General features: G+C 45.5%; 3 protein-coding genes across 7 annotated transcripts; all 3 read right to left on the minus strand.

Annotated features, from left to right (window-relative positions):
* Window positions 1-10,187: 10,187 nt before the first annotated feature.
* On the minus strand, window positions 10,188-31,791 carry LOC119164696 (uncharacterized). Of its 3 annotated transcripts, XM_075874083.1 has the most exons (6): window positions 28,924-31,526; window positions 28,799-28,853; window positions 17,775-17,911; window positions 17,647-17,714; window positions 16,678-16,764; window positions 10,188-10,502 (listed from the first exon to the last, which is right to left on the minus strand). In XM_075874083.1, the coding sequence occupies exons 1-6, from the start codon at window positions 28,935-28,937 to the stop codon at window positions 10,351-10,353; spliced, it is 513 nt and encodes a 170-aa protein (XP_075730198.1). In that variant the 5' UTR covers window positions 28,938-31,526; the 3' UTR covers window positions 10,188-10,350. The 3 variants fall into 3 exon arrangements, with proteins under 3 accessions (XP_075730198.1, XP_075730197.1, XP_075730196.1); XM_075874082.1 differs by lacking the exons at window positions 28,799-28,853; window positions 28,924-31,526 and adding an exon at window positions 31,541-31,791; XM_075874081.1 differs by lacking the exons at window positions 28,799-28,853; window positions 28,924-31,526 and adding an exon at window positions 19,865-20,046.
* A 27,680-nt stretch (window positions 31,792-59,471) lies between these two features.
* LOC119163153 (uncharacterized) lies at window positions 59,472-113,850 on the minus strand. 2 transcript variants are annotated; one of them, XM_037415094.2, is made up of 5 exons: window positions 113,713-113,850; window positions 101,809-101,945; window positions 101,681-101,748; window positions 76,822-76,905; window positions 59,472-60,888 (listed from the first exon to the last, which is right to left on the minus strand). In XM_037415094.2, the coding sequence occupies exons 1-5, from the start codon at window positions 113,794-113,796 to the stop codon at window positions 60,731-60,733; spliced, it is 531 nt and encodes a 176-aa protein (XP_037270991.1). In that variant the 5' UTR covers window positions 113,797-113,850; the 3' UTR covers window positions 59,472-60,730. The 2 variants fall into 2 exon arrangements, with proteins under 2 accessions (XP_037270991.1, XP_037270992.1); XM_037415095.2 differs by lacking the exon at window positions 76,822-76,905.
* A 6,842-nt stretch (window positions 113,851-120,692) lies between these two features.
* On the minus strand, window positions 120,693-131,723 carry LOC119164695 (uncharacterized). Of its 2 annotated transcripts, XM_037416910.2 has the most exons (5): window positions 131,593-131,723; window positions 127,691-127,827; window positions 127,563-127,630; window positions 123,841-123,924; window positions 120,693-120,963 (listed from the first exon to the last, which is right to left on the minus strand). In XM_037416910.2, the coding sequence occupies exons 1-5, from the start codon at window positions 131,674-131,676 to the stop codon at window positions 120,806-120,808; spliced, it is 531 nt and encodes a 176-aa protein (XP_037272807.2). In that variant the 5' UTR covers window positions 131,677-131,723; the 3' UTR covers window positions 120,693-120,805. The 2 variants fall into 2 exon arrangements, 1 of the variants encoding a protein (XP_037272807.2); XR_012885901.1 differs by lacking the exon at window positions 123,841-123,924.
* Between the last annotated feature and the right edge of the window lie 12,456 nt (window positions 131,724-144,179).

Below are 144,179 nucleotides of genomic sequence, written 5' to 3' on the forward strand. Positions count from 1 at the left end.
CCTTTTTATTGTCAAGAGACTAACCAAGGCCCACTTCATGCCTTGAAAAGGCGAACCAGTTAGGTCCTTTCTGTGTAAAATTGTGCATAATGATTTCGTATTGAAAATATCTCTTTTTTATGAATGGTGGATTCCGCCAGCCACCATTATGATGGATTATGGTGCTGGATTATTGGTGGAACATGGTGTTGGCTGGCGTATGGTTGATGCCTGAAATCCTGGAGTGCCGGTGATGCGGGAAACAAAACGACTCTGCAGCGTCAAAAACCTCGTGCTACGCAAAACAGAAAAATAAATATGTAGTAGGATTTGCAAAAACCACACAAAAAACCTGCGATACCCAGAATATCACTTAGTACTATTCAGACTTCGAGCCGAGTACAGTAACCAGTGCACTATTCTGCTTTATGATTTCCTTATTGTATATTGGCTACCTAACATACTACTTCAGCGTTTAAGATGAGCTTTATATGTCGCATACTGCACAGATATACAATCGGAACGAGCTGCAAAGATTTTTATATTTTTAAAAACACAAACAACTGCAACCAGGAACGACTGGCACTGCAATAAGAACCACAGCGCAAAGTTTCTTTTTCACAATTCACAACTCACCCCCCCCCCCTAAAAAAAATGAAGTGAACTGAAAAGCAGGTGCAGCTTACATTCGTTCCTTACTCGTTGCAAAAAAGGACGACATCTGCAGACTACTTGACACCTCTAACTGCATTCGATTATTATGCGCGTACAAGTGAATGAGTATTGTGATATACTTCGCACAACGTGCATCACAAATTTGCCCGCGCACTGATCTGTCGCTCTATCTTTAGAAACAACTGTATAAAGGCTTGATTAAACTTTGGTTGGGTTATCTAAATGCAACGAAAAATGCTTCATTCGGGTTAATTGATGTTACACTCGTTCTGTTTTGTCATTTGTACTTCTCCGAATGGCGTAACCTGAAACCTAAAAGCCTGAGCTAATGGAGTGTGTCAAAATTGCCAGAGCTCTGTTTCTAGCGTGGTGATACTAAGTGGCAGCTGTATTCCAGCCTATCCGTCGGAAGGGGTCATTGCAAAAGAGAAATCATTAATTTCGAGGCAACTGCGTGGCAATACACACTTCATGTCGCTGTTCACACTGACACCTCTAGTCTTATATGTATCATAACGAAGCAACACATCGCGGATGTTAAACTGATGTAGGTGAGTGCATAAAATGTAAACCTTTACAGCCGGAATCTACGCTTTCCCCCTCCAAAGTTTATGTGGTGTAGACGCCATCCAAGTGAAATAAAAATATGCTAGAGCATGTAATGATTGGCGTTCACTTCTTTCAAGTTCCAATACATTTCTTAGTGCATTCTAGAGGAATACGTCAGAAACAAGTGATTTCACATACGGTCATGTGCTTTTCTCTCATGTAACTATCATCCACCAATGTTCCCACACACCCCCGTCATCCAGCTTGTTCACTACGCCATCTGCCGAACATGTTTTGCATCACTATAACCAGCCAGTATCGCCGATTTCACTACTATTGGCTTTCCACCACCACCACCGTCTGCCAACATTTTCGTTACTCTCGCCATCACCAGCCGTTACGATCATTGCAGTTTCAAGCGTACCCACTTTGATTACCACCACCTCTACATTTCGGCCCACCGTATCAACCAATGACTCTAGCATCCACCAACCCATGATTTTTGATAGCCAAAGCAATGCCCATAATGTCCATTATGGACCATTCATTGTCCACTTGTCCAATGGTTCACTAAACTAGCTTGGTTTTTATCGCAAGAACACGTTATCCTTTGAAGCGATAGTTAACTCTTAACAATGTTTGTTGGAGTGCGCACACTTTTGCACATCGCGGGAACAGCCGAGCCATTTCGCAACGGCGGAAGCACCTCGTGTCAATGTTCGTGTGAATACAGCGGAATCTGGGTGACTGTAGTGCGCCCGGAAACAGTGTAATCGAGAAAAGGCACCGCTTTCACAAATACGTTGCCCGTCGTCGTCAGCTTGTGCTGGAAAGAGATGCTTTTTGATATTCCATTGATTGATGTGTGGGCTTTAAAATCGCAAAACCACCATATTGTGAAAAACCGGTTTTTTCGGCCAGGCTCGAGCCAAATCACGCGGATGATGATATTTTTAGATGAAGAAGATGTACAGGTGATGATGATTACAAAAAGAATAAAGAGTCATTCGCTTGTCACGCTCACACTGATTCCACCGCGCGGTAAAAGTGGCCGCCTGGTCGCTTGACAGTATTATGAAATGCGTCGCGCATAAGGCTTTAAACGAGATACGTGCACTATCTCTGTTCTTCGGCAACGATGATCAGGACTAGCGCTAAGAGGAGAAACGCGGTAATTGACAGGAGATGTCTGTTCGAGCACCGTGTATGGTCCAATAAAGCGACTGATGAATTTATCGCATAGGCCGGGGACGCGTAGTGGAGTCCATAGAAGAACTTCGTCACCAGGGGAAAAACTCACAACACTCACAACACGGCGAGACGAGTCGTAGCGAGATTTCCGAGTGCCTTGAGAGAGGCCGGTGTTAAAACGGGCCTGGTGACGGCAGTGTGCGAGACGAGATAGGAATTCTTCAGAGAAAGGAGCCGTCGAGGGTGCAGGGGCCGAAAGGAAAGAGACATCCATAGCGAAAGTCGGCGAGCATTCATGGACGATAAAAAATGGAGAAAAGCCGGTAGTGCGTTGAGCAGCCGTATTATAGGCGAATGTCACGAAGGGTAGAATTGCATCCCAGTTCGTGTGGTTGGGGTGATTGTACATGGCGATCATGTCCGATAGAGTCCGATGAAACCGTTCAGTCAATCCGTTGGTCTGCGGGTGGTAGCGAGAAGTGATCTTGTGAACAGTGTTCGAGGCACGCAAAACTTACTCAACAATGGAAGATAGGAAGACTTTGCCACAATCACTGAGGAGAATGCGTGGAGCTCCATGACGCAAAAAGATGTGGCGAAGAAAGAAATCGGCAATCTCAGTGGCAGTCCCAGATGGTATAGAAGCTGTTTCTGCGTAGCGGGTAAGGTGGTCGACTGCCGTGGCAATCCAGCCATTCCCAATGGATGATATAGGAAGAGGGCCATACAAATCGATTCCAACGACTTCAAAAGGTGAGGCGGGACAAGGAAGAGGTTGCATTAAGCCAGCCGGAGCAGTTGTCGGTCGTTTTCGCCGTTGGCAATGGACACAGGAGGCGACGTACTTAGCGACGGCTGAAGAGAGGCCAGGCCAAAAACAACGACTTCGTATTTTGTCGTAAGTCTTGTGGTAGCCTAGATGAGCAGTGGTTGGATCATCATGAAAGGCTTCCAGAACTTCACGTTGCAGAGAACGTAGGATGACGGGTACCCACTTGTTGCCATTGATGTGGTAAATGTAGCGACATAAAGCATCACCGACAAGATTAAATGTTTAGGTTGTCGACGGAGTCTGGCGTTTGGAGGAATAGTAGAGCCGGTCAAGCGGTCAACAATGGTGCGGCAGTATGGGTCGACACGTTGTTGTCAAACAAGGATGGATAGGGTGGCAGGTGATGAACTTAGCGCTGCGATTGGAGAGGTGCTGTAGTTTTTGAGTATCGATGGTGAATTGCTTCCGCTCGGCAAAGGACAGCGCGATAGAGCATCAGCATCTTGATGCTTCTTCCCAGATCTGTAGGCGACATCCAAATCATACTCCTGCAAGCGAAGCGCCCAGCAACCAAGGCGATCCGATAAGTTTTTCAGCGATGAAAGTCAGCATAGGGCGTTATGGTCGGTCACGACGGTAAAATGACGGCCGTGAAGATATGGTCGGAATCTTTTCACTGCCCAAACAACAGCAAGGCACTCCTGCTCGGTGATAGTGTAGTTCTTTTCTGGAGCGGTAAGAGCACGACTTGCGTAAGCAACGACGCGTTCGCGTGAGTTTTTGTCATGCTGCAAGAGTACCGCACCAAGACCATGACTACTTGCGTCGGTGTGAAAGATGGTGGGTGCGGTGGAATCGAAGTGGCACAGTACCGGATCCGACGTGAGGGCTTGCTTCAATGCCATGAAAGCACTTTCGCAGTCTTCGTACCAAATGAAGGGGACGTTCTTTGCGAGGAGTTGATGGAGCGGAGACGCAAGTTCCGCGAAACCACGTATGAAGCGCCGGAAGTAAGAAGATAACCCAAGAAAGCTGCGCAGGTCCTTTTGACGTAGTGGACGAGGAAAATTGAGGACAGCGGCAAGTTTCTCGGGGTCGGGCCGAATTCCTTCTTTGCTGACGAGGTGGCCGAGAACCTTGATTGTCTTGCTAGCAAAGGTACATTTCTTGGTGTTAAGCTGTAGACCGGCTTTTGCAAGGCATGTGAGGACTTCGTCAAGACTTTGTAGGTGCTGTGAGAACGTGGATGAAAACACTACTATGTCATCGAGATAGCACAGACATGTTTTCCATTTCAAACCACGCAATACGCCGTCTATCATGCGTTCGAAGGTGGCGGGCGCATTACAGAGCCCAAAAGGCATCAGATTGAACTCGTACAACCCATCTGGCGTTGAAAAGGCGGTCTTTATCAGACTCCGACATTGGTATCTGCCAGTAGCCTGACCTAAGGTCGAGGCTGGAAAAATACTCTCCGCCCTGTAATGAATCCAGGGCATCGCCGATCCGAGGGAGGAGATAAACATCCTTGCGCGTTATTTTGTTTAGCGCACGGTAATCGACGCAGAAACGCACTGTCCCATCTTTCTTTTGAACGAGAACAACTGGGGATGACCAGGGACTTGAGGAAGGACGTGTGATGTTGCGTCGTAGCATGCTTGAGACGTTTTCCTCGATGATCTTGCGTTCTGCCTGAGACACGCGATATGGACGCTGATGTACAATACGAGAGCCGTCAGTCTGAATGCTGTGAGTAGCGGTGGTAGTCATGCTAAGGGCGGGCGAGTTAACGTCAAATAGAGAACAGTGTCTATTTAACAGGGCGATCAAATCTTCAGTTAGGTCAGGTGTTAAGTCATTGCTTATTGTTGCCGACACAGGTGTGGCAGAGGCATTGAATGGCAATGATTTCGACTTCGGAACATCGTTGTGGTTGTTGTTCGGAAGAGTAACAATCGCAACAGGCTCACTGTCGACCGCGAAAGATACTGTTGAGCCACAGGGGAGCAGTACACGCTCGGGCGTTTGATTTATGGCGGGCAGGTACGTACGCCCATCGAAGAAGCGAATAAGCCCTGGTGTGATCACACCTCCACCCAGCACCTCCACCACTTGTGAGGAACCGTTTTTTTCGGCCAGGCTCGAGCCAAATCACGCGGATGATGATATTTTTAAATGAAGAAGATGTACAGGTGATGATGATTACAAAGAGAATAAAGAGTCATTCGCTTGTCACGCACACAATATGATTATTACAGACGCTGTAGTGGAGGGCTCCGGAAATTTCGCCCACCCGTGGTTCTTTATTGTGCGCCGAAATCTGAGCACACAGGCCTTTAACATTTCCGCCTTTATCGGAAACGCAACAGCCACAGCCGGAATTCGATCCTGTAACATGCGGGTCAGCAGCCTGGTACCTTATCCACTAGACCACCGCGGCCGGTTGCTTGTTGATATCTGAATGCACCTAAAAAAAGCAGCAGTCCAGCATGCGTATTTCGTCCCCGAATGCAGTATAACAGCACGTTATTGTGACGTTGATGAAGGAGGCAGTTGGCTGGTTTAAAATGAAACTTTTTATTTGGACAAACTTGTGCCTCATATACGCAAAGTCAGTTTACGGCGCCCTGAGAGCGGCGAACAGAGCGTCGGCAGCCAATAAACATCGGCGTTTACACATGCTCCATTGACCATACCAACGTTGTCTATGGGGGTTCTGTTTATTCAATAATAAACTCTACCTTTCGCGCATGCATGCTCTAGCCTTTCTAGCTATGCTAAAATTATGTAGGATGTCTAAGAACAGTCTATTGCTCGGTGCAAAGCAGTACCAACACATGCAATGGGCAGTATCATAATACGTGGAAAGGGGCTGTGGAAATAATTTTTTGCTTCAAATTATAAATAATCATGCTCGTTAGTGTCCCTTCACAGGCATTTCAAGTTAAGTAGGATGGCAGCTGGGGGAGTGGGTAAGAATGCATGGTTTTAGAATGGCATGACAAACAAGACTATGACAAAGAATATCAACGAAGCACACGTGTGTATATCCGTCTATTCGCCTTATTTCTTCGCTTCATTGTAAAACCACGCATTGACGTTTAAGCCTATATTTATCCTTCGGTACGTCAGGTTATTGAAAATAGAAAAAAAATATAAGTATCAACTGAGAGAGCTTGTACTGCACTGTCAGCAATTAAAATGATGGTTTCATGAGAGCAGCCACCGGAAACTTGTAATAGTTCAAGGTAGACCTTACAGATTTCCTTCGTGACAGTGAGCAATGAAGCTGCAAATACACTATAACGTAGCGCGACAGTACTAAATTATTTCTAAATATTGAGAATTACAAAACAAAGGTGAGCGACGGGTTTCAAAAGCAATGCATCATGAATGCTTAAATCGCCCCTTTGACAGCAAAAGTAGTAGCGGGATATATCGTATATTGGTTTTGGGACGTTAAACCATTAAATCATTATCATCAGCGTCTCGCAGAGCGGCGCAAAACTGCATTTCTGCGCTGCCTACAGTGACATGCACGATGGTGTGCAGGTTATCGGCCACGGCTTCCAATATTAGATCCAGCAGTGGCGCTTAGTCTAAACGCACCATTGTCAATCCCCGAGGCCCCGTACGGTAGCAGCGACACCACGCCGTGTCACACTAGATGGCGCAGCAATGCAAGATTTCTCCGCTCCAACACGCGCTGCACATTCCACAAACTTTCGCTAACGATTGCCCGTATAGAAAACAATGGCAGGAAGCAGAAATGGGAAGCTTGCAATGAGAAGTTCAAAAACAAGGGGTTGATGCTGGAGCCGACAAAGGCACCTTGAAAATGAGAAGCATGCCTGTCGAAACGTTGACACCAGCACCACCCCTCTGTTTTCAATTTTATATGTCGCTAGTGAACTTCTATAAAAATTTAAATAGAAATTAAATAGCAAATAGAATATTACTTACATTCATGATGGAGTAGATAACGGGGCGACGCTTCGGAAAGCATTGCATTGAACTCGTGAAGTTGGTGCAAAAACTTATCAGCATTGTTAGTGATACTATCATGTGCATTGTAGGATGGTTTATTAAACGTTATTTAGTATCTGATAGGTGTCGACATCAGCCAGCAATGAATACTTACTACACGAATATGGCACCCACTATTTTTTGTGCTCGGGCTTGAAGAATATGATCAGCGGTAAACAATGGTGAGCTTACACTGTCATTTTGCTTTTTAGGCATTCGCATCAATCTGCTCACACATGTCTCTTCACAATATTAGGGGAAAGCTGAACAAAGGAATTTTCATTTCAATGCGAATATTACTTAAAGAACCTTGAATAATACAAACACAGTGCCTCTTTTATGGGCTGTTTGTGCTCAACTACAAAAGCAAGTAGCCAGCAACTAAGGTTTAACAGTTGCGAAGGATTTCTGATCAACGGAACAGGCTTTGACCTTTCCGAGCTATTTCTCTATTTATCAAACCTCGTACAACTGGGTGCTCTTGCGGCCGTCTCCTTCTTGGTATATACCAAATAGGGCACAGGAGCACATGAGTGTATGATAAGCACGATTGTAAGGTCATGATGTGCATAACGTGGTTTTTTTCGCGCCTTCGTCATTGAACTCTTTTCCACCAGTCATCTGTGGCACATGGCGAATACACGTATAAGCGCTAAAAACACCAGATTTCAAGCGCTCCTAATTCGTTGCTCTTGTATATGTCAGCTGTTTATATCAGTGCTCCATACAGGGCGCCTGCGCTTGTTAGTCTACCCGCCTAACCTCGGCACAGTAATCAATGCGCGCCCAGTTCGGTAGCTAAAGCTTGCAGTAAATAAGCACATGGGTGCAACTGCTGTGCCGATTGTGCGAATTAAGTACAATTCCCCCTTTTTTTGACGAGCTGCGCCAAGACTACAAAATTTGCTCAAATTACGCTACGCTGTGTTGAATCGTTCATACTGCCTCATGTTTTTTTTAGTTGCACTGAATTGAGCGAGAAATGAAGGACACTTTGGCCACCCACAGTTCGCCTCATCGGTGAGTCTAAGCGTGCAGACCGGAATCTTAAAACCCAGTGAAATATATAAATTTTAATCAGGACAGGACCCCTGTAAGACGCGATCACCCTAATAAAGTTAGAACGCCACGTGCCCGTCGGTCCACTGACCGTAGTGGAGACCAATCGACAGGACCTTTGAACTTCAAGCCCGTTGCCGTAGCCAACAACTTTCCACGGGAAATAATTCTTAGCATATGGGGCTGCGGCTTTTTAGGAGCTGAAGATGGAGGAGTATGCCGCATTTTCCGCATGCGAGCGAAACGCCCGCGAGGCTGGCGAGCACGCTGGTTACCATAGAAAAAGTATTACAGCATATCCACGGAATGAATGATGAGTCGAGCGAAACATCCGTCAATCCGTTCATACCTCCATCCGTTCGTCCGTCTGTACGTGCGCCCACTCGTGCGTCCGTTTGTGCGTCTGTCCGTGCATGCTCCGTGCGTCAGTCCGTTCGTACGTGCACCCGTTCTTGCGTCCGTGTGTCTGTCTGCCCATCTGCTTGTCTATCTGTCCGTCCGTGCGTACGTCCGTCCATCGAGTGAACGCTTCAAGTACCACCATCTCGCTTTTTTTATCATATATTCATCATGAACAAATACCGCCATCCAGCGGACAATCCAAAGAATAAACGATGGTGTGTACCACATTTCTGCATTCAGCGCTTTGTTAACACCGAGAGCGTGATAACAACGCCGTGCTACGTTTTTCGTAACAGCTGGATATGCGGATATGTGCTAGAGGGCGGGTATGTGCCACTGGTATGCGGGTATGTGCCGCAGGTTACGCACTACGGAAACGGGGTACGCACAAGCCACGCCATAAGGATCTTCGCCCCTAAAAGAAGCACATAAAGCATTTTTTACGGCTCTAAGTTGCCTCGTTCCCGTGACTACGGCCAAAATGCTGATTAGGCCATCGTTACCACAGTACACCGGTACCCTACAAAAAAAAACTTGGTTAGATTCAGAAGGGGCTGCTAGCAATAGTCATGGGACACAGCACACTTTTTCGTCGGTAACGCATTCAGGTATACGCCACATACTTGGCCGACCGTGGGTCTCTGTGTCAAATTGGAGTCTCCCGTTTCTCATCACCCAATAGCAGCAATTGGCATGTTCCATTAGCAAACACCAGCCTACGACTGCGTTTTTTGCGCCTGTCCAGGTTGCCTATAGTACACCGAGTTGAGTGATAGCGTCAATGCCGCCATCTGTGTAAGCGTTAGCAGCCACTGCTTCGCATCTAGACATGGTTCGTATTAGAGGGAGATAGGGTATTTTTTTTTCAGATGATTTGAATCCCACGCGTTGCCTTTTTCCTATGGAGACGCAAACGTCTAGAGGTATAGTTATACAACTTAGCTTGAAAATAAACTCGGAAGGTTTTTCGTGAACTCCCCCGAAATGACTTGAAGCTTAAATCCATCTGATTCGTTTTCTTTCGGGCTGATGTACTGAAATCGGCGCCACCACCTTTCGAGAGCTATCTTCACTCAACGTGGCATCGCACTGCTTTTGTGATTTGCTCGCAATAATGATGTTTTGTGCTGACGTCAAATATTTGGCTATTTGCGACGTCCCGGTAGGTTCTTGCAGTGACATTCTCACGTGATGACATTGTTTCCAGCATTTGTGTTGACCCCGATGACGCGAGATTGTAATGACCAGTTTTCTCAATTCATGAAGTATCTAAGCCTTAGAATTTAAAAGAGATCATACTAACCTTGATATAAAGTGGTCTAGATCGGGGATGGAGCGTAAGTGCTACAGTCTGCGCCGTGGTGAGCTCTAATTGGGTCATGACGTTGAGATACGGAGGTGGATGGTTGCACGCGAGGCCAGAGAAGAGCATGGCTGATGCTTTCAATTTCAGAAAAGAAGCGGGAGTTCAAACCGCATTTCTTACAGAAGTGGGGTTTAAACCCACGCTTACTTTATTTAAGAAAAACCACACTGTGAAACAAGAACCTTTATTTTGAAGGCATATCTTAAAATGTAACAAACGTTAGATGTCAACGGTGGGCGCGTGTTCATGACAAACAGCCCAAGTACGATTGTTAGACAGAAAAATCAGACGCTTCTCAAAGAAAGTTTGCACAACAGATGTTTTGATGCATTCAATCGTCAGGCTTCACTAGATCTTTGCATTCTGGACTATAAATGAGTCTTCCGGTGCGAGCAAAACGATAGAAGTGACTCCTACAGTTATGGTCAGGTAAAGTTTCAACGTAGTCGTTTAGCACACGGAGCTCATAAAACGTCGCTCTACCTGAAAAACAAAGAAACGGGAAATGAAAGTCAGCAATGATTACGCCCACGTTGGTTTGAGTGTCCGTGGAAGAAAAGAACACATTTTCAGCAATGTGAGTGATCAGAAGCTGGGAATAGTAAATTTTGTTTTTGTCGTTTATTTCATTGCCGTTGGAACCTTTATTGTTGCTCTGTCCTTTCACATGGCATGCCATTCCGCCAGACGCCTATATATAGATATTCATTCATTTGAAAGAGCGTGTTTGTTGTGGCATCCGTTGAGATATCTGTTGATGTGAAAGCGATTGATTTCTGTCGCATAGGTTATGGTTTATTTAACATTGGCGTTTTCTGAATAGGCCTCCCAAGAAGCTAAATGTCTTCTGCGTATGTGTCTCCAACAAAAGCTAAGAAACATCACAGATAACTTGTACAGTCATCATAACCAACTTGTTTTCAACGCTGCCGCAAAGTATTTTGTACTCTGGGAAAGGTAAGTTAATGAGTTATTCTTCTTTTCGCAATTTCTTTTGAACATCTTCCTCTAGGTAGTGGAGTCTCTCTAGTACCACATCTCCCTCTGAAATGGCAAGAACAGCAAACAATTTTGGAACTGGAAAAGGCAAGAAAACATAATTTATAACTTTCGGGGTCTCAGTTAGGCGGCAGGATCCAGAAACATGAGCTAAAGTTACATTAAGTAATCCGACATTCATAACAACGTATATCGTAATCAGCAGGCACCCTCAGCGCCCTCAACTCCGCCGCAGCTGAGGAAACATTCATGCCTCTTGCGGTATGACTGCTTTATCAGCTATGGTCGAGGCACTTATAAGTTTGCCGCACAAAACCTAACTGCAGGGATTCCGATGAACCACAGTGAAAAAGATTACTCAAAAATATTTATCACGTTGAAGGAATATCGACAGGAAACAAAGCACCAAAGACGTGCTTCAAGCACTCGTTCCTTTACGAAGTGGTCGCACTTCTTCTCTTCCAAGTAATGGCGTGCCACCAGCCTGCCTGTCGCCTAGCCTTAACTCATGCATGTCACACAAGAACGAGTGTCTCAGGCTTTCACGCCACACCAAAAAAGCAGGCGATTTGCCTGATTTCTGTGTGTTGCAAATGCCAAGCGTGATATTTTAAAAGAGGCGGGCGTAACTAATGCAAACTTTCGCCACCACCACACTCAGGTCTGCCGAAGACCCATTTACAGCGACTGAAACAACACGTGTAGTAATAACTCAGTGAGCGTCATGGAGTTTCTATCCCATCTTTGTTAGTAACTACGTGGTCTCCACATTCCTTCCTGCGTGCTCGTGCATTTTTTTTCTTTGTCCGAGTATGTACACCATGGAAGAAAGAATACTGAGGAGACATGGTTACATCACATTTTCTCAAGCCGAAAGTAGAGAACAGTGGAGGACTCTTCCTGGTAAATTTGTCCCTCTCCGGCGTCTCGAGCATGCGCAAATGGTGTCAGTGAGATGGAGGCCGGCCGCATGAGGTGATGTTGGCCGCGTCAGAAGTATATAGGCTGCCGCCATCTCATCGGTGAGCAGTAAAAGCAAAATTGTCATGCTCATCACGAGCAAACGTGCCGTGATAATCGTTCGTACAGTGTTTGTGTGCCATTCGCAGCCTCATCATGCTCCATGTGGCGCAACTGCAATAAACTTGCAGCTTTGCACTTCGTGTTTAAACCGCTGTCTGCAAGACAGCTATGAGGCGAACCTGCCAGAAAATCACCATGGACAGGCTGTTTCCTTCAGCAGGTACTGTACGTTCGGGCTCCGGAACACAATGTAACAGTCAAATGTTGTTTTTTCTTGCTATTTAGCCAGATAGAGCACCTCGGAATCATTCTTTGGCCGTGCGTGTCACGGTACGTGCGCTCGAGCACCATTCGCAGCAGCGCAAGTCGGCTGACTGGGACCATCTTGAAAAAAGAAAAGTGGGCTATAGATGATGTTACCGCTCGCAAAACGTAAACAGTATGCCATATTTAAAGCAGTAAATTGCCTTGCTTCGTAACCTACGTTGGTGATTCTGCTAGCTACGGTGAGCACAACGTGCCATGTACTCCTTTCTGATATTTGTGACCTTCACACGCAAGAATGCTCCGCGCCACCTCTCGCATAAAGCCGTAGGCACTGACGTTCTTGTCTTCGAATGTGAGCCTTCCATCGCTGAGGCACGCAACAACACAGTGCCGAAAGAAAACAGCGACGTGGTGGCTGCAAACATTTTCGGAGAAGTGGTCCCTAGCTTCAAAAACAACCGCTTCCGACCGCAAGCGACATGAACTAAACTTGAAACTACGAAGACCAACGCTCACCATAGGCTTTTAACACATTGCACTATATTCTAAACGCAACAGTTGCCTAAAAAATCAAATTCAGAACTCTAGCCGGCTCTCAAGAAACCTCTCATATGAGTGGTGATGCAAATGACACGGAAATCGCGCGACCAAGGAACCCCACACCTTCTTCAAGAGCACGTCACTTCCACCGCTTTTCGCTCTGCAACTGGGATAGCGACGGCCTCTCCTCAGCGTTCCTTTCCCTATGATGTTTATGTATGCCAAATTTAACATATTGCGTGATTATGAATCTTCTTAACACAACCGCATTAAGGCTACGCCAGTGACCTGCGTCGTAGCTTCTTCTGTTTTCGAGCGGCCTCTGTGGACTCTACTGTTTCAGCCCGATAATTTTTGCAATTGGCAAGAAAAGCACTGTTTCCACACTTCTGCACCAGGTATGGCATTTCAATGCACTGAATTTTTTTGGAAGCCAAGTTGATTTAGCGTGAAAACGCAGTAACTTTCCGCATACACTTCCAGCCTTTCTTCAAGCTGCTGCGTTATTAGCAGGAGAAGTTGAACCAAGCTCATTGATTGTGTCATGCTCTTTGCTTTATTCAGTGCTGTTTACTGTGTGCGCAACGCTTCTAGATGGATCATTCATTTGAGGGTGAAAAGACACCGCAATGAGATATTCATTTTGTTACCTTCATAAAATCCGGAAAAACTCAAGCTGTATATTAAGGTCTTGTAAGAAAACACAACAGCGACCAAATAACAGGTTTAAGGAAAGGTGTTTCGACTTTCACAGCAGAGGCGCCTGACTCAGGCTAAGCGAGAATTGCAGACGAACGAAGTTCCACCGCCCTAATTAACGCTGTTGCGCAAGTTACACAGATAGCTTCCACCAGAATGTTTCCATATGTGATAATACTTCTTGAGGATTAGTGCAAATGTGATTTCAACGGCCTAACAGAAAGACAACGGCAAACGCACTTTGTATGCCAAGATACACCGACCTGCAGTTGAGGCATCTTCCAGCGCACTCGCCTTTTCCGCAAGTACTGAATGACAGCGTAGAATTGTTCTTAACAAGAACATTGAAAAATGCATCCTCTGGTAGGTTTCCAACTTCATGGTTAGATGGAAAACGTGCTGGAATGTTGGTGTGTGTAATGAACACATCAAAAGCAGAGTGCTTTGTGACACAGAAACAGCCACTGACATGGCGTAGAAAAACTCAGTCGCAGCTGTCATCGAGACGGAAGGGCACAAACAGTAGACAGTCAACTTTCACTTATTTATAGTTATTGAAACAGGAATATGTGTTGGCTAGGCAAATTCTAAAGTGCTTTATAAACATGGGATATAAAAAGGTGACTTCTGCGCTTTTGTGTGGATCCGCGTCAAGAGCAGCATGAGAGAACTGAGTGGTGAGATCCGTGGTAATGGAAGTAAACAAGGACACATTCTAAATTGGAACCACCCCCTCGTACTTTTCAATCACGACCGCCACTTTCATAACGACATCGCTGTCTGATACGTTAGTATTGCATTTCCAAAAAATAGTGATGTCATTCTCTTTAGGTAGCCAGATGTTTTGCAGTGTAAAGGCGTGATCAAAGATAGTCAAAGGTATATCGGTTTGTGAATCCCGCCTGTATCTCGAGTCCTTCGAGATGCAGTTTACAGTTCGAAATTATGGAAACCTTCCCTCATCTTTCATGTGATACATTTATCACGTACCTAAGTCCAACACATTTCTAGTCTATTGACCACTTTATAAAAAATGCCTTTGAATAGAAGCCTGTTGAAATTTTATTATTTTATTTGGACACCACACTTTCTTGCGTCATGTTTCGTACCGACCATACGGTTACCTGTTGTAGTGTTTATGCCATTTTGTGAGTAAATATAATGATTGTAACGTACAGCGTGAGCTACACACAACCTAGTAAAAGGCTTTTTGCAGGTAGTACACATTACGTAATAACAATGACCTACCTTAGACGAAGAAGAGGCTAGTAAAAGGAGGCCACAGACTCCGCTTTGGTCAGCATTAGTGCTGCCTCACTGTGGTTACCTTCGGCACGAGCCTTGATAACCAACACGCCACTTCACTCAAACATGCAGAACATGTGCACAATCATGGTGCCATTGTGCTAGATTTTGTGCGTTTCTTACCAATTCATACACAAGTCGCTCCTGTTCGTGTCACTAAGGATCGCACTGGGCTCTTTATTATTCGCATGCCGGAGCAGTGCGGGCAGGTTCCGATGCTGTAGTACATGTTATATTCTCGATTTTGACAGTCTGGTAATATCCACATCGACCATTGCACCTCTGCGCGAATCAGGCGTTTCTAAATTTCAATACCTAACATGAATTTCGAAGATCGCAAAAAGGCCTTTCGCGGGGTTGTTTCAAATGACGAAAATTTCTTCAAGTATAATGAGAGACGCCACGAGGATTCCATCCCGAAATAAATATTTTATGGAGCGCAGCGTGCGTGCACAATCAGTGCTACAGTATTGTTAACCTCTAATACACCACTCAGACCACTCTTAAGAGGATGAGGCTTTCATTGCTCTATAAATAATAAAAGTGCTCTTCTCACTTGCCTTTAATAGCCAAACACTCTCTATAAAAAATAAAATTTTAACCAAAAGTGGTGCTACCGAAAGATAAATACGTATACTAATAAATTTTCGTAAGATACTGATACAATTCGATAGACAATTTAGGTTGATAACCTGCGCCCCCCCCCCTCCAACTTCTTATAGCTACAACTTTTCTACTGTACTCATGGTACTTCACTGCCTGGGGGGTGGCCCCACCTCGGTGAAGTGAAGTGGTATTAGGAAGTCACCACGTGACGTCATAATACCACCATTCGTGATCACCTCACTGTTGCGTTCTTCGCGTTGACGTCCCCACCACTGCCGGCACAAGTGGTAATGTTTCGCATTTGGTTTTCGAAAGCTTACACCTTCGTTACATGTAATTTTTCTAAAAAACCCTCTTTAACTGGCGTACTACGTAAACTAGAGAGTTTAATTTAGTGAGCTTCGAACCGCGTGCCGAGACAGGAGAGAAAGCTGAAGAAAGCACACGTACACAGCACTGACTATGAACTCAGTTTATTATCTTTCGACATGAATAAATGAGAAAACGAACATAAATGACATGAAAACCTTCGCAGTAAACCGCCCCTACAATCAGGTCTTTCACCGATGCACCTGCACTCAACATTTTAGGAAACGAATTTCTTTTTGTTATTGATTGATGATTGATTGATATGCGGGGCTTAACGTCCCAAAACCATCATATCATTATGAGAGACGCCTTAGCGGAAGACTGCGGAAATTTCGGCTCACTGGGGTTTTTTTTAACGTGCACCTAAATCTGAGCACACGGGCCTACAGCATTTTCGCCTCCATTGAAAATGCAGCCGCCGCAGCCGCGATTCAATCTCGCGACCAGCGGGTCAGCAGCCGAGTACGATATTCACCGGACAACCTCGGCGAGGCGATTTCTGTTTGTGAAAGGACAATAAAAGCAGAGCTGACACATTGAAAATCTTTTATGGGAACCTCGAAGGGTTTCCGAAGCTCTCAATCCAGCCTATTCGGCTTTCTGCTCCGTCAAGGCACGCTGTTACATGCTCAGTATACAGAATTTCGTCCGCGATCAATCAGTGTTATGCACCACTTCGTGCGAATCTTAGAAGCCTTGTTGCGAATCCCTACTTTGATCTTCAAAAACAGAACACATTATGTACTGAGTAGGCGCAACGTCCGCAATCATGTAAGTATTTTGCAATGTATTAGAATACTGTCTTTTCTCAGCGTTGCTTCTTTTCAGAACAGAAAAAACACCATACTACCTGCTGTCTCGATCTTTAATACACCACATGACATCTTGGCGGCTAGATACAGCAGTGTTTCTGTGCTAATAAATCTGCGTTGCAAATCTGAAACATAAAATCAAAATGGTTGAACTCAGAAGCGAGGCAATTTTCAGAAACACACTGTACAAAGTGTAGAGAAGTGTGTTTTTTATATAGTATTCATAAATACTTTCGCTACAACAAAAGAAATAAAACGATAAAACCTGCTGAGCTTGGACTATGAATAGCAGAATACTGTAACTAAATCTCGATTAGAGCTTCTTCTGTGAAAACTTGTCGAGTAGCAAGAGAGCAAAACATCCCAAATTTGAGTACTAATATAACGAATGTATTAAACTCAAACCGCTTCGAAAAAGTATATGCAAAAACTTGAGAGGCTGTGCTAATTAGTTCGTGCAAATTGTGTATTATATGAGTTTTTTTTCAGAAATACCGATAACGAAAAACTTTGGTTGAATTCTTGTGACTACAACCATCAGTAACAATATTGCGAAGGAGTTTCGCGAAACGCACAAGGGGACGGAAGCGTTAAGAAAGATAACGAAGACAGCCACTTGTTTGTAGCACGAAGCCACAAGGAAATGCGTACGGATTTCTCAGAAAGAAAAGCTTCTTAGAGGCTGAAAGCTTCGTCCTGGTCCAGGATTTGAACCCGGGAATAACGCCTTTCTGGCGCGGTCACTCTACCTTGCCAGCTTCTTGGTGAGCTCATTTGGTGAAGCAACCGCCCTGGCAAAGCGTTATTCTTGGATGTGAACACCGGGCCAGGACAACTTTTTCGTTGGCTAAGGAGCTTCTTTTACAGAAAAAGCCGTACGACTTTTCTTGTGTATTTCTGCTACAGACGAGTGGATGTCTTCTTTCCTTTTTTTAATCAACAACACTAACATTGTAGGTGAAATTTCGCTAGTTTATTGCGAAAAAGTACAACATATCGTACTGTACCGTCACTTCTAACATCCATCCGGTTCCCTTGTTGAGCATCAAACTCTCCCCTCAGTGAAGTGCTGCGCCTATAAATTGAAACAATCGAGAAGGCACACGTAGACAAATAATACACAGATTAATCTTACCTTCCTCTGCGACACAAGAAGGTCTTGTTGTAAACAATTTCAAGAGGAGTTGCAGTGCGAATCTGATTGAACTGGCAGCGAATCCGTCCCGCTTTACTAACTCTGTACGTCCATATGCGTTGCGGCGTGATCACGAACTGAAAAGTGGGTATGCAAAAAGGGATAATCATAGGCTTGCAGGGCAAAGCCGTAAAATTCAGAGCGTAGGCTGGTCAAGCGGCCTTCGTAGAGCTTCTTCGAAAATTTTTACAACTTGCATAAAATTGGGACGTTTTCACTATGTGAGAATATTTAGAGTTACCGTTACCCTGGCAAATTCAATTATAGGCAACCTATTAAATCTATAGTATGGGATAACATTTCTCAGTGCTTCTACAATGCCGCTATTGTGTATAATTATGATGTAAAACTGTTGACCACAAGTACAAGAGATAAAAGCCCGTCCAGGGCTGCCACGTTCTCATGGAGTCAAAATTGTTGAGACCTATCGATTTAGATATAGGGTACGCTAAACATTAGCTGAAGTTGCGAAATTTCAGAACCCTCCACTCAGACATTCGCGTGAACTTATCTTCGTTTTGAGTTGCAAAACCCCAATACTTTGCTTCTGTTAGCAGTACACAAAAGTTGATTATTGAAGATGACATCAGAGCTCGTGGCGGCTGTCCTACGCCGCCAGCGGCCGTTTCGAGGTGCCACAGTAAGTAAGCGCTGTCCGTTGTGATCATTTGTCGAGTGAACAATTCACTTTATGATGCTAGTAGACGTAGATAATCTACGTTTCGAAAAGGGGTAGTGGACACTGCATCCTAAGACGAAAGATTACCACCCACAACGTTCAGTGCACTTGCGTGAAGTTCGTTGCAGACGCTGGCTGGGGATTATGCCGAGTAGAAAAACATGCATTGCGGTGTTCCCTTTAACAATTCATAACTCCGAACATGCGTTAGATTGACACGTGCTTCCATACACGTGGATGTTTTTTTTTGACAACCATTCTACAATGTTTTCATTGCGTAACTGGACATTACAGTTTTTCCAGTTATATTTTTAAACCTTTCAAGACAGTTTTCGGATTACAGTTTATGAAGAAAACAGTTATTACGGTGACTTGATTTGTAATTCTTTTTTGCACAAAACTATAATTCTTACCTGCATAATACATTAGAATTGTCTTATCTCCAGAGGACACAAAAAAAGATTTCGATTGAAACTCTTAAAGGTAGTAAGTGCATGCTTGTGCACACAACAATTAGATTGTTTTCGGCAGATTCTACTGGCATTCAAATTAACTCTAAAAACATCTGCATAACAAAAAACCACGCCAGATTTCCCCCAAAAATTTACACATTTACGAATCGTTGGATATATTGAAAGTAGGTGGTCAACGAGGTTACACTCCTGTTGTTATAGCTGGGTTGTTTGTTTATTTAAAAGCCACAACTCCAGAAAAAAGATTATGCTCTCAGTGTGACAATCACACAAAAATCTAAACTTTCATGCAAAATATAGTGTGTCAAAAAAAAGTCATCACTTCTCATTGTTTAATTGAGCAGTGATTAGAATGATTAGAATGCGGTGCCGACAGAACCTGCATTGTAAGCACTCTTCAATGTAATTGCACACCTGTTTATAATACCGTCACATCTCGTGCCATTCAAACTGAATATAAATAATGTAGTTTTATTTATTGTTCTAAGTAAAAACGCCTGCTTCAACTAATTCCAATTAGAATCACCCTATAAGTGAAATACAACAGGAAAAATAGTTGAAACGAATTCCATAAAGAGCAAGCCTTTGGTGCAGCATCACGTGTAAAATCCTTGCCTAAGGACAGCCCCCAGAAAGTTCTTGTTCTGAAAGTCGTGCTGGGCAGAACGGTTTTCTTTTGTTCTGCAACATTCACGATGGTAGCTACCAGCCCACTATCATGCAGCAATCATAGGACTAGTACTTTTACTATGTGAAACAACACTACAAATCTACGTGAGAAAACTGATAGGCCGAAAATCATGAATTCATGGAGTATATTGGATGGTTAAATTATCATGCGCTACATCTGACGTTGCAACCTAAAAAATATCACTTACTCGCCTAATAGAGTAGATTGTCGGTCGTTTTCTCGAAGGATTCTCTTGCGAACTCACGGCATCGGTGAAAAAAATAATAAGAAACACCAGTGAAGCTCGCATACATTGCATAGTCGATATTACTAATATATCACTGTGTGCTTCATGCGAATATGAATGCCGTACAGTTAGGATATACAGACGTTATTTCCATCCAGTGTCAAACAATAGGGCCCAGCACTGAACAATTCTAGAGCTTTTTTATCATTTTGTTATTTTCGACAGCCTTCACTTGAGCCACGCTGCAAGAATATTCTAGGTGAGCGAACGCCGAAACAATCCGCTGCCGCTAATGTTCTGCTTCACTAGCAGCCTGGAAGATGGCGCTACAACCTTTGCCCGGTAAAAAGAGGCGTTATTACCCGACTTCTCCTCGACCCATCTCGGTGTAGGAAAGCCCCGTGGTGCGGGAAAGTGTGTTATATTGGAAAGTTACATAATTATTAGAAAGTTGGATTTGTGAAGTTGCATGTTATAATAACCCAAGTAATTTGATAACTAACCAACATCGCCCTCGTTCGGCCCAGCTTGACTAGTATTGGACTATGCTCCGGACATCTTGCTCCTTATATGACTAGGGTCCGGACATAAATAGGCACAAAATATTTCAGCTCTGTCAAAATAGAACTTATTGCGGTGTTATTTCATCTATGCGTAGCTAGTTAGGTTTTAAAACGCTAAACATAAATTCAGGAGGCCTGCCTATGGTTACATTGGTGTAACTAGGCACTGTTGTTTATATAGCTTCAGCAACATATGCCAACCTTTTGTCCTGTCGCGACGTAGAAAGAAAACCATGCTCATTCTTGCACAGCAGCGGTGAAGGAAAATTTAGAACAGCTGTGCTTAGTCAAAAAAAGCACGAGATACACTGTAAGAGTGGAACTTTCTACTGCATTAGTTTCTCTGAGTGTTTCAAATCAAAATAAGTATACGTATCTCTAGCATTTCGCCTCTACCAAACTGGGACCACCCCGACCGTGATAGAACAACGTACGTTCGGGTCAGCAGTTCCAAACAGCTGTATCTTGTGTGCGAACCTTGTCGCTTGCACACAAGTTATTGTTCCCAGTTTATGTCAATGAAAGGGTTTTGGTGCTTTAATGGCACTTAAAAATGTTATGATAGAAAGCCCGACAACTTCGTTTTCTTTATTGATTTGCTGAAAGAAACGGGTGCACTGTTGCGTAAAGCAGGCTCACGTGATATGCACCGTTGCTCGTAAACTACAATATTCGTTCACTGGGACGATGCGATTTTAACGCAGCTTGTTATTTAGTCACTGGCATGAATGAACTTCATGTTGGCATGCCGGTGTGTATATTTGTGTTTCTTCACGTGCGACACTGTGAAAGTGCATCCAACACTTGGCGTCAGTGGTGCCCTTCATTGAAGAGTTTTTCACTCGAAGATCATAATGGCACGCTGTGTCTATAATTAGGAACACAGCATAAAACCACATTTATTATAAGCACACAGCAAGTAGTCTTTCTGTATCAACACAAAATGACTGGTATCTCACTGAACAGCATGATTAAAAAAAATGAATTACCCTCACATCAATAATTCTCATTTATCTAAGCAAAAACAGCACTGTATATAATGGCCACTTCCTTGTGGGTTTATCATCCAATGGAATTGAATATATTTTGTACATAAAACTAGCCCAAATTTTCACTAATTTTATGAGCCGTGCAAGCATGGGATGATTATGTGGAAATTTAGGCCCTATTTGCCCACAATTTGCTACATAACGTCATCCCTGCAACGTTCACAGTTTGGAAATGTTGCGCATTCACTTGAGTCACAGTCCAGCTGCGCTGGTCTAGTGGCTAAGGTACTGGGCTGCTGACCCGCAGGCCTCAGGCGGCGGTAGCTGCATTTCCTATGGAGGCGAAAATCCTGTAGGCCCGTGTGCGCAGTCTTTAGTGCACGTTAAAGAACCCCAGGTAGCCGAAATTTCTGGAGCCCTCCACTACGGCGTCTCTCATGATCTATGGTGGTTTTCGGACGTTGAATCCCACATATCAATCATATTATTCATCTTGTGAGATATGCAGGCTCGGAGCTCTGAATTATTAGTGTTCTGAAAAGAACAACACAAATACGTCCAGGGCCATTATTCGCAGTGCCCATAGACTGTCGCACAGCAAAACGGAATTCGCGAACGTCCTCTCGAACAGGGTGAGTATCGCAGCAGTACTGTTGTAGCGCTGTCGACCACTTGTCCTAGCTTTAGTGTTTAGGTGTTAGCAACAAACGAACACTACCAATTTGCATGTTTCCTGCATCAGTAAGCCAACCACACCCTTCCTAACGCCATAAATCAGCTGGTTCGTTTTTGTGGTCCCCGAAGTCTTCGTGAAAATACGTGACAGCTTTCCATTTCAATGACTTTTTCGCAGTGGACTCATGTGAGTTTCGCAACGTTCTCTGTAGACACGTAGGTTAGTATAATGTTTTCGTCTGACCTCTACAGTCAAAACTTTCCTTGTTTTATTAACCCTAAACAATGTACGCGAAAAGGTCACGCGGACCCGTGAAAATACAATCGGTCTGCGTGGCACCGCTTGGCTTCGTATGTTTATTGGTAGGTGGCAGCATACTCGAAGCGATTTGCTTGTTGCAAAGTTTGTGACCAAAACGTTCTTCACAACAAAACAAAGGTGACATATGATGAGGTCGAAGTCGTTCGGCGTTTGAAATTCTTCACATTGCGTCAAGGAATGATGTTGAAAGAAGCCACCTTGACAAAGACGATTTTTCACTGGACGTAGAAGGCTGTGAACGCACCGAGGGTGATATCGACGATGAACAATCAGCTGCAACTCGCCAAAAGTGAGTCCCAGCACAGCTCCCTTCATGTGTTACTTTCTTCCCGCTCGTTTACACCTTTGATTCATTGGATGTATAATATCCTTGAAAGAGATCAAAATAAAAGTATATTTTGGTGTGCATTGCATCTACCGCAATTATTATGGATATTATAGAACGCCCAACGTCGCCAACACGATGGAACTCCACCAGCGAGCCGGATTGCTTCGAGAACGAAACGTGCATTTGGGGCCACAATTCACACTTACAGGCTAACTTCTCGTGTAGTTCACCAGTACCTTCCGAACAGCATAGCAGTAAGACAAATTCAGCAACGTAGACGAATTCAATGTTGTCAAAATTATACGTGTGTTACATCTTCAATATTCATGTTTCAATCGTGATAATCGAACCAAGAACATCCGAATGCAGTGAATTGCGAATGGCTGGAGTGTTAGCATGTTAACACGAGGGCTACTGATTGAGATGGCAAGTATTTGTGGCCCGTTGAACAAGCAACACTGCGTCCCTGACGGGGCAAGTATTACGACGACGTATGTTTGCAAACCATCACCGCGTTAAACATTGGGTCCCGTGCGTCAGTGAAGACGCTACCCGCTAGCGGCCTACTGCTGCTGCAAACCAGTCAGGCATGCTCGGAACATACTACCTCGGAGGCATTGAGTTTATACGTCTAGTTCATGAACTCTTCTGCAGCAGGCACAAGATTTCACAAAGCATTGCTTATGCCCTATCAAAGAGCTGAATTTCACACCATAGAGAATGATTAGGTGGCGAGCTTCAATATTGTGGGAAAGTTTTTTTTTTCATAATTATTTCAGAGAATCTCATGACTTCATCCGGTGAAAGTAGAGTGGACCGTTCTTCCACGCGTTATATCTGTTCCTATGCTAACAAACTTGTTGACCCTCCTATGGGCACGCTCATGAGTCATGCCGCACGCCATCTATAGTTCGTGGGTATTGCAATCACTGCCAGGCACTTAGTTGAAATAACCATGCAGTAATGCGGTGACCCGGTTCAAGTTACTCTTGCGTGCCAAGAAAGTGTTCGCTGGCCCGCAGCTCTCGGTTTGCTTGATGGCGAGCGCGATTTCCTTCGGCTTCCAGGGCTGCCTCGGTAACGAGCCTGAGCTCCTGCTGCGTTGAGAGCCCACTGCGCAGCTGCCAAGGCTTATGAGTCGTTCTTGAGACCGAACGATAACAGATATTTCTAACTTCATGAACTCTTGGAAAAGAGAAAAGACGTGCACGTGCACAGAGAATGTCTGAAACCACCGCAGAAGGGCACACGCCACAAGCGAACAAGTCGCGGGCAAAAGAAGCTTGCTGAGGAAGCTTCTAAAAACAGTTTGTATATTAATATCTTGTTTAGTTTTGTGGCAATACAATTATTGACTGGACGATACGACGTAAAGCAAAATCTAAGTAACCGTATATTTAAAGCAAATTTCTCCTTTCGAAAACTTTTGTGCCATGGGTGCGTTGCACCGTGCCCGTTAAATGGCCACGTGAAATTTCTGTTGAGCATTAAAAAGGCGGTGCCAGTAGTGTCCAAAAATAATGTTCTTGGTCAGGTTTCAACCCAGAAAAAACTTTCACTTACGTACGTTTTAAACTACTGGCAAAGAAGATTTTTCGCCCGTCATTTGGCTGATCACCTTGTACTTGATCGCCTTTTACTGCAACTTATACCCACTGTGAGGGAATGGTAATCTTCACCAAGCAGCATTGCTTAGAGTTTTTTTTGTGTTAGGAGCACTCTAATACTGCAGACCTTCCCTTCTTATCACTGTAAACACTCAGAACTCTGGCCTAAATGTCTTCGTTAGAGAAACTTCAATGCGTTTTGTCTTCAGGAGCTGTCATGCTTTTCACAACACTGGCATCATTCTGGATGTATGGCAGCAGGTCATTGTGTATTCAAGTACTAACTGACCAACTATAAAGATAAGGAAACACCTTTTTCAAGAGAAGCACAGTTAATATCGTTAGGTTCTTCCGAAACTTTTCAGCTGCGCTGGCGAAAAACTTTCGTGGTAAAGTTGGGCTGGGCAGTCACGGTGTGGGATTTGAACTCATTATTTCTGTAGCACATGCACTGTTACTGCTCATGCAGAAACTGACAAAATACGTAACGGTGAGGTAAAATATACTAAGAAGAGAAAATACGCCAGAAAATGTGAATTAATCTGCTCAAAAAGTACAAACTATTCAAGCAGGTACGTGCAGTACACACTGAAAGTTTTCTGTAAAAACAAGATGTACAGGATCATAAAAATGCGTCTGTATAGAAGTTAAATGTACATCAGCAGACACCTAAAGCAAGATATCAAACACTGCGAAGTTGTTTAGATGAGAATGTCTCTTGGTCACAAAAAGTGGTCGCTTGCCGCGCCGTGGTGGCCTAGTGGCTAAAGTACTCGTTTGCTGACCCGCATGTCGCGGGATCGGATCCTGGCTGCAACGGCTGCATTTCCATTGGAGGCTGAAATGCTGTGAGACCATTTGCTTTAATTTCGGTGCACGTTAAAAAACTCCGGATGGTCGAAATTTACGTAGCCCTCCAATACGGCGTCTCTCAAAATCATATAGTGGTTTTGGGACGTTAAACCACACACATCAAAAGTTACGGTCAAAGATGTGTATTAGCGTTACACAAGATGTTAAGCGACGGAGCAATGAAAAAGGTAAGTGTACTTTAGTTATAACACTTACATCAATGTTAATGGGACAATGTTAGAGAGTGCATTGCTATGTATTTTGTAGCAATAAAACGAAATGCATTAAGAAGTATACGGCGCGTAGTATGCGAAGGCAGTGAAATCAGTTACACGTGTGAGGTAAAAGAGGTGAGTCTGTGGATCATTCGAAGATGGTCGATAACATACCCTGCCTCATGAACAACCTGGGGTCAGGCCGGCTCGTCGAACATGGTTTACATCATACCCTTTTCCTTGAAGGACATGGGTGCAGGTCGGCTTGTTAAGTCGGTACAACAAACTTAAGCTGCATATACGTCGAGTCTTCTGCCACCACACCATGTTGGTTGATTCAGAAGGTACATTAGCCCAAAATACTAATGCTTCAGAGCCTCATTATATTTACTCGTGAAATGTTTTAGAATGAAAGCTGTACTACATCATGTCTTTCAAGTTCATTCATGTCACAATGACCTTTAGAAGCCGCAGCGCAAGTTTGGGATCGTAACGTTTTGCCACGCTTTTTACTGTCCATTGACCTTGCATCTGTGCTCAGTTGAAGTATCGGCTCGTTGTCACTACGTCAATAGGCGTAAAAACCCGACAGACACTTGCTGTATTCTCTTCATTCGCTTCCGCTAGCTCTAGGTGTTTTCGTGACGTCCCCTAGCTGTTTGAGATGTAGTGTCATAGAGCAACAATTTTTGTCGAGAAGGCATAGAAGACCCTATTCACTAGCAGGCACATGACTTGTCTGGTACGGAGAGTAGCAGCAGTCTTAGACGTAGAGAAAGGCGTGGACGAATGACCATGCGGAAGTGAATTGCAAAACGAGTAAGGTGGCGGTTCGATCATCAAACGTGTGGAACTACTTTGCTTTCCCTGTAGACTCTTGCACACTGCAACGCGACAAGTAAGTTTCGAACACTGAGTAGTTTGATAATCAGATTCTGATAAAGCGTAGCTAAACGGTACCGTGTGTGCGCAGAGTCCTTGCCAAATTGAGGCAAACGTATATGCCTGGCCCAAGAGCTAGATTTAGGAATGTTAAACATCAGCCAAGCTTCGAGAACAGGAGGTGTTCATCATCTTTGTGCCTCAGGAATATTTAAAGTTGCATGTTTAAAAATTGACCCATTGGTTCTTCGTGTGTGGTTTCCAGTACTTGGAGCTATCCCGCTCCCATTATTTTGCTAGATCTCTATTGTATATAAAATAATTCATGATGTGTGACATGAAAACAGCAGGAGGTGTGAATGTGAATAGGCATGAGAATGAAATTGTCGTTTCTGTACTGCTATGCTCATATAGCTCACATAACGGCAACAACGTCATTGCGACTGGTAAATCACTCATGACGAAGCAATAAGAGACGCCACAACAAGTCGTTGGGGCTACGACGGGAGCTCTGCACTAGCCGTATCATAAGTGAGCATATACAGGGGCTCAAACGAGAGTAAGCGGTAAAAATGGCCTTTACTTATCAGCTAGAGCAGCAACTTTATTCGTGAGGTAGAAAAGAAAGTTGAATTAAATTTTTTATTGTTGTCATTCATTGTGATGAAATGTTAAAATGTATTTCTTCATTTTAAATCAGTATTTATATTACGTCATTTTGTTTATTTGGTAAAAATCCGTGACTAGCTAATTGTAAGCTACAGCCTCTTCAACATTTACAAAAAATGCTCTTCGTAACATGTGAATGAGACATTTTGAAGGATGCCCGAATCATTATTGTAATGATGCATGTGACGGAAGCACCGTGCAGATCGCATCAGAGCTGCAGTGATGGCAACTCAAATGCTGAGCGATGCGGCAGAAGGATTGGTGTCCAGCCCTGCCAAAATACGGCTGTCCAGACTTCGTTGTCGATTAGTGTCGCATTTAATTACGGAAAAAAGTGGTCTGGTTAATAAATATGAGTTTAATGAAGAGCAGCTGTAGTCGCACTGTAAAAGAAGAAAAAAGACCGCATACCTCGTCCTACTGGACCAATCTTAAGAACACCACAAGAGAAATTCGGAGCCAGGTATATCAACGTTTCACGGAAGAGATCTTGCATAGCTGAAATATGCAAGCACATTGACTGAGCTGCGGTGAAGAATGCGCAGCATCTGAAAAGTTTACACCATGCTATATACACTGAAGATAAAACTTTTTCCATTGATAACTCCAGAAATGTATGCTGGGCCAGCAGCTTAACTTGATCCTGCAACAGCCTCATTTACGACGTGAGGCGGACTACACTGTAATACAAAAAAGTACTCCAAAGTGCGAGTAAAATGCCTATACTAAAGCGGCCCCCTTATTCAGAGTGAGTTTCACTGCAAGCCTCCGAAACAATGTTTTTACTCAGGCAGGCTGGAGTAATCGCGTGGACCAGCCGGAGTACTTTTAACAGATATTTCATTCCGGTGGACCAGAGCAAATGTGTGGCACCACCAGGGTTTTATGATTGGAATTCCACTCGGGCCAGCCAGAAGGACGGCGCGGCACACCCGGAGCATTTTTCACGGGTTTTTAACTTCGGCTATCTAGAGTAATTGCGCGGGATCTCAACAGTATTTCATGACTATGCTTACTTCGTCCAGGTGGAGTTTCAGTGAGAGTGGTAAGTATTTTTTAAAAGTGTTAGCTCCACTGTTTATAACATACTGGTCATATCATGCACTGTTTAGATAAAGAATTTGTCAATTCTCACCTAGGCACTGCAGATAACGTACTTTAGCTGCGAAACATCACAAAGACAGAGCAAAAGAATACAAAACAACAAGCACAAGTGGCACCGGTACTCTGTAAAAAGATGAATGATGCGTCTAGAAGTTCTCAAGTCCTTTACCGCTACGCATGTAACATCATTCTTTGGGTCATTTTGCATAGCCAGTCATGAAGTAAGCACAATTATTTCCAAATTCTTAACGCACAGTTTTGCACAGGTGAGCACTGTAATCCCTCGGTGGGGAGGGGAGCGTGACCACAGAGGGAACTCACTTAAGGTGGTAAGCTCTTTATTCACGCAGAAACCGTTCTATCCCAGACAATTCTGTTGACGCTAGATGGCAAGCAAAGGTGGTTTCTATGTTCCTTTCGTGCTGAAGTTGGAACACGCACACACAAACAATATATATATATATATATATATATATATATATATATATATATATATATATATATATATATATATATATATATATATCTTCACTTCTTTAACATGATTGCGATTAGAGTCACACAAGAAATATTTCAGGAGGTGTTTGGGGCTGCAAAATATTCGACTCTCGCGGAAGTAGACCATTGGTTCCGGTGATGTAAAGAAATTAGTGATGAATAGATATATTAGTGGTACTTAAAGTACGTACGTCCATATTGTCTGGATGTCGTCGAACAAAATCTCCTCGCAGTTGAGTGCTAAGCCTGCCAATTGAAATGGTAAAAGGTTAAGACAACGTGCCCATAGACTGATAAAAAGAGAGAAGCAACATACCTTTGCCCATTCATCAAGTATGTTCTGTTGAAGAAAATGGTGAGTGGGTCTACAATACGCCTTAGGTCATATTGGCAGCGGATCAAGCTTCGTCTGGATGTTCTGCATGTCCAAATGGGCTCAGAGCAGTTCACAAACTGAATAAAACGTACGTACGAGAACTTCAATTTTTAAAAATCGTGGTTGACCAACTTCATACGCTAACTGTCATTTAGGTTGCGCACAAAAGAGCTGCAAGTTTAGCATGTTATGTAAAATTCTTCATCCCAAAAGCAATAATAATAAATGTCACTAACAAAAATTAACTGCTGCACGTAGTCTACTCATAGCGGTTTCGTTCTTCGTACCATCGATACGTTCGTACTCGGTAATAACGGTATGCGGGCTGACTTTGCCATATTAGCGTTCACTTTCGCAACGTACTGCGCTGTCTGTTCGCGCCTACGCTCCTCCTTCAACTTAGCGTTCGAAGCCGATAGAAACTTGCTCGGCTCACCTGCGGTTTGGGTATCCCGCTGCGATGGGCTGCCCGTTTTTTGTCGTTTCTTCTCGCGTCGAGAGGCCACTACGGTCCAACCCGCACACGAGTTCGGCGGGTCACAGTCACTGTTCACCGCGGTAACACACTGTCCGATGCCGGTGGCGGTCGGAAAGCCGTCGCCGATCGTCGTCGAGCAGTCCCCGCTGGCGTCGAGTCGCGATCCGGTCGCTTGTTCGGCGGCTTTCTCCTTCGCGGCGGTTAGGCCTAGCTGGCCATTCCGCCTCTTGCGAGCAGAATCCGCACTTATATCCGCGGCCGAGGTGTCCATAGCTTGGAATTCTTCGTAGTGCTGGTCGTTCTCATCGTTCCGAAGCCTGGAAAGCTCTGGGGAGGCCTCCAAGGCCGCCTCAAGTGCCGCGCCGACCGAGCACATGGTCGGAGCGAAAGTAGCCGTCGTTAGGCATAGCGGGGCCTCGCCCGCTTCGCACATGAAATCGCTCTAAGACTCCCAAAATTGGATAGTTTTTAGATAGGGAATACCCGCGCCCTGCGCGGACTTCCCGCACGCCGGATGCACAAAAAATGTTGTTTCTCTCTTCTCTCTCTCTCGGTAATAACGGTAAGGGCAAACTCGACGTGTAACGCCAAAATGGACAATCATTGTTTATTAAGTCTGACAATCGATGTTTATTCGAAAACAAACGGGGATATTTAAAAAGTCTGCATTCAACAGCACTCACTGTAGCTGAGGTTTTATAACCACAGGATGCGCGAATCTATGCTTTGTCATTGGAAATATTTTGTTATGTGCCTTGCTTCCTGTTTAGATTTGCACGTTTACATTTGTAGAGCATATGCGCGTTTCAAATCGGGTCGGTGGTGCTGTGACAGCACTAGTCGCATCCTAAATGTTTATGCAAATATCTTTTTGTTGTGAGAGCATTCATATGAACGCTCTCGATGTTGATACGCTGTTGCAGTGAATGCAATGTTTTGTGTTAAGTCCACATCTAGAACATGCCCCCACCACATATACATCTGACCGGTCTAGAAAGCGACCGGTAACTATCACGGTCACTCTGTAGACTTACGAATGTGGGTGGTAAAATCGTTCTACCTATTTTCATTGAATTTTTACACTCATGCAAATTGATGGCTTCCGTGTAGCACAACCCTTTCAATGGCATCTAAACACGTAATGGCTAAGTGGAATACTTTGATTCGAAAAAAGTTAGTAAGACCCTTGAAGCCTCAATACAAGTCACAGCTTTCAGGTCAACAGCCCTCATCAGCCATTGTTGTATTAGCCAGGTGTGCCAATTTTTAACATTAGATGTTGCGACAGGTGCTTGGACGGTGAGAAAAGCTTTGACTTCGCTCAAGCCGTGCAGGCTAACTTGCTTCAATACGCCTCATATTAATTACGAAGTTTAGTGTGTACAATCTAATCTCAAATGTAGGGGTTTTCATTACCGGTGATCACAGCCACTAATAAGTACAGCCCCAATGCAAGAGCTCCTGTAAAATTTAAGTGGTCACAGCTAATGCAGAGGCCGAAACCTTGACACTCTGCACAAATCTTCATTGCAATGTACAAACAGTTTGATTTTGTGCTCTCTCTGGCCCCGCCGCAATGGTATAGTGGCTAAGGTACTCGGCTGCTGACCCACAGGTCGCGGGATCAAAGCCCGGCTGCAGCGGCTGCATTTCCGATGGAGGCGGAAATGTTGTAGGCCCGCGTGCTCAGATTTGGGAGCTCCTCAAACAGCCCCAGGTGGTCAAAAATTTCCGAAGTCCTCCACTACGGCGTCTCTCATATTCATATGGTGGTTTTGGGACGTTAAACTCCTCAATCAATCAATCAATCAATTTTGCGCTCTCAGGCATGCTTTGAACCTACCTGATTCTTCCTGTCACAATTTTTATGCTATCACAACGTCACCTAATTTTTATGAATAATATACAGTATTACAGAAGCTCATTCGTAAAACTGCTTGATTTAGACCAGCACTTAATGCTTCGAAGAAAAACAACAAAACACACCACTAATAACATTGCCACAATACTTTCAAAATGTTACTAATTCCATAAGCCAAAACTTACAAGTTTCTGATAAAACAGAAAATAGTTACGCACCTGTTTGATTCGGTAGACATGCCGACGACGCATTGAAAGGCAGCTGCGCATTGTATTTGTCTTACCGGCAACCAAAAAGACAAAAAGGACAACAAAGTCATGTTTTCGCATCGTTCTTTAGCTCCTGGTACAGCTTTTTTTGGCACAATGTATATTCAACGTTCTCAGTGAACAGTCGCACACGTAATGAAAGTTACGAAGGTTTCGTGGTTCTTTAGCGGTAGCCGGGCCAGAACAAACTCGAACCCTTATTATGCAGCCTTCCACGGAATCTGTCAAGCTGTTCTTTGTTTACGCTAGAGCACTGAAAAGCATTGAACAATGAGGCGTGTCTGCTTGTCAGTTCAGCATTTTGCAGATCTTCAAGAAGTATTTATTTTTACCTTGTTTGAGTTTTGTCGAAAACGTAAGAAGTGGCTGCATAAAGAGTTTGTGGTACATACTAAAGCAATTCTCACCCATAACAGTGTGAAAAAGGATGCTACAGCCTTAAGCATACCCTTCGAGCGCTCTATTCGTGCTCCAGCACTCTGCAAGCGGAACCAAAAGGGCGCGAACATAAAAAAGTGTAAACTAGGTTGGAAAAAGGGTGCTAAAACTTAGGGGTGCTGAAGAGCACCCATAAGGGCGTACCATGGCTAGCAAGACTTTGTGAGCAACGTGGTCTATGAGCATAGCCAACAGCTTTCAGAGGTTCCCCCTTTAGACATCATGGCCTCAACAGAACCCCCAACGAAGTAGCGATATCTGAATAGTGGTAGTTCCTGGCTGAACCTATGTTCTACATTATTTCTGGGTCTTGTGCCACCTCGGTCTCATCGCCTCATTGCCGGCACTGACGAAGCTATGCACTACAAGCTCTCTAGCTCATTGCGGAGTATGCCGCTGGTAGAGCAACAACAGAATTTGGCTTACACATACAGAGCTCTCGGCCTCGTTGGCGCCCAACGTTGCAAACAAAACATTGTCCAAGACATTATATATAAATCTTACATTTGATAATGCATGCAATTAAGTATAAACCAACAAGACCTTGTTACAAAAAGTAGCTTTTGAATAGTACAAATATTTATTAACCTTAAATTGTATCAGATTCAGATGTACTACCAATTTTAATGACAGGCTATGGACTTTGACGTTCTATTAACATAGCATTAAATTAACGTTTTCTTCCTTTTGTTTGAAAAAATTTTCTTTAAAGCAAGTTAAAATATTCTTCGACTAAAACTTTCAGTAAATGAAACTTTCGCTAAATATAGCTAAAATAATGTTTGCCAAGCAAATACTAGTATGCTTATTTTGTTATGATCAATTTTTCTTGCTGCCTGTAATTTGTATTTAAAAACAAAGTTTTAAACAGTGTTTTTAGCAGCCAGCTTAACCACTAAACCAAAGTACAGATGTCAACAAGACATCGGTATATGAAATACACAAACAAGCAAACATTTCCAATTTCGCGCACTTTGAGACATTTCCAATTTCGCGTGAATACGCTATGGTTTTTTTCATTTCAAGAAATATTTTATGCAGTACGTACTCGCGTATCTTATATTTTTAAGATTGATGTTTTGCCTTAGCATTTCCACTTTTCCCCCTACGTTCATTAGACAGAATGTGCCGTTTAATTAGAAGTGAGGAGTATTGCATTTTTAGCCATGCAGAACAATTTAAATAAATGATCATAATGAGCTGCACACAATATTTATTTAGTGAACCCAATTTTAGGCAATATATATTTTTACGAAAGTTAGCAGCTTGAATGAAGCTTCGTTTGTTGAACTCATAACAAGAAATGGTAGAACAAGAAAGGCAGGGGGGTTAGCCAGACCAGCAAAGCCAGTTTGTCACGAAAGAAAACAGGGATATTGAAGTCCCGTCGCGGTGCTCTAGTTATTAAGGTACTCGGTTTCTAACCCGAAGGTCGTGGGATCAAATTATGTTGTAGGCCCGTGTGCTCAGATTTGGGTGCACGTTAAAGAACCCCAGGTGGTCTAAATTTCCGGAGCCCTCCACTACGGCGTCTCTCATAATCATAGAGTGGTTTTGGGACGTTAAACCCCACATATCAATCAATCAATCAATCAATGGAATCAAATTCTGGCTGCAGTGGCTGCTTTTTTCAATGGAGTCGAAACTTCTGTAGGCCTGTGTGCTCAGATTGGGTACACGTTAATGAAGCCCAGGTTGTCGAAGCTTCTGGGGCACTGGAACATGTTTTATCTGCAGTGCATGCACATGCGCATATTGTCATATATATGCAGTGGTATCGCAATATTACATAACAAAATATTTATATGAAGCTTATTGCAAGGCATTCACTTAAGAAACACATCACATGGTTATCATATAAAACTACAGAAATGAAAATGTGCCTTTATGGATGCACTAATGCATATATTTGCCCAGTTGCAAGAATAGAATTTATCGATCGCAGGCAACAACATTACTTGTGCATGCTTAAATATTAATTACACGTAGTGCATACTTACAGCTAAAATCACGTGTCTTTGTCTAAGATTTCTAACTTCAAGTTTGTGCGTCCGCGAGCTATTAGAATGAATGAAAATTTACATCTGTGACAATAATGATATGAAAAGCTCTGCGATATCTTGTTTTTGTTGTATTTATTCTGCAGCATGTGATTGTTGTATATCTAAGTCGCGTGCCACGAAATATATGTGTGTCATGCATTGCAAGCCTATCACTGCAATTTGGCAAGCAGTGCATGCAGTCTTCACATCCCTTACCAAAGGAATATTTCGCCCCGGTGTAGGAATTCTTCGGTACCGTCTGCCGTTTTGTTTGAGTGAGGCTGCTCAAAGAAAGTTCCTGACAAGGTAAAGGGGCCGCAGCACCAACAACATCTAAACCATTATTTCAAGCATCAGCTGTGTTCACCCTGCTCATGAACTGTGACTCGCCAGTCTACTGGACGGTGCCTACATATACGAAGTGCTCTCCATATTACCCTCAGTTTTGTAGCAGTGTGCGCGGTCTTTGCAGTGCTTGCGAAAATCATTTTTGCACAGGTGAGACACCTAATTCTTGCTTTCTCTGTGTAGTATTACAGCATGCACTACTGCCAAGCAATAGTACCGATGTTTCCTGCGAATTGTTTGTCATGGAAGGCAGAGCATTTCAAGCACAAAATTCATGCTTACTGTGGTCTTTCAAGCAGTGTGGAACGAAGATGGTGACAGTATCAACGCGCTCTTTTTAGAAATAAAGGCTTTGCATGAAGAGCCTGTCGCACCGTGAAAGCCACAAAAACGTCCAGGTGAAAGAAAGTGAAAGAAAGCAACTTCACATGAAAATGAAAGAATTTACTTCATATTCAAAGTCGAACTGTCATACAAAGGCGTCCTAGATAAGGGTTTGCCTTTTGACACTGTCGAAAATGTTTGTCTGATTATGGATAAAACCATTAACTCCTCATGATATTAACATTACAGACAGAGTAGAAACGAACAATTTCATTTTGAAAAACATAGTAGTGCATTGTGCCCGATGTCACGAATGAAATGCTGTTCTGGCCAAGGCAAAATGTTACGTCTGTCTACAATGGCCCTTCATTTTAGATTAAGTGGTCCTATTTGTGTCAATGAACACTTGACAAGACAAGGAAAGCAGTTAGTGAGAGCAAAGATGCAAAAAACAAAAAGTGGGATAGAGGTTCGTTTGAATGCATGGCACAAAATTTAGAGAAAAAATTTGAAACATCAAGAATTTTAAGAACTGCCTGCTTAGAAAATCTGGACAAAACGCCGTATTGATTCGTTCACAGCCACAATTTTCTTTAGCTGGCAATGTCGGTAAACTTTGACTGACATGGCAGAATTTTAATACCTACCTTGTGACACGTTCAATGCTCGAGCTGAAAGGCCACCAGCTAACTAGAATGCATTTAACTTAAATACTCTTAGCATTAAAAATAAGACTAGTAGCCTCTGTCTCTATTTTGATGACATGTCGGTAAAATTTGGTGCCATTCTTTTGACATAATCGTGGTTTTATTCGTGCGATATAGCCCACAAAGTTACCACGGTACAACTATCATGGCATTGCGTGGTCCGTCACATCAGGTGGTGGAATAGCACTGTACATCAAAAGTTGATTTCCGACTGATGTCAACGAACTTCGGTGTGTTTAGCCCTTTGTTGAGTGTCTAGTAGTACGTCCTAAAGGTTTAACTTTGCAGCAATTTGCACGCATCTATTAGGTCATAAGTAGGAATTCTTTGAGTATGTGGCAACTATTGCCTTGTATTAATTAGTGCACAAAGCTTTTTTATTATTGGGGATTTGGACATCGATAGGCTATTGGTGATGCATCAAGTTAACATTCTGAATCGTTTTTTGTACTATTTTCAGCACAAGTGTAATCGATTTACCAATTTTTTAACAAAAATAACTGCACCTTTTTCTTTCTTGATATCTGTGCCACTAGGATACCATCCAACCAGCTTTGACTGCTGCTTTCTTTCTTGATACCAGTGACCTCCTTCTGATTTTCGCATTTCTACCACAAGCCCATCAAAAGCAGACAAATATTCAGAATTTGGGTTCTCACAAAGTCAACTCCGTTTCGCAAATAATTTCAATTGCGAAGCTAAAATTGCATTATGGGATGGCGTAACGCCTAAAGTGATCCCGAATATGTGTATCGTCTTGGCCTTAGCTACAAAAACACTTTTCCTTGGTGTGCAATACTATACAAACTGGAAGGATACGTAAGCCTTGTATAACAGATAGTTTGCACAAGAGAACAAAAACAAGTCCCCGTCAGTATATTTTATCACTCGATGCCGTTTTGCTTGCAGAATTCCAACCATGATGCAATGACTTAGAAAAACCGAAAACTTCCCGCTATCAATCTCTCTACGTTAGCTAGAAAGTGCTCCAATCCAAAAAAAATATGGAAGGAAACAATTCATCTAACAAGGCCATAAACATCAGCACGCCTATCTCGCACCCAGGTGCCTTTGGCGGTATACCCTCCCTCCCAAAGATGCCATAATTTGTTTGCAACTGCCAATGTGCGCCTCTCTAGCATGACATGCAGTGGCTTTGGGAGTTTAAAATGCGGAAAAGCGTCTGTTCACGCTGCGCCCACTTACAAAATGTCATCTGGGTACCACTTCGCTGTCATATGATGCTAAAGCAACCAGCGCAAGACAAAAAAAATTGCTGAGCACTGCTTGTGAAGTTCACAACGCATCGCGAAAATCGTGCTGGTGTGGCGTTTCAGAATGCACATATTTCCGTCCACAACGAAAAACGCTGAGCTCCACCACCTTGGGATATAATCGCAATCAGCAGTAAAAAATACGAGCTCAGTAAAGTAAACGAATAAGTGTACTTATTGCGTTTATTTAGGCGCGACTCCAGCTGTTCCGCTTAACAGCAGCGATTCGCGTGCACTACGCCTCTATTATGTGGCACAAAACTATTGGCATGCTCTTTCGCAGGCCGCATGTCGATAATAGGATATAAGTATTACGACTCACGCGTGAATGCACGCACCGCGCATGTTTATTCCAACTGTAACCTCCTACTATCGTGATGCAAAAAGATGTTAACGGCGCGGAAATTATGGCTTTCGACTCTGTCAAACTGCAGACATACCTTGGCTGTCACTAATCGAATCTACACGTGCTTTCGGCTGGCGTCACCGTAGCATTTTAAAATCTTGTTCCGGCTGGCAACTTTGCACAGCCCTTGCGTTCCGAGTGCCGGCAAGACTGGCAATTTATACACATGTGGTGCGCAAATTGGAGACAGATTCTAGCGCGATGTTGACGCCTGCTTCTAGCACAAATTCTGCTTTGTCACAGCCAAGGCAAGCCGCAACTCACGCTTTCTGCTGTTCTGGTTTTTTTCAGTCGGATAACACGTACCTAATGAAGTTGCTTCCGCAGTCAGCAATGCATGTGCTGCAGACATTCCGTACTGTCGAAGAAGGTCTCCTCGGCGTTTCACAAGAAGTCAGCCGAAAATTTTAGTAGAGGAACAGCGCGAAGCATGCTTACAGCCGGCCTTGGGTTGTGACGTTTCGCGTTTGTTTTGCAGAGCGTCTGCTCGCGTGGCAGTTGAGGAAGTTGGTTTGTCCCGCTTGCCAAGGATGGCACCACGTGCTTTTCATTGTGGCAGCAAGCACTTAGCTTGCTGTGTTCTGGTGTGCAGTAAAGGGTCCAATTACATTGCAACTTTTGCTCCTCGCAAGACAGATATAGACACGCTAAGAGAAATGGACGAGTTTTTGTCCACTGTTAGCAGCGAGTGCGGGCCTGTGATTTGTTGCAGTAATACTAGTGTGCTGCTTTTGACTCGTTCAGCACTAGCGAACTCAATTGCTATCTCTCAGGTTGATGAACAGTAAATCACAATTTTTATTTGTAGAATTAAAATGAGGTTGCTGGTGGCTTGGATGGGCTAAGCGCCGTCCCTGTTTACCATGTTGCTCATATGATAGCCCGCTTGCTACTATTTGTAGGTAAGGAAATGCTAGAAACAGAGACATTTTCTCTTGATCTTGAAGTTGCATGTGTGATACTCATGTACAAAGGTGAAGCTGTTAGCAAAACGGTGAGCTACCGGTTGATATTTGTTTAGCGCATCTTGTCCAAAATATTCGAGATTGTTAATTATGAACGGCTTGTTAACCTTTCGGCTAAATATTAAGAGTTTCGTGTAGTAGGGCATCTAAAAAATCTACCAAAATGGCATCTTTGCAGTTGAAAAAGGAAACGCTAAGCAACATAGAAAAAGAACCTTTAGTGTCTAGTGTAGGCCTACTTATCAATTTGAAAGAACCATTTGACTCTGCGAATCACAATATTCTTATGTCATAACTGCATGACTATGGTGCACATGGTGTTGCCTTTGAACTCATGAAAAGCTGTGCACCTGGAAGCAGTGTGAGAATATCAGAGACTTCATGTCTAGAGCCACTACTGTAAAATACAGGGGGCCCAAGGGGTCACTTATGGGGCCCCTTGGGCACCCATTTTAATGCTGATTACATTAAAATTCTTTTGAAGTGTGTAGCATTTCTTCGCACACTGCAAGCACTTTTGGTGTCTACCTACATATCTATCTATCCAGCCACCGACGTCTTGGTGCTATCATCAGCACCTCCTTAACTTGGGGTACACGAGAATCAGTAGAGGAGGGTAAGATGGGCTGAAAAATACGATGTGCTGGTCATGACATGATTAAGGTCACAGTCTCGTCCCATACGTCATCAAACACTTTACAAAAAACTGTGGCTCATACCAAGAAGCTGGTATGTGCCACTTGTATGTGGATATATGCCACAGGTGATAGGTGTTTTATGTCTACAAGGAACGTCGAGAAAAAGGTGACATAGGCAGCATGGACCAGGTTAATCCAAAAAATAAAGCTAAGTGTCCCAGCAGGAATGGAATCCTAGTATTCTGCTAGGCAATTAAGTATTCTAGCAGAGAGACATGCCTGGCCTCGGTTATACTTTTCAATTAGACCCTAATGTTCGTGTAACATCCACTGTCGCTGCAGTACTGTCTATCAAACTTTATACATATTACATATACGCTCCTATACTACAGTTGTCATGACGAATTAACGTCAATTCTAGTCAGGCGCCATTCTGTGAAGTACTTGTGTAGAAGTGTTGAGGTCTGCCATCCTCGAGAGCCCCCCACGAACACCAGTGACACCAGGTTACAATTTATTGTGGGGCTAAAATCCATGTTTATGTTGACATCGTTACGCCACTGCAAACAACTGCTAATACGGTCGCAGGTGTAGCATCTCTTCAAAATATTATAAAACATATGCGGCTGTTTAACTTATGTGTGTGCATGGGTTTGTACCTATATTGAGTGCTACTTCATAACATAGCACTCGATAAAAATTAAAATACATTCACCTTGAATCCACATGCTTCGCACAACATATATTTCCAGGTTACAAGTAATCTGCCGAATTTTTAGCATCTACTTTGTCACATTAATGCTACCATAAACAATTATTAAACGGAACCTGAGAAATGGCTGCACTCCAAACATTAGAATTTAGGTATTAGGAAAAATATATTCATGGCTACTGCATACCTCACAAGCAAACACTAGTACCACTTACATAACACACTACAGAAAGGCTAGAGTGGAATATTGCTTATTGAGACTCTACAATTCTTTAAAAACCCTAATAAACTTCAGTATCCTATTTAGTTAGTTCAAATCGAATGTGCGCGATTATCGATGAAAAGCTTGTTTTACTAAACCTTAACTGTTTAATGTGTGCATCATGCTGAATCATTGCTTGGATGCTCCTTCTGTATAGCGACTTTTATATTTCCTTTCTAGTATGCCGTTTGTTTTTGTGTGTGAAATCTGTTGTGTGTGCTACCGTCTGTAGGCCTCCAAGAGCTGTGAAGTTTACACAACTTTTTGCCTGGGGGACCCCCAACAAGCGTGTTTTCCGTTGGAAACAAAGTGGATTCTGTTGCTGACATCTACTCACACAGAACTAAGAACACTACAGCATGACGAAGCATATTGTGTGTTGGACACTCTGTCTGGCGAAACTCTTGGTGATTACTCCTGTCTTTATTTTAGGCTTCCGGGTACGGATGTGCTGTGGAGAAGTAGCTGACCTCAATTCTTTCCGAAGAACCAAAGTAGCCTGGGCAGTTGAACGATTATTGTGCAGCCAAAAGTGAACAGCTGTCATTTGGTAATGTGCAAGTGATTGAATGATCATAATATATTAATCTGACACTGACATGATCTTGTCAAATTTTGTGATATCCTGATGCGCAAGTTTAGAAACACACGCATATAAAAGGAGAGCTATAAAATGCCTTGAGCAAGCTTCTAGTAAAAGTTTTAGCATGATGCCAAAAGCCCGCTATAAAGCACACATGTTCTAGCGCACACCTACTTTCCTATCTATTTTCTTTTTTAATTGTGTGTGCACTGGTAACAACATAAATATGCGCCTTGTGACTTCTAGAGCCTAGAGCTTAAATTTTTGTAGTTCAAAATAATATATTTATGACATATTATGCAAGAGGGGAAGTTAGAATGTTCATAGTTAATAAAAGAAGTCTCGTCACAAAAATTATGTCTATTCATAAGAAAAAAATAAAAAAAACAGAAGATTGATCCTCACACTGTACTCACCCTTGCAATAGGTGCTGTAGGTGTTGCCTCCTGTTTACTATTGTCAATCTTTTTGGGTTGTATGCTATGCACAAAAAATAGTTATGTGACTTTGTATCATGTTAATTTATTTTTCATAAATGTTTGTTTTGGGTCTACTATCTTGCATTCTCACTTGCATAAAAGCTCACGTGTTCCACACATAATTAAAGAGAGCAAAATGTGGACAGGCGCCGCATTTAGTGCATACTATCTGCATGTATTTAAAAGCAAATATATGACTGTTGAAATATTCACCAATATTAAAACCTTACAAAATCTCAATTTGCAGCTATGTATGTCTTTATGGTGACCAAGCATCCATAAATTGGGTATGCATGTGTGCAGGAAGAGGCCTTGGATAGATGCCGTGCATTCTGGTCAAAAATGGGTAGCATAGGCCATACACGCACTTCAGGATCAGTTTTACGAATGTTGAAACACACATGCAGATTATTCAATATAGCTTGCTTTAAGGTATATATTTACATGTCATCTACTTTTACCATGAACAATGCAACATGCAGCCGGCAATATGCTGAGCGCTTCTCGAGGGCGCTTGGATAACTAGCGCGCAAACGTACCGGCAGCTGTAAGCGGGGCTTTCACTTTGTTGACTGCTTGAGAACAGCAGCTTCACGAAATCACACTTCCTTTGGGGTGAAGCTCTGCTCTCGCAACAGTGCACGCTTACGCAAAATTCAGCACTGTTCTTAAGAAGTGCACTAAGAGGGGCTTGTTGTATCTATAGCAGCGAAAAAAAAGTTGAGAGGCAACACTTGGACAGAAGAAGGCACAATTGCGGCACTTATCGATAACAGTGCGAGATTCTCAATTTGCCTACACATGGAGAGAGCAAAACACTGCCGCCAACCTACCTGTAGCTTCACTGCAGAACCATGGTGCTTTTAAAGACGATGCTGCAGATGGCCCACCTAGAGCTGTCATTCTGCTTCAGTATATGCTAGTTTCATAAGCGCCTGTGAGAGGCACTCTGTGGAGTGGTGGCCGCATGGCGCACGTGTTCAAGATGGAATGAACGTCATTGCACATCTGCTCAAGTATTAACAAACCTTATGTGGCCCGTCACACAGCATGGTCTACAGAGTATAGAGCATTCTCAGATTTCTAGTTACTTCAGCATGAATCCTAGATTTGGCCCACTGGTGCATCGATGTGGAGCACTTTTCCAGCATCCATTTGAGGGGTTTTATGGCATAACAGCACCCTTTTTTACAGGGTGCACGCATTACACCCTTTACAACTTTTAGCTGTGTACCATTTTTAAGAGTTCTGAGCTCTGCAACCTTTCTCAGCACCCTTTCTTGAGCACTCATTAGGGAGCAAAGGGTGCTCCTCTGGTGACAAGCTCATTTACGCCCTTATGGGTGAGAATCGGTTTAGTGTGTAGATAATATGGGAAAAGAAAAAAAGGCAGTTTATCCTGCCATTTTAGTTGGGCAGGATAAACTACGAGGCTTTCAAGTCTTGGTGGAGCCGTACAGCCCACGACACAGCAATTCAAGGGTCGGCTGAATTATGCCAAGTCCCTTACAGGCAAGATGAATGGCCGCAAGTGTTCGACATACACATTTAGTGGTTATAATATGTATCATGATTATACATTAAATACTAATACTTAGTGAGGCATCTTCTTTAAGTTGCTAGACAATAGGTGGGGTGTCGAAAGTTGCACTGCAGATCAAACTAATCTCATTGTCATGATCTGTCGACACCAAGGACTTGCAGAAGGTGACGGAGCACAGGGTGCACTTAATCCCGATGAAACGGAAGGACACAATATATGCAACGTAAAGGATAAAGAAAAGCAACCTGCAATAATACTAGGCAAGTTTTTTCGTACTGGTAACTTTTCATTACGACTTCATATACACTGTATGGTTCATCAATACTTATTTTGGTGTGAGTTGGTTATGAGCCACTGTGTAATAAACGAAAGAAGCTGCAGCAAAACAGACACTCAGAATTAGAAATGTCATGCAGAGCCAAAAACTCAGCAATGTTCTAGCTTCTTGAAACAATGCTGTGCACTAAAAAGCCGATTCAGCCACAGTGCGTCAAGACTTTGACTTTTTGAATTCTTTACCGCTGTAGTAAAGCCAGCTAACTCAAGCATTTTTTTCGCACTTGACATCCTAGACTGCTCGCACTAGTGCTACCGTGGACGCTTGTTAAAAACCATGCTTTGTATCATTGCCACCTTAAGCCCTATATTTACATTTTCTAGAAGACTGCCTGTCCTGACTACTGATAACAGAATTGTGCAAGAGAGCGCCTTGCTACCTCTCTTGGATAATTGTACATAAATATATTTATGTTTGACATCGACATACCTTGACATACCTTGAAAGTTCTGTTCAGGCGTTCCGTTCAGCCAATTGTTGGAGGGTGGTACGCCGTAGTTTTTCTAATATCGGTGCGTGTAATTTGCATCACACATTGCACTAGGTCTGCATTCAAAGATTTTCCAGGACCTGTAGCAACAATATATGGTGCACCATGCCTGAGCACTTTGTTGCAGGCGAAGAAATTCGCAACTTCGAGAGCTGTCGCACTTTACAAAACGTCACTCTCAGTGTTACGGGTCAAACCGTCTGTGGCGATAACAACACATTTCTTTCCTTTAGGCAAGGACGGGAATGGATTTAGCAGGTCTATTCTGACTCATTGGATTGGGGCTTCCAGCGGGTCTGTTTACTGGAGTAGGCTTGCTTGTTGTACGGATGAAGTTTTACCCTTTGACTTGCCACGTAGGTTTTTCGTAGTGCTGCACTGATGCTAGCAACTCAGGCCACTGGTATCTAATCCGAATTCTGGCGAACGTAGCGCCCCCCCCCTCTTATGCCCAGATGGCGGTTCGTCATGACATACGTGCAAAATTTTTTCTTGTGTAGGTATGGTTATAATTGTAAAACTTTTCGATGCTGAGCTTGAAGTTCCTCTTGTGAAGCAAAATTACTCGAAGGCAGAACGAAGAGAGCCCACATGATAACATTTGTGGCACTTGAACATAGAGTCATTGCAGCCGTTGTATTAGCAGCAAGAGACTCGGGCCATCTTGGTGTTGTTGAGAGATTTCCGATGCGTTGAAAATGCCTAAGAACGTGAAGCCTTCTTCCTCTGAGGAACTTGCGTTGAATGGTGCACGCAACAGACAGTCGTCATCGCTGTGTTGTCTACCACAATTGTATAGGCCTGTAACATCATAATCTTGCAGCCTAATGCGCCAACTTCCTAGTCAGCATGTCGAATCCTTCAGATTTGCCAGCCAGCACAGGGGCTGATGATCGCTGACTGCTTTGAATAGTGTGCCGTATAGGTAGGGTCAAACTTTACGTAACGCCCAGATGGAGGCGAGACAATCTTTTTCCGTTGCAAAGTAATTTACCTCGCATTTCGACAGTTTGCGGCTGGCATAGTCTATCACTTTGTCTCGGTCGTTTTGGCGCTGAACTAGGACAGCGTCGAGGCTGACATCACTCGCCATTTTTTGACCATCAGTGTCAGCTGCCTCACCCAAATGCATGGGAGTAGACTGAAGAAGCTTGCAGGCGTTTCCTAAAGCTTCTCAAAGGCTTTCTGTTGTTCACTTTCTCACATAAAGCGCACGTCATCTCTTGTTGAGTTTGTAAGAGGTTCAGCAATATTCGAAACAAATTCAAGAAACCTCCTATAGTGCGCACATAAACCCAAGAAGCAGCTTACGCACTTATTGTCTGTGGGCACCGAGAATTTTTCGACCACCACAGTCATTTCGGGGTCTGAGCGAACGCCTTGAGATCTGATGACGTGCCAAAGAAATTCCAGCTCCTCAAAGCTGAAGTGATATTTTTTTTGGTTCAATTGTCAAGTATGCCGAGTGTATCGCTTCAAGTATCTTGCGCAGTCACTCTAGATGTTGTTCAAATGTTGCGGAAATTATGAGGACATCATCCAAATACACTAAGCTTGACTCTCACTTCAGTATTGTGAAAACAGCATCCATTATTCTCTGAAACGTCGCTGGCGGGGAACACAGGCCGAAAACAAGTGCTTTAAATTTGTAGAGGCCTGCTGGCGTTACGAATGCTGTTTTTTCACGGCACTCTTCATCTGCCTCTATTTCCCAGTATCGCATCTGTAGATCTAGGGCGAAGAAAAAATTTGCGCATCGCAGCCTATTGAGTGTATGGTCGATATGTGGCAGAAGGCACACATATTGTTTTTCACGCTGTTAAGTTTGCGACAGATGATGCAGAATCGAAGTGTATTGTCTTTCTTCTTAGCAAGCACTACAGGAGATGCCCATGGGCTGTTGGAAGGCTGGTTGACTTCATCGTAAAGCGTCTTTTCTACTTGTTTTTTGATGATTTCTCTTTCCTTTTGAGACACTCAATATGGGTGCTGCCACATCGTTCTCGTAGACTTTTTATTTATTGTCCCATGCTTCGCAGTTGATGTGCGTCGTACCTTTGTTGAAGTGAAGATGCAGTCAGTGAATTTTTCTATCAGGGCGTAAATAGGTTTCTTTTGATTGCCCAGTAGGCTACTGAGATCGATAAATTATTCACGAAAGCTTATACCACGTTAATCGGAATTACTGACAGTGCGGCGTGCGATGTTTGCGGCACCGACGAAAACATCGAACACCTGCTGTGCCATTGTCCTCGATTTGCCTTAGATAGACAATTACTTGCCAACGCAATGCAGCGACTAGATGATCGGCCTCTATCTGCAGTGTGCAGGTGCTATTACAGCAACGTCCACATGCCTCGACAGCCCACAAGGCAGTGAAAGTTCTGTTGTGTTTTCTGAGAAAGACGGACTTGTGTGAACGCCTCTGACATGCGGCAGATTTCTACACGCTGCAGTGAAATTACTGTCAGTATCTTCCTAACCTTTTTTTCTTTTCCCTCTCTTCTCTCTTTCTCGTCTTTCTTGTCCCCTTCCGTAATCCCCCAAAATAGGGTAGCCAACCGGATGTCTTTCTGGTTAACCTCCCTGCCTTCTCCCTTTTGTTGCTTCTTCCTTCTTTTCTCCCAAAATGTCACAGGTTACTCGTGCAGCGGTTCATGTAGTCATTAAGGTGCACAGTTTGGTCGTCATGCAGTACTCCTGTAATCATGCGATAGCCGTACCTTAGTCGATGTGTTGCGATTCATTTCCGAAATTCGTAAGTAGTACGTCTGCACCACTATTGACTATTTGAGCAAGAAACCTTGCGACCATAATTTCCTTGCTCAAAAACAAGTCTACGTTGCCATCCGCAAACTTTTGCAGTCATGAAATGCCTCATTCTCTACAAGAACCATCACACTGCTGGGTCGTGGCTTCGGTACATCATCATCAATAACTCACACAGCAGTCAGGTGCCGCTCCTCCGTCTTTTCGTCAGGCATAGTGACGGACGCCAGTCGTATCGCTCGCAGTTCGCCCGAGTGTTTTTTTAACACAAGATGCCTGCGTCCAGCGTGTTCACACACGCGAGAATTGAGACACGCATACGGCGTTTTGTTCTAGTCGACCCCATACACGTGCTTTCACTGATCACAATCTTTGATGTGCAAAGAATTTTTCAATTTTTGTTGCAGAAGGCATGGTCCACTTTATATTTCATAGGATCACAATACATATGCTGCCGCCAAGCACATCACGACCAGGCGTATGATAGCTACTTCTCGTATACAATATATTTCACCGCAGTGTCTACCTTCTGGCAATAAAACTGACGGTTTCGCTGTGATGTGCATGTCAACCTTGCGTCAGACTGTGGCCTGGTGAGGCGATGGAATGTTTACCACTTCCAATATTACACAGAGAAGTCGCTGCACCTCCTCAACATGGCTGAAAAGATCCCACAAGGCTATTCACTACTGCTTGACGTGCAACTAATTCTTGCAGTGTCTGGGGTGTCGGATATTTAATTTATAATATACTTCCAGATGAGTTCTTCCTGTTAGTTTTTCTGCAGCATTAAAAGTAATTTTGCGAGAATATAGGCGCATACACGTTTGTTCAAAAAGAAAGAAGAGTTGATCTTACTGAGGCTGTAAATTGGGGTGTTTTTTTTTGTGCAGACTCAACTGCAAATTTTCGGCAGCTGTCGCTACTCGCAGGAACAACTGTGAGAGCAGGCACTTGGTGTGTAGCTTCACCACGAAGCCGTGCTAACGAGTGACTTTTGACTTCCTCCCCCGCCTATATCGAATTCCGGCTGCGGCGGCTGCATTTCCGATGGAGGCGGAAATGAAGGAGGCCCGTGTGCTCAGATTTGGGGGCACGTTAAAGAACCCCAGGTAGTCTAAATTTCCGGAGCGCTCCACTGCGGCGTCTCTCATAATCATATGGTGGTTTTGGGACGTTAAACCCCACATACCAATCCCCCGCCTATAACCATGCTTGGCTGAGCCATGTCCGGTGAAAGGGGGATCCGGGGGGTTGAGCCGACGCCAGGTGATTGGACTTTCAAGGCCCCCGGGCATAGGTAACACACCCCTTTGAGCCGGCTTCGCGTAGACGGCACCCCTCGGCTGGCCCACCCAGGGGGAATTGGAACTCACCTTTTCCAATCTTTCTCTTTCTTCATCGTTGTCTTTATCTCTCACTTTTATCTGTCCTGTCTTCTAATCTCGTCCGTTTAATTCCACTTTTTTTCTGGCGGCAAGGGTTAACCCTGTGAAAATAGACTACCTTGGTCTAGGCGCATTGCGTTTTGGCAGTGTTGTACGGCGGACGTCTCCAAGCTTTCAGCATCCGCAAACTTGCCTCGTACCCTTGTTGGGCTCCGTGATGGGTGGCCACCAACGCTGCTGAATAATACTAAGACCCGCATAAGTAGAGCATTCCCCGACTTACCAATTGTACCGGCTTCAAGTGGGTACGCACCGATGGCATATTTTTTTTCAACGAGCCACTATAAACATTTTTCTATTTTCACGTCATTCAGTGTAAGAAAACTGGAACGCAAGCCAGGACCTTATCTCTTTCATTCTTGACATGTGTCTTACCGAAACTCTAGGGGCTGGATCAAGGTAACCAGAAGGGCTAGCGGAGACCTCTTCTTCCTAATTTGGGAAAAGAACAGTTTTAAAAAGCTACACGGCCTCTCAACTTTCAGTTACGTACCGATCACCGTAACATCACACAGATCAATGAACATAACTCGCGGAGTGGTATCTGGCGCAGACTTACATAACCTGACTGAAACGGATCCTTTGGAGGTGTGGAGGAGCCAAAATGTGACTTATGTACACAAAATTATCATCAGAAGAGATAACAAGGAAACACCAACGAAACGCCTAGTACCCACGTTTGCTTCCAGTAAACTGCCAGAATCCATTCAAACAGGGTACACAAAAACCTCTCTCAGTCCATACATACAGAACCCTCGTCGTTGCTTTCAATGCTAGAGGTATGGCCATGGCTTTAAAAACTGTCGTGGGCACCAGACTTGTGCACAATTTTGAGTCCTGGGCCACGTAAACTGTGAAGGAAATCATGCCGCATATTTACACACCTGCGCATACTGGATGTAAGAAAAAGATAATTACATTAGACGTGAAGGACCACATTTCATTTAGGGAAGCAAGGCGATGATTCTCACCATTCTATGGACCTACATATGCTGATGCGGTGCGTTAGGCGGCACCGCCATGCCAGCCCTCGTCACTCCTTCGGCCCGCATATAGCGAGCCGGTGGTTGTGGCACCTGCCCTTGTGGCGACAGTAGTCCAGACTACTCCTCCTACTCGCGAACAGCGACCGGAAACTCCAGGGTCCTCAGGTCTCAAGGCCTCGCCTCACCCGGCGAGGTCCATAATTCGAATAACCAGCAGCTTGCACGTGCGGGCATCCAGTGCCTCCTAAGAGGCATTAGATACGTTAGTACCCTTGGTGCCGAAAGAGATGCGTGGCTCCTTAGAGCACGCCAAGAAAACAAAAAAAGCAGATAACAGGGCCTGGGGATAGCCTTGTTACTTGAATTCAAACTCCACATCTAACAGCCATTCACATTTTGTACACACAGCACTACTTTACATCCACCATGAACACTCAATTCATACATTGGAACGTTAGGGGCCTTCTCAGAAACTTTGAAAACGTCCAAGAACTTTCACACGAACACCCAGCAAAAGTTATGTGTGTAAAAAGCACACCTAAATTCAAGACACACCAACCTTCTCTGTAAATACGTTATTTTTCGAAAAGACCTTGGTGATGCCGTGACATCATCCGAAGGTGTTGCCATTATGGTGAATCAAGGCATTGCATGCACACACAATCAACTCCGATCATCTTTTGAGGCATTGACAATTCAAGCTCTGCTTTTCGACAAACTGATCACACGTTGAACTCTTTACCTACCTCCAAGCTATCACCTACGAACACATGACTTGCAGTCTTTAATCAATGAACTTCCGAAATCTTTTGTTCTCCTTGGAGACTTGAATGTGCATAGCAGGCTATGAGATGACTCTCGTTGCTACGCGCGAGGTCGGCTGATTGAACAGTTTCTTCTCTCGTCGAGCGCATGTGTTCTGAATTGAAAAGCACAAACCTATTATAACATTGCTAATAATACCTACTTCTTCATAGACCTAAGCATAGTATCTATGTTTCTTGTGTTTGTACTCCAGTGGAGAGTCATCAGTAATCGCTACGGAAGTGAACTTTTCTCCGTTGTTTTGATCACAACTACAGCAACTGAGTATCCACGACGGGTTCTCAAACAGATCATAAACAGAGCCGACAAGGAACAGTTACTGACGCTTTCCAAAAATACAGAACAAGAATAGAAAAGCCGAAACTCAAATACAAATTTACCAGATACGAGGCTTTTAGCCTTGTATCATTAACTTAGCAAGCTTTTAGCTTAGCTGACCTTATCATCACCAAACTCCTATAGCAAGTTTGCCTCAGGTTCTGACCGTATGGTGTATGAAATGTTCAAAAAAAACTTACCAATCGAAACACAAAAAACCTTACTTTGTACAATGCTATCTCTTTCTCTGGCGCTATCCCTATATCCTGGAAACAGGCTATTGCTTTTTCCACTTTGAAAGAGGGCAAAAACCATTCTTCAGTTTTGACTTATAGGCCTATTGCACTTGCAAGCTGCTTGTGCAAACTTTTCGAAAAAAATGATTAACAGCCATCTTGTACATTTTACATTTCCATGAAACGATCAATTGGCTCGACCCATCTCAGTGCAGATTTCGAGAGGGTAGATCCATCATCGACCACATTGTTCGTATCGAGGCACAGATCAGAAACGCTTTCCTTCATAAGCAATATTTGATATCTGTGTTCCTCAATATCGAAAAGGCATGTGATGCTACATGGCTTTTCGGAATATTGAGAGACCTGTCCCACCATGACGTCCGTGACAAATTGTTTACTATAAGCGAAGGTTAATTGTCAAAGCGGTCCTTCCGCGTTTGAGTAGGCAGCGTTCTTTCCAAGAAAATTGTTGAAGAAACAGGTGTGCCGAGGTTGTGTTCTCAGTTGCACATTTTTTTTATCTTCTAACTAAATTATTTCCGCTTGTCAATCCCTCGCAATGTGTTTTAATGTAGACTTGTCGACAAGGTCCATCTTGGATTTAGATCTTGCAGACGGGCCATTTGTCAGCGGCATGTATATATATATATATATATATATATATATATATATATATATATATATATATATATAAGCGGCAATTTCCTGTGCATAGTTCGTGTACTGAACAGCTAATATCAGGATGGGACTTTCTTTCAACGGCGTCCGCGTCCGTATACTGCCGGCAACGCGTCCTGCACATGAACGATACCGCCTATTTGCTTCACGAAGATGACGCACCACTTCGTTTTTATGCTGCACAAGATACTGAGCTACCTGCGCACAGTCAGCAAATTCTTACTGTTCTGTCTGATGTCATTGACTACGGCGATGTGCTCGTACGACCCTTCGTACGCTGTGTCACAATGGAAATAGCCTTCGCAACAGGTCTAATACGTTTCGATGATTGCTTCGCATTTGTTTGCGCAACAAACCCGACGCCGGAAAAAATTCTCGTTCCCAAGGTCTCAACGTTGGCTTGCGTCGCTACACTGAAGCCTTTCTCTGTGGTAACTATTCAAGACGCTTCTCCTGAATATCTCCCTGTTGCACGTTTCCCATCCACTTCCACCCTTAAAACCACCATCAGCTCTCACCTGACCCCTTCGGAGACCCAACAACTGTTTGTCTTGCTGACTAAGCACGAAGCTTTGTTTGACGTCAATTCACCCTTATTGGCACAGACGTGAGTCACCACTCATCGCAATGAGACTGAGGGTACATCAATCGTACGTCGTCGGCCATATCGCGTATCAGTAGCTGAGCGGAAGGTTATCGAAGAAAACGTCGACGACATGTTGAGACGGAACATAATACGCCTCTCTGCTAGCCCTTGGTCATCACCTGTCGCCTTAGTTCTAAAAAGAGACGCTTCTGTACACTTCTGCGTAGATTACCGGGCGCTAAACAAGATCACGTGCAATGATGTATACCCTATGCCACGTATAGATGACGCCTTGGATTCGCTACAAGGAGCTCAATACTTCTGGAATCTCGATCTACGTTCGGGATACTGGGTGATACCGAGGCAGGAGGACGATAAGGAAACGATGGCATTTTTGACACCAGGTGGACTTTACGAGTTCAATTTATTGCCCTTCGGCCTGTGCGACACCCCCGCAACATTCGAACACATGATTGACAATATTTTGTGTGTAGCCTGAAGGGGTAAACTTGCCTGTGCCATTTGAACGACAACATTTTCTCGTCAGCCTTCTCTCAACACTTACACCGGTTAGACGAAGTCCACATGTGCCTTGGTATGGCTGGCCTTCAGCTAAACACGAAAAAGTGCCGTTTTGCCAGCAAGACTATTAAGGTCTTAAGCCACATTGTGAGTAAAGTTGGCGTTCGTCTTGATCCCGATAAAATATCCGAATGTTCTTCATTTTTTCGTCCTAAAAGAACCAAGGACTTACGCAGTTTTCTTAGCCTGGCTTCATACATTTGCCAATTCATACGAGACTTTACCTCGATAGCGGCACCTTTGCACAAATTACTCGGTTTCGCTGTTCGCTTTGAGTGCTCTCCTGCCTGCGATTCAGCGTTTAGCCATGCGAAAAACGCCCCCACATCTGAACCAGTACTTCGCCGTTTCGATGAAACAGCACCAACGCTCCTGCATTCTGATGCTAGTGGTCACGGAATCAGAGTAATTCTACTGCAGCGCGATGAATATTCACGTGAAACGGTCGTTGCGTATACCAGCCGCATCCTGACCAACACCGAGAAGAATGACATCATTACTGAACAATAGTGTTTAGCTGTTGTGTGGGTGGTGCCGAAAATTCGACCTTATCTACATGGTCGTCATTTTACCATAGTTACAGACCTAATGCCTTATGTTGTCTTTCCATGCTCAAGAATCCGTCAGGACGCCTTGGTCGATGAATTGCACGTCTTTAAGAAGACGACTTTATTATTACCTAGAAGTGCGGAAAAAAGCACCAGGACGCAGATGCACTTTCTCGCTGCCCCCATCCTACGGCGCCGTCCACTGCTTCCTCTACGAACTTCAGCAAGGAACGCTTGGATAGTCCTTCCACATCTGTTTCGTCCTTAGCCATCATTAACAAGATCCTTACTGACGTCACGGCTCCATCGTAACGCATCAACATGCTCACGTTTACTGTAGACGCATCATAGATCGCCTTCAGCGCAAATCGCGACCACCTAATGCCCACCTTCGGCGACAGCTCATGAATTTCAAGCTCGATAACCGCGTTCTTTACCATCACATCTATCATCCGGACGGTGAACGCTGGGTGCCCGTTCTGCCTCACTCTCTTCGAATTAATATTCTTAAGGGCCACCACGACGACCTGACTGCTGCTCACTTTGGTATCTAAAAAATGTACGATCGCATTAAAGGCCATTTCTATTGGCCAGGGATGTCCACCAGCGAAGCAAAGTACGTCGCCTACTGCAATCTTTGTCAGAGCCGAAAGCTTCGGAAATCACCTCATTATGGAGAGCTGCAACCACTTCTATGTCCGTCGACACCATTTGAAGTCGTTGGCATTGATCTATATGGTCCCCTTCCCACGACTCCCAATGGCCATTGACGGATAGTGACAGCTGTCGACCACTTGACACGTTACGCTGAAACGTCCTGTCCTGCGTGAATTCGTCCTCCGCTTCTGACGTGGCTACATTTATGCTTGAAGCCTTGATCTTGCGTCACGGTGCTCCTCGTGCCATACTTAGTGACAGCGAAAAAGCTTTCCTTCCACAAATCGTGGAGGAATTGCTGAAAGCCTCCGGCACCAGCCACAAGACAACATCCAGCTATACCCCCAAACCAACGGGCTCACTGAGCGCTTTCATCGCACTCTGTCCGACATGATAACCATGTACATTGAGCCATACCACACCAACAGGTATGCGATTTTGCCGTTCGTAACATTAACTTATAATACCACTGTACAACGCACAACTGCCTACTCGCCGTTCTACCTTGTCTACGGCCAATCGCCATCTTCCTTTCTGGACTTCTCGTTCTTGACAGCCCCGGTTACACCATCTGCATCCTCCTGTGAACACTAAGTGTCTCACCTCTATCACTGTCTCCAGCTCGCCTGACTAAACACTGAGGAGAGACAACAAGCCCGTAAAAATCTGCATGACGTGACCCACGCCACTGTGAACTTCCACCCCGGCGACTCCAGACACTAGTTCGCACTCCTGGCTTGTGCGAAAAACTTCAGTGTCAGTTCCTTGGCCCATACACAGTCTTGGAGCAAACCCTTTGTTAATTATCATGTTGAACCTGTGATTGCTCCAAGTCACCAGCGCTGTCGCGGTACCGAGATAGTGTATGTCTCGCCTGATAACAATTTTGGCCACGTCTTCCAGGCCTAATAAAGGCGTGTGAAGGACTACGTAGCAAGATATATATATATATATATATATATATATATATATATATATATATATATATATATATATATATATATATTGTGGGCATTTGTAACTTACATCGTCCTCATCCCTGCATAATCACAATCACCAACATCCGCTTGTCTCTTGGCGCTCATTGCCACTCTGGGTCATCATCATCGTCATTGTCTGTGTGCTGGCTCTGCCCGTTCGTTTTGCGAGGTCTTTCCTCAAATAAACGCTGTCGCAGCCAAGACTACCAAGACTTCATACGTGGTGGAGGTAAATTTTCGGTCCTCTGACCTCCCGCAGCCCGCTATACCCCCTGGAGCTTCGTTCAGGCCGCCGCTTGCGCCCACAGTCAGGCAGCATGTCCCAGACCGAGCCTGCCGGCACTGATGTCATCAACCACGCACCGCCGCAAGCTGCCCCTCCTACTTACATACACGGACATCAGCGGGAACCCCCGCTCTTTGCTGGTCTTCGGGGAGAAGACGTAGAAGACTGGCTTGATGACAACGACCGCGTAAGTGCCGCTAATAGGTGGGACGAGGCCCCCAAACTGCGCTACGTCCCTTTTTATCTGGTCGGAGTCGCGAAGACATGATATTTTAACCACGTCGTTGACTTACCCGACTGGGCTACCTTCCAGCAGCAGCTGCGGCAGGTCTTTGGGACACCAGACATTCGATCCGCCGTCGCGAAGAGGACACTCGATACTCGCCGACAACATCCCGGTGAATCGTATACTTCATACATCGAGGATGTCCTCGCACTCTGCCGGCGTGTCAATAAATCCATGCCGGAATCGGACAAAGTGCGCCACATATTGAAAGGCATTGGGCCTGTTGCCTTTGATGCCCTCGCTGTGCAAAACCCAGCTACCATCGCTGATGTCGTTGCGACATGCCAGCGCCTTGATGCGCTGGACTCCGTCCGCCTTCAACCAGACATCGGCGACCACCCTTCCACGTCAGATGGCCATCTGCGTGACCTCATCCGGGACATTATACGCGAAGAATTGCGGTCCATGGGCTTCACATTTCCTACACCGCGACCTACACAGCCTTCGGGAATGCCTTTACGTGACATCATCAGGGAGGAACTTACATCCCTGACTGGCTCTGCGCCCGTACAGCCACCTGCTTCTCACCCTTTAGCCACGTACCCTTAAGTTGCTGCCGTGCCTCCCAGCGACGCCACGTCCATCCTACGCGTCAGTTGCTGCCGCTACCTCTGTGAACTACCTTTCCGTGCCCCCTGACCCTTCGGCCCACCTGACCGCGCTATCTCCAAGTGCCCGAATGCCTTCTATTCTCCACCGTGGCGCTCGTCTCGCCCTGTATGCTACTACTGTGGCTATCGCGGCCACATATCTCGTTTCTGCCGGAAGCGCCAGCAAGATGAGCGTCGGAACGATGTGCGTGAACGGGATTTGTACAACGGGGCGTCTTATCAAGGTCGGCGTTATTCGTCTCCCCCGCACCGGTCTCCATCTCCTCCTGCATCGACTGCACCACGAAACAGCCGAAACACGAGACGCCGCTCGCCTTCGCCCTTCCGCCGTTCCACTTCTCCACTTCGGCCCGCCTCATTCACCGCTGATATTCATTCGGAAAACTAAGTGATGCAGTTTGTGGAGGAAAAACTGCATTCGGAATTAGAACTGAAATTCCTCCATTAGGCCCGTGTAACATGGTTTCTGTGGAAGTGGAAGGAGTGCAAGTCGATGCTTTGGTGGACACAGGTGCGACATTGTCTGTGTTAAGGAAAGTAATAACGCTTTACGATGGTCCCATGTTAGTTGCTGCCCAGGGGAACATCATTCGCCCTTCCGCGCTTTGTACTGTGCGTGTTTTCATCGACGGCATCCGCCATCATGTCCAGTTTGCTGTCCTGTCCCGCTGCTCTCACCAACTAGTTTTAGGGTGGGATTTTCCATCAACTGCTTCCGCGGCAATTTGTTGTGGACAACGCGTCGTTCACCTCGCTGACACCGAATACATGCTTGACGACAATAATCTGAAGCCACTTCGTCTGGTCGCTGCGAAAGACATCGAACTCCCGCCACTACAAGAGCAAATTGTCACCATTACGTCCAACGGCATCTATCACGGGGATGTATTGGTCTCACCGTCACCACTTTGCGTTCGCAAAGGTATAGTTCTTCCGTCCGGTGTCGTTCGTTTTTGCAATGGCTCGGCACTTGTCACCGCTGTCAACTCTACATCTTACTGCCACAGGGCACTACTGTGGCCCGTGTTGCTGACTTCGAGCCTGTACTCGTCACGCCACTTCAGGCCATCGCATCCAAAGAACCTTGCCTCGGTGAGCATGTTTCTTCCTCCGCCTTTACCACCACTATCAGCAGCGAATTGACATAATCACAGAGGCAGCAGTTGCTCGCATTGTTACAGAAACATGCAAATTCTTTCGATATCTGCTCGTCTAAGCTGGGCCGCACTAATACTACAGCACATCGAATTCAAACTGTTGGGACATCTATTGTACACCGCCGACCCTACCGCGTGTCCCTAACTGAAAGAAAAATTATAGAAGAAAACGTTGCGGACATGCTTAAACGGGAAGTCATCCGTCCTTCATCTAGCCCGTGGTCGTCTCCTATTGTTTTGGTCCATAAAAAGGATGGCTCTGTGCGGTTTTGCGTGGACTACCGGGCGCTCAATAAGATCACACGCAAGGACGTGTACCCTATGCCACGCATTGACGACGCCCTTGATTCCCTACAAGGCGCGGAATTCTTTTCAAGCATCGACTTGCGTTCTAGGTACTGACAGATCCCCATGCATGAAGACGATAAGGAGAAAACGGCATTCGCAACCCCCGACGGGCTATATGAATTCAACGTGATGCCTTTCGAGCTCTGCAACGCACCCGCGAATTTTGAGCGCATGTTAGATACCATGCTGCGTGGCCTGAAATGGAAAAGTTGCCTTTGCTACCTGGACGACATTATTATCTTTTCGTCAACGTTTCCTGAGCACCTAGAACGATTGGATCAAGTTTTGACGTGCCTTGCCGGCGCCGGGCTTCCAATAAACACGAAGAAATGCTCTTTCGCTAGCAAATCTATCAAGGTCTTAGGACACGTCGTTAGCAAAGATGGCATCCGGCCCGACCCTGACAAGATTTCTGCAGTCCTTCTCTTTCCGCGCCCCGAAAAACCAAAGGAGCTTCGCAGTTTTTTTTGGCCTCACCTGCTATTTTCACCGGTTTATCCAGAACTTCGCTTCTATTGCTGCTCCACTACACCAAATACTTGCTTCCAACGTCCCCTTTGTGTGGTCTCAAGAATGCCAAACAGCATTCGACCTGTTGAAGCGGGCACTCACGTCTGAACCTCTGCTCTGCCACTTTGACGAAGCCGCACCAACTATCCTCCATACTGACGCTAGCGGCCTTGGTATAGGAGCCATTCTTCTACAACGCGACAAGTCTTCGCTAGAGAAAGTTATTGCATATGCCACTCGCGTACACACCGCTGCTGAAAAAAACTACACCATACCTGAGCAAGAGTGTCTGGCTGTGGTTTGGTCGGTCCAGAAGTTCCGTCCCTATCTCCACGAGCGTCACTTCACAATCGTTACAGACCACCATGCCTTATGCTGGCTTTCACCACTGAAGAACTTGTCCGGACGCTTGGGTCGGTGGATACTACGCTTGCAGGAGTACGACTTTGATATAACTTACAAGTCAGGCAGAAAACATCAAGACGCCGATGCTTTATCTCGTTGCCCGCTTCCAACTACCCATATGAGCGTTGGTGAGAACTCAACCGCCACATCTACCAAAGTTCATACGCTCGCATCAATAACGCAACCCTTTTCGGACGACGAGCCAACCTTTATCTCCCGCCAGCGGTCCGATTCATACTGCAGACGCATCATGGACCACCTTTCGGGAGTTTCTCATCCACCAAACGCGCGACTCCGTCGTCAACTCCTGCACTTTAAGCTGGACAATGGGGTTCTCCACCGCCACGTCTACCACCCTGACGGTCAGCGCTGGGTTCCTGTACTGCCACGCTCTCTTCGACTTCAGGTGCTCGAAGCCTTCCACGACGACTTGACCGCTGGTCATCTTGGTTTTAAAAAAACTCTTGACCACATTCAATGTCGTTATTACTGGCCTGGCCTTTCTTCTAGTGTAGCTCGGTACGTCGGTTCCTGCTACCCATGCCAGCGTCGTAAACTTCCCACGTCGGCACCTGCTGGACCTCTACAGCCACTTCCGTGCCCTTCAATGCCGTTCGAGGTTGTAGGTGTTGACCTTTACGGGCCTCTCCCCGTCACATCTGCTGGCAAACGATGGATAGTGACTGCCGTGGACCACCTGACACGCTACGCTGAGACTTCCTCTGTTATTACAGGCTCAGCTGTGGAAGTTGCAGACTTTATTCTTCACGCAATAATACTGCGTCATGGGGCTCCTCGTGTACTGCTTAGTGACCACGGCAAAGTGTTCCTGTCACAAGTTGTAAATGAAGTACTGCACGCATCTGGAACTACTCACAAGACAGCTTCAAGCTACCACCCTCAGACAAATGGTCTCACAGAAAGATTTCACCGAACCCTTGCAGACATGATAGCCGTCTACGTCCAACCCGACCACAAAAACTGGGACACTCGTTTACCATTTCTGACATTCGCTTACAACACCGCCGTTCAGCGAACAACTTGCTACTCACCGTTTTACCTCGTGTACGGACGCACCCCGACTACCTTTCTCGACGTCTCCTTCTTTAGCAGCCATGGGAATTCATGTCAGTCTTCTAGCGAAGAATACATTTCCCGCCTGGCCCAGTCTCGCCATCAGGCTCGCATCAATACTGAAGCGAGACAGTACGAGCGGAAGATCATCTATGACGAATCCCACCGCGTTGTGTTTTTCCAACCTGGTGACGAGGTGCTGCTTTTGACACCTATTCGCACTCCTGGTCTCTGTGACAAATTCCAACCACGCTTCATCAGGCCATACATTGTTTTAGAACAGACTTCGCCGGTTAATTATCGTGTGACACCACTCGTCGCCCCAACAGACCGCCGCTACCGCAGCACAGAGATTGTCCACGTTTGTCGCATGAAACCTTTCACGCGACGTTCCCCATCACTTTGACTTACGGTGGCCAGGTTGTCCGCTTTCAAGTGGGGGGGAATTAGTGTGGGCATTTGTAACTTACATCGTCCTCATCCCTGCCTAATTACAACCACCATCATCCGCTTGTCTCTTGGCCCTCATTGCCACTCTGGGTCATCATCATCGTCATCGTCTGTGTGCTGGCTCTGCCCATTCGTTTTGCGAGGTCTTTCCTCAAATAAACGCTGTCGCAGCCAAGACTACCAAGACTTCATAATATATATATATATATATATATATATATATATATATATATATATATATATATATATATATATATATATATATATATATATATATATATATATATATATACACTCCCGCCGGATGAGTGAGGTAGGTTCGCCGCCCCACTGGTGAAAGTGTGACAAACACGAGTGCAATGAACTGACTCATTTGGAAATCCAAAGAATCATAACGTTTCGTATCGTAGGACTAATCTACAGTAACGTATCAACTCGTTCGTGAGTGGGGGGGGGGGGGGCAAACCTACCTCACTCATCCAGCGGGATATATATATACATATATATATCACCGAACAGAAGAGTGGGTGCATCATTCCACCTCGTAGAATTCACTGCTACCTTGAGATTCATACAAGAAAAATTCTGATTTGCGTCAACACTGTGATTTATTCAGCTACTACGCGTGTACGCCAGGGAAGGAGGATGACATCACCGCTGACTGATTCATCTGGGTCATTGAATAGCGTCAATAGATTCTGGCTTCCATAGTTCGCACTGAATTTCTTGACGCACTATACAAATACTTATATCCTATTGTGCGCTAACAAGCCTAGAGAGTAATGAGTGAGGTCACTGGCATACGGTTATACACATTTTATAAAAAATAAGACAACAGGTTGGAAGTTAATAGGGATGAGACTGTGATGACTGTTCTAGAGAGTAAGTTGGGTGAAAGTCTCAACTTACGACTCTTATGTTCGAAATAAAAAGACATAACACGATTGAGCTAACACTTGACCGCTGCGCCAATGTTGGCTATACCCGGCGCTATCAGGAAAGCTAGCGCAGAGATATCAAGCTTGAACTTAATGAATATGTATACCGCAATTGCGGTGGCTATGCTTCATTGTTAACCGCCAGTCAGGTAACCAGGCTGCTGGATTCATGTAGGCTAACTCATCAGCGCAAAACGATATGACATTTAAATGTCCCGTCTTTTTCCAGTGGTAAATCAGTTTAATATTCATGAATTAGCTAGACCAAGTAACACTTTTAGTGCTGGATTCATTTCAGCAACGAGAAGCACTTCGCCTTCTGTGGGTCATCTTTTGAGTAACATAGAAACAGGGGGCAGCAAGGCCCTTTGGTTGTGAACTGTTGCTCAGTTTGTATTTTAAGAATATCCCTGACGGAGAGAATTGTATCTCGACCACCTGATAGACACTGCAATGCACTTATCACCAATGTGGTTACCGTCACTTCTGACGAAAACAACGCACTTAGGAGGACTACCTTCGCCACGAGATTCAGCGCGAGATTGCGAAATATGCTGCCACTTCAATATAAAAAACAAACTCAAAAGCGGGCCTTCAGATGATATTGTGGCGAGAGCTGTCTGGTGTGCCCAATTCAATATCATCACGCTAACCATAATTATCGCTGGACCTGGTTCTGTTTAATGAACATGGGTTGACGTGGGTAACATGGCTAGGAAACTTAGGTTGCGCGCTAGTGTAATAATATATTCAGATCGGTAATGTTCTGCTTGCTAAAATGGGAACGCCATATAAAGGATAAAACAATTGTACACAACATTGCTTGGCATTCATTTGTGAAAGGAGCGTCTCCCGCAATTTGTTGTAAATGATAGAAGAACTAAATACTAAGGTCAAAAAATTTATACTCTTATTTTTCTTGTCTAATTAGCTGCTGGCATTGCGCATTGTATATGCGGTGAGCAAGTCCACCTTGTGTGACACCTTTGAAAACAGTTCTACAGACTTCAAGGGGTCTTTCATGTACAGACGAATTCCTCACGCGGAGATCGTAGTAGGAAAGGTGCCCTAGAAGTAAAAAAAAGCAGATTAAGAAAACGATACCACGTATACTTCTGTAATCAACCACAGGCACTCACGCACACATCTTCGCACACGTGGCTTCGGTTGCCGCATAATCAGGAGAAAACAGGTAAACGCTTCTAAAAAAATTGTTTATTTGTACGACTCGACCAATTATCATTATATTATGCGTTTATTGACCGCTTGTTCATGTGTGCACTTTGATTGCATAAAAGTGCATCGCTGCCTACTAAAATTTGTCTGATGAAGATCGGTCTCCAATCGAATCGTCACCAATAAACAGCTCTTTATAAGCGTGTACCTGTTTTCCCGTAAATAAATAAATATATATATATTATATATATATATATATATATATATATATATATATATATATATATATATATATATATATATATATATATATATATATATATATTAGGAACAATCATTGAGCTGTTGGGTACAATACATGATTGAAGAGAACACATGTACGAAGTGTGGTTTTATTAATGTTTTGGCTAAAACGTTGAACCAAAATCCAGGAGCGTTGTTTTAAATCACGCTCTTTGCATCATCTAGCCTGTGGAACTGAGCTCTTTGAAGCGCCACGAACATCTGCGTACGGCAAACGGTAAATTGTCGCCATTAGCATTTCAAACAACGAGTAGCACATGAGAAAGAATTTTAACGAGGCAGGCCGTGGACTGAGGTGTTGCTGGTTTGAATCGCTTGTGCGCCCTTCAAAGTGTTCTTCTGGTGCATATTCTTTGTTGCTTCTATGTGTATATACATATACATATGCGCACATAAAGGTGGCGAATAATCCCTCAGTGCCCAGATGTTCGCATGCGCAATAAAATAAGCACTGCTAGATGGTCAAAAACTTAGTTGGAGCTTAGTTTTTTAGACACTTCAAAAGCTTCTGCTTTAAATGAGAATGTTCACGAACTAGCTCAACCTGCCATCTTATTGCTTCTTACACTATGTCACACCAATTTCGGAAAAGGCATATTTGGTGGCGCCCTACATGGCTTGACTAGCGTTTGGTGGCACCCTACTGACTTGACTAGCGTTTTGCCCTTGCGGGCGTCTTTCTCTGGTCGCTCGGAATAAGATGTGCTGCATGTTTGTGCTCGCTCGCTTGCCATCTGTACATAACTGCGTTTTTCTGTTTCTGTGTCTGTATGTCTGTATGCAAACCTCAGCCATAAAAGTAAACGACACCGCAGAACCTATATGTCACTGGAATTGGGTGAATATTCCCACAGCACACCACACACCTCCACTCAGCTTTAACAAGGGAGCATATTGCCGGTAAATACCCAGTATGGCCCACACTTTGGAGCTTTTCATAATAACGAGCTCTATTCGAAATACTCGGGCAGAATTGGCCACATGGTGACTCATATTTGTGACCATTTTATATAAACAAAATGTTGCAAACCTTGCTGATTACATTCATGGTGTAATAAAAAGAAATTTCAATTCATGGTCGAGTGCGTGGACTTTTTTTTTCATTTCTTTCAGTCATTGAATGTATACATCTTTGTTCTCAGCAGAAGGAGGCTAAGTAAGCTCTTAGGCAGTTAACCAGGGCCGATAATAGCCACAGCAAAAAGACGAGAGTACTTTAGACCTTTTCAGTCACGGCTGCCTGGGCGCCGCCACAGTCCTGTCTGGGCTGTTGCTAACATGTGTGAACCCTAAGAAGGCAGGGCATAATCTGTGCCGCCAGCTTTTGTACTCCAGTGCAACAGCCCAGAAAGGGGGGGGGGGGGGGCGATGCTCCTCTTCATAAGAAGGGTGTATACACTAAGAGTAACAGATGTGAACGGGTAAAGAAAGAGGGGGAGTGATTGTACAGTATCAAAGACAAACACCAACATGACTGATTGATTGATATGTGGCGTTTAACGTCCCAAAATTACCATATGATAAGAGAGACGCCGTAGTGGAGGGCTCCTGAAATTTCGACCACTCGGGGTTCTTTAACGTGCACCCAAATCTGAGCACACAGGCCTACAACATTTCCGCCTCCATCGGAAAACAAATTCCAACACAGAAACAAAAAGTACACTTTAGCACTTGCGGAGGAAACCTCGAAAGAAGTGAGGAATTGAACGGCAATATTTCATTCAGTTAATTTCTTAAATCTCTTCTTCACTTTTTTTGCATTTTCTGTTTATTTTTGTTTGTTTTTTGTTCCTGTCTCTTTGTATTTTTGGCATGCTTTCACCACGTGTTTCGATTTTTTCTTCCTAAACCGGGCTTACACACTGAATCTTTAGGTTTTTGTTTTCATTTTGTATTTATTTTTTATTCTCCATATGAAACGTTTTTCCGGTTTCTTCTCGATTATCTATTTCTTCAGATTCCTTCTTTTAACCACGCTGTCGGTGTGCTATGCTGTGAAATACGACGCTGTTCTATGGTCACGGAGCTTCCTGGACTGCCGAGCGAAAAAAAGTCGTTTCACCATTAAATACGGATTTCTTCTCCGCTAGGTTGATTGGTATTAATTGGTATCACAAGCATTAGTGTCGTTTAGTTTAACACCATCTCGGATATAATGTACCAAGGCAAAAAAAAATTCATTGACTCGTGGTTTTTTCTTTCAAGTAGTCACTAACACCGGTTATGGTTAAGGGGGAAAAGGCGGGCACGGCCTATGACGCCTTTAAATAATTCTCCAGACAGAGTTCAAGGAATCTTGTATATATCAATAAATTCCTCATGTCCCCTCTCTCTCTCTATCTCTCTCTCTCTCTCTCTCTATATATATATATATATATATATATATATATATATATATATATATATATATATATATATATATATATAGTGATGTCGCGAGATCTGTGAGCACACTAAGTGCCTAAAACAAATACGCTTTATCGATCAACGCAAAAAGACTGCAATGACTTCTTCATTTTTTGCCCTCGGCCACTCGCCATGCTTTGTTGTCGCCACCACTGGCACATAGGCGTGGCATTATTCCCCCTCTAGGAAACATCGCCCCGACGTTAAACGTTCGAGAAGGAAAGCGAAACCAAAACTGCACAGTTTGTCACTGAAAGTGAGGCTTCATCCGAAGCACGTGGACAATTTCTGGTGAATGTCTGTGGCGCTTCGAACACTGCACGCCGTCCGGAACAACCTCGTAGTTGACGTCACTGATGCGTCGAAGGACCTTGTAGGGTCCGAAGTATCTTCGCAACTGCTTTTCGGAGAGCCCACACTGATGAATAGGTGTCCAGACCCATACTTTGTCGCCCACGTTCAATATGACAGGTCTTTGCTGGAGGTGGTAATGTTTGGCATGATCGTCTTGTTGTTTGGTGATTCCCAACCTGGCAAGTTGTCGGTCTTCTTCTGCTACCTAGAAACTCTTGGGCGTCCGTCTGATTTCCATCATTTTTATGAGGGAGCATTGCGCCCAATGTTGTCGTAACTTCGCGTCAATAAAGGAGACTGAAGGGTGTATTCTAAGTGGTCTCATGACGAGCCATGTTGAAGGTGAACGTGACGTAGGGCAAAATGACATCCCAGTTCTTGTGCTCTACATCTACGTATATGCTTATCAGGTCAGCTAAGGTTTTGTTGAGGCATTTGGTGAGCCCGTTGATCTGTGTATGTACGCTGTCGTCTTCCTGTGAGTTGTACCACTTAGTCTGAAAATGGTGCCCAAAAGCACGGCCATAAACGCAGTACATCTGTCGGTGATGACATTTGCGGGAGCACCATGTATTAAAACAATGGCTTCGATCAAAACTGCGCCAATTCAGCTGCTGTTACCCGTGGCAGAGCGCCTGCCTCCGCGTATTGGGTCAGGTCCATGGTGACGATCATCCGTGGCGACGATTATCCACCGGTTTCCAGGGGCAGACATTGGGAAGGGGCCCAGAAAATCTATACCAATCTGTGCGAACGCTGTCGCCGGCACTCGGACAGGCTGCAGCAGGCGAGCTGGTTTGATGGATGGTGGCTTGTGACGCTGGCAATCTAGACATGCCTGCATGTAAGTTTTGACAACTTCGGCAAGTCATGGCTAGTAGTAGTGCTGCCTTATCCTCGCAAATGTTCTTGCGTAACCCAAGTGACCAGCGCTAGGTTCGTCGTGACAAGCTTGCAGTACCTCACGGCGAAGCGAAGAAGGAACGATGAGCAAGTAGCTGCTGCCGGTGGGTGAAAAGTTCCTCTTATAAAGAACGTCATTTCGCAAGAAGTACGACGGCAGCCCTCTCGCAAATAACTTCGGAACGCTATTCGCTCGCCCTTGTAGGTAATCCATAAGTGGTAGCAGCTCAGCATCGCCACGCTGCTGTTGAGAAAAGGCAGCAGTGTCCACAATTCCGAGAAAGGCCGTGTCGCCATTGTCGTTGTCTGGGGATGCCGTCTCAACAGGAGACCGAGAAAGACAGTCGGCATCGGTGTGTTGTTTTCCCGACTTGTAGGCAACAGTGAAGTCAAATTCTTGGAGCCGAAGACTCCATCGTGCAAGGCGGCCAGACGGATCTTTCAAGTTGACTAACCAACAGAGAGAGTGGTGATGACTGATAACGGTGAATGGGCGGCCGTACAAATAAGGACGAAACTTCAGGACTGCCCTTACCATTGCAAGACATTCTTTTTCCGTCGTAGTGTAATTAGCCTCAGCTCGGGACAGCGTCCTACTGGCGTAGGCGATCACATTTTCGTTGTTGTCCTTTGACTGTACGAGCACTACTCCAAGACCCACATTACTAGCGTCTGTATGAAGTATTCTGGGCGCGTCTTCATTGAAGTGGGCCAGCACGGGTGGTGTTTGCATGCGCTGACGAAGCTGGTGAAATGCCTGCTGTTGGTCTTCGCCCCATCTGAAGGGGGTATCTTCCCGAGTAAGCTGTGTCAATGGCCATGCGATGCGCGAAAAATTAGCTATAAACCGCCAGTAATAGGCACAAAGTCCAAAAAACGTCGCACTGATTTTTTGTCTGATGGCGTCGGGAAGTTTGCCACGGCGGCAATTTTATCCGGGTCGGGTCGGATTCCTTGGCTGCTCACGACGTGACCGAGGAATTGAAGTTCGTGGAAGCCGAAGTGGCACTTTTCTGGTTTTAGAGTAAGACCGGTCAAGCGTGTTGCTTCAAAAACTGCTTCGAGTCTTCGCAAGTGTTTCTCGAAAGTCGCCGAAAAGACAATCACGTCGTCGAAGTACACCGAGCATGTTTGCCGCTTAAGTCCCGACAGAACCGTGTCCATGAGACGCTGGAATGTTGCTGGCGCTGAACACAAACCGAAAGTTCTTGACTGTGTCTGCCTAAAAGTACTCGGCCATCCTGTTCAACTGTTTATTCTTAAATAACACATGCGTATTGAGAGCGACATGAACAAGAAAGCAACAAATAACACAGGATTATAGCTATGCTATGGTGGCTAGAATTGGGAGGTGACGCCAGCGCCCGCATATTCGCCGAGCGCGCGCGATCCTCGTTTTCAAGCGCCGCCGCGACGGCCACCACGGCGCTCCTGTCGGCATAGTGATGCGGGCGAAGCGCGCGCTCCGCGCTCTCTCGTCGACTCGCCGCTGGGTTCGCTGGTTCGCCTCTGGAAGCGTGTCTGGGTGTGTGCAGTTTTCCGCGTTGATGTATCGCTTATGGCAAAATGTATTTAGTTGCTGACATGACAGTGTGAGTGCCGACCTTAGGATGAACTCCAGCACTACGAAAGCGAGGCAACGCCACTGCTTTGCTCCTGGCTGCACGAGCGGCTATGTGTCATCGAGGGAGCAAGGTCAGCGTGCTTCTCTTTTCTCTGTTCCCAAAGACCCTGCCCTCTTCGAAGCCTGGCAACGAGCCGTACCCCGTGCCGACAAGTCGTTGGACGTGAAGTCGGCGCTATGTGAGCTTCATTTCGACGAGCAGTTTATTGAGCGTTTTTACACGCATGTGATAAACGGCGAAACTGTTCAGATTCCCCGAGGGAAACCGGTGCTGAAATCTGACGGGGTGCCAACCATATTCCCAAATGTTCCTGCGTATCTTTCAAAGAAAGTGCCGAAGAAAAGGACGTCAAGAACATCCACTTGCGGCCTACCATCGAAAATTCGGCGTCAGGAACCAAGCACGTCTGCTTGCGAGGAGACAGCTGGCTCGTACAGCACAGAAAGCGACAGTAACCAAATACCTGTTCCGAATGTGCCCGCAATTCCCGACGTCCGCAAGTGTGGTCTTCCCAGCGCTTACTGGGCTCGACATCTAATTGCTGGAGCCGACAACGCCACGGTGTTTACAGTTTGCGCACTAGATGGTGACAAGTTGACTATTGACAAGTATGTGCTAATGACATCAGATGAAAACAAACTTCAAGCGACAGCTTTTGTGCAAGCCACAAAAATAAAGACCCTTGACATTACCGACATCGAAATGGCAGAAGAGTTGCTTCGCGACGTCGACTCCATGATACCATGCAGAGGGTTTGGTAAAACTGGTGAATTTGGAGTGAATTTAAAGTACAAGGAGAAGACTTTTGATGGCAGAACCTTCAGCCCATCTTGCCGTGAGGTTGCTCCAACGCCAGAAAAAGCCTGCCCACAATGCAAGCACCTCAGAAGACTACTCCTGAATCGTGAGTCCTACAGGCGAAGAAAAGGCAAAAATGTGGCCCAGTTCCAAAAGCTTTCATACAGGCTTAAGCTGCGAACAGCGCAAGCGAAAAGGAGTCGCCTGAGTGTCCTGCAGGCTAAATCACTCATCAAACAAATGAAAGAAAAGAATGCACGGAATGATTCTACAGCATTTGAAGAAGCGGTGAAGGCCCTACCCATTAAGCAGCAGCAACAAGTCAAGGCGTGCTTTGCTGCGGCTAAAGGAAAATCCACGAAAGGGATGAAGTATGAAAGTGAATGGGCTCTAGAGTGCCTTATTATGTCCATGAAAAGCCCACGCCTCTATGAGCATATACGCAAAAACAACATCATGGCGTTGCCTTCTCGAACATCACTACGTCGATATCTCAAGCGTTACAGGAGTGGATTCGGCCTGAGCGAAAAAGTGTTTGCTGCTGTGGCGGAAAAAACAAAATCTATGGACTTGTTCCAGCGCCATGGTGGGCTGTTAATTGATGAGATTAAGCTATCTGAACACTTGAGCTTGGGAACCGATGGCACCATCGAAGGTTTTGTGGACCTTTGGAAGTTCACACCAGAGAGTGAGCGCTCCGTAGCATGTGACCATGGCCTTGTAGTATTGTTCGTGCCTTTTACAGGCACGTGGCACCAGATTATTGGTGTGTTCGCATCACGCAGCAATGTGAAGTCCGAGACGTTAGGCAAAATAATCCTCGAAGCAGTAGTCATGAGCGAAAATGCCGGTCTGCACGTAGACTTTATCACCACTGATGGAGCTGCGTGGAACAGAAGCATGTGGCACTCATTCGGCATACACGGCAGGAAAGAAAACACAGTATGTAGAAGGCAGCACCCTACAGACCCAGAACGTTTTCTGCACTTCATCTCGGACTTCCCACACCTTCTTAAATGTGTGAGGAACACCTTTGTTCGAACGGGCGTGACACTGCCAGAAGGCCATGCCAGTGTTGACCCTATTGACTGTGCCCGGAAGCTTGATGAACAGCATGACACGACTCTCAAAGCCATGCCTCATATTAGCAAATCGGTTGTGCATCCCAATGGCTTTGAGAAAATGAGGGTAAATTATGCAGTGCGGCTTTACAGTGATGAAGTCCTCAGAGGCCTTTTCTTGTACAATGCAACCATCGAAGAAAAGCATGGGAGCACAGCGGCGACAGTAAGCTTTGTGGAAAGAATGAGAAGGCTCATTGAGGCCATGACTTCAAGGTGCAGTTCGGGTGCACTTAAGCCTGGAGGGATGCACGAGAAGTGCATTCAAAACTTCTTGACTTACCTGGACGATTGGGAAACAGCTGCTGGCTCCGGAGGTTTCCTAAGCCGCAGTACAGCCGAGGGGCTTCGTGTTACCTTATCAAGCACGCTACACCTTCTCCGCTACCTGACGATGAAGTTGAACTTCAGCTATATGATGACATGCCGCTTGAGTCAGGACCCCCTGGAGAGGCTGTTTGGAATCGTCCGACAAATGTCTGGATGCAATGATCATCCGACTGCCTCCCAGTTCCTAATCTCGGTCAACACTTTGAGCTTCCAGAATTTGGCAAAACCACCGAAAGGAAGCAATGTGTCCTCAGGACTGCTGTGAAGTCTGCTGGGAGCTGACAACGGAAAGGACCTCACTCCTCGGAGGAAATTAGACGAGCTTCTTGACGTAGGAAACTTTGCCGAAGCACATGAAGTGCTCAATGAATACGGCCACGGCACCGAGCATGCAGACATGGTCGTGCAAAGCAGCGATGCCAGACTCATATTCTACATGGCTGGATATGTGGCAAGAAAAAGCGTTGCAAGCACCAAATGTGCAGAGTGCAGCCAGCAGCTCCTACAAGGCGAGAACGATCCATCTCCAGCTGCAGCATCCCTCACGGCTGCTGTTGACCGAGGAGGCCTGCTGTACCCATCAGTCAAGCTCAATGAACTCGTGACCACTCTCGAGAACACTTTTACCCACTGCTTCAGTGTTACAGAAGTCAAACCTGACAGCATCATGGACTTGGTTTCCTTCTTGCAGTTAAGAAAGCTTACACTTGTTGGCTGCCCTGACCACAGTATGTCCCTCACAAACAAAATTATCAAGTTTTATGTTCTTACTAGGCTCCACTTTCATGTGAAAGCCCAGAACAGCAAACGAAACGCTAAGCAGGAAAGAATGAAATTGCTGAAGCTTAGACGCGTGCTCTGAGTTTGATATTGTAACTTTAAGCTCTATTGATTTTTTTTTTGCCGAGTGGAAAGTGATTGTATGCCTCTTATTACTTAGTGCCAAGCGATGCGCTGTCTGTGTGCAATGTTTCAATGTTTTTAACTACTCCCGAGCGTATGTAAATGTGCGTATTTTTTCATTTTATTTTATTTTACCCTGTATTCCATGATGTGCAATAGATCTTCCTAATAATATGATGTGCAATAAATATTTGTTTTATTTTCCTCGCCCAGAACTTTGGTAATATTTTTTTAAAAAAAAACGCCGTCGCCTTGCACTCCAAAACACTGCAGGGATATGCGAACGAAAGCTTTAATTTGCGCAGATTCAACGTCACAGAAGTCTTGCAGCGGCAGCCAATTTCTTTTAATGCTTGAAATGGCGTTCTATCAGCCATCGTCACAGTGAGTTATCTGAATCGCCAATTTATCTGAATCATGCTTCAGCAACAGCATCTTTGAAAGGTCCGCGCGCTCAAGGCGCGCGCGCGTAACTAGCATCACCATTCCGCCGACAGCGCCACCGCCGCGCTGCTCGAAACGAAGGAGCGGCTCCGAGCTCCCGTTGGCGTCACCTCCCAATTCTAGCCACCATAGCTATGCCTATACAGTGACGCGTCAAGTTCTTCATGGTATGCAGAAGTTAGCTCGTTCGCACCTTGAAACTTTCAAGGGAAGATCGTAGCTTCCGGTCATCTGACTGGCTTGACAATGATGAAAGCCACCGCGCGCGCGATGCCAATGTCCTCTTGCCTAAACTGCGGCATCGGCGCTTTGTCAGGCACGGGCGTCGAATTTTGTTTGCTCTTCTCCACAGGATTTTTCTTTGAATTCGCTCCAGCTTTTGCATTGTTCTTGGTGTCGTTTGGATCTGTTGGCTTCGGCTGCTTCCGCTCACTATCTTAGTTTGGGTGGGTCCAAGGATGATCGTTCTTTTTTCCTTATACCGATTCTTCCAGCGGCTTGTCTTTCGTTTTGTCGTATTCGTTCGGCTGGCCTTTCGGCTTTTTTTCTTTTCTTCGGCCTCGCCTTCCTTCTGGGTATCCATTTGAGTCGCCTTTCGTCCCTGTGTTTTCTCTTCATCTTCAATTTTTTTTTGCTCGCTGCATTTTTGTGCAGTTTCTTCAACCACTGACGTTTTCACCTTCAATCTCTCCATCTCGATTGTTCTACCCGCAGCACCAAGTTGGGATTTCATCGGCTTTTCTTTGGCAAGGGCTTCGTTTCCGTCTTTGTCTTTTGGCTTTCTTTCACCCTCAGCTTCGGCTTCCACCTTGTCTTTTGGCTTTCTCATTGCCACGGCAGGCATTTTGGGCTTGGGTTTTTCGCCCTCCTTCATTGTCAGTGCTTTACAATATCCGGAGTTCTCGGCGTGCGGTGGGGCTTGTATGAAAAGTGCGTCCACACTTAAGGAGTTGTTTTATAAGGCTTACTGCTGATGTAATCATACTGTCTAAAGAATATTATTTCTTTGATCAAGCTGGAAGGCACGTCATGCCTCCTATAAATCTAAAGCTGTGATTCCGCAGGGCTATGCTATAAACACTGACCTCCTTTGCTGTGATTGAACGCTGCACCTCTTTTACACCGATGCCTACGATGCGCTTATCGCCTTTTGTGCCCAGTTTGTAAAAAATATAGGTCGAAATGTTTGGTCACAAGCTTATAATAGATAAAAGCTCGGCCCGTGGAACGACGAGACGCTTGTTAATACCCTATGTTGGATAATCCTAGAACCATGCTTTTCTTTCGATTCGCGCGTGCTTCTCCGGTACCGACGTTTGCCTGCTGTATGTTGATGGTTCGCGCCGAGGATTTTTACGGGCGAAGCTCCTTGAAATATGGGTTGTGCGTCCACGATGCATGTATCAGTAGTAGTAGTAGTCGTCGTTGCTTTCGTTGTAGGTTGGCATTTTCACGGCCCGACTAAAGGAGCGTCCCGCGTGCACTCTTTTGAATTGAGGAGGAAATCCGCGCATGTTAATTTTAAATAGAAAAATTGTTGTTTCTGATGAACTAACCCACAGAGACCAGAATCGATGACTTAATCTCCAACAAAATTTGCCTTCAATTTGTTGCTCATTAAAAAAACTAGTTACCGAAGGTCGCCCTTTGAGCACTATCGGACCTGAGAAGCTGCCACGTTAAACTCGCTGAGCGCAACCTCCTTGGTTTTGACAAGGTTTAGCGAGGTTATCTCGCAGTGCCGTGAACTTGCTGTGGTGAAAGGTGGGAACTAGACACTAAGCACGGGTCATAAAAAAGCGCGCGCATGCCGCATCTGTACTTTGTAACAATACTGATTGTTCTCCTAGTTGGTACTTGCTCAATGACATGCTTTGGCCGCAAATAACACACACACAAAGTAAAAAAAAACACTCAGCAACAAGAACAAGTGGCACTTTCAACTAAAGTAGACCGGGCGCAAATCCAGACTTAAGTAAAAACATACAGACATGCGCAGTCTTCACACAGCCTTACGCTTTCCAGCTATCGAACAATCTCTTCTCCGATAAGTGCAACGTCACCGACGATTTGCTGATACAAATTTCACCTTTCTTTTTAATGTAATATGCTTCAATCAACACCCGCGCAGTTTTATGCCTACTTCTACCTAGAATCTTAAACTCGTTTAAACGTGGTACACACCCACAGGCTTCACAATGCATAGGCGAATGCACCAAGCCATCTTTCATTAAATTTATTTCGTGCTCCATAATCCGTTCATTAATAGAGCGCCCGGTAGTCCCGATGTACGAGTTGCCACAAGGAAAGGGAATCTTATAAACGACGCCTTTAGGACATTTCCCGCACATTGTGCCTTGTTTCTTGCCGCATCCCTAATGGCTCGCCTCCGCTCCCCGACGATTTCTCGGGCACAGCTGAGCCAGTTTCACGGGCGCGGAAAAGACGACAGGTAACCTATACCGGCCTGCTACCTTTTTCAGGTTATGGGAGACCTTATGAACATAGAGAATTACGGCAGGTCTTACAGTTTCAGTTTCATCTTCCCCCGTGGCAGCTCTAGTACCTTCATTTTTTCTTCTTCGCAAAAGCGTTTCGGAGACAGCTGTCAAGTGTTTTATTACTTTGTGTGCGCGTGTTATTTGCGGCCAAAGAAAATCCTCTATTCTTGCCATGGTACCTTCGTTTAGTCATTGAAATGTCCACTGGATAGCGGTACTTCTGCATGGTGAATATGTAATGAAAATATGCGACATGCAAATAGTTCTAGTTTTCACTAGATGGACCGATAGATGGACAGACGCGTGGAAGGACGGAGGCACGGATGGACGGATGGACGCGTGAACGGACGGATGCACGCATGAATGGACAGATGCACAGGAGACGGAAAAAAGAACGAATGTACGTGAGGCACGGACGGACTGACAAATGCAGCCACCCACTCATCTACAAGCACTCCGTGGATATGCACGATTTTAAAAACGATATCTTCGGCGGAAATATTTTGGTATGTCTGTCTGTCTGTCTGTCTGTCTGACAGTAGACTTGTCTGTTTGTCTACCCATAACGATACCTCAAATGGCATCAAGCAGCCAAACCCATCCGCAGCACCCACCAATATTGCTCAAGTTTCTGCGTTGATAGTTTTGGGATTGTCAATTAAAAAGCAAATATTGCGCATATCTGAGGCGCCATAACAACTCGTCGATGTTTTGTAATTCTGTGTTTATACTAGAAGAGGCACACGCAAGTAACTCTAAGGACTGTAGTGTGGATAGCGCTGCGCTGAAACTTCAATGCGATGCTCTAAAAGGTGTTTTCAATGCTTTACTACGACGACACGGTGGCGACACCTGCCCGTCGCTTTGCGTTCTACACCTCATCACCACCGAGACAGGCGTGCATCTTTCTCCGTGGGCGCGAACGTCCTCGTTTTCGAAGATAACTGCCAGATGGCGCTCGTGTATAAGGTGCCTTGATGCGCTCGTTTGCCTCCGCTACACGCTCGAGGCACTCTAACGCAGCGCCTCCAGAATATCATTGACTAATTTTCTTGCACAGAACATCAAATAAACGTTTTCTTCACCCTCTCCAGGCGCAAGGCGATCGTCTCTCAACGACATTTGCAGTGTAGCATGCAGATTCGGGGCCAATGTTTTTATACCTCACGATGAAGAATGTGCTAACGTCAGAACGACGGCTATCGAAGACTTTGCGTTATAACCTGAAGCGTGACTCTTGACTTGGAAATGATGTCATAATCTCTCAAGGGAGAAAGAAAGATACAATTTCATATAAAATGGCAAGCTTTGGAGCAATTATATCCTCATCCCTAGATGGCAGCTAGGAGTCCCAGCGCCCTAACGGAATCTTCGTCTTGCCTCATCGCCTGTAGGTGGTCCTGCATGCTTGAAATAAGCAGCCTCGTCTTCCTCTGCTGTGCGTTAAAACAATTGGTTCGTGCCCCTTCATGAGGTTGGGACAAGCCCAGACAATGTGTTTGAAGTCCGCCCACTGATTGCAGGGTTTACGTTGCAGTAGAGATCTGGATAGCAATGAATTGAAGCCATTGGGTTTGGGAAAGCTTGTTTGTAATAGGTGTAATGTTGTTGAATGCTGTTCATTTATTGACAAATGTGGTGGAGGGTAATGCTGCCTTCCTAATCTGTTGTGGTTGGTGATTTTGCTGTATGTGACCATCCGGTGTTTGTCCGCACGTGGGCTTCGCGTCATTCCTGCTCGGCTCACTATCTCTCGATATAGTGTGTTTGGGGTTGGTTTTCGGAAGCGAAAAGTGAGCAAGCGTCCGTACGACGCCCGTACGTCCGTACGAGCAAGTATCCGGCCTACAATCTGGTTGCGCTTGCTGTTTCGTTGCGTGTGCGAGTCCCCTCTGTTCACTTTTTTTCTCCTAGGTTCTAGCACATCTGCCTCGGAACGCCGACGCAGGCAGTGTCTGCTTCCCTACGTTAGTTAACTCCTCTCCTTTAGGCATTTCTCCCTGTGGTGTCTTCCCAAGCCGACAAAGTGAGCGCCTGTGAGCGAGTTTTTTGATTGAAAAAAAAACTGACTGCTCACGTTCCACAACCAATCACTGGTCGTTCGGTATGTATTGACCTTTTTTTACGGAGAGGAGCTTTCTCGGCTATTGCAAGAGAGAACAAAATCAGACGTCACAGCCTCGGCAGTGCATTTGGGGAGAGGAGGTAACGCACACTAATGACAGCCCAAAAAGTACTAAGATGACACCCAAGGACACTTGAGAAAAAGCATCTATAGGCGCTGGATCTTGACCTTAAAGGTAGTGTCTGTCGGTGGAACATTTTTCCTATGCGTTGTTGAACAATTAGGATTTGCAGCGAGTGCATTACATAAAGTATTATTGACCATCACATCAAATATAACGCAGATGGGATGTGAGGCAGCAGTGGTGCGCACGACGTTGAACTAGTTGAAACGAGACGTGGGTGCTGAAAGAGCAGTTTGAAGCAAAACTCGGTGTAGCGTTTACACGAGTAACCATTTGTTTGAAACGCAAAGGCAAGACACGAGAACAGTGTTTATGTTTATAAGAAGGAAAAGAATAGATAAGTGAGCCCCGTAACTATCTGCATCAAGGTGCGACACCTCAACAGTAGCTCACACGAGATGGGAGTGCGGAGGGATTAAAATGATAGGAATAAAGGTGTAGAGAGATAGAAAAGAGATAAGCTGAGCCAGAGAGCGAGGACATATTGAGGGGATAGGAGAGATAGGAAAGATGGAAACACAGTTACAGGAGTTCGAAGATGAGGCACCACTTGCGAGAGCTCTTGTCGGCGCAGGAGATGGAGTAGGGCAAGTCCAGTAGGTCAGAGCTACGCTGACGTTGGAGATCGCAAGGGCACAACAGGTCGGCACGGATTCCAGCGAGCGAGTTCCAGACACGAGAGGAGCATTGGTTTTCATGTAAGTTTGAAGCAGACTAACCAGCCAGAAGATCAGACAGATTTCGTCACGCGCCCGCAGCAGCCAAACGCATACAGCCTGCAATCCATTCGCAATGCAAGCCGCATCCGAGCGGCTGCTGCGTACGCGCAACTAAATCGGTCCATTGATTCCACTCGACGTGTGGTCGAGCGCTGTGGGCGGTGGAGAAGGTGAAGCGATAAAGAACTGTGTTTCGAGCAGTTGCTGTAGCCGGAAGCTTCTGCGGAGAGAGAGAGAGAGAGAGTGACGTCAACGCGCAGCAGCAACTTGGCCTTCTTGGTACCGCTTCAACAACCGTGGCGAGGGGCTTTGTGCTGACGCACTTGACAGCACTACACAGGCTTGTCAAAGCACTGCTTCACATCTAAAGATTACACCATCTTCCCAAAGAGAACCTTGCGGCGAAGCGGGGCATCGCAAAAGTTTCTAACACAACGTTCACGCAATGACGGGTAACGAACCAGGTTAACAACTTCATGACACGCGAAGTTCATGGCAAATCTAACGCCGTGAACCGGTAAACGCGACTGCTAAAAACACCATCGAAACCGCTCGCGATGCTCCGCATCACCCCATGGTCCTCTTCGGGGAAGTAGTGTATATTTTTTTTTTTGGGGGGGGGGGTCACCTTATTTCTTACTTGGAGGGAACTTTCTTCAAACGGACTGTTTTTTATCTGTATGCCACGACGAAAAGAAATTTCGGGGAGGCGGGCATGGGCCGGTTAACCACCCACTAGGTAAACCCCTGGCACCGGCTACTGCTTATCACTTAGCAGACAAAATATGTCGTAAAATAACAGTGGGGGCACAAAATTCACAATTGTAGCACTTAAGATGTGAAAGTACAGTAAAGCAGAACACAACATTAGCGTTAAAATACGGCTAATAGGTTAATATGAACATATTGCCTAAGGCATCGAAGTTTTCGAAAACCATAGGAAGAAAGGAGTGACGTCTGTATAAGTGCATTGACTATATGAAACGCGCGAAAGGCGATAGGAGTTACGGAATTCAACCAATGCCATTGGATCGGACGCCTACGCTACCTTTATCGGCCTGGGACCGTGATATCTTCAGGTGGAGCTTGTATTGTTTCTCGATTAACATTATTTTACTGCGAATAATGACATCAGTTTTTCATCGTAAGAGTGAATTATTAGCACGTACAATCTCTCAGTGACTCGACCTTGAAAACAGCGCAAGAATGACCAATTGCCACAAAAAGGGCGTTTTCAACTCTTTGGAATTTGTCTGAAAAAAAAAAGAAAGGCACGAGATCACGAACATTTGCAGTAATCTCTCACAGTAAAGTATGCAACATCGCAACAAAGGCAAAGTACAAGAGGCAAAAACTAGCGCTTACTTAGAATGATATTTTTAAAAGGAACAAAATACATATTAAATGAACTTGAACAAAAAGGATCGGAAAGTACTATTCGCCAAAAAATGATAATATGAAAGCTCAGAATACATTCCTTTCAGCCTTCATGGGCACGGAAAATACAGCATACTTCTTTTCTGGTTAAGGCAACGGAATATACAGTCCCGCATTTCACGCCAAGTCTCGCTATTTCGGCTTTATTAGTGATCTCACGCATCTTTGTCGTCTCTTGTTATGTTAGAAGCTATAAAAAGAACCGAATCGCCAGAGAATCAGCACTCTTAGGTTTGTTCTCTTGCAAGCCTAGAAAGTGCACGAATGAAATAATATTGGCTGTTGCTCTGAGATAATTTTATAGCTTTTGGTTCATAAAGCCAAAACGGGGATTTCGTCATCTTGTTACACATTCCGGGAAAACAAAAGAAGAAACAACGTGTGTGCGACTCTTTTATTATTTCCCAGACTTGACTCTCTCTGAATAGAGGCTTGTTTACTCTTTTGAAGTCATTATACATTCTTCGAAGAATCGCATGTCCCGCATTATATTTAACACAACTGTCTAAAAATAATGATATGCGTGTCAAGTCAGGACTACCCAAGGGAGTCAGGCATACGCTTTTTTTTGTGAAGTGCGAAACATGAATATTCTTGTTCAAAAATTAAACTTTTCATTACAAAATGTGTATGCTTCTATATGTTCCGAGGCTCCAGAGCACAGCCAAAATTTTCCAGCTGGCAGGTACAGCGCTCAAATTTTTCCCCATCAAGTGTAATTTTATTTACTATAGGAATATTGGCATCATAAGACATTTTGGGTTGTATGCGCAGATAACGTTTGCCACTTTATACTAAAGATTATTACAACAGCGGCTTGTAGCATCGAAATTCAAGCGCAGATCTAAAAGTGAGCCAAAATACTTGCGTATACGTCAAGCATAAGAAACAGAATATAGCATGTGTGTCTGGCGGAACAATCTCACTTATATCACAGTGTGGCCGCTTCATAGTCGCACAGCGACAGCCAGATATCCTTTCTTATCTTTTTATGGAAATGTTATCGCGTTGCGCGCAGGAAAGGAAAGTGCTGCTAGGTTGCGCGACCGAACCATAGTGGTCTAATACATGCTAAAACAAAGTTTGTTGTTGTTTGGTCTGAAGGAAGGCACTACGTGTTTCTCTGTGCTGATTTCCAGCTGCGCTCGCATCCCGCAAAACAATGGTGACCCGGACGAGCAGCAAGGGCAATTGACACCCTTGAAGGCACCGACGCAACCGTATTCTCCAGCGTCGACGCAAACTGCCTCCTTTTTGGACTGCAGATTCTGCACTATATTTCAGGTAGAATCACTAATTGCTGCATGCCGTATCATGGCAGATACCACAAAATGCCATTACGTGGTGAGAAGTCCGCTACCATCAACTGCTACCAAAATTGCGACCTGTTGCTTTCCCTACCTGCAGACAAGGCCTACGAGGTGTTGAAGGCAACACTCATTTGCAGGGTAACGCCCCCCTCCCCCCCCCCCCCGAAACTGACGGCTGCAACAGTTTCTTCATGAAGAAGACCTTGGTGACAAAACGCGAAGCCAGCTGCTGCGTCATATGCAACAATAACCGGGCAACAAAGCGTATAGTCTTGACAGCCTGCTGTTCCGAGAAATATTTTTACAGAAAATTCTCCCCAACATCAGAGTGGTCTTCAGGGTCTCAAACGCGAAAGATCTACGCAAAATCGCTGAGTTAGCTGACAAGCTCATGGCAGTAGCTACATCTTTCGTGGGCGTCACGATTGAACCGTCTCTACATGACGAGCTTCACGAGATGAAGAGCGAAATTTTGCTTCTCGATGAATTTGTGGCAGCCCTTCACACAGCGTCATGGCCTACCAGTTCATGTTCGTGGAAGTCAACCATGAAACTTCAAAAGCTATGTTGGTACTACCGCAACTTTGGCAACTTTGCGTGCAAATGCGTACCCACCTGCGGGCTCTCGCGAAACACTATGGGCAGGCACTGAGGGTAACTAGCATTGATTCTATGCAATAATGTTGCTCATCAGTTTTTTTCCCCAAGTGACATAAGCGGCAGCTTCCGTTTGCTCGTCGACGCAGGCGCCGAAGGGAGTGTACTCCCTGCATAGCCCGCGGACCGCAAGCGCCCAAGCACATCGCCTCAGCAAGCAGCCAAAAACACGATCATTGATTGATTGATTTGTGGGGTTTAACGTCCCAAAACCACCATATGAATATGAGAGACGCTGCAGTGGAGGGCTCCGGAAATTTCGACCACCTGGGGTTCTTTAACGTGCACCCAAATCTGAGCACACGGGCCTACAACATTTCCGCCTCCATCGGAAATGCAGCCGCCGCAGCCGGGATTTGAGCCCGCGACCTGCGGGTCAGCAGCCAAGTACCTTAGCCACTAGACCACCGCGGCGGGGCAACACGATCATTGACACGTACGGCGACTACTCTCCAACCGTTATTTTTGGGCTGCATAGAACGTTTCGATGGATCTTCATAGTATCCGACGTAAGGCTTCCCACTCTTAGGGCTGATTTTCTGCCCTAATTGGGACTCTTAGTCGACATGCGTAACCGGAGAATTCAAGAACCAGTGCCACCAAGTGATATACTTTCGAGACATACACCACTAAGTCCTACGTTGATCAAGCCAGCGTGTCATTTTTGTTCTACCTCCATGCTGAGTGAATTTTCTGAGCTGACACACCAGAAACAAATGCGAACCCAGTAAAGCACAACGTATTTCACATCACTACTACTGGACCAACAGCTGATGCTCGACCACGTTGACTGTCACCTAGAAAACTAGCATTGGCACGGCAAGGACTTGACCACATGATGTAGCTGGCGATTATCCAACCTTCTGCGGGTCCTTGGGCATCTCCTCTTCACATGGTTCCTAAGCAATCAACGGGTGACTGCTGCCCTTGTGGGGACTATCGAGCTATTAACAGTGTGAAAACACCCGACAGGTACCCTGTGCCATTTATCCATGACATACTGGCAGGCTTTCATGTGCCCACAGTTTTTTTAATCGATTTCATGCGGGCATACTTGTGTCGCCAGAAGACCTTCTGAAGAAGGCCATCACATCACTTATGGCTTATTCGAATTTCTGCGCATGCCATTCAACTTTCGCAACGCAGGCCAAACATTATAATGGTTTATGGACAGTGTTGTACAAGGCCTCGATTTTCGCCACGCTACCCGGACGACTTGCTTATCTCGAGCACCAGCCTAGGAGAACATGCAGTGCACCTGTAGATTGTCGTTCGGCGCATATCTAAGCACGGCGTCATCAACCACGCGGCGAAAAGTGAACTTGCTGTGCCTGAGTTATAATTTCTGCTCCTCATAATTGAGAACTCAGGAGTGCGGCCACACCCATCTGAAGTGCAGGTCATACTAAACTTTCCATTACTAACCACACAGCGTCAACTACATAAAGTTTTCTGATTGCTGAACTTCTACCACTGATTTGTGCATAAATGCGCCTATATCATACAACCACTTCACGGACTGCTGAAGGCAACCTAAGGATCTTCAAAAGAGCTTCCTTGGCGCGAAGCTGTCAACAAGGCTTTCACCCAAAGAAACGAGGCCTTGGCAAATACCGCCGTCCTGGCATACCCACGGCCAAAAGTTCAGCAGTGTTCAATGGTGGATGCCTCAGATATAGCGGTCGATGTCGTGTTGCAACAGCTGAGTGATGGCACTTGGAAACCAACTGCGCTCTTCTCGAGAAAAGTAGCTCTTACTGATTGCCTCTACAGCTACTTCGGCCGCAAATTGCTAGCCGTCTACTCAAGTAAACGCAACTTCCCGCATTTCTTGCAAGATTTCGAGTTCTTCATTTTAACCGAACATAAGTATTTGACCTATGCTCTTCGCTCAATACGTTAGGACGTTGGAACACACATGAGCCGAGAGCTTTGCCAGCTCAGATACATCGGAGAGTTCATGACAGACATCCGCCACGTAAAAAAAAAGCGAGAGCATCTATGCCGACGCCCTGTCTCAAAGCGATATGAGTGCAATTAACAATCTAGGAGAAGTTAACTTCGACGCTCTGGCGGTCGATGAGCTAAGAATTCGCCTTATCCCACGTACAGTGGGAATCAATCATATGCGAAGCACGAATAAGGAAGGTTGATATGTCACTTTAAAATCAGCACAACGTCACGAGGTGGACATCACTAATGCCGTGCATGACTTCTGTGGTTTTTTATCATGTTTGGACGTGTCGTTTACCTGTGTCGTCCATCAAGGTCACGTGATCAATATAGCTAGTAAAACGGCTACGATCACGCTATGAGCCTCGCTATGGCCCTCACTAGCACGAGCGAGCTATGAGTCATGTTATACATGACACGCATGTCATGATTATCATTATTGGACTCGTCATAACCTTCGTAGTCAATTCGCTTCACGTGATACCAAACTTTGTATCTGCAGAGCTAGTGAAAGATCCACGAGCGCGCTATGAGCGTAGCGTAGTCATGTTTTACATGGTATGCATATCGTGATTATCGTGTTTGAACATGTCATTATTTTTTGTCATTCATTGACGTCACGAAGTACCAAACTTCGTATATGTGAAGCTAGCAAAATGGCCACGAGCACGCAAAGAGCACCGCATGCAATCATGTTTTACATAAGACGCATATCATGATTATCTTGTTTGTAAGTGTCAATTACCTTCGCGTCTATTCATGTCACGTGATACCGAATTTAGTTAATGTGGACCTAGAAAAACTGCTACGAGTGCGCTATAGGCGTATCATGTAGTCATGTCTTATGCGACACGCATGTCATGGTTATCGTGTGCTGTTGTTCATTCACGTCACCTTATACCAAATTTTGTATAGGTAAAGCTAGCGAAACGGCCATGAGCGCATCATGAGCGTGGTACAGCGTCATGTCATGATTATCATGTTTGCACCAGTCATACCTTCGTGATTCATTCACATTCCGTTGTGAATTGGCTGCGAGCGCATCATGATTGTGGTACGTTGTTATGTTCTTGCTCGACACACAAGTCATGATTATCTTGTTTGCACCAGTCGCATACCTTCTTCATCGATTGACGTCACGTTACATCAAAGTTTGTGTATGTGAAGATAGTGAAACGGCTGCGAGCGCATCATGGGCGTGGCATGTAATCATGTTCTTACATTTACCGTATGTTTGCAGCATTTATATGCCTTCGTCATCCATTCACAACCCGTAATACCAAATTCGGTATATCCGAAGCTAGCGAGACGACCGCGAGCTCACCATGAGCGTGGCGTGTACTCATGACTTACGTGACATGCATGTCATGATTTCCACATTCGGGTCTCTCACTTATGTTTGGCATGCAGTCGTCTCACACCATTCATACCAGTTTTGCAATATCTCATGTCAACGAAACCACCGCAAGAGCACCAATACCATGAAATGTAAATCATGATATTCATTAGACATATTTCATAATTTTTATGACATGACTACTCCTTATTGCTCGTCATAAAGTTATGGTAAGCGATACCAATTTCACTAAAACATACCATTACCGCAACGGCCAGAAGAGGTAAAAGTCGTAGGCGGTACTGTGCCATGGCGCTGCCGGTCGCTACCAGATTACATCATCTTGTGTAAAGCAACATCCCGAAACATCTTCAACTACTGTAAAGGTGCGACCAGTTCGGCTGTACCATCGGCTCGTGGACCAAAACCTTTTAGACACGCCTGACCGATGAACTGACCGAACGGACGAGAACAGCCTGAGCTGACGCTTCCTCTGCGTTGTTCGGAGCCTCGAGTCACACTGAACAGTGTGCAGGGCATCTAGGCTTGATCAGCGAGAAACGTTTTCTGCATTCCTGGGTCAGCAACCGTGCTTTGGTGCATTCTTGTCTTGGTGGCCTGCGAGGAGCTAGTGCCATCAAATGCGTCGAATTCAAACCTGGTCAACCGATTGGATCAAATATGCACGTAGACTCGGCCAGTGGTGCCATGCTAGCACCTCGCGTATTGTGTTTACTGACTCCTCCTTATACGATCGTTGGTGTGTGCCTTTCTCTCTTTCTTGGAAGGGGTTTCGACTGCCTCTTCAGGGACGGAATTCGGGAACACGATCCTACTGGAGAGACTTGAACTGAATTGTCTTTCCTCTCAGCGAATATTGAGATGAGGGAGGGTATTCAACGCGAGCACTTAGACGCTCGGGGGTGCTTCATCTGTTTTATGTTGTTCACGTTACTCTAAACACGTAAATACAGTACACAAAAACTTCTTACCTACTGCGGCTCCTCTACTCGTTTTCTCCTGAGACTTGGATGGCCCCAGCAGGGGTGCCGGCTTCAGCAGGCGCTTGGTGCATAGCGACACCATGGACCTGAGCTACCCGCAAGGGTATCTTGAGCTGTCAAGGTATTTGTGTTTGGCGCCACTACTGAACCCTTAACCTCCAAACTGACGCTGTTACTCGCACCGTGGCTACAGGCTGCAAGGTGGAGAATTACAAACCGCGAACGGTGGCAGTCGGGGTCTTGGTCAACTCTGGCCGACGGGCCTCTACCTGTTTATCAGGTCGGAGGCTCTGGGACCTTACTGAGAGTATGAGGGTGAACCTCAGCTGGCATATTCGGAACGCTTTGTTTATGCTGAATGCATGGCATCTATTCATTCTTTAGAAAAATGACCAGGATGCAGAAAAGAAGCCGCTTCATTGTCTTACGAAAAGATAAGTCCCCTGAAACATTTCTAAAGTTCTTAGTTGATCACTCAACTAAAGACAAAGAACCGATGACATCGAAATTACTCTTCAAGATCGCAAAGTCCCTAGAAAGGGCACTTGGTACTGACTACAAGGTGAAAAACCTTTCATCAGGCGACCTCTTGATTGAAGAACACACAAATGAAGAAAGTGAAGCTATCCAGAAGCACAAAGAAATCACCGACTAAACAGTCACTGTCACAACGCACCGCAGCTTGAATATAGTGTGCAAAGGGTCATTTCTGAAAAACAGTAGATGAATGAAACAGACACAAATATTCTGGAAAGTCTGCAAAATCAAGGAGTCAGTGCTGTCTAAAGGATTACTATCAGAAGAGCGAAGGAGGCGATAAAGACCAAACACATAGTTATCACGTTTGACGGCCACAATCTACGAGAAAGAGTACATCTAGCATACTTAAGTAGTCATATCTGGGCATACATCCCTAAACCAACGAGATGTTTTAACTGTCAATGGTACGGACATCGTTAGCAGGCCTCCTGAGAAACGACCACTTGTACGATGTCACAGAACGAGCGCTCAAAATGAGCGCGCCACCAAATTCTTGCGATAACGCGCCGGAATGACGCCGCGAGGTTAACGGAAAAAAAAGAGAACAAACATCTAAAGGCTCCCCGGGCGCGCGACGCTCTCCCCTCGGAAGCGTGGCTTCGCCCATGAACCTCCTCACCCCACAGCGGCGGCCGGGCAAGCACTGGAACGTTCCAGAAAGAAATGGGCGTGTTCGGCCGGGTTGAGTCATCGGTCGGGGACGGCCCTCGTACAGTCTCGCGCCTCTTCCCAGCCTTCGCTGCGTATCGCGGCGACGAAATGACGAGATCTTTCTAGAAGGTGGCGCGGAAGGTATTTAATCGAGCGGCCGAGACGAGAGATCAGGAGAAGACGGAATTTAGCGCCAGAGTGCGTAGGAATCCCGCCGTGTAGTCGGCGAAGGTTTCGTCCGTAGGGACGAAGCAGGAGATGAAAAGGATTTCCACCTGAGGGGTGAAGGCTCGAGCTACAGGCAAGAGCGTGTGTCTACCGCTATCGAGCGAGGACGCGTGGCAACAGCTGCGTGTGTGAAGCCGACGTGTTCCGGCGAAGAAGTTTGAAGCTTGGAGACTGGCCTATTGAAGACGGGAGGTTTCCTAGAAGAGAAACTTCGGCGAGGTTTCCTGGAAGAGAAACTTCGAAAGCTGCGGAACGACAACAACGCTGGACTTGGAGTGAGCGATTCTCGGAAGAGTATCATCTAGACTTTGGTTCCAAGAACTTTGGACTGAATAGGTTTTCTATCTCTTTAGTCTTTAAGTGTCTTGGTTGTTCAAAGCATGCGACTGCATTGTAGTGCGTATTGTTGTCTGTGTCCGTTGTTCCAATTGTGGATGATTGTACTGTGTAGTACGTTGTTTGATTGGTGACGGATTGTATGTAACTATTGTGGAGTGTGCATTCTTGTGTGTTGTTTTCGATCTGCCATTTTTGAGAATATAATATTTGTTCTGTTTATCAACTCTCGGCTCTGACTCGTTCTTTGGGCCACAGCCGGCGTCCTCTGGCGCGCCAAAAAGGACCACTTCTAAATTGTCCACGCTTTCGTGGTGCGGTTCGGGGGGCCAATACTTCGGCCCTTGGAATTAGCCCGGCGATCGCCTCCCTAATTAACGGGACAGGTGTGACAATTATTCTGGCGTCCGCGACAGGACCTTTTGGTGCACAGTGTGTCCAAAGTAGTGAGAAAGAGCCTCGAGTTGTTGATAGTGCTATCGGAACGATTTGGTTTGTTGTTCAGTGTTCTCGTAATGAGTGCAGGGGAGTGTTCCGATAGACTGATTTACTTTTTGCACGCGGCAAGGTCTTATTTGCGAGATACAATGGATCTCGAAAAGTTAGTTGCTCTTGGTGAGAAGATGGGTCTTTCTGGCGCCGAACTACGGAAGTGGGTAAGCCAGAAGGAGAAAGAGGCGGTGGAGAGAGAGAGGTTGGCAGCTGAGAGAGCCAAGGAAGAAAAAGCAGCTGAGTTGGAGCGAGAGAGGTTGGCAGCTGAAAGGGCGAAAGAAGAACGAGAGGCAAAGGAGCGACAGCTGAAAGTAGAAAGAGAGCAGCAGTTGAAGTTGGAGCTGGAGAGAGAAAAGCTGGCCGCTGAGAGGGCGAGAGAAGAAAGAGAGGCAAAGGAGCGACAGCTGGAAGAAGAAAGAGAGCAGCAATTGAAGTTGGAGTTGGAGAGAGAAAAAGTGGCAGCCGAAAGGGCGAGAGAAGAAAGAGAAGCAGAGATGGCTGAAAGGGAACGGCACCGGCAGCACGAGATGGAACTCGAGCGGCTCCGGTTGCAACAGCGAAGTGAAACTCCCGTCCAACCTAGAGTTGAAAGCAGCGAACTGGTAGATTATGGCTTCCGCTTGAACCCAAGCAAGCTGCTCGTGGCGTTTGATGAAAGGAAGGACGATCTTGACGCGTACCTTCACCGATTCGAGACGATTGCGAAGAGCCAGAATTGGCCGGACGACAATGGGCAACTGCTTTGAGTACTTGCTTGAGTGGTGAAGCGCTCAGTGTGTACGGTAGGCTGACGCCGACCGATGCAGCCAACTATGCAAAGGTGAAAGCTGCTTTGCTAAAGCGATTTATATTTACTGTAGAAGGTTTCCGGGACAGATTTCGGACAGGAAAGCCAGCTGATGGTGAGACGGCTACGCAGTATGCCGCCAGACTTTGCCATTATTTCGACAGATGGATTGAACTTTCAGGGACAGCACAGGAGTACGATGAGCTTAGAGAGCTCCTAATTACAGAGCAGTTTCTCACTAGTTGCCACCCAAGCCTGTCGCTGTACTTAAAAGAGAGGAAGGTTGAATCACTTGAAGGAGTGCTTGAATTGGCTGATCAATTCTTGGAAGCGCAAGGTGGAACTAATTTGGCCAAGGTCAAGAAGGATTGTCCCGATGATTCGAAGAAATTGGCTCCCGAAGAAAAGAAGCGTGCACCAGAGAGCATTCCGCGATGTTTTCTGTGTAACCGAGTGGGTCATCGCGCGAAAAACTGTCGAATGACCTTTACGAGCGCTATGGCAGTAAAATGTTTCAAGTGTGGTCAGACTGGGCACAAAGCAGACGCTTGTCGGAACGGAGTGAGTCAAACTCACCAGGTATCCTGTGTGCAAGCGGCACCGAAATCAGATAATAATGCCGTCACTGATGGATTCGTAGAGTTGAAGAATGGGGAGAAAATTTCTATTGTGGGTGCTGTAATGTCAAAACAGCCAACCAGTGTTGCGAAAGGAATGCCAACGCTGCCTGGAAAAGTTGCGGGCAAAAAGATTACGGTGTTAAGAGATACCGGCAGCTCCACTGTTATCGTGCGGAGAAACTTGGTACGGGAAAGTGAGTTGACCGGCAAAACGAAACCGGTTTGCTTAATTGACCGTACAGTTCGGATGCTTCCCGAAGCAGAGATTGAGGTTGAAACCCCATACTTCAGCGGGAAGGTTACCGCTCTATGCATGACGACCCCCCTGTACGACCTTGTCATCGGAAACATCGACAGGGCACGAGGGCCGAATGATCCAGAACGATTGGGAGAAGACCCTAAGATAGTCCTCGCCAACCCAGCGACCGCGAGATACAGTGGAGGAGTATCCCGTGACGGATCTCACTCGAGCCCAACGGGAAGCCGTGGCGCAAGAGACAGTGAGTGAGAAGTTGATCGTGTTGAATGAGTTCGCGGACAGAGCAACTGGACTTACGTCGGCACGACCTCAACCGACCGACAGTGTAAAGGAGACGGAGTTGGCCAACCAGGCCAAATGTCGGGACGTGAGCAAGCGGGTGACAGGATCGGTTGAGCGTTATCACCCGTTAACAGTATCAGAAGTGACAACGATGGCTGAGACGCCGCCTCAGACCCCGTCGTTGGAGAAGGCTCGCCGAAAAAGAACAAGGAAAAACAAGAAGAGATCGAGGGAGCACCGCAAGAAAGGACGCAAGCGCAGCTCGAAATACACAGGATAAGTGCTGAAGTCGAATCAGAATGTGTTTGGCAGTGCTGAGTGCCATATTTTGTGTTAATGTTGCGTTATCCTGTGTCACAAGTGTCGAAGTGTCTGTGCTGTGATGTGATGTATAGTGTTGTATAATTTTTGTGATGAGAGAACTTTGTACGTTTGTATTGTTTGGAATGAGTGATGAAGTGTTGTAGTCGTGTACCTGTGGCTATATTTCATGTGTTGTGGAATTAAACTACAATGTAAGATTGTATTGGGCGATCTATTGCGAATGTGAAGTGTCTGGAGCGACGGTTTGTGTTACAGTCTTTCAGAGTGTGTAGTGACTGTTCGCGCTCGTTTGTGTGGTTTTGAATATTATGAGATAATATTCTTAAAGTGGGGGGCAGTGTCACAGAACGAGCGCTCAAAATGGGCGCGCCGCCAAATTTTTGCGATAACGCGCCGCAATGACGCCGCGAGGTCATCGGAAAAAAAAGAGAACAAACATCTAAAGGCTCCCCGGGCGCGCGACGCTCTCCCCTCGGAAGCGTGGCTTCGCCGATGAACCTCCTCACCCCACAGCGGCGGCCGGGCAAGCACTGGAACGTTCCAGAAAGAAATGGGCGTGTTGGGCCGGGTTAAGTCATCGGTCGGGGCCGGGTTAAGTCATCGGTCGGGGACGGCCCTCGTACAGTCTCGCGCCTCTTCCCAGTCTTCGCTGCGTATCGCGCCGACGAAATGACGAGATCTTTCTAGAAGGTGGCGCGGAAGGTACTTAATCGAGCGGCCGAGACGAGAGATCAGGAGAAGACGGAATTTAGCGCCAGAGTGCGTAGGGATCCCGCCGTGTAGTCGGCGAAGGTTTCGTCTGTAGGGACGAAGCAGGAGATGAAGAGGATTTTCACCTGAGGGATGAAGGCTCGAGCTACAGGCAAGAGCGTGTGTCTACCGCTATCGAGCGAGGACGCGTGGCAACAGCTGCGTGTGTGAAGCCGACGCGTTCCGGCGAAGAAGTTTGAAGCTTGGAGAGTGGCCTATTGAAGACGGGAGGTTTCCTAGAAGAGAAACTTCGGCGAGGTTTCCTGGAAGAGAAACTTCGAAAGCTGCGGAACGACAACAACGCTGGACTTGGAGTGAGTGATTCTCGGAAGAGTATCATCTAGACTTTGGTTCCAAGAACTTTGGACTGAATAGGTTTTCTATCTCTTTAGTCTTTAAGTGTCTTGGTTGTTCAATGCATGCGACTGCATTGTAGTGCGTATTGTTGTCTGTGTCCGTTGTTCCAATTGTGGATGATTGTACTGTGTAGTACGTTGTTTGATTGTTGACGGATTGTATGTAACTATTGTGGAGTGTGCATTCTTTTGTGTTGTTTTCGATCTGCCATTTTTGAGAATATAATATTTGTTCTGTTTATCAACTCTTGGCTCTGACTCGTTCTTTGGGCCACAGCCGGCGTCCGCTGGCGCGCCAAAAAGGACCACTTCTAAATTGTCCACGCTTTCGTGGTGCGGTTCGGGGGGCCAATACTTCGGCCCTTGGAATTAGCCCGGCGATCGCCTCCCTAATTAACGGGACAGGTGTGACATACGAAATGTGGAGACAAAAACCACCCATCAGGGGATTGTGACTCAGCAGTCACAAATTGCTCCAACTTCGAAGAACCACATCCCACGTACTCAAGATACTGCGAGATTTCGAAGAAAGAGAAAGAAATCATGCAACTAAAAGTAAACGAAAACGTCACATACCCCGAGGCACGTCGAAAGCACGCGATGTCTTCAGGCTCGCACTATTCGGATGCAGCTCACCGGGGAGCAGAGCGGCGCCTGCTATCTACAGGCTGCCAGTACAGCTTCGCTGATCTGGCACTGCCTTCGCTTACTCGTGACGCGCCATCAGGTGCTCAAAAGACCTCGGCTCTTGAAGCTAGGTGCACATTAACAACTAACACACCACAAGTGCATTCTGTTGTGGAATCCATTGCGACTTGCCCTATCCCTATTGTACCCTTACCTACGGATAAAGCACCACCAAAAAACGCGGCGCCTACAGGCAAGCAGCTTGAACGAACACCTTCAGTGTCCAAGCTTCCCGATGAATCAATGGACACAACGACGACTACATCGGGGACACCTGTCCAGAAACAACCAGATTTGCCTCTTAGATGAGGTATATGGTGGCTTTGGGACGTTAAACCCCACAAATCAATCATCAATCTTAGCTGAGGTAAATTAGGTCGTCAACCAGTTAATGCCCTTGGAAAAGGGAGGTGACTGAAAGTGTTTGTCAGCTCTTTTCTGAAACCAACTAAAGAGCAAAACTTAAATTTTATATCACTTTTTGCATATCTCACTGTACAGCAAAACAGCGACGGAAATTTCTGAAGCTCTCCACTACGGCGTTTCTCATAATCATATGGTAGTTTTGGGACGTTAAACCCCACATACCAATACCAGCAAAACAGTGACGATGCTAATACCTAACAAAAAATGACTCTCATTGTTCATTGGAACTACCGTGGACTTTAGCGCAACCTAGGTGCTATAAAAGATATTTTAAATCGATTCTCTTTTTTAGCTTTATGCGTTCAGGAAACAAGTCTGGGTATTAAAAACACGAACTTTCTTGGACAGTACAAATTTGTTCGCCTAGACCGTGACACCATGAGTCGCCTATCCAGCGGCATTGCAATCATCATAAAATGCAATACTACATCACAAGATATCCGGTTACAAACCATTTTAGAAGCAGTTGCGGTTACTCTAGTATCATTCAAAACAGTAACCATTTGTTCTATATACCTTCTTCCTCATACGCAGGTAACTGTTAGAGACCTAGAAGAACTCATGGAACAACTTCAGAAACCTTTTATCTTCGTCGGCGACTTTAATGCACACAGCTCGATGTGAGGCAGCATGACAACAGACACCAAGGGGTAAAATCATAGAAGACTTCATTTTAACGACATTTGCATCCTTAACACAAATGCTCAAACATACTGCACACCAAACACAAGAAAGATGCGTTATCTTGACTTAGCTCTCTTTCATCGGATTTCTACGTCTACTTAAGGTGGGAAGTTCACGATAACTCATACGGGAGCGACCACCTGCCATGCCTCGTACATCGGATCCAGCCAGGCTCACTACCCACCAAACCACAAAGGTGGAAACTACACTTAGCAAACTTGACCCTCGACTGTAGTTATGCTTCTCTAGAAGAAGAACACGATGAGCGTCGGAGTGTAGACGAAATAAATGAAAAGTTTACTATCTCTCTCCGAGCAGCGGCATCCATATAAATACCGCAGACATGAACACTAGCGCGAAAACATAGGAAACCATGGTGGAAGAGCGCCGTGCTGCGAAGAAGAAACAAAACAAAGCCTGGGGTGTTTTCAGAAGATACCCGACGTACGCGAATTTAGAAAAAATTCAAACGAGCTAGATCGCACGCACGCTAAATTCTCAAACAAACAGAAAAAGTGTCCCGGCAAAAATATGTATCTTCCATAAATGGCTCATCACCAAGCAAAAAATATGGGAGGGTGTCCGAAAAATAAATGGGCATTGCACGGCCTATACTACCCTCTCTTCCCCCCCCCCCTAATGTTTAAACCACACTCGAAGATCAACTGAAAATTTTAGGAGAATATTTTGCGCATATATCAAGTTGGGCAAACTACAAATCGGCTTTCGTTTTATACAAAACAAAAAATAGAAAAGCAGAAACTTCCTACCAAAGGTGGTGTAAAGGAAAAATTTAACAGCATAATAACTATCGACGAGTTGAAGAATGCACTCAAAACACGAAAGCAAACTGCCCCAGGCCTTGATAACGTTCATTACGCTATGATGCAACACCTTTCTGAAAGCGCAACGCTTGCGTTACTGAAGTTCTTGAACAAGGGTTGGGTTATGGCCAAATACCTCTAGCATGAAAAAAGCCTCTTGCCATACCTTTTTCTAAGACAGGAAAACCACATATTCTACCCAATAGCTACCGCCCTATTGCCTCAACAAGTTGCTTAGCAAATTCATTCGAAAGCATAATAAATATTAGGGTCATGTTCATCCTCCAACTACGTAACCTTCTAGACAGTAACCAGTGTGGTGTTAGACAAACAATATGACCACCTTGTTCGCCTAGAACACACAATGATTGATATGTGGGGTTTAACGTCCCAAAACCACCATATGATTATGAGAGACGCCGTAGTGGAGGGCTCCGGAAACTTCGACCACCTGGGGTTCTTTAACGTGCACCCAAATCTGAGCACACGGGCCTACAACATTTTCGCCTCCATCGGAAATGCAGCCGCCGCAGCCGGAATTCGATATAGGCGGGGGAGGAAGTCAAAAGTCACTCGTTAGCACGGCTTCGTGGTGAAGCTACACACCAAGTGCCTGCTCTCACAGTTGTTCCTGCGAGTAGCGACAGCTGCTCGCAGGAACACACAATACGAGAACCATTTATACATAAGCAACAGTGCCTAGTTGTTTTCTGCGGCGTAGAAAACAACTATGATACTACCTTCAGAGGTTCAGAATCCTGGAATCCTGTGCGACTTATATGGGAAAAAGAGGCAGAATGCACAACTATTTATCGGACTTTTTCGCAAATCGCACTTTTCAGGTTCACATTGGCACTACCCTCTTGCGTACTTTCACTCAAGAGAGCGGGGTACCACAGGGCCGTATTTTAAGCACCACCCTTTTTATCGTGAAAAAGAACTCCAATGCAAAAGAAATACCCTGTACTGTAGAGCATTCCGTATATGTGGATGACCTACAAATTGCATGTCGCTCTTCCAACATACACACCAGCAAAAAAGAGATACAACAAACTATAAATAAATAACCTGAATGGGCAGATAAAAATGGCTTCAGGTTTCCAAACAACCAAACGGCGACCATGCTGTTTTCACGCAAAAGAGGACTCCAACCTGACCCTAATGTATGGCTTAACAAACAGAATCTGCCCGTAAGGAAAAAACACAACTTTATAGGTGCTATATTTGATAAATCATTATGTCGTATACCTCATATAAATGCTCTGAAGACAAAATCAATTAAACCTCTCAACATTCTAATGATGCTATCTAGAAAGAGCTTGGGCTCCGATAGAGCATGCATTCTTCATCTGTATCGATCATTAGTAAGCAGCATCCTTGATTAGGGTTGTACTGTATACGGATCAGCAAGACTGTCATACTTCCGAAAACTAGACCCCATTCATAACCATGCTCTATGACCAGCCACGGGAGCATACACAACATCCCCAGTAGAAAGCCTACATGTAGATGCTAACAAACCATGCCTAGACGCCAGGCAGTGTTTACTTTCAGCAACATATGCACTAAATATTCACTCATTACCCTCATATCTATGTTTTAACATTGTTGCGAAATTCAGGGAAAGACTCATATATACTAAAAAGCCTTTCGCTGTAAAACCGCTCTGCCTGAAATTAGAAGAGGTTTGTCAAAAATTAAATCTTCCAGAAAACTATCTGTGTGTCTTGAAAACCACAAGCTTCTTCTCCATGGAAAAGTCTTCATGCCATCTGCAACTTTAGGCTTACAAAGCTCAAAAAGAGTGAAACGCTGAGGGAACATTTCATACAGCAGTTCTACTCTATGAAAAAAGCTTACCAAGGCTTCGCAGAATTTTACACCGGCGGATCTAAAGCACAGGAACCTGTCGGACATGGAGTTATCGCAATGGAGTGGGAAGAGAGCATACACTTACCGAATCACGCTTCGGTTTTTACGGCTGAACTCTTTGCAATATAGACAGCGGTAGAAAAAGCAATAGAAGACAACAACCATAACACAGTTATATATAGTGATTCTCGTAGCGCACTCCAATCACTCGCATCCAAGAACACTGGCTGCTCATAATAGGGGACCTTTTGTTGGAGATCTATCTATCTATCTATCTATCTATCTATCTATCTATCTATCTATCTATCAAACTCAAGGGTTGGGCTTTGGTGATACCTAAAGCGGATATCACTGCTTTCACGGTTGCCTGCGTCTTCCAGCATCACTTGGTTGCTCGTTTCGGTGCAAAATTCATAATTACTGCGGGCCATGGAAGGCAGTTCGAATCATCACTATTTGCCCGCATTAGACGTTTCATCGTTGCTTCTCGCATTCGAACAACCACCTACCACCCAATCAGCAACGGCATGATGGACCGTGTTGGACCGTTGATGGAACGATAAGCTCATGTCCGCTCTCGCCAAGGCAGCAGAAGAGCAAAGCTGGATGGAGGGACTGCCACTTATTAGGAATACAAAGAGCTGTCAAGGCAAACATCGGCTTCAGCTTGGCTGAACTTGTCTCCGGAATGACACTGCGCCTTCTGGAGAAATTTTCACGGACAGTCCGCTAGACGATTGTACAGCCACCACAACATACACAATTAGGCTTCGAGACATAGTGACAAAACTGCGAACTACGCCACCATGACAGGCAGCGCCATGCGCAGTGCACATACCATCAGAACTTCGTGTACGCACGTATTTGTGCGCCATTATGCAGCTCTACGGCCACTTCAACCACACTACGGCGGACCATTCAGAGTGCTACGTATAGGTGAAAAGCAGTTTGCTGTCAACGTGCGTGGTCGTTATGATGTCATCTCACTAGATCAATCGAATCAACGCAGATAGAAGATGAAGAGACCATTTCACATGCGCCTTCATATGTCACTCTACCCTCCAAGGCAGCGCTCGTTCACACATGCCAAGTCACAGAGGCGCGCAGTGGACGGGGACGCAGGAACATTGTGCATCGTGGTATGTGCGTTCGTTAACTCACTAGGAAGGGAAGTGATGTGGCGGCCTCACGGTTGAACCGTGAAGCCACCAGGCTCCCTTTTCCTCTTTCGGTGAGATGTTATCGCGTTGCATGTGGGAAAGATAATTGGTGCGAGGATGCGTGAACAAGCCGTAGTGGCCGCACAGGTGCTGAATAGTAGTTAGTTGTTTGTGACCTTCAGGGACGCACTATTCGCTTCCCTCCCTATTGCCGAAACCTGCGCCACTGGTAACCAGCGTCAAGTGCCATGCCTGATTATGGGCCAGTATGGCACTGGTATCAGCGCCTCCTAGAGCAGCTACTGGGACGCTGGAGCGACAGTGTCCCAGTACTATGCACAAAATGGCTACACATGGTTGAAATGGGGGTGTCCATTCGACATAAATAAATATGTAAAGTAAAATAGCGCGCTATACTACTTACAATAAAAATTAGAAAAATTAAAAAAATAAAACGCTCTTAAAAGGAATTTGAATATGCCACTTCTACATCTTGAACCGACTATGCTACCCACTACACCTCGCCAGAACATGCATGAGGGGTTGTAAATTGACTATTCATCCCAAGAAGGCGCCGTTCAACATCATGTTTACAAATCGCACAGCCAAGACTGACACGATATTCCTTTCCCAATAACAATTGTGTCTTGTTTCGACAGTCACGAACGGCTTCCGGGCACAGAAGGACGTGCTGATATTAGCAATAGCACAAATTCTTTTGAATCATCCACATCTTAACGCTGAAAAGTCTCAAATTGACTGGAGCAGCAGCCACAGATTGTCAGCTGTTGCGGCCGATAGTTTTTTTTTTCCCTTTGACAGTTGGTTCTCGCACTTGCTACTGGTCAACATATACAGATAATTTAAAGTCTTGCTTGGTAGATATCTGCGCACAAGAGTGAATATTGAGTGTTTTTTTTGAGCAAGCGACGATGTAGCAGTGCACATACGGCGTGCGAGATTACATATTTGCAGTTACATCGTTACCAGCAACTAAGAAACCGCTGAAGAAATCACTAATGCAATCCGCTGAAAAAGTATGCCAGTATGTTAGTTTACTAATGCGTATCAAATTACCAACTCAAAATTGCGTTGAAGTACCGGCTTCTGCGCTAAGAAGGAAGCTTTCAGTCACAGCCTGCGCTGCCGAAAGCACGACACCTTGATCGTCGCTGCTCCTTGCGCGGGCACCGCACACGCGGATAAATGGTTGATTTAAGCTCAGGGTTATCTAAACTGTACTTTACAGTCATCCTTACACTTTAGAATTGTGCCTACCTAAAGTAAAAAGCGCCGGCAGCATGTACACCGACGCGGCCGGCACGATGGGCCTCGCTGGGATGGGGAACTGGGTAAGGCTGCTTTCGAAGCAGCTGAGTTGCGATGCTTGAAGTTTCTGCATTTGAGCTTTGCAACAGTTCGAACTGTTACCTAAACTGTACCGTAAGTAAGTTGAAGGTCAATCAATGCCACAAACGCATTTACGAAGTGGCGATGCCGAGTGACAGCCGTTTTTCTGGCCGCCGCTGGTAGTATACAGCGGGCACGCCAGTGCCCTGACATATGCAGTTATATCAATACCAATAATTAAAAAAACACCCACATAAATACCAATACAATCAGCTGAAAACGTATGCCAGGGAGTCAGTTCACGTAGGCGTATCAAATTACCAATGGAAAATTGCGCGTTGTTACATATCAGTCAGAGAAATACCGGCTAAATGCGGCCGTCCGCTTTCGGGGACAGCCTGCGTAGCTGAAACCGGGACGTTCAATCGTCAGCGCTCATTGTGCGAACATCGACACAAGACAAAATAGTTGATTAAGGTTCATGAATGTCTAAACTATATTTACAGTTATTCTCACACTTCGAAGTTGTGTGTATACGAAGCAAGTGGCGCCGGTAACATATATACCAACGTGTCCGGCACATGGTTAATGCTCGCTGGGCCGGGCCCTGGGTATGACCGCTCTCGACGCAATGAGTCGAGATGATTGAAGATTCTGCATTTGAGCTTCGGAACATTTCTAACTCTTACCTGAAGTAAGTAGAAGAATAATCATGGCCAGACCTCCATTTATGCGGTGTGGCGAAATTGAACGACAGCTTTTTTTTCTCGCCTGCGCTGGGGAACATTGCGAAGCGATCGAGAGAGCTCATTTACGTTTCGTGAACTTGGCGGCAAAAACAGTTTTTTGTTTCTGTTAGGAGTGGCGTAAAGCTGCAGGCTTACAAACACTGCAACTTGGAATCGATACAGAAGTACACGGCTGATGCTAATATGGCCGGTATACGTGAGGGCATGTGCGAAAAAGGTGCATCATAATTGCTGCAATACGTACGTGTACCGCCAAAGTTACGTATGCTTGGTATATGCTAGATTAGCTTCTCTCCTTGCCATCGAATCAAGCGTTTTATATTCAACGACACCGAAACATACTACGGCACAAGCTACAATAACGTAGACGCTGCGCTGGTAGAAACAGTGCATGCTCCAGTATTCACCAGCGCTTGCCAGTGAAACTTCCAGTGCTTTCAGCGCTTTGCAGGACGCAACAGCATCACAGCGGTTGAGCCAGCGCCCCTGCCAGTGCGACGCAGCTTTTTCCCAGTGCGCCCAGCGAAGTGCCACTGATTACAAGCGTATACCAGTTCGAATAAACGTACTGGCATCACGCTGTTTTTGCACTAAGGCTGTGTTTATTTCCAGCCGCGCTCGTGTCTTGTACAAGAACCGCATGGATAAAACAAAATGTAAGTAAGATGCATACCCCGTCTATTCATCACGGTTGTTTTGTGAACGTTTCTACTAAATGAAAATAGAATACACAGATAGCCATCTTATTTGGGTGCCTCTAGTGTTGCATAATTAGGGCTGCTGCTTAACCAACAGTTGGCTTCTAGCAGCTGGTATTAGCTACCACGGGCTACTTCTCGACTAGTGCCTGATATTTCAGCAATTGGTAGCTATAGGCCACTGTAGGTTGCCGCTTGTACGTCTCTGGTGAGTGTAAGCAAGAGTTACGTGTTAGTGTTGCCTAGTCCTTCTCCAAAGTATAAGAGTGGCTACTGCCATCGCCTAATGCAAGTGATAATCATGAAGACCTTGCCGCAACTCTTGAATTGTCGTGGATGATACTGCATATGTACTTCAACGACACTTCGACTTGTAATTACTGACTGCGGTCGACTCCGCCGGAGTTTCCAGCATGACACAGCTAATGTTATTCATGACAGCGTAACATGACATGCTCGGCGGTCGACGGCCGCATGCGAACTGGGGGTAAATGGAACCTCCTAAAATACATGCTGGACGACTGCGAAACAAAAAACAACCAGAGTCATGCCATAGACCGGCTCCTACACTCGCACAAAAAGATGGGAGGAACAAACTCATCCTTTCTTGAAGAAATCTCCAAACGTCACCTCCCCTTAAACACAGCACAACCCACCGACTACCCAGAAATAGAATGCGAAACGATACCCGAACTCGACGAACCCTTCACGGAGTCAGAAATTCGGGAGGCATTACACAACCTCAACAGCAGATCAGCCCCCGGTCCTGACAAGGTAACCAACCGCCTGTTGCGAAATTTAGACGACCAAGCCATCACACTACTCACAAAAGACATTAATTACATGTGGGAAACTGGCCAGGTACCTGAACAATGGCGCACGGCCACGGTAATCCTTCTCTCAAAGCCAGGTAAACCACTCAACTTCGACAATCTACGCCCGATTTCCCTAACCTCATGCATAGGAAAAGCAGCTGAACATGTCATCCTAAATCGTGTATCGCGCTACATAGAGGATCACGAACTCTTTCCGTTCAACATGGTCGGGTTTCGTCCGCACCTTTCAACACAAGACGTCATGCTATTACTAAAGAAACAGATCTTCGACTCAAAAACGAGAGATGTTCGTGGCATTCTCGCCCTAGACCTCACTAAAGCATTCGACAGCGTCTCACACCGCTTTATACTGGAATCCATTGCCAGCCTTGGTCTCGGTAAAAGATTCCAGGCGTACATTCGTTCTTTTCTGCAAAATCGAACAGCTCAGCTGCATTTATCGCAACTTACATCCGATACTTACACATTAGGTTCCAACGGGACACCACAAGGGGCAGTCATTTCTCCACTCCTTTTTAACATAGTAATGAAGGGACTATCTGACAAACTCCGCGACATCCCAAACATAAACCATGCTATATACGCAGATGACATCACCATCTGGTGCCCAGGAGGCTCATTGGCGGAGTTGGAGCAAGCCCTTCAAACTGCTCTCGATACCACAGAAGCCTACTTAAAAAACACTGGACTTCGTTTGTCGCCCACAAAATCAGAGTTGCTACTGTACCGGCAATCTCGCCAAGGCGTTCGTAACTTAACACCCTTAGGTGATCTACCCATAGCGCTACACGCCAAAGATGGGCAGCGAATACCCCGAGTGGACTCCATACGCATTCTCGGCCTCCTCGTCGAGGCCACTGGCTGTCATGCAAGAACAATTAAACATATCACAGCAAAAACAGAGAACATGCTCCGACTCATTCAGCGAGTCTCGGGTCGTAGACGAGGCCTTGGAGAGGCCAACCTTCTGCGCATATACCACGCGTTCCTAATGAGTCACATCAATTACGTCGCCTCTGCCCACAACTGGACGAAGGTAGAAAAGACGAAACTAAACACACTCATGCGCAAAAGCATTAAACAAGTCCTTGGTTTGCCTCAAAACACGAGCACTTCCCGTCTCGACCAACTAGGCATGCACAACGGCATCGATGAAGTGATCGAGGCCCAGACCACGGCCCAAGTGATCCGCCTCTCCTCCTCCAAGGCAGGCCGCCGACTTCTAAGCGAGGCCGGCATGTCCCCACACCCCTGCCTTGAACGCGCAGTAACCCTCCCCAGAGTTGTCCGAGCTACTTACATGGTAACCCCATTTCCGCGAAATGTCCACCCACAACACAATGAAGGCAGACGGCTGGCCCGCGCTCGCGCGATCCTAAACCGTACCGCCGCGAATCGCAACTCTACCGCATTCGTCGACGCAGCGCAATACGGTAACTCCTCCTCTTTCGCACTCGCGGTAGTAGATGGCGACGGAGCCCTACGCTCAGCCGCCTCGGTTAGGCTATCAACAAGCGCCATAGCCGAACAAGTTGCTATAGCTTTAGCGATGACCGACCCCTCACTCACTAATGTCTTCACAGACTCTCGCGCCGCCATTCGGGCTTACGAAACCGGCAACATCGCTCCAGAAGCAGCCCGCATTTTACAAACACGGAAATATACGGGCTCGCACTACCTCTCTTGGTTCCCTGCCCACATGGGCAAAGACGTTCACCCACAACAACCCAACCTCAACGAAATGGCTCATGATCGAGCACGAGAACTGACCCGCCGTGACGATCAATCAGCCACCGAAGAGCTGGGCCCAGACGTGCAGTTTAATGACCCACTACTCACCTTCCATGAAATTACCTCCCACTACCGACACAACAGAAGCCGATACCCTTTACCCCATTCAAAACTAGAACGCGCGCAAGAAGTAGCCTTTAGAATGTTACAAACGAGATCGTACCCATCACGGGGCCGACTCAGCCATTATAACTCAGACATAAATTCACAGTGCCCAGATTGCACAGAAGTGTACTGTTCACTCGCGCACATGCTCTGGCAATGTCCCGCGTTACCTCAGGGACCTCTCACCAGTGAGTCCGACTGGGAGGAGGCACTCAGGAGCCCCAATCTCCGAAACCAACTTAAGGCAGTCCAGAGGGCCCAAGAACTGGCGGAACGCCACCACGTTCCCGCCCCGACTCGGGCGTCGCCTACGGTAGCGGCTGCTAGGATGTCCCACGTGGGCACCCTGGTGGCTTAAACTCCTCAGGACCATATATTAAAGTTCTTGACTGACTGACAGCGTAACCAAACGCGCTCTGTTTAAGAATAAAACAAATATCTTGCTTGCAACCTGAGTTCCAACGTTGCGTCGGAGAGGGCTCCTTAGGCATAGCAGCACTGTGGACATGTCTCGTACTTACCCACTAAGAACCCATTATGCAGCATACATGAACATGGGTATCTACTTTGTAAAGCTTATTCCTGAAGTGAGCATTGCGGCATATACAGCTCGACTAAAGCAACCTCACGCAAAGCACAGACTCCCGCAGTGTGTGAACAATTGCGGACAATTGTTTAGTGATTTGTTTAGAGCACTTATGAGCTAACTACGTGCAGCATCATAGAGTTCACCGCATGTAGTCAGGGCTCAATAAGCACGTCCATTACTGATTCCCATCTTGTTTATTAAGCTGCTTTTTCTTAAGCGCCTCTCAAACACTCTTGCGCAGTAGTGTAAAGAATGCATAGGTTCACTCTGCATGCAAACAAAAAAATAGTATCATGAATGACTTTTAGTCACCATAACAGTGTGTATTTAGTGACACTCAAAGTAATAATCAACCTCATTGAATATTTTTAAATGAGGACCATTGGGAACAAGCACAAATAAAATAAATGTAGTATGCTAGCTAGTGCGATGAATTATTAGCGTTTTGGAAAGATGTATTGACAGGAGTCTTTGAAAGTAAGTTCGCCGAGTCATTATTTATGATCATGCATGAGATAACCCAGTTGTCAAAACAGCTCTTCGTTCGTAAATAAAATATAAGCGTTTTATTGAGTTGTGGACTGGCAGATGCAAATAATTCTCATTTCTAGAGTTGGTTGCGTGCCTCGTGCTTTTTTTTAAATCTCCTTAAAATCCAATCTTCAAGAATATAGGCAAATGGCTTTTTAAGGCGAAGATGCAAAGAGAACAATAATGGTCTCTCGAAATTGTGGCAACGTGGCAGCTATTGCGCATTAAATATTACTGAAACCTATCCAGAAAACCATATTCTTGACATAACAAGGTTTAAAGCTTTAATATAAATTGTCGGAAGTAGTCATGATCCCCAGTGAATAAGATTATAATGACAGTAATATAAAGCAGCCGCCGTTCAGACCCTGCTTACTCTGTACGTGCACGTAATTTATTCGTACCTTTGTAAAAGAGAGTCATCCGCTCCTTGTGTTCTTTATCAAATACTCCATGTATTCGAAAGTCACATCTGCCAAGAAGAGACATACGAGTGTGATATGAAGATTGGTAGAGGGAACAGAAAACTTACCTACTTCCTCTAATGAACATGGATCTCTTGAATGTAATTGACATAGGTTTAATAGACAGAAGGTGGTCTACCTCGCACTTGATTGGTGCTCTGTTAGTGGTTTTGTACGTCCATAGTAGCTCAAACTGGTTGACGAACTGAAATATCAAGAAGTCATTTTCGAGTGTATATTATTATCTAGGCTCCCTTATATTAAGCCACGTCACGCTGGCAGGATGTTTTTGCACGCACAAGTCACATGATACTGTAGTCCTAAGCCAAATGATGCCCCATGAAAACTGTTGTGTTATAGTTCGAGCATTCATGGGCATTCATCAATTTTCCTACAGCCCCGCCGTGGCAGTCTAGTGGCCAAGGTACTCGTCTGCTGACCCGCAGGTCGCGGGATCGAATTCCGGCTGTGGCGGCTGCATTTCCGATGGAAGCGGAATTGTTATAGGCCCGTGTGCTCAGGTTTGCGTGCACGTTAAAGAACCTCAGGTGGTCGAAATTTCCGGACCCCTCCACTACGGCGTCTCTGATAATCATATGGTGTTTTTGGCACGTTAAACCCCAGAAATCGATCAATCAATCTCTTTTCCTACAGTGATCTATAAAGGCCAATCAAGCTCCCGAATACTAGGCTACACACGCACTACTACAGCCCCTAAAGTACTGAAACTGGCATTAAATGCAATGATCATTTGCACATGACCTTTTTGTGATATGTTGCAAATTATTACAATTTAATAACCCACACAGTTTTCATAGCTGCCGAAATGATTTGAGTTTCAATGTATCACACCAAGCTTTGCTGTAAGATTGCAAATGGTGGAGAACGTTCTTTCAACAATCGTTACACCACAGAATATACCTATAGCTCGTTAACCTAAAAAAAATGTGGGTTTTGTGCCGCAATTCTGGTTTGTCTAAATATGTTTCTCTAAATATGTTTTCGCAATATGTTTCTCTAAATGCTGGCCTGCCACTATGAAACCTGCTGAAGTGCCCATCATGAGAGCCGTGCGGTTCCTTATTTTAGGGTAACTATGGGTCCGTTTACAAGGCCTTTGGTCTCGACAATCTTTCAGGTAAACACGTTTAGTTAACCCGAGACGAGTACGGACTATGTTCGTTCACAAAAATGATATGCACCATGCGCGCTACATTTTGCGGCCCTTTATCGACAACCTGGCCTAACTGCTACTGCAGTTTGTATACGTGTCGCCTACGGAGAGTTCTGTCAGGTTCTTTCACCTCATAGATAGTGCAACGATAGTGCCGGAGAAAGGGAGTGAGAGAAGCAATCTTGCTCTTGGGGTGGCAGTGGCGCCACCTCTTGCGCTGCGCGGGAATCAGGCGCGTTTCTTGCGAATTGTTGTAGGAATTTTAGGTTAAGGTTGTGATTATTTCCAGATTAATGATTAGATACTGCTTTAATTATTGTTGGTTTACTTTGACTCGGTTTCGAGAGTCGCTGGCCTCGTTTTGGGCTTTCTTGATTATTTGATACTGAGTCGGATCACTTCAGTCAAGATCTATGGGTTTACGACAAGCCGGACTCCTAAGATGCTATATATTTGAAGAGATATTGCACTGATAGTTGGAAAGCGTGCTGTATTTACCAGAAGCCGTTTCAGCACTGAAAGTGCTCTTGGGCGAGCATGACGACACACTCTGCGTCACGTACCACGGTCTGGTTCCGAGATGCACGTTACCACATTACTTATACACTACTTTCTTCGCGGTTGGAGTGGCGGGGTGTTCAAATAAAACATGGCTAACTACTTTTTTTAGGAATACGTATAACCCAAAAATGAAACTTGTCTCCACAAGGGTAGTTCAGCGTTTAAAGCAGTGAATGCTTCTGCAACAAAGTGTATTGCGAGGAACGACAAACATCTCAAAACAGCCCACATAAATTGAGGACAAACAGGACGAGCGCGTACATACAAATATAACAGCTTTAAGCTTAAAGCACGCTGCCTAAATAGAGAGCAGGACTTACGAAACGTATGCACAAGTACACAAAGAATGAGCGTGAGCAATAGCCACACATCCTATTTCGTGTGTAGTAGCGCACACGTTTCCTGAAGACACCCACAGATTCGAGGGCAGTCATATTGATCACTTTAAATTTGAAGCGAGCGAAGCCTCATTAACCACTGTGACTATAAAGGAAACTTGTGGTTGAATCCCAAGAGGTGCAAAACGCTCGAATCCCGAGATAGGCGCGCGCGTGAGTGAGTCACCATGCCAGGAAACATCTGTACGCACTGTGACCACACCATGAAGAGGCGCGCGCACTTAGCGACCCGTGGCAAGGCACGGGGTGAAGACCATTAGAGCACACGTGCCCAAAGCGTGCTCTTCGCGCCATCTCGCTACTGATTACGAAAGCGTGCAGAAGTGAAGGAGCTCGGAAAACGGCCAATGGTACATGGTGAGTATAAATGCCTCGCTGTTAACAAGCCCAGCAACGGACAGTGTGTGATTTATTTCTTGGTTATTGCCGCGTGCTGTGGAGCGAAAGATCACTGGTTTGACGCATCGCTAAAGTGCTTCTACGTCTTGTTGTTTTTCTTTGCAATTTTCAAATATTTATTTTAAAACGCCATAACCGTGACGAAGATACGTCTGTGGAGCCGGGTTGAACGCCGGCATAAGAAACTTTTCTTTGAAAAGTCCACTCATATACACGATGTGAATGGTGACGAGTACATGAAGCCTTGGTAGGAGAAGAACCGTACGATACCCGAGCGTTGCCCCACTAAGTGACATAAAGTGTATATAGAAATGTCAATGCACAGAAGCGTATGCCTTGAATAACGCGTCATCTTACTGGTGGTAACGTAACATTTTAAAGTGTGTAAATAGTTTCGAAATGCAGTACTCTACATGAGCAATTGTGTTGCAGCCTACCTTCAGAAGTGTCAAATCTAGGCATATCTTAGTGGAGAACTCATCAATACATGTCTTCATAGGTTATTTTCACTATGAACGTCGATTTTTATGGTTAAAACCTATGTCTATCTTGGAGTCTATAGTACGGGAGTGCTTTCGTAGTATGGTATGCACTGCGCTAACTGGAATTAAACGGTAGGAGCAGCATGAACGAACAGTGGCGGCGAGGCAGCAGAGCGCTTCAAGGCTCCCGCGTACGTTGTCTCCCAGCGGTATTCAGCAGGAGCTGGGGCAGCTGTAGCAGGACGCAAGGTGTCTCTTAGGGCCTGGTGCAGCTGATTATTCATCTCAATCACAATCGAACTAGGCGTGGAATGATGTGTTAAACCGGTCTTTTTCAAATCCTCAATCACTACAGAACGAATGAGTTCGCGTAGGCAGTCACTGCTGTCTTCCAGTGGCGATAGCACTGTCAGCAGAAGACATGACACTCAGTTGCCTCTCGCATAGGTTGCGCTGCTTCTGCAGCATGTTTTCTATTGTCACGACTTCACACGAGAACTCCGTGACCGTCTTCGGAGGGCCCCACACGAGGCCGGCAACAAACTGATCCTTGACGCTGCGCATTGATCCCACAACTTCCTGTCCTCCGCCATTCCTAGGTCGGCTCGTGGGAAAAGGCATGTCATACCTTCGATCTACGTGGTCACAGTTTGGTTTCGCAACTGGACGCGAGCCAGAATAGCTCGTTCCGCTAAATCTTGGCGATAAGCGCTGGCGCAGGTATGCAGACGTCACACTGCTAAAACTTTCACACCCAAAAACTTGTAAAACGGGTGTACGCATTAAAAGCACCCTTCTAAATGCATTTTTAGTCTCATTTTAAAATTGACAGTGTTCGTAAATAAAACACTCTTGAAACACCCCGTTTACACCCTTACCTCAAAGGCGTTACGAACAACATTACGAATGCATGACATTTTCGGGCCCTTTTGCTTATAATATAAGTATACCTTAACCATCTTCATACCATCAAAGCTCTAACTTGTAGCTGCTTGCGGGTCTAGTAATTAATCGAAGGAGGACGTAAAATATTGCTACCGAAACACAGTGTTCATCGATAAAGCGCCCGAACTACAAAGACAAAAGACACACAGGACTAGCCGTTGCCTCCTGCACGTCTCTCCTTTTGTTGTTTTGTTAAGTCCGCCTTATTTTATCAAGTATATTCATACATGGAACTGCCATCGTTTCAAGACAGTTTTCTCTGTTTCACCCCATCACGCGGGTGTAGGTTGACCTAACACTGATAGTTTAAAGGTGTTCATAAATACCCATAAAAGTAGGGTGTCACGTTTTCGTACACGCTACATTTATAGGGTATTCTAAACACTCTAAGAGAGTGTTTCCATGAGACAAAATTACACTCTTAAGGGGGTAAAAACATTTGCAGTGTGGTCTTTTTAGCCTATGGTGGTTTGACGTCGTGCTTTCCTTGCCGGTTGGCGAGGTTTTCACCGAAGCGCTGGTGATATTTCTTGACATGGGGCGAAGAGTATTGTCGACTTTCGGAAGTTTTGCCTATTTACGTGGCTGGCCTGATGCAAGGGGTTGTTTTCTGGTACTGAAGCCGTAGAGCGTCTCCCTAAAGGGGTTTGCCACCTCCATGAGGCTACCCCACAACTCCACTAGTTTGTCACGAGGCTTCAGAAGTACTAGGGGGTTTATTAGGCCACCGAGTGGCTAGCTTCTGAACAACGCATCCATTGCGGCTGGCTCTCGAGTAGAGAAAAAACACGAGGTCTTCTTCATGGGGATAGCCACTCTTGCCCTCAACCCACTGCGTGCGGATGGCAGTATGTTATATAAATACTTTGCAAAACAACATAAGGTTGTGGTCTTGTGGCGTGAGTTGCACGTTGGTTTTGTCTTTTTCTTCTTTGAAGTTTTTGTACACAATTTGAAACGACATATCTATGACAGAAATACATTAGCGCATTCATGATGGGCTCCAGCAGGAACACTATCGTGTCCCAATGGTCTAGAAAGGTCACTCTACCAACTTTCACTGTGTCTGGGCTCTCCATAGCGCGCAAGCCAGGTGGTTTTTATTTTCTTCATTTCTGAATTTCTCAGTAATGTTCCTGAGTTGCATTGATTGCGAAGATAGCAGAATCAGTACTATAGCCTGACATCAGCTTGACATCACGCTAATATTCACATGGATACAATGCTAGTTCTGCTGTCTTCATGCAGCATTTTGGCAAGTTATGTTATGGCAAGTTATGAAGCTTCCAAAATCACTGCTTGGGCGTCGACAAAAAGCTTTGATAAGAAGAAGCCATGGAATCATCACAACATATTGCGCGAAAATGAGACATGTTCGTATCATTTTCTGGCGTCAGTGTGTGCGGAGAAATAAAACTTGCTTTTAAACACATGCTGTAATTACTTCTGCGAAAGGCATTGTTCCAAGATAGTGCATTTTTTGCATTTGAATGTCTGGTCTTTCATTTTGCACATAAATGACGAAAAAGCTACCTAATTTGTGTTCAAATTCAAATGTTTGCTCAAAATTTTGTTTCAAAAAAATTTTGTGCCCCTCCTTCCCATTCACAGACGCGAGCTGACAAGCCTTATACTTTGCTTGAGCTGAAAACCGGCCACACGACATCGTCTGGGGTAGAGATTCCTGATCCGTTTTACCAGGCGAATAAAAGAGAGCATCCCGGCAGCCATCGACTGGGGTGCGTAATTCTTTTGGGCATGAATTTGCGTTGCTTTTGGTTTCGTGTTCTGCCTGGTATCCTTGTGACTGCTGCGTTCATTGGCAGTGTGGCTTCTCAGTCTACCACACAGCCTTGTATGGCAGCTACGATGCATGCGCAGCGTGCCCCTCTTTGCCATTCACTGAAGCGAGCTGACACGCCTGGTACTTTACTTGAGCTGCAAACTGCCCACATGACTGCGTTTCCAGAAGCGCTCCTTGATCCGCTTTACCAGACTGAAAGTTGGTTCTGCTGAACAGATGGCGGTTGACATGTGGGTTTAACGTCCCAAAACCACCATTTGATTATGAGAGATGCCGTAGTGGAAGACTGAAGAACTTTTGACCACCTGGGGTTATTTAACATAAAAATCTGAGCAAACGGGCCTTCGGGATTTTCGTATCTATTAAAAATGTAGCCGCCACAATGGGAATTCAGTCTCGCGACCTGTGAGTCAGCAGCCGAGTACCTTCGCCAATTGATCATTGTGGCGGAGCAACCGGCGCGAGTTGTTCGTGACATTGAGACTATGCATGTGTTAGGGCAAGGTTGGTATAGATGTTGCAGGGCTGCGCTTGGAGAACACGGCTAAAGTGTCGCACTGCTTCGTATATCGCCAGAAGTTCTTTGTAGTAAGCTGGTGAACTCGTTTCGGCAGTGGTCGTGCTTTCGTCGGTGGTGCTGGCCAGTGAGGAAGTCCCTTTCTGAGCTGAGTGTCAAGGGGTGCCAGGTGTTGTGCACATGTTGAACCAGGGCAGCAACGATGGGAAACGAGAGGCGTTGGTTAAGAGTCCAAAGAAAGCGTAAGGCACGGAATGGAAGGGGAGCTTGGCGGTGCAAAAAGCATACTTTCATTCCTCGAAAATTTGCACCAAAATTGGTGCCCACGTGACAGGTTGGTTTTCTTGTAGACCAGCTAGGATATCGTGAAGAGACTCCTAGTTGTCGGCGGCCTGCGGTAAAAAAACGTCAATAGAAGTTCAACACGCCGAAAAAACGGCGAAGGTCTTCAGTGGTGGTGGGTTGAAGCTCTTTCTGCGAATGAGTGATGCGTTCAGGCAAGGGAGTAGTTACCTCTGATGAAACTTTGTGGCCGAGGAAACAAATGGTGCAGGCATCAAGAATGATCTTTTAGACGTTGACGAGCAGACAGGGGTCCTCAAGTTGTAGCAAAGACAAAAAGAGCCTTTTGTGTTCTTTGGCGTCACGTGAAAAGACCGATATATTGGCAAAATAGACGAAGCAGAAGTCGAGGCCGCAACCTACTTCGCCGATGAAGCACTGAAATGTCTAGCCTACGTTTCTTAGGCCAAGGCTTATGAAGGGAAACTCTAACAAGGCAAATGGAATTATTATTGCAATTTTCAAGACGTCATCATGGTTGATGGGTATCTGCCTGTAAGCCTTATCCAAGTCATGCACAGGAAAAGGCGTGGCAGGCGGGATTGCGATCGTTAAAGTCCTAGATGTGTGAACGAGGTACCTGTCCGGAATTTTGGGTGCGTTGATAGTTCCTGTCGCCACCCAATGGTCTTCGGCACAAGTTGAAGGGGCGAGGCCATGGGCAGTAGGAGCAACGGGCGATGTCTTGAGGAGTCTTGCTTCAAACTCTGCTTTGGCTATGAGCATGGGATTAGAAGCAAGGTGATTGGTGCGGCAGAGAGCCGCTGGTCTTGGAGTGGTCCTGATGTAGACCGCTGTCCAATGAAACACGTCCAGCCAGGAAACTCAGCGAGAATGGCATGGTACAGGAAGTGATTGCTGACGCTGAGTACATTGATGCTTGGCTGTTGGGCGGTCGTTTGCTGGCTTGTGGTGGAACGTCCCGTTGTCGCTTTTTTAAGCTTGTCGTTGCGGCAGTCCGAAAGAAGGTTGTAGTGAGCCAAACATTCTCAGCGGTGAATGGCTCGGCGACGTCGGCGATGACATAGCTTCAGTAAAGGACACAGAGTAAGTTCTTGAGCTGGATGTGCAGGTTCATTGAGCCATACGTCTTGAACGTAGACTGGTGCGCTGCGCTGAGCTCGAAAGGTGTCGGCGTGCGAGGTGCTTGAAGGGTTGCGCGTAACAGCAAACGTCGGAACCGCTGTCGACTAGGTAACGATGTTTCGTGATATAGTCGGTGAACAAGATGCGGTGGCCTCAGGGTTGGCAGCTTGCGGCTGTCTGTACGAGCTGCAGCCGTTGTCAATTTCCGCATGTCCCACGTAACAGGGCCATCGATATTGCCAGGCTCTTTCAGCAAAGCGTCAGTGTAGCACGGATCTTGATGTCCGGTCGCAGCGATGAGGTAGTATTACGGCTGTGGCTTTGCGAATGGCGGCGTTGTTGCATCAGAAGATGGCGTAGTTGAATAAAGGTGAGCCGACGATTTTTGTAGTAGATGTAGCGCGTGAGATCTGTGGTGTTATGCGGTGTGGTGACAGCCTGGATGGTGGGCGACAACTGCGGCAAGAATACCTCGACGACGCGATCGTCAAGTTCGTCCAGAGGTCGCCTGGCGTAAGCCTGCCGAATCGCCTGGTTGTGCGACGGGATTCGTTAGAGCCAAATTGATCGCATGAAGGAATGTCTAACCATGTTGCCACGAGCTTATGTATGTGTCGCAGGATCTGCGAAAGTTTGCGCTCACAACCTCTGCGGACTGCAGTTCTCGTATCTTCTGTTCTTCTGAGAGTGGCAAGCAACGGATAATTGCAAATTTTTAATGTTCGTGCAAGTTCGCCATAAGTGGGTAGACAAGAATATCCTAGACCTCGTTGGCATAACGTGCGTACAAGTGGGCGATGACGTAATTGTAGTGTATCTGGTGTTGCGTGATGCGCGCTAAAGGGAAAAGGGTCTCAACCTGGGTAAATTGAACCACAAGCAAGTCGATCAAAGCGGCGGAAGCTTGAAAGAAACACGCCAGGAAACAGCGTGCGGGATAGCTTCTGTCGAAGCTCGGACGTTCTCAGTTGAGCTGCTAGGCAGGGCCTCGTTTACAGAGGCGTTGTGAGATTGCTGCTACTTCTGGGTCTCCAGTTTCTGTTTAACTTGTTGTACTTGAAAGCAGAGAGTGGTGAAGGCTTCTGGCTTGGCCATAGCGTTGACGAATTTCATCATAAAACGCGACAATCGTTTATTACCGTGGTAGCAGTAGTGGGACAAGCATGCCGCCGCTGCACTCGAAAGGTTTATGAAATAATCAAGGAAACCGAACTTGGCAGCCTTTCCCAATAAGGTCGATCACTGGGTTGCCTGTACTAAATGGTGCTTTGGTTGATTGAATTGTAGTGTTGTCTTTTTGAGGCGCGCAGGCGTATGTGAACGTCTTCAACTTTTGTATATTGTCATCACAGCATACCCATAAGCTCATTGACCTGGAATTTTTCTGTCTCTTTCTCTCCTCTTTGCTCTCTTTCTCTCATCTTTAAAATTGCCCTACCCATTCCTCCAGCATAGGGTAGCATACCGGTCATGTACCTAGTTAACCTCCTTGCCCTCTTTTGTGTTGTTCTTGTCCAAATGTTGTCTAATTCTGTTAGCAATTACCTTTCTAAATAGCTTGTATAGTATGGAGACCACGGTCAGCTTGCTATCTCTCTTATACAAGCTTGGATGAGCCAGTGATTCTTTAATCCTTCTCATTCTTTTTCTCATAAATTAAAATATTATTAGCATTCTGCCAAGAAGCTGGTACCCTTCCCCGTCAGGACACTCTTCATCAGCAGGCTGGCTAATTCTGGACTACAATCGGTCTTCCGTTTTTCAGCAGATATGATATAACTGATTCTCAGCAGCAGTTTCACCACTTTGCCCCGCCGCGGTGGTATAGTGGCTAAGAAACCCTCAACTTGCGTAACCGAATTTCGGTGGTGGCGGCTTCGTTTTCGAGGCAAAAATGCTGTAGGCCCATGTTCCTAAATTTGGGGGCACGTTAAAAAACTCCAGGTGGTCAAAAGTTCCGAAGCCTTCCACTGCGACGTCTCTCACAATTATATAGCGGTTTTCGAACGTTAAACCCCACGTATCAATAAATTCAGTTTTGCCCATTTGCAATTCCTTCTAGGTTTTCCTGACTTCTGTCATTACTGGTGGGGGGGGGGGGTGTCGCCTGGGTTACTGCAAGTTCTTTCATTTTGGTCGTGGTTGTCCTGGCTACTGTAGGGATCTTCACTAAACTCCTTCGCTGTTTTAAATATCCGAACCATATTGGTAGTTACTTTGCCTTCCTTGTTTCTTAGTGGATCCATCTTGCTTTGCTCATTCCAAGTTTCCTCTTCACCGCTGCCACGCTTGCTAAGTACTTTAGAGCATGTTCAATTCACCCTTTGACATCGGATCGGCAAAGCACAAAAGTAAAATGCGTTCTTACAATTCCAGTCGAACGTTTGCTGTACATTGATATAAAACAGTTTGCCACTTGGTTTTTGTCAGCAATAGCACTGCTTAACGTAGAGGAATCCACATTGCAGCTTGCTTCTATGGCTCCATTCCGACGGCTGTCATCATTATTTATTAAACGAGTCATTGTGGTCATAGATGCGTGTGGTAGCTTTAGCAATTTAAAGTAACAGCGGAACCGAGAAGACGAGGTGACAGCCAGGAAAGCTTGACTAATAGAGCGCCAAATTTACATTAAGGTAACCTACTCGCGCAGTGTTCGTGTTAAACACCACTGCCCGATGATAGAGGATTGTAAGGGACGTCGCGCTTTCGCTATGGGCGGCCGCGATTGTTCAAGGTGCGAACCTACGTGCGGAACGCGGAGCTCAAGCCAGACCACTAGACGTAGCTGGTGGGCGTCGCAGACCTTTTTGTTCTGGGTGGATGATGTGCACGACGAATGCTATGAGCTACGGTGTCTTAAGGCGTTCACACAAGTGCACTTCTATATCATACGAGCCGAATGAAACGGATGCTTAGGAACGACGTATTGAAGGAAGTAATGTGCAATACCAAAGTCAGGATGAATTACGGCACCTCACCGAGAACGCTTAGAGGTGCGTTTTAATTAATCATAAAAGGTATGTAATCATGCGCAGTGTAATAAAAAAAGTTACCGTGACACAGTGGATAGTGAGCACGCATCTGTTGTCACCATTCATCAAATCCCACTGATGCAATTTTTTTGTCTTTTGATCATGCGTATTTTTTCGACATAAATTTTGTGACGTAAATACGTCACTTAAATATTTATAGACCTCGGCATAAAAGACTTTCGTGGTAGAAAAGAGAAACCTTGTTATGCTAAGTACAGGTACTTCATATTGCTTTAGGCCTAGTGCGTAGTGACTACGACTTCTTTTCCTAATAAGATTTAGGTATATATCCCGTATATGTACGTAATTCATAAATTGCTTGTATAATCAGTGAAATTGGAATAATACATGTGCAGGCATATCTCGGAAATACCAAATTGCACTCTTTTCAACATTGAGTAGTAATAACGTTCTAGCTTTTTTTCGCATGTAACAAAAGCACTGGTAATATGAATAATAACACGTGACTATGCCGCTGCTTACATTACGTGGGAGGGTATTCTTGATTTTCTAGCTGCCTTACAGTCAGCATGTTTGAGGACACACAATTTTAGGTGATGTGCGCTGCTGCCTAGACAAGTGTCATGCGTGGCAAGAAAGCAGCCTGTAAAAGCGCCCAACAATACTGCATTTACTCATTTGCATTTTGTTGCTGTGGTGATTGTTGCAGATGCCAGACTAATTTTTATTTTCACTGCTGAGTTAATTAGTAGCATAAAAGAGGTCAGCTAGTGAAAATTTTCAGAAAAACACATGACCGCGATGTGAAACAAGATTTCACTGGGTGAAGCACGTGAACTAGACGGGCAAGGTTGGTCTTTTATTAGTAATTAAACGGAAAAAAAACCTTACTTTTCCTAGTTTTTTCAATATTTTCATGCGTTAGTACTTATTGATAATAACGTATAAAATGTGATCGCGAATTTACCTGTAACGTTTATGCCTTTGGTTACCCCTGTTCAGTATAAGTAATGAAAAAAAAAATAAAACAGGAACTACCTAAGTACCCGTTCAATGCGGCTGCTAGGTAAACGTTCTCACAAATATGAATAATTGTCATTTACGTCAACCTATCAATACTAGCTACCAAAATGTTAACCAATCTAAACCAACATTGACAGGTAAATTGAAAAACAGAATAAAAAGTGTGGAAGAACTTATAAACCAATAATACCTTCTTACGCTTCAAATATTTACACGGCATTCAAACGCACTGAAAAATAACTTACCTGTTTGATATTCACACCAGCTGCAAAAATCATGATGTCACCTAAAATAATTACCAGTATGGTTGTGAGTGTCTCAGCTTGCATGCCCGTTACGTTAACTGTTCGTGATGCTTCTAAGCACCCACTGTGAAGCTTATTCTAAAGAACAACTTGTTGAGAGAAAAACGCGGCCACATTAAATTTTTGTCTTTATGCGAAATTGTTACGCAGATGTATAGCATTGTTCCGTTCATTGTGTTCTTTGCGTTGACTTTCGAATATTTATAGCTCTCTGTGTAATAACGGCTTGGCTGCAGGAGCTCCGACCTTTGGAAAGTACGAGCATGAATTATTGTACACGCACACGACGAGTAAGTAATTTCCACGACCTGCTGCTAGCAGAATGCTGCGAAAATGTATTATGTGCTGAAAAACGGAAAACATAAAGCGACTGCCAGAAAAGTTATTATTTCAGGCTTCGATCTGTGACCGAGAACATTTTTTTATTCATTGAGGAAGCTTTCTTTCTTGGATATTCTTGTGAAATTTCTTGTAAGTTGATTCTCCGAGCTTGTAGTTATCTATTTACATAGTTCATAATGTCACCGACAACTCAGGTCGTTCTTGAGATCTCACTAACTGCAGAAATAACGGTTTGCAAGGACCAACTTGCGGTAAAAAATATACGTTATCTTGCAGCCAATTGCTTCTTATATGGACTTTCATAACGTAATGGGTTACACAGGGACGCCGTATGTACATGTGAAAACTAGAATATTCAAAAGAATCTATGTGGTACGAGGAATGAAAATTTCAATGAGGAGCTAATTTTGATCAATCTGTTGTTACAAACCAATGATGGAAAAGAAAAACAAAAAAAGACCAAACGTAAAAAATTCAAGAGCTCCGTGTAAGTGGTGTAGACTGGAAACAAAATTAGCCTTCCACACATTGGACTGGGCACACTGCCCGTCACGATACGAATTACATTCGGCGCGCCGCAGTGTTGGAAGGCCGTTCATTTTGTAATCAATGTCGCTGACACCTATAAACGTTGCCATTAAACATAATTTAACACAGTGCAAGGTTGCGTGCACACAAGAAAAAGAGGGGGACAAATCACAGCGCTGACTCGCAGCTGAATTTTGATTGGGAAACATGAACAAAAAAGGAACACTTCAACCTTCATACTCATGTCACCACACTAACAAAAAAGGCAGACCAGTGGACATTCTCAACAACGAAAAAAAAACAACACAAACCTTGATACATCCCCCATGTACTCTCCAACAACATAAAAAGTCAAGGTAGCGTGCTATCTAAGAACCCAACCTCAATCTCATGTAGGGCTGTAGAAAGCACGCAAAGGCATTGTTCGTTCTTTTTGTTGTTAATACGTGCTTTAATTATTTTCTTTTTGGTTCGACCTCCGTGGGTCGATGGAACTTTAGCTTCATGCAAGATAAACGTGCCATGGCACTGCTTGCCATGGTGAGGCACATGTGAGTATACATTCCATTGGATAGAACGGCTGCGTTGCGACAGCCTATTGTTACTGCATGTACTTGTTCTTTTTTCATTGATCAAAATGTCAGCTGATCTGCCGTTTTCTTGTCTTAGCTTGGTCAAAAGGGTTCGAAGGCTGAAGTGTTTCTTTCCCGTTTGTTTTCAAATATCTATTCAGTTGCGAGTGAGAGCTGCGGTTTCTGCCCTCTTTTGTTTTTATTTTTTGTCCGAATAGTTGTGCGCTGTGTTAACATATGTTCAAGTACTGTTACCAAATGGCCCAGCTGTCAGTCCACCTGCAAAACCACTGCCGTCCACTAACTGCACCTGAATGAATAAAATCCTCCCAGACTTTTCAACCTAAAAACACAGCAAAATAGACGAAAAGAACGAAGAAACACACAGGACTTGCACTTACTAACAAGTCACTGTTTAGTGCCTCGTTGCAATATATTGGACAAAATTGTGAAAGCAGGTCAAGTGGAACTTGAAGCTGTTTTTCATGGTACGATGGTTTGAAGCTGCCCATCGCGAAGAATAAAATGATAGAATGCACCTAGACACATGAAATGTACTGATTGATATTGGTGATTGAATGGCGCAAAACCAACATATAATTATGAGAAGTGTCGTAGTGGAGGGCTCCGCAAATTTTGAACACTTGGGGTTCTTTAAAGTGCACCCAAATCTGAGCACACGGGCCTACGGCACTTTGGACGCATCAAAGACAATTATTCTCCTCTTAGCTTTGCACAATATACCAAAAATGGATTCACTATCTTTAATGTGCCTACAGGTAAATTCTCAAAAATTTTAATCTTGGCGAAAAACAGATTCTCCTGAATGTATCATGACGAGTATCTTGGAGTTTGACGTGACCCGTTTCCTCACTTTTATTCGTCATACTGCATTTAAACTCACTTGTAAGTAAGTGCTTGAACTGTGTGTTTCTTTGCTCCTCTCGTCTGTATTGTGCGGCAGTTACATCTTACAATGCATGACGAACTAGCTCGACGAACAGACTTTTAATGGGCAGCAGCATCAAACGTGAAGAACTTGGTTAATCATGTAACAAACGCTGCAACGCAAGAAAAATTGCGAGCCAACGAGTGTTCTGCTCCCTATTAGTGTAGAGCCTGAATCAGTAGACCTTGACGTTTCAGTTTCCGTGCGCAAGTTCATAGAAATAAAGAGATTCGAATCAACCAGTCTTACAACAGAGAAAAGAAGAGCCCGAAGGTCTGACGAGGACACAGGATGAAGAAGTCACAACAGGCATCATCACCATCATCATCATTAGCTTAGGTTCGCCCACTGCAGGGCAAAAGTCTCTGCAATATTTAGGCAATTGACCCGGTCCTGTGCTTTCTACTGTCAATGTTAAGCCAGCCCTGATTTATTTGTATTGATTTCATTCTAAACATGATAATCTTGAACAAGTATATTGCAAGTAAATATAGATAGTTTTGCATTTTCGACGAATGGCTATAGCCGCAATGAAACAGTGAATGTAAATCCGAGTAAGCTAATCCGCAGGCAGTGAGTGTGATTGTAATTATTTAGCTGGTTTTATGACCAGGTACATCAAGATTAAACCAATGTGACTTCGCCCCAATTTAATAGCTTCGGAGTAACCACGGCAACGCCTCGCTGGTGAATATGTGTGAAGTTATGAACAATAACACAATAACGTCGCGCTAAGCTCAGACATTCAATCGCGAAGATAACAATGAGATGAGTGATTTCAGTTAATCTAAGGCTAATATAAATTGACACTAGTGTATCATAGCATAGTCATGTAAGTTATGATGAGCATGACAAGCATGACATGTTCTCGTGTTATTACCAGCTATTTATGTTGATTATGTGCTTCTATTATGTCCTATAAATCTTGGTCGACGTAAAGTTATCCAAACGGCAGGTAAAGCTCCACAACCGTGAGCAAATGTCATGACTACACCATAGCTATGTCATGATTTTCATGTATTTACCACTCATTTATATAATACATGAGCTCTTGTAATCTCATGCTACGTTTGGTGTACATTAGGCTAATCAATCTGCCACTATAGCACGAACGCCTATGCTGCCAGTTAGGTAGGTATACCGATACAAGCGCTTATAATGGTTTGGTCCGTGAATAAATACTTCGCTTTTAATAATGAGTGCTAAATCCATTGGTTATTTATTTGCACGAGCAAGTTCTACCAAATTATGTGAGAAAACGAATGAAATTACCGCGCATTTCACTGAAAGCGATCCATAGCTTCTTCACAGGCAATACCAAGAACCAATATAGCGCCCACAAAGGCATTTCTCTATAATGTTCACCCTGTAACATAGGAGCAAATGGAGTAGCCCTAATTGAATCCTATGCGTGGCGTCTTCATCGGCAACCATGCGCGGTTGTCACAGTCGCAGAGCGCTTGTTGTGCTCGGCGGTTTCTTTCTACAGTGCAGCAACCTTTAAATAAGAAGCATTCCTTAGTGAACTTCAGTGACTGTTAGGGTATCTATCTATCTATCTATCTATCTATCTATCTATCTATCTATCTATCTATCTATCTATCTATCTATCTATCTATCTATCTATCTATCTATCTATCTAGCCGTCCACGACACTTACCTCTCTGCTTTTTCGATCATGGCATCTACACAAAACTTGATAACACATAACATAAATGTATGAAAAGCATAAGTGGCTAGTCATAACATGAAAATCATGATATGTGTGTAATGAATGCCATAATTTACATGTCTTGGTCTTGCTGTTCTTGCGGTAGTTTCGTTTACATGACTTGCTGAACTGGTATGGCATGACATGACTTCATGGCAAACATAAGTGACAGACTATAACGTGAAAATTATGACGTGCATGTCATGTAAGTCAAGACTACACGCCGCGCTTATGGTGTGCTCACTGTCGTTTAGCTTCACAGATACCAAATTTGGTATTACAGAAGGTGAATCGGTAACGAAGTCATATTACTCGTGCAAACATGATAATCATGAGATACGTGTCATCTAAGGACATGACTATATGCCATGCTCATGATGCGCTCACGATCATTTCGCTAGATTCCTATATACCACGTTTGGTATTACGGGATGCAAATACAGGACGAAGATAAATGACACGTCAAAACATGGTAATCATGACATGCATGTCATGTAAGAACATCACTACATGCTACATTCATGATGCGCTCACCACCGTTTCGCTAGCTTCGCATGTACAGAATTTGTATTACGTGACGTGAATGAATGGTGAAGTTAAATGGCTGGTGCAAATATGATAATCATGACGTGCGTATGATGTAAGAACATGAGCACATACCACGCTGATAATGCGCTCGTGGCCGTTTCGCTAGCTTTGCATATACCAAATTTGGTATTACCTGACCTCAATAGATGGCGAAGGTAAATGAGAGATCAAAAAATGATAACTGTGATACCCGTGTGATGTAAAACATGACAGCGTGTTACGCCTATAGTGTGCTCGTGGCCGTTTTTCTATCTTCGCATATACCAAGTTTGGTATTATGTGACGTGAATGGATGGCGAATGTATATTACTTGTGCAAACATAATAATCTGAATATGCGTGTCATGTAAGAACATGACAACATGCCACACTTAAGATGCGCACGCAGTAGTTTCGACGGCTTCACATATACAAAAAATTGGTATTACCTGACGTGAACGGACCGCAAAGGCAACAACGACACGACCTAACAGCATAATCATGACATGCTTGCCATGTAAAACTTGACTACATGCTACGCTCATAGCAAACTCGTGGCCGTTTCATTAGCTCACATATAATACATTTGAAATTACGTGACGTGAATGGGCAACGAACACAAATGACATGGTGGCACGAACTTGATAATCATAATATGGAAGCCATGTATGGCACAATTCACATGTCTACCACTGCTGGGGCTGGTATTGCCAATGATAGGGCTTCGGTCGTTACGTGTCTATAAAGAACACACTTGAATCTTATCCACTTGCGCCTTAGTGCGCATAACATTTCTACTTAGGTTTACTGTGTACTACATTCATGCGCCTCGTAACGATGTGCTGATTTCGAAGTGACATATCGACCTTACTCATTCGAGCTTCCCGTATGATCGGTTCACACTGTACTTCGAATCTGCCATTTTTGAGCAGCACTTTTCAAATCTTTATGAATAAACCGACACGATTGTTCTTAAAAGACAATGGGCAGTGACTCATGACTCGAGACGGGGAGAACGCTGGGTTAAATCATTCTTGACGCTACTCTTCTGCATCTCGCCTCCTTATGCGACCGTACTTCTTATGTCTCCATCAGCCATCGACTACATACAGGACGTCTACATCGAATGGCATGACGTCGCAAGAATGCTATTCTGGTGACTTCTATCATCTGCTCTATAGGGACCCTTCACTCACCAGGGAGGTGTGGGTTGGTTGCGGTTGCTTGCGGGGAGCTTGACCCAAGCTCCCCGACATTGGCTGTTAGTGGCACGCAAGAAACAGACGCACGCCATAGCCCGTGCACCACGGGCACAATACCACCATTCACGCATGGAATAAGACGCGTGCAACGTGTTCCAGTTTTACAGACCCCATATGAAATGCGTGTGTGAAATGCGTACCAAATGTAGCACTTTGGGAAAGTGATCGAAAGAGACAATTAAAGATATGCCTTCAGTGATTTGCGGTGTTGTGGGCGTCACTTGTTGTGACTGGTATTTCATCGTTCTGGTTGTGGTACTCTGGAGGCTTTGGGTGACAAACAAGCTCTCTGGACCGTATTTCCCTTGTCTTAAAATTTATTAAGAACACAAAGCACTGCGTCTCTTCAGCAAGGTGAAATATGAATCTTAGGTATAGCTCTTTGTTGGTGAATTCCACAATGGTCCTTCTGATTGCAATATCAGACACGCCCTATCTCGTGTGTTTTCCACTTGATAAATACCGCAACGCTTTGGAGAAAAGTTGGAGCCCCGAGGGTGCTGTTACAATGTAGTGCCAAGCTGCAGTGTAAATTAGCGAAATTTCTTCACCTCTTCTGCAATAGACGAAGAAGCATCGTAGCAAGCTTTATGAATTATTGAAAGATAACTACATGGCTATAATCATCAGGTTTGTCTATTTCATAATCAACTAATTTATGGTTACCTACCGCACTTGTGGGAAAGCATTTAGAGAAAGAACGCGCAATAATCGGGACAAAAAATGGCAAGCACTGGGCCATTTATTGTGTTTTCTTTCACTGAGTATGCGTCACACACTTATAACGGGCAAGATCATGTACAATAGGGAGGGGGGGGGATTCAAAAGTTCTCGTGTATATCTATGCAAGCATGGCCTGGGAACTTTTTGACCAGCACCATACATGATGAATACTAGGGAATGTTCCGGAAATTTGAGGTTCCTTACTTGGGTGTCTCAAATAAAACAGCAATGCAAACATAATTGTTTTGATAAAAACTAAAACACTCGAACAACCCAACACCATTAGCTTTATTTTCATTTACCGTTGACATCAGCAATAGTATCAGCGCAGTGTTTTTTGTATTACCAAAAAACTACCATCCTATTAAACAAAGTCATACTTATTTCTCGGCTCTGATTATCTGCTGACATCGAGAATTGTAAACAAGAAAATGAGGCTCCATTCCTATAATGCGACTGAAAAAATTTCGACAGCTTGGGCGAGGTCTTTGGCTTATAGAAGAATTTGTGACTCGCAGATCGTAATAGACGACGTTCCCTATAAAAAAAGGCAAATTTAGAAAACTGCCGTGAATGAATCTCACTACCAACAAAACAGTGCACAGCAGGACAAGGAACGAAAAAAATTGAATGCGCATGACATGCGTCAGAAATGTGGGCTCATATAGGTTTCTTCGTATTGTATTACATTGTTTCACCAAAATACACTTGAGCCGATGCACCCAACACAATGTACTGATTGCAATCGTTCTGGCTTTGTACAATTGTACACAACACACAAAAGGTCTGACAGTGATAAAATTGGCATTGAAGTTTTTTTATGCTACAATTGTCGGAGTTAAACACTGGATAACCACCATATGATTACAGGGGACGCCAAAGTGGAGCCCTTCGGCAATCTGGACCTCCTGAGGTTCTCTAAGCATACTGCTAAAGCATTTTCGCCCCCGTGGGAAACGAGACCCTGATTCAATGCCGAGACTTTCAGACCCGTAGACTAGCACTATCACCGCTAAACCACCTTGTCACCACCTTGGCTACGCCACTTTGTCCGTGTAGTTCTGAGAGTACTCCGAGTACTAGCAGAACTCACGCCCGCCGCTGTCGAGTTGCTGCCCCGTGAAAAAGCTGGTGGTGGCAACGAGTGCCGCAGCGCCATAGAGTGAGCACCCCGAGTGCCAACGGCGGCTACGACGGACAACGGCGGACAAGGCCACACCCTAAGAAGCTTCTTCCATAAAAACAAACAAAAGTCTACAGCAAGCGCCTGCATCCCCAAGTTGTAATTCCAAGTGTTACTAAACACCTCTTCCGAGGAAAGTCGGGGCTTCCCCAGGAAAGACTCGACAGGCGCGTCGTTTGCCAGTCCGGTCGTGGCATTAAATCACTCTTTGACATGCCAAGGCCTGGCGACCTTGGTGATGATGACGACGAATAAAAGTTTTTGTTTCTTCAGAAAGAACGCAAGAGATACCCTATACCATCCTAGCCTAAATTCTGTGACAAATAAGAGATGCTCCCTTGGCTTTCACACTCACACCACCACTTTCTGTGATTGCACTTTCCCTGTTAAGTGTTACAGCTCACAGAAGAGTTTGTTTAATCATTTATCATGGGCGTGAGGAGCCGTTAAGATAGATATGTGCCATCAAGTGTCACTGTGCCTGAAGCTACGTTAAAGACAAATAGATATTGTGAAAACAATGGTATATGAATGCAGTGTAAAAAACTAACGCGACAGTAATAAAGAGCCCATTTCCGGCATGTGTCAACCTCGGTATCGTTGGTTGTGAGCGAAAAATCATCATCTTATGTGTGACCGAAAAATCGAGAACGATGCAACTAATGTAAATAACGAAATAAGCATGGCTTAGAGTAGAGATTGAGCCCAGGTCACTTGTGTGGCAAGCGATGTTCTCCCACACGACCACGCGTCTGCCTGTGTGTGAATTGAAAATACTCTTCTTTGCTATGAAATGCAGGGAAATTAACACGTTCTTAACTAACACATGAGTCCTGTATATGTGCTTCAGAATACAAAATGAAAATTCATGCTTCACAAAATAACATGAGATATTGCAATAAAAAAGCCTCAGGACTTTGCGGAACGCACAGCACAGCCATAGCGAAAGCTGGAAAAACGCCCTTTCAGAGCCTTTTCCAAACACTCTTTGGGTAACTGCTACATGCACACTTGCTCGTTACCAACTAAGCCATAAATACTCATACTTTTTTGCAGTAGGCCGCCATTCCCTATTCTATTCTTTCTCACTTTTTGGAGAACCATCGTATTCTTTACAAACTTGCTAGAATTTTCGTCCAATTTTTTAATACAGTGATTGACTACGATGAAGAATTATGCGTGAAGAAGGTATGTGCCACATTTTATAGCTGAACAAAAACAAGCTCTTGTAGTGGGTTGGAGCATTCGGTAACCCATTCGTTATACAATTCGCATTGTGTGATGCCTGATTGCTCATTTATTGTTTTAAAGTGCTTAATTTCTCATATTTTCTTCCCCAACATCAAGCCTGTTCAAATTGAGTTTAGAAACTAGTTTCAAGCACGGGAGTTGCTCAATGGTAGAATACTAGGCTGGCACGCAGCATACCCGAGTGCGAATCTCATTTTTTTGGTGTTTTTGTTTATGCAGTTTTTTTCTTTATTTCTTGCAACACTGGTTGCGAACCCCGGTGGCGGCAGTGCCGCACGTGACCTGTGTTTAAATTTCATAAGAGCGTTCGCTGTATTATTGCGTGTTAGAAGCGCTTATTGTGATAGGGCGTCGGGACATGTGATTACCATACGGGCTCCGTCGTTGAAAGCCGCCACACTACTGAAAGCGGCGCACTCGATCCCATAAGGCCACGTAGTGGGGGCACAGCAATTTGAAAAGGTTTCATGCAACAAGTGTTTGAAATACGCACTAGGAACTGAATATCGCTATCACTTTCAACTCTTAAACACGAAGCTTTAGGGTCCCCTAATTTTCATAGCATGCCCTGCCGTGGTGGTCTAGGGGCTAACGTACTAGGCTGCAGACCAGCAGGTCGTGGAATTGAATCACGGCTACGGTGGCTGCATTTTTGATGAAGGTGAAAATGCTGTAGGCCCGCGTGCTCAGATTTGGATAGACTTGAAAAACCAAAGGAGGTCAAAATTTTCGTAGCCTTCTATTACTGCGTCTTTCATATTCATATGGTGGTGTACGAACGTCAAACGTCACATATCAAACATTGAGTGTTTCAATTACTTCCGTAAGCACAAGTTTTAGTTTCGTGACATCGCGTAGTGTTGCCTAAACATCACCTATACTTTTATTAACCAGGTCTTGTTCTTTTGAAACGTCGGTGGGTAAATCATTGCAGATAATTCACCTATACTTAAAAGACATTCATTTAGTGAAAACACGTACAATCCCGTAGGGACTCGATCTTAAACACGGCGCAGGATAGGTCTGCATCCATGAAAATCATGGTATCGGTGCTTACAAACGAGCCTGAAAAAAGAAACAAATAAGATTATAATTCTAAGGCACATACTAGAGATGTACACTGTCGCAAAATGAAATAATGCTTCTTATTATAACTTTACTTGCGTACTAGTTATTATGTCACGTTACCGGATATACATTGCCTGCACATAGAAGATAAATGGCGATGACTCAGTGTTGACGTTTTTATTATGCTGTTGTCCATTATAAGGCTCTATTGCTTAGTGTTAAACTCTCTTACCGCAGAAAAGTGTGTTATATAAAAAGTGGCCACCACTCGAGCCTTTTCACGGTGGAGCAGGAACTGGTCCGACTGCTAAAGGGCCTACCACTCTCGCTTTTACTCATTTATTTGTCAGCACTTGTAATAGCCTCCTCCCGAAAAAAAAAAAAAAACTCAAGTTTATGGATATGTTGGGTTTAACGTTTTAAAACCACCATGTGATTATGAGAGACGCCGTAGTGGAGGGCTGCAGAAATTTCGACCACCTGGAATTCCAGGTATGCCACACCGTGCACCCAAATCTGAGCACACGGGCCTACACCATTTCCGCCTACATTGAAAATGCAGCCGCCACAGCCGGCATTCGAAGCCGCGACTTGCGGGTCAGCAGCAGAGTACCTTAGCAAATAGACCACCGCAGCGGGCAATGAAAACTCAAGCTTGGTACCAAATTTTTCAAAAAAAAAAACTGTATTTATTTGTGCTGTTTTTCATATCTACTCTGCATCGTGTACTGCCGATGACGTTTAATGCTTTACACATAAAAATTAGTAAAGTATGACTAGAAAGTGTTCTTTTTCTAATTTTGTTTTGGCCAAAATGTACGTATTTATGTGGTTTAGATGTGAAGTACATGTATTCCTCTTGTGGAAGCACGGGTGTGCAGCCAACGACACTCGCTTTCGAAGCATCAATGCATGTTTTAAACTGACAGAATTGGCAAGGAGAATTTTGTTATTCTATCTCGGATAAAGACATTACGCGCTCTGACCAGCCATTTGTGGTGCTGAAAGCAGTGCACTAGCTTGGCCGCTGGTCCCTACGGAAGTGTCCGCTTTTTATGCATGTTTTATGCTCTTACAGTTGATTAGGCAAGTTTACTTCTTAAAAAAAATTGAATAAACAGGCGTAGCCTATATGTATATAGCTGTTGAATACCATATTTTCATACAGGATTACAATAACTGATTGTTGTTCATACATTCACGCGTACCTCCCCTATATCAAAGCGAAGCAGCGTCCCTGGACGAGAAGCTTAAATAACAGTTGAAGATATCCCCGCACGAGAGAATAACGCCACATATAAAGGAACATGATTGGAAGCAAATACATAATGCATACGATCAGATGGTGTTGCTGCTCTTTCGTTACAATGTGCACATGGTGGTGCAACAAACATGAACTAGAATTGTCGAAGTAGGAGAAGTTGAATACTGGAGCATGGATTTCACAATGAGGTACATTGTATGTAGTGGCAGACACCACAAACAGACACGACACCTCAATGCGGTGTTACCTAATTAAATTACTTTGATATTTCTAGGCAGTGAAGACAAGCGGCTGACTTATTGAGATATTTAGCCTCCTTGACACCTAGAAATTCGATAAAGCGGTTTGGAATACTAACTGCACAGTAATCAAATTTAACCACACATCCAGGAGAAACGCAAGCACGCATCAGTGCAACAAACGACCAGAGTATGGTAACTGCTTGCGATATCAATGTCACTCGCATCAGTTATTCCGCATTCGCAGACAATTATGTGTAATCCGTGCTCTAAGGCTACCACAGCCCGCACACACATTAAGTGAAGTTGTTCGATGGTTTATGTTGTGACACTCGTTCATTTTAGATGTCTCGAAAGAAGGTGAAAATTGTTATCAGCCTCGCACTCGTTTCTGTTTGAGTGGTGAAACTTATCAGACTCCATCAATGTGCTAAATCAACCAGCGTCCGTGTTTCAAAAATATGAAAGCAACAGTGGACTCCACATAAAAAGGGCTATAGCTCGACCATTTCACTCGACCACCCATCTTGACTAATTTGATATAAAGCAACTTTATTCTATACTACTGTCCCAAACGATAGGTCCAGCAATAATTAGGCACCGCCGCGGTGGTCTAGTGGCTAAGGTACTGGGCTGCTGACCCGCGGGTCGGGGGAATAGAATTCCGGCTGTGGCGGCTGCATTTCCCATGAAGGCGGAAATGTTGTAGGCCCGTGTGCTTAGATTTGGGTGCACGTTAAAGAACCCCAGGTGGTCGAATCTACCGAAGTCCTTCATTACGGCGTCTCTCATAATCATATGGTGGTTTCCGGACGTGAAACCCCACGTATCAATCGCTTCATTAATAATTAAAAGTGAGGCAGCGCAGCAAAAGTGATTATGAAGGCATGGAACAAGTATTGAATTTTTTTTTACTTTGTAAGATTTTCATATGCATTTCTCGCTAAACACAGTAATACTCACAGAAAGCTACAAACATGAAAGGCAAGCCTTTATGAACAAGAATCCTTTGAATTGTACATGATTGAAGCTTTGTGTCATAGTGTATACGTTCAGCACACAATCGTACCAACTCGACCGAGAACAACTTGTTGGGTAGGACGCATTTCTTGAAACACCCTATATAGAGCAATGAAGAAAATTACATCAGGCTCGCATTTTGTGTCACATAACGTTAATAAAAACTATATTTGATGAAGCCAAAGAAATATACGTCAGTACATCTGTTAAAAATGTTTTCTAGTAAATGTATTACAGGTTTGAAGAACGTGAAGCGCGCAAAACCTGCAGCTCAACTTGCAGTAGCCAGACTATACGCCCAACTCTCACACAAATTCTGCATTGGCAGTGGTCACGCATACGCTGTAAATGTTCTTCAGCGTCATCCACAGCTATCACAGTGAGTGTGGAACATTCTATATCTGCTAGTTGGCATCATGCAGCAGATGATATTTTTCAAGGAGTGAGCAGCTGACCAATAGGTCCTCCCAAAACACCTGAAAAAATTATGTCTGCGGAACTATAGAGCATTGCTACTCTTGAAGCAAGGGACTTGACGAATTAAACTGATCCTGGTCGCAATCCGGCTACATGCCTGTTAGTGATTTCAGGAGCTGGCTCAACAGGTTCTTAAGCTAAAGTTAGGTCCTGCGCTGAAACCTTTGTTAAAGAGGCGACCGATAGAGGCGCAGCTGTTTCTCTCATTTCAAGAATACTCCCTGAATTACACACTGAAGTGCTTGCTTTTGTCGCACTTTTTTTCTCTTCTCAATCATCATTAACTTCGTCGATATGCCGTGATTTAATTTTTAGAAGCGGCAGTAGTACAGAAGTTGGGTATAAAAATAAGCATCTCAGATTATACAAACATGGCAATACACGGTGCATGTGGCACATATGTCATCTTTTAAATATATTGTGGATATATTTAAGGGCTGGAGCTTCAGCAAAATATAATTTTACAACCAATTCCAAACCGCGTAATGCCGTAAGCGGTGGTCAAGGTTAACGAGTACTTTATCATGCACTGATAAAAAAGAACAAGGTAATAAGGCCATATTTTCAGGCGGTCGCATCGTGCAGGTTTATTTCAGTCTTCTTACAGTTTTGAATTAGTGCATATGAATTCCTACCTTTGTAAAAGAGGGTCATCCGCTTCTTGTGTTGGCTATCAAACACTCCCAGTATCCGCAGGTTACGGCTGCGAGCGATAACAATACCAGGCTAGCAAAATGAATCCAACTTGAGCACAGAAACTCACCTTGTTCTCATAATTGAGGATGATCTTACGAAATCAATGGACAGTGGACGAATTGATTTCATTTGATCTGCCTCGCATTTAACAAATGCTCTATTAGTTGTTCTCACGGTCCATATTTTCTGAGAAGTGTTAACGAACTGAAAGAAAGCAACACTTCAAAAAAATATACAAGACACTTTTTATGAGCTAGAGCAAGGTCACACTAATAAGATAACTTTGCAAACAGCAGGTGCAAGTTATTGTTATGGTATGCGAAACAAGAGCACTGCTGAAATAGTTGTTTCCGCTATTACGAAAGCAAACGAAATTTGGGACAAGTACTTAATAGTTAATATCGTTTTGGTTTCCTCTATCTAGCTCGCGACGTTTACAAACGCAGTGCCATAGCGGGCATCATACTGAACCGGGCAATTAAAAAAGTATTCAGTTGAACACAGGTCTGATAATGAACATCTTCTATCTATTTATCTATATCTATTCATCTACCTATGTATAACACGCTATAATAAACTGCTTCACTGACATTCTTCATGTTCTCATATCCGTGGAAATTTCATTGCCTTGAGACTTCTAACTTTTCTTCATCATCATCAATCTGACAGCGAACATTATTAAAAAATGAAGCCACCATAGCAAACGAAAGAAGGCACAATTTTGCCGCAAATGCAAGGCAATGAACGCGATAGCAAATCATGGCAAGGTCACGCGTAAAATGGCCAGCAGATCTAAACATGCCCCACGTTTTGCACGCACAAATGACGCACGCACAAATGCCGCCACTGCCACCACCGTTAGGGGACGGCGTCAAGGCTTCCTCGGCGGCTGCAGTACACGTTACCGGTACCATTTCACAAGGGACGCCGTCCACGCGTCCTTGGCTATGGATTCTGTCGTAAGCGCAAGCCGACAAGTGAACCCTCTGCGGGAAGCCACCGGTACGTGTCGTCGTGGTTTGTCGGCAGTGCGGGCTTCTCCATCAAGGAACGCCGTTAACGCTTCCTTAGCGATGGGGTCCCACCCACCGCTTCAGCCACCCTTCAGACCACCTGTGGACGGCGTCCAGGCCTCCCTTGTGGTTCTAAGACATGAGCTGATTGAAACCCTGCCACCGTTTCACGGCAGGGATCCACACCGGCTCCTGTCCCTTGGGAATTCCGATCACGTTTCCCATGGCCTACATTCCCGTTGCGGTACTCTTTCAACAAACGAGCTGCCACGGAACGCCGTTCAGGCTTCCCTGCTCGTCGACCACACCGGGGTGAGTGCTGCATTTGCTACTTACTCAAAGACCACGATCACTGACTCTTCAGACTTAATGCCCGACAGCACCACGGACCTGCGGCGTACCATTGCGCTAATCCGCGTTGATCGCCGAGCGAGCTCCTACAATGTTGCCAGCACTGTGTGACATTAACGCAGCGTTGGGTGTAGCTGCCTCATACGACCTTGAGGCAAGCACACCGGAGCAACGCAGGCAGCTTCGGTCTTCTCTCATCGAGCTCTCACACCAGCTCGACTGTTCGCGTCGGTGATCTTTGCATTGCCACCTGCCACCTCACAACCATCAGCCGTCTGCAAACTACCGGAATTCCACGGGGTCCAGAACGACGCCGACAGTTGAATGGGAACCATCAACGCGATAGCAATGCGCGAGGCCTGGACAGAAAATCAGAAATGGTATGTGGCCACAGACCTTCGGGAAGGTGCAGCGGCGTGGCACCGGTATGAAGGCTGGAAGCAGCGGTCATGGGCGGAGAAAGCTGCAAGCTCATAGCTGCTTTCGGTCGTAATCCTTACCACCTCTCCAGCTGCAGCTTACCACACGAGAAGTTAGAAACTTTGTCGATACCAGAAGGAAGTTCACTGCGGCCAGAGGCTGTTACCGAAGTCGGATGTCTTGAAGAGCGGTGCTCCAACGAAAATGCCGCAGAGAATCATCTCGACTGTGCGCATTGCCCTCCATCGACGCAACCCCATTCGCACACCGAGCTGAAGTGGAGCAACACCTCGAAGGTTCCTCGCAGCCCTCCAGCCGCGCGGCAGTAAGCTTCTCCGCCTGTCCTACGAATGACGTCAGACGCAGGTGCGACACGCCACTACTGCTCTCAGTACCCGCGCCGGTACGCGATATTATCATGTCAGTGGAAGAGGCTGATACGAGTCCTTATACAGCTCAGTTAGGGAAGCCAGCCCCAATATCACCTTTACTGAGGCAAGTGGAGACACCAGCATCGCCTATGCTTGAACCGCCTACGGTGATGGCGCCGGTAGAGACCAAGGTACCTAGCGCGTCTTTTGGGATACTCTTTCGGCTACCCTCGTCCGCAGTTCAACGTCTGCTGCTGATTTTGCGGCACGTCCGAAGCGCGCTGTAAGGTGCATGTTTAGCTGCTTCCCACAGAGAGTTTCTCCATGGCCGAGACCGACCACAACGATGCAGCCAGTCTCGACCTCCCGATAGACTTGTGGAAGGCTCTGGCACCCAGTTTCAGCGTGGCCAAGGCCGACCTCCGAGATACAGCCACTATATTGACCGCCAGATCTACCTTTGGCAGATACCGGGACCAAATCGCGGCCGAGAGCGTCGGCCGCATCGGGGCAGCCAGTGCCGGCCGCCTGAGTCCACAGCACTTTTTCAAGGCACATCGTGGCGTGCAAAAGAGCGACCAGCTCGAGGCAGCCAGTGCCGTCCACCAGAGACGCTTCCCCCAGACCGTCGCTCCATGTTGCATTGTGGCCCGGGCTGACCACCACGATGCAGCCAAGCCCGCCCACCAGAAACTTTGCCGCCAGCTCTGCGCGCGCGCCGTCATGGCCGAGTGTCATGACCAAGAAAGACGCTGGCGCGTCGGCGCACGGGTAGCTAGAGCAAAGAAGAGAAGAACGTAGTCAGAATAAGAAGAGCTGGCCCAGGATCGGGTGTTGTCTCTTGTTCTCTGTCTAGTACATTACAATATATATATATATATATATATATATATATATATATATATATATATATATATATATATATATTCAGTGAGTGACGCCGGCGGCAAAAAATATGCAGCCGAGCGTGTCCATACAATTGCTATTGCAATGAACCGTGCGAGTTTTATTGACAAAAAGGAGCGGATCTGTCTCAGTTTTTTTTTTTGCGTCCAACTGAGGGTCTTGAGAAGACGGGCCTAGGCAATGCATTGCCCAGCATAACCATACCCACAAAAAAAAACAAGACAGGTTGTTCAAAGCTAGTTTTTCTCGCTGCGGCTTCCTGATGTCGCAACATGTCCTGAGCTTTTCGTCAAATGCACGCGCAGGACGTTTCCACTGCGGCTCTGCACCGTCGCTTCGTTCGGGATGCGTGTGATCTGCCATTTATGAAATTTTCTTACCAGAAATCCTCAGACCGATGCAACCAGCTGCGCGAAGTCACCATAATCAGTACTGTAGTTTGATGTCAAGCTAGAGTCGATGTCAGTGGGTGCGCAATGAACGTCAGACTCTGCTCAGGTGACACTGGAAAAACGTCCCCATAAAATCCCTATATTCCGAAACCGTTTACATGCATACGCAAGCAATCTATCTTACGGCACGTGGTACAAAGCTTGCTTTATACGGCATGAATGGCCACAGCGATTTTCGCCTTTGCAGTTGCACTCTACACCCTTCTCTCACTTTCAGTGCGTTGAACTGTTTTCTTACGCATCCTAGAATGTTCTCTTGATGGTGGTATTCCGTACTGGAAAGCAAAATACATGTTCGTCCACTTTATCGATGTACAACGAAAGACGAAACCTAGGTTACCGGAATGGTTTTGGAAATAACGGGTACAAACGCAATTATGGCTCATGTACAGCCATATTTTCGGCTCACACACAATGTCTCACTTTGCTTTAAAATACACTGAAAGAATAGCTGACCTGTTTGATATCCACGCAAGAAGTATGAATGATAATACGGGCTGTAATAAGGACGAATATGGCTAAAAGTACTTCTGCTTTCATGCCGCTTTAGTTTGCTGTTCTTATTACTTGCGCTAACAATATGTGAATGACATCCTGGCCGGCAGTGCATTGAGCGCGAGTTGCGGCCGCACTGCTTCTTGTCTGTTATGCTGTATTTCCACGCAGATCTGTGGCATTGTTTCGGTCTCACCGCTCTCTTCATCGGCATTGATTCAATTTGACCGTTTTATTTGCTTTGCTATGCCTCGGCGACAGTGCAGTGGTCAAGGAAGTTCAAACATGTGTGCTTCGGAAATTCAATTGTTCGAGAAACATATGGAAACGCGCTAGCGAAGATTCGACGAAGAGGAGGAAGAGACTCGACTGGCTCGCGAGCGACGCTGTGGATCCTTGGCTGAGCTACACCTCTGCATTACCCATATTGTAAATAAACGCGTTTCATCGTCACAATTGTGGTGGAAGGTGCTGGGTAAGCTAGCTACTACCAAGTGATACCGGAGAGGCACCATCCCCTAACGACGGAACCGCTACACGATCTTCGCCGCAGCCGTCGACAAGCGGGCTTGGCACCATTATCTCAAGAAATGAGCTCGGACGGAGACAACCAGCAACCAGCCGCAAGGACGTCGCCCTACCACTACAGGGAGCCGCGAACCTTCACAGGGAAACCCGGCGATGACGTGGACGAATGGCTAAACCACTATCAGCGGGTGAGCCGTTCGAACGGTTGGAATGCGGCTAGCCAGCTGTCTCACGTGGGGCTCTTCCTCGATTTCACGTCGCTGGTATGGTTTGAGAATCATGAAGACACATTGACAACCTGGGACCACTTTGTGGAGGAAGTTAAGAAATGCTTTTCAGACCCAGCAACGAAGAAGAAACGTGCCGAGCAGACGTTGTCGCAGAGGGCTCAAATCACCGGTGAGACATGCAGAACCTACATTGAAGAGATTTTGAAGTTGTCCAAGTCGGTGGTTGCCCACATGACGGAAGAAGACAAAGTGGGCCATATACTCCAGGGCATCGCCGATAACGTCTACCACTTCCTCATTGGCAAGGAGAGCCTGGAATGCGTGGCCGACGTGGTTAACCACTGCCGAACCTTCGAGGCTCTTAAAACTTGTCGCATCACATCGAAGTTCAGACGTCTGGCCAACGTCACGACTGTTGCCACCGTCGATGTCTGCCAGAATTCTCTACCTGCCGACCTTTCCTTCACCATTTGTCAGATTGTACGGGAGGAACTGCGTCGCCATGTCTCTGTTCCCATGCAAGCTGGAGACCCGCAGTGTGATACACTATCCCCAAGCATCAATGCTGCGAGTTTCGACGAGCGCAGTTACTCCACCCGCAGTCCACGGCTGAGGGCTCCGCCACCACAGGCTACTTACGTCGAGTCGTCTTATGCGCCCCGCAGCAGTTATAGCTACGACAGCCAACCGCCTCCGTTTGTGTCCGAGTGGCAACAGTTCTCTGAGCATCCTCTCCACACCGCAGCATTCAATGTGCCTCGGGAACGCCCCGTGTGCTACCAGTGCGGTGTTCGCGGACATATCGCCCGGTTTTGCCCATCGCGACGTCGCCCACGCACGACGTTTTTTAACCGACCAGCGATGCTTGCAAGGCGAAGTCAACAGCCCGATTACGCCTACTGGCCTTCGGATTCAACTGCCCAGAAGCACGGGCACCGGCCAAACATCCGCAGTGACTCGCCTGCCTCTGTGAGGAGCTTGACGCCACCTACCACGCGCCAGCGACGGTCCCCATCTCCCCGTCCCCGGCCGCGGCTTTCCTCTCCGCCACCGGGAAACTAGCCGGCGCGGCCGATGGAGGCGAGGTTGCTGGACGTACCGCTTTGCACACAAGTATGCCTCCATTAGTTCACATGCTTCACAACAAGGTTCATGTATTCATTGACGATGTTCCCACGATGGCTCTGGTAGACACCGGTGCAACAGTTTCTGTAATGAGTTTAGCTTTCAAGGAGAGACTTGGCCGCAAGGTTATGTTTTATTGGGATAAATCTTCTACATTTCGAGCAGTCAGCGGCACGACTTTGTGTCCAGTAGGTGTGTGCACTGTGTCTTTTCGTGTTGCTGGTAAAGCGTTCAAGGTAGAATTTGCAGTGCTCGCTCATTCTTCGCATGACGTTATCCTTGGAATTGACTTCTGGCAAGAGTACCGTGCGACTGTCGACTGCGGGGCAGGCGAGGTTCTGTTGTCCGCCCTCGCCCAGCAGCCTCAGCGTAGCGGAGACGACAAACTCGTTGTAGTTAAAGACGCTATTCTACCGGCATGGTCTACTGCCAGCGTGCCCGTTGCTGCTTCGAATGCCGACTCGAGTTTCAGTTCTCCTGATATTGTGATTGAGCCGTTGCCTTTGCCTTGCATGAAGAAAAACATCTTTCTGCCGCGCTGCGTTGTGTCTCTCACCAAGGGAAAAACTAAATTATGGGTAGTTAACTGCTCATCCGAGTCTGTTGTACTACCAGAGGGAATGCGCCTTGCCATGTTTGAAGGGCAGTGCAGTATCTGCATAGGAGCTCTCAGCAATGCGGCTAATTCGGACTATGCTGATGTATCCGGCACGGAATACGAATTTTATAAGATGGTCAGCAAGTCTATTCCCTCGCATAAGTGCAAAGTGTTGGTTACACTGCTGGCCAGGCACGCTAAAGTATTTGATTTTGCACGGAAGTCGCATAGTCCTCAGACGCCCAGCACACGCACTCGTCACAAGATTGACACCGGATCTGCGCATCCCCTCAGACAGAAACCTTATCGAGTTTCCGCGTCAGAGAGCAAGGTAATTTCAGAGCAAATCAGCGAGATGCTAACCTCTGGCGTAATTCAAGAATCGTCAAGTCCCTGGGCCGCGCCTGTTATCTTGGTCAAGAAAAAAATGGGTCCTGGAGGTTCTGCGTTGACTACCGACGTCTCAACTCTATAACTAAGAAGGACGTGTACCCGCTTCCTCGCATCGATGACGTCATCGACTGCCCGCATTCAGCGTCCTATTTTTCATCGGTGGACTTGCGATCCGGGTATTGACAGATCACCATGGGATCCGGCTGACAAAGAAAAGACGGCCTTTGTTACACCCGACGGTCTGTTTGAGTTTAATGTTATGCCATTCGGCTTGTGTAATGCCCCCGCCACATTTGAAAGATATATGGACACCGTTTTACGGGGCCTCAAATGAGAAATTTGCCTGTGTTACCTGGATGATGCGGTGATTTTCGGCCGAACATTTGAAGAACATAATCATCGCCTTGCCCTTGTTCTAACCTGTCTCGAGGAAGCTGCGCTTACACTGAACTAAAAAAATGTCGCTTTGGAGAACGTGAAACCTTGGTTCTGGGACACCTGGTGGATAAAAATGGCGTGAGACCGGACCTGCAGAAAGTCGCCGCTGCCAGCAACTTCAAGCAGCCGCAGTCCCCCAGGGATTTGCGTAGCTTCCTGGGCCTGTGTTCTTACTTTCGTCGATTTTTTCCGAATTTCGCTGATAAAGCACAACCACTGACTGACTTGCTGCAAAAGGATGTCCCTTTCCACTGGCCACCGGATTGCAAGCAGCCTTTAAGCAGCTTCGGTTCATATTGACTCCAGGATTGGTACTACGCCATTTCGATCCTTCTGCTGAAACGGAAATTCACACAGATGCCAGTGGAATCGGCCTTGGTGCAGTGCTCGTTCAGCGCCATGACAATGCTGAACACGTGGTCGCTTACGCGAGTCGTTCTTTGAGCAAGGCAGAACGAAATTACACAGTCACAGAACAGGAGTGCCTCGCAGTTGTTTTCGCCGTTCACAAGTTTCGCCCATACATCTACGGCCGTCGCTTCTCGATAATCACCGACCATCATTCTCTATGCTGGTTGGTAGGCCTCCGAGACCCATCTGGACGACTGGCGCGATGGGCTTTGCGCTTACAGGAGTTCGACTTCACAGTACGCTACAAGAGCGGTAACCGGCACGCAGACGCCGACTGCCTATCCTGCCTTCCTCTACCGACGACGGAGTGCGACGCTGACAACTTCGACCAGTATATCGGCGCTATTGCCTTTGAGTTCCCTGATCTCGCGACTTTCCGGACAGCCCAACAAGAGGACCGCTCCTTAGATTCTCTGTTCGCCTCCGCAAATGAACACGCAAACCCAAGCTCTTTTGTGGTTCATGACGGCGTCCTTTACAAGAAGAATTATTCTGGACAAGGCGCCCATCTGCTTCTAGTTGTTCCACGCACTTTACGGGCTCACGTCTTTCGGTCCTTACACGACGACGCAACCTGCGGCCACATGGGCTTCGCCAGAACGCTTCAACGAATCCAGCAAAGGTTCTATTGGCCCAAGATGCGACACGACACGGAAAAATACGTTGCTGGATGCGACAATGCCAACGACACAAACGTCCCACGGCTACGCCGCCAGAACTTCTCCATTATATATATATATATATATTATATATTTATATATCCTGACGATACCACTATATTTATTTCGCGCAATAGCATGAATGCTATAATAACCCTACTCAAATGTGACCTGAGCAACTTATCTGTGTTGTGCAAAAAAACACTTCATATCAATGCGTCTATAACATAGATTATGCTTTTTCATACAAATAAACATGCATTCCCGTCTGCACACCCACTCATCCATAATGATCATGTTTTTTCACCTGCACACGAAATCATCTTTCTTGATGTCAAGCGTGATGGTCATCTTAAGTTTAGCCTCCTTGAACAAATTATTATTATTATTCAATTATACTCTATTATTCCACCACGCATCCTGAACAGGCTTCCATTTATGTTCCTCTTTCTATCACTTTTTTCATATCCAATGCGTTGTATTTTGAAATGTTGCCGATTTTAACCGTTATATTACGTTTGTTTCTTAGTTCTGTATGAGCAGATGTTTGTCATCTCACTTTTTTCTTGTACGTGTGCGCGTAAACCACTACAATTGTGTAAGTACTGGCGTTTTACTTTGATGCACTAGTTTTTGATGGTGTAGCTCTACGTGACGTGTTTCCTTTCCTATTGTATTTTCATATTTGTTTCCTTTTTTGTATCACCCACCCCTGCCTAAGGCCTCATGTGTTAGGCTGGCAGTACTTCTGGAATAAATAAATAAATAAATGATCACAAAAATGATCAATTTGTGTATCAGAGTAGTAATTTTAACACGCTCGATTTTCCCACAGCATATCAAAACTTCACTTCATTACGCATTTATGCATATCCGCCTTCAATACTGCATTTCCGTCTGGAGAAACATATACACCAAGCATTTACCATATCTACAGCGTTTACATAATTAGGCCTTGCAGATCATAGGTTTTTCTAGCTCACAAAATAAGTATCAAATTACACTTATTTAAGCATAATACAGCTACAATACATGGTTCACTCCAACTGCTTCTAATATTACATCGCACACTTAACTATGAAGTTGCTGTAGATACCTTTTAAGTATCTGGTCTAACTAATAGTAACAACACTACATTTTCATTTAACGTCAAAATTTTACTTCCTCGAATAAACACTAACTATAGCAAATACACAGCTATTTTCGCAGTCATTCTATACTGGAATGTATTTCCAATATATATTACAGCATGCCCCACAGCATATTATTTGAACATTACATGAAGACACACCTATTAACAATCTTGCTTGCTATCAATTCATTGTCATTTTATACCTAAACGTTAACCATTTTATCCATTTCATTACAATACCATTTCTCTAATATCTATCGCGGAATCGTGTTAAATTTTTTACTGTTTTTTTGGTTTGCTGTTTATTGAAATTTAAAACGTTTTTTAAATTACAAGCAAGCATTTGCTATTTAATTACATATGAATTGTACACAGTGTTTATTGAAAAACCATCATGTTTGCATAGGTTACGTTGATTGCGAATTCTATTGTACGTATTTAGTTCTGTACCATTTGTTCGTGAATGGCGTTTATTGTAACACTTTCCTTTTGTTTTTGTTTTTGTTTTTGTTGTTGTTATTTTTACCTATATGCTTTACTTAATATTTTCCCACATTTTTTACTCATTAACGGCCTGTAGCCCTTACATCCCTATTGAAAATCCTGGGTAAAAAGATGCTGGAATCAATAATGGATATCATGGAAATCATAGTGGACATGGTGGAAACTATACTGGGCATAACGGCTGATGACGGTGAGAGCAGATAAAATGATGGCAGGTGGTGGTGGTGGCGGCGAGTCAATGGTGGTGACGGTAGAAAATACCAGCTGATGATGGCTAGAGTGGAAAAAACGGTGGCAGATGCTGGTGGTGGTAGCGAGCCAATGGTGGTGACGGTGGAAAGTTCAGGCTTATGGTGGCGAGGGAAAACGCTTTTGCTGGAAGGCTTGGTGAGCAATGTGGATGATGGTGGCGTGATGGAAGCTTGGTGAATGATGGTGGCATGATGAAGAGGCACATGACAGTATGTGAAATCACTTATTTGTTGTGCTAATCCTTGAATGTGCAGAGATATATGTTCACGGTCAAAAAAACAACGCTGCTCATAAGGATTTGTAGCACGTTTACTTTTTTATTCCTGTGAGGTCAACAACGCTTCCGTTTTTGTGGAGCGTAGAATATGCGGCCGTGAATATGTTTTCATTTCGCGCACGTACTTACAACAGTTTCACAGTCACGATATGTTTGTTTGCTGTGATGTTTAGAAGACTAGAGTTGTCACTGTGAACTGTGACAAGGAATGTTTTACATCGGTGTGCAGTTGTCGAGAAATAAATGAGTTCCAGTTCGCAATTGCCCTTTCAATGTTAGAGCAGAACACAGTGGTCACTTCCTGTCTCCACGCTAGAAGGGCACCTATGGCAATTCTCGCACACTCTATGTCTTGAGCCATATTTTTTATTTACCAAAGTTCGTGCGAATACACATAAACTTTCACTTTCGACATGCGTCGAGTCTAGCCCCAGCGGATTTTACCTTTCATCCATATGTTCTATCACCATGATTTCCACCAAACGTTAGTCCCACTGACCGAGCCCGTACAAGTGTTATCGGTGCTTCTGGGTTTCAGAATACACGACTTTTACGAGTAAAATGACAATACAGCACCGCCGTGGCATCATTTACCCTAAATGAAGCCTTTTTCATTGTGTTCGGTGTCCGCGCAAGACGCGGCAAACATTGAGGCGACGCGGCTTGAGGCACTTCCATTATATTTACGCCTTTCCTCACAGACAGCCGCCTGTCGCATTCACCGGTGCTTCACTGGCTCTTATGAGAAAACACATACTGATCAATTTGAATGCTTACTGAACCAACATGATAGCATAATGTTTCCGATGCACTGCATTCGTTTTGACCAAGCCGTTATGTAGTTGTTCTCAACGACTGAGCAACAGCGCTGCGCTGGCATGACGCGCTGTGCGTTGCGCGAAAAACATCACAATCAATTGTGTGGGCTTATCCATCGCATGACCATAGAAGCGTAACAAAGCCTGAACCGATATTAGCCTTTGGAAGGAGCGAGAAACGGATATTAAACTTGGCAGTAGACGCCGATAAGCACCACCTGCTCCTCAGTCCACTCAGTTGCTTAATTTGCTCTTGCGTTTGCAAACTAACAAAAACATAGCGTTGTTGCCATTATGCTAGTGGCAACCGTTACAGGCAGCAGTTCGTCTTTATCAAATGTGCAAATTTTAGCAGCAGGTCCAGATCTCGTACATCTCGAGTAAGAGAAACAGAACTGAAGTTAAACAGTGAAGTGTGAGTTGACTACTTCTTTAACACCAAATTTGCCACCTGGCGGCTTCGTGCAGTGGTGTTATGCCTGTGAGTCCACAGCGAACGGCCGTGCCTCTGAAAAAGGCAATCTGTGTCAAGACCAGCCCGCCTGACGCGAACAACTCAACGGCATCAACAGGCGGACGGCGCCTTTCTGTTGTTCACGTGCAGTGAGTCATCCCAGCAAGCGAGCCCGTCGAGTAAACACAACGGGCGTCTTCATGTCTGGGGGTCTGACGCGGCCTAGTGGCGACCCCATTGGAGGAATCTGCCCTGACGACCAGCGGCGCTTCTGGTTGGTCATTTGAGTTGGACCCGGTGCATATAAAAGAAGCCCTGCGGCGCGTCGCGATCGGCGGTTCTAGGGAAAGCTGACATGTGTGTCAGAGCGGACCCGTTTGAGAGCAGACCTATGTGTTAGAGAGGAGAGCACGGCTCTTCGAGTCTCTGTCGGCCCCAGTGCCGAATTTGTAACGCCTCTGTATATAAGCTGTACATAAACCTTGTTTAACTCACCGTGGTCTCGTCCGCTCGTCTATCAGCTCTGCGCAGAAGCAGTCGCGAGCTGAGAAACCTACGCTACCAAACGGCTGGTGACCTTCCCGGCGGAGTTCAAAGCAGTGGCGCCTTTGGGACCGTGTTGGCGTCGCCGTCCTTCGAAACAGTGGTTGCAGCGGTGAGATTTCGAGGCGCCCTTCGTAACGTCGTCGGAGGTGCGTTTCGCAACAGTGGTGGCAGCGGTGGGATCGGCCGGCGTCAGTGACATCGATGCGGTGAGTGCCTGATGTTTTCCCCTCAGTTCATCAGACTACTCTAGCTCAGGTTGTAGTAGTTTAGAGAAGGGCTGTGTGAAGCATTGAAGTGAGCTTTGATCGTTTCAAGCAAAGGCGAAGTGCTTTGAAACCAATGTTAATGTGGAGAGGGTAAACACGGGAGTGTGAAAAATTTCTTGCGCGTCTTGCTAGTAGACTTATAGTGGGTACGGCAATTAAATTCTTAACAGGGGCAAACAGCAAGAGGCTAGTGTGAACCATGGAGAACCTTAAAGTGAAGGAACTCATCGAAATTTGTGAGGAACTCGGCATTACTCTGGGCCGTGCGAAACGAAAGCAAGCGATCCTTGAGATCATGAAGGATGAGGCAGTGTCGGCTGAGGAAGTCGATGAGGTCTGGGTGGATATCAAAGCACGCCGCGAGGAGGCTGAAAGGCGAGAAGCTCGCGAACGTGAGGAGGCTGAAAGGCGAGAAGCTCGCGAACGTGAAGAGGCTGAAAGGCGAGAAGCTCGCGAACGTGAAGAGGCTGAAATGCGAGAAGCTCGTGAACGTGAAGAAGCTGAAAGGCGCGAAGCTCGCGAACGTGAAAAAGCTGTAAGGCGAGAAGTTCGCGAACGTGAAGAAGCTGAAAGGCGAGAACGCTGCGAAAAGACCGAGAGACAGGTGCGCCTCGAGTTGAAACAAATAAAATTGGCAATCCTACAGTGTGCGCAGGCGTCTAGCGTAGCTGCTGCGGCAGTTCAGGTCAACGGTCAAAGAATTCGCGATCAACTGCCCCCGTTCGTAGTAGGCGAAGACATGGCGAAGTATCTCGTCAAGTTTGAACACGTCTGTGAGCGAAACGCTTTGAAGCGGTCTCTTTGGGCGCGGAACCTGTTAGCTCTTCTTCCCGGCGAAGTGTCCGACGCGATAACTTGCTTGTCGAGGGAAGCGTTTGAGAGCTATGACGAGGTTAAGGAAGTGCTCTTGAGACGTTATAAGTTGTCACCCGAGGCTTTCAGGCAAAGGTTCCGGTATGCTAAAAAGGGGAATGAGTCACACGTTGACTTCGCGTTTCGTCTTAAAGCCGCTTTAATTGAATGGCTCAAGGGCGAAGGTGTTTATGACGACCGCGATAAAGTGGTGGGATGCGTTGCAATGAAGATATTCTACCGCTGCATCGAGGAGGATGTCAAACTTTGGCTGCAGGACAGACTTGGTGAAGTACAGCTAAACAAGGCAGCAGAGTTAGCTGAAGAGTATTATACTCGCCAAAAGTTGCATAGCAGGGCAGTGCGCGTGGAAAAGGATGAAAGGAAAGAGGGCTTTTCAAGAAAACCTGATCAACGGAAACCCGCTCCGCACCGTAATTTCAAGAAGGACCCGTCTCTTACGAAGGACACTGTAGGGGAAGGACAAACGGAAGCAAAGAAATCGAGTGAGGTTTCTACCACACGGGCATTTGAATCGGAAAACAAACGGAAGCCGCTAATCTGCTACAACTGCAAAAAGGAAGCACACATCGCGAGAAACTGCCAGGAAAAGTTTGCCTTCGCAACGATCCGAGAATCAGAATAAAACATGCGGTTGTTGGAGCCGTATCTCCAAGAAATTAGGGTGAATCAGAAAACGTGCCGAACACTTAGAGACTCAGCGGCAACCATGGACGTTGTCCATCCTTCATTGGTGTCTCCGGATGACTTTACAGGAGAACGCTCGTGGATCAGGCAAGTCGCCGAGGAGCAGAGTGCTTGCCTACCAATAGCTACGGTTGTCATTGAAGGCCCGTTCGGTAAGCTTCGCACCGAAGCGGCTGTGTCTGCCGCGCTAAACGATCGTTTTCCTTATCTTTCCTCCAACAACTCAGAGCAGCTTCTCAAAGAGCAGGGCAAATCGTTCTTCCCCAACTTAGCGTACATGGCCCTCACGCGATCGCAAGCGCGAAAGCTTTCGCAGAAGCTTGATCTTGCTCAATGCGGTGAACTCTCAAATGACCTTGTCAGCGGGTCGACGGAACCCCATAAAGGAAATTTTCCGCGTGAGTCATGTGAGCAGTCACGCGAACGGCCCGTCGCCGAAGCGACCGGCGCGGTTTGCGTAGGGGGAGACGACATGGCGCCATTGAGTCAGAGCGAGAGGGTTGCAACGCTCTCGCCTGTAGCGGAAAGTTGGAGCGAGCTGTCGAGGGATGATCGAGAGACGCCCATTCAAGAGCAGCGCGAGGACCTCTCGATTAACGCGCCAGTGAAAAGCCACATGAAAGCTGCCCAAGTGTTGTCGAAAGAGTACAACGACAAATCGGTGAAGCGCGCTTTTGAAGTAGGAAGTCAGGTAATGCTGCTGCAGCCGTCCAAAAGGAACAAGCTTGAGGTTGATTGGGAAGGGCCCGCAAAAGTAGTATCGAAGCTTTCTGATGCCAATTATGAAGTGAAATTAGGAAGGCGGCTGAACAAAATTTACAACTTGATGAAACCATACGTTCAACTTCAAGCGGTCGTAAATCTGCGGTTGAATGCTCCAGAGCAAGAGGGAACAGAAATTTGGAGTTCTAGTGATATAATCGAAAGGGGATCGGAGGTAACCTTGGAGCAGTTGAACCTAGAGCCTAGGTTAAGCGAAGTCCAAAAGGAGGACCCGAGAAAGATTGTTTCCAAGATTGGAGGCGTGTGTTCGGACCGTCCCGGAGACACGAAGGTGAACGGACACGATATAAAGCTAACTTGTGAGGAGGCGATCCCTGGCATACCGTATCGTTGTTCCCCTCTGCAACGTCGCAAGTACGAGCAGCTGTTGGTACCGCATAGGTATCGTCGCCTTAAAGTGACCGAGTGGCCGGTTACTGAGATGGAGCAGGATACTCCGACAGCGCAACTTTGACGTTCGCTAAAAAAAAGGAAAGCTAAACGCTAATGCAGGTGCATTGAGCAGTGCGTTCTAGTTAGTACCTTCTCAACCTTTCGGTTTCTCGCTGGCGATTCGGGGCAAAATTTTGACCTCGTCACGACCTTAGCTGAGCGCTCTCGTCCAGAGTGAGCTCAAGGAGCCAACTTTATGTTGTATTCTGATTCGTTACGTTGTTGTACGTGAAAAAAATTTGAGTTGTCATTTTAAGGGCCTTTTGTCCCACATGTGCCTCTTGATGTAGAGGGAAAGAAATTCCGATAGACACTTAGCTAGGTATATGTTGTACTATCTATACTTTGTCTGGTGTTCTGTCGGGTGACCGAGGGCACTTCCTTGTGTCGTGTGTTGTCTGTTGTCGATCCGTTCTTGACAAGTTGCAGAACCATCGACAAGTGCTGAAACCAAAGATCGTCAGAGACGAGCGAAGCTGGTCGGCAAGTTGTGGCGACAAGCCAGTGGAGCTGGGATCCGTCGTCAAGAATTGGATGTGTTCCCGGAACAGAGTCTGGAGCTGCATTTTCCCCGTGGTTTTGGAGGCGAACCTGGAGGGACCTGGCGAACGAGCGCGCCTGTCATCCGAGCCCCGTGGAAGCAGCTCGTCTTTTCGGCGCATTGTCTGGCGGCGGCGGTGCTGTTATGCCTTCGAGTCCACAGCGAACGGCCATGCCTCTGAAAAAGGCAATCTGTGTCAAAGCCAGCCTGCCTGACGCGAACAACTCAACGGCGTCAACAGGCGGACGGCGCCTTTCTGTCGTGCACGTGCAGTGAGTCATCCCAGCAAGCGAGCCCGTCGAGTAAACAACGGGCGTCTTCATGTCTGGGGGTCTGACGCGGCCCAGCGGCGACCCCATTGGAGGAATCTGCCCTGACGACCAGCGGCGCTTCTGGTTGGACATTTGAGTTGGACCCGGTGCATATAAAAGAAGTCCTGCGGCGCGTCGCGATCGGCGGTCCTAGGGAAAGCTGACATGTGTGTCAGAGCGGACCCGTTTGAGAGCAGACCTATGTGTTAGAGAGGGGAGCTCGGCTCTTCGAGTCTCTGTCGGCCCCAGTGCCGAATTTGTAACGCCTCTGTATATAGGCTGTACATAAA

Source organism: Rhipicephalus microplus, chromosome 9, assembly GCF_043290135.1.
Source record: "Rhipicephalus microplus isolate Deutch F79 chromosome 9, USDA_Rmic, whole genome shotgun sequence".
Taxonomy (NCBI): Eukaryota; Metazoa; Arthropoda; class Arachnida; order Ixodida; family Ixodidae; genus Rhipicephalus; species Rhipicephalus microplus.

Bases quoted from the DNA above. Each gene is read 5' to 3' on its own strand.
- LOC119163153 (XM_037415094.2), bottom strand. From the start codon at position 113,796: ATGCAAGCTGAGACACTCACAACCATACTGGTAATTATTTTAGGTGAC. The intron at 101,946-113,712 runs GTAAGTTATTTT...TTGATATTTCAG, and splicing joins CTGGTGTGAATATCAAACAG to TTCGTCAACCAGTTTGAGCT. The intron at 60,889-76,821 runs GTACGTGCTAAT...TTTTACTTCTAG, and splicing joins GGTCGAGTCACTGAGAGATT to GGCACCTTTCCTACTACGAT.
- LOC119164695 (XM_037416910.2), bottom strand. From the start codon at position 131,676: ATGAAAGCAGAAGTACTTTTAGCCATATTCGTCCTTATTACAGCCCGT. The intron at 123,925-127,562 runs GTAGGAATTCAT...TTCTTTTTTCAG, and splicing joins GATGACCCTCTTTTACAAAG to GCTCGTTTGTAAGCACCGAT. The intron at 120,964-123,840 runs GTACGTGTTTTC...CTTTTTTTATAG, and splicing joins GATCGAGTCCCTACGGGATT to GGAACGTCGTCTATTACGAT.
- LOC119164696 (XM_075874082.1), bottom strand. From the start codon at position 31,651: ATGCGAAAACATGACTTTGTTGTCCTTTTTGTCTTTTTGGTTGCCGGT. The intron at 17,715-17,774 runs GTAAGATTAATC...TTCAATTTATAG, and splicing joins TTCTTGTGTCGCAGAGGAAG to GCGCAGCACTTCACTGAGGG. The intron at 16,765-17,646 runs GTACAGTACGAT...TTTATGTTTCAG, and splicing joins GATGGATGTTAGAAGTGACG to ATTTGCAACGCAGATTTATT.